The 144,179-nt window shown below is 35.6% G+C and overlaps 1 protein-coding gene across 3 annotated transcripts; it reads right to left on the reverse strand.

The window, feature by feature from the left end:
* Window positions 1-19,823: 19,823 nt before the first annotated feature.
* On the reverse strand, window positions 19,824-111,793 carry LOC149574932 (protein kinase family protein / protein phosphatase 2C (PP2C) family protein). 3 transcript variants are annotated; one of them, XM_089814786.1, is made up of 12 exons: window positions 111,413-111,790; window positions 77,045-77,162; window positions 76,673-76,839; window positions 61,798-61,865; window positions 61,451-61,674; window positions 54,998-55,049; window positions 54,073-54,625; window positions 53,919-53,988; window positions 53,444-53,663; window positions 53,207-53,311; window positions 20,313-20,408; window positions 19,824-20,170 (listed from the first exon to the last, which is right to left on the reverse strand). In XM_089814786.1, the coding sequence occupies exons 1-12, from the start codon at window positions 111,525-111,527 to the stop codon at window positions 19,976-19,978; spliced, it is 1,983 nt and encodes a 660-aa protein (XP_089670912.1). In that variant the 5' UTR covers window positions 111,528-111,790; the 3' UTR covers window positions 19,824-19,975. The 3 variants fall into 3 exon arrangements, with proteins under 3 accessions (XP_089670912.1, XP_089670911.1, XP_089670913.1); XM_089814785.1 differs by having other exon boundaries at window positions 76,673-76,866; XM_089814787.1 differs by lacking the exons at window positions 76,673-76,839; window positions 77,045-77,162 and having other exon boundaries at window positions 111,413-111,793.
* Between the last annotated feature and the right edge of the window lie 32,386 nt (window positions 111,794-144,179).

Genomic DNA, 144,179 nt, shown 5'->3' on the forward strand with positions numbered 1-144,179 from the left:
TGCCTTGGTCATGCCCTAGATTGAGGAATCACCCTTAATTGAAAAATGTAAATATAAATGATTAAAACAAGATAAATGTAAATATTCAACTTGCTTGCAAAAACCCTTGTTAGTAAGGATTCTGCCTTGTATATTGTAGATGTAAAATTAGGGATGTGAATGTAGTCTATCTCCACAAATTGCAATGGATCTACCATAACTACATCATGGAACTTACTGAAGAAGATGGTGAATGCCTCAACATAGATCTCCTCCCTTGATGGCCAACAACGTGCTAGATATTGAAGAGGAAATAGTGGTATCTTAGTCACAACCTTAGTTATATCAAATGTTCATTTAGGGTTAGGTTGAAATTCATATAAGGATATGCTTAGGGTATATTATGGTTAGGGTTTAAAAATAAAAAGGAATATTAATTTCAAGAATGGCTTTGTGGGAAGTATCAAAATCTTTGGGGGCTAGGGTTTCTTCTTTTCTCCCTCCTCCTATCTTTCCCTAACGTTCGACCAAGTTCATGTGTGGAGAAGATTGGAAATAAATGACTCTATTTTATTGGAGTGAATGCAACAAAAGGAGGTTCATTTTGAACCTAGTGGATCCTCTAGCCACAGTAGCTCATGGGTTCATTTGGATACGTAGGCTTTTGCAGTGTAAGGTAGTTGGAAGGTAGGTAGGCCTGTAATGTTGCGAGGATACTCCCCTCACGATTGTTGGGGAATGACACCCAGTGGAAGATCAATGATGGCCCTCAAAGGGTTCCATGCATGTAGATGGGTATGGATGTTCAAAGGAAGGTTTCTTGCATGCCAACGGCGTGGAAAAGAGGCTCCAAAAGCTAGCCTAGAAGGGGCTAGTGTTGTAGAGGAAGACTCAGCCTAAGGATAAGTAGATTCCAACATCTTCAAAATATTATTTTGTTGATCTAGATGTTGTATTTGATAAGAAGGCAACTCAAAATATTTCAAGTTTTTTTTCTGATATGGACTTGATTGGAAGATTTAGGGGCTTTTGGCCAAGCTTGCTATAGCTACATACATAGTTTTTTGTCAATTGGGAGCCCATGCTCACATGATGCTATTACTAAGGGTTTCTTCATTGTAGTTTTTGAAAAGATTCGGGATAGAAAAATGATTTTATGTGACCAAGTCTAATGTTGGTAAGAGATGGTTGCATTAATGTTGAAACCCTAGTACCCATATTCAAACCCCAACTCTGAGGTTTTTGACAAAATCCCAATCTAGGCGAGGCTCCCAAATCTCCCTCTTCATTTATGGTTTGATTCTTGTCTTGAGGCAATAGGTGATTTGCTAGGGATTTTTTTGTTGGTGGATGAGAACTCTTTAAACCTATATCACTAAACCTATGCATGTATATCAGTAGAATGGGATACTGTAGATGGGATTTCCATTGAAATTAAGATAAAAACCTCGAAAAGTTGTTGCACACAAGCTTATGAAGGTATTTCCTTACATCTACAAGACTTGTTTCCAAACTAGTCACATGGCTATGAAATGTGATAAAGTGAGATCACAAAAGGATGTTTTGTGGTGAAAAGATACATTTAATCATCACTATACGGTACAGAAGAAAGGGCAGAAACAAAAGAGTCTCTCTCAGGCTGTAATGGGGAAAACATCTCAAAATACCTCAAGGCCAATTTCATAACAGGCTCTGGTAACTCAGCCTTTTTTGGTGAAGGTAGATAGGGTGCCTCAGCAAAGTGTTGGCATTGGAACTTCAGAACATAAAGAAAAACCTAAGAAATTGGGCTCCTAAGTGTTTCAGGCCAATGGAGTCAGGAATGATATTGCTCGACATGATGTCTCAGAGGCAGATGGTCAAGAGCATTTCATTGAGAAAAAATTAGCAAGTTGGGAGGCGAGTGTTGCTCGTGTGGGGAATGGTTGGCCTACTGTGAAGAGAAAACAGGAAAGGCGAATGAAGGATGCTTCTTTTTAAATGACCCTTCGTTCACATACTAAAGGTTAAGGCAAAGTTTAAGTTATTGCTGGTTTTGTGGTCTGTTTATGGTTCCTTTTGTATTTGAGGTTGTGATGTTGGGGTAGTGCTAATGCTAGGCACTGGCTAAATAGCCACGAAAATGCACTGGGCTAGCCAGTGCCGTTACACTTCCGTTCGTCAGATCCGTCCCGTCTTCCCATGATGCCCATCCCCTCGACTGGTGTGCCCTCTGTGCTTCTACGCCCTCTCAGGCGTCGTGCAGTTTCAAACTCTGCAAAATCCGCATCCTGCGTACGTGAATCACGTGAATCAATTTTGCAGAGTTTCAAACTATATATGATAATAAACTATAAACTTAGGATACCCGAAGCATATAAGATTTATCATAAACTATAATGACAACTATAAACTTTCTAATAATATTTATCATAAATTAATATATATATATATATTATTATTATTATTATTATATGATTAATTATGTTAAAATATATCTATATATATCAACTTAATAATATAATATTATTATTATCATATTATATTATATTAATAATATATTAGCTTAGAAATTAATATGATTAGTTATTAATATAATATTAATTAGTTAAGTTTAATTATCTATTAAATTAATAAATTAATGTATTTATTGATCTAATAATTAATAATATTATTAATTAACTATATTAAGTTAATCTTATAGTTGTCATTATAATAATTATAATTTATATAATATATTAATAACTTAATAAGTTATACATATTATAGTTTTAATATTATTAACTTATTAATAATTAATTTTAATATTATATTATGATATTTAATTTGGCATGGATTTTACAAATTTATAGAAATTTTAATCTTTGGCATGATTTGCCAAGATTGTGGTTCTAATTGGTACACTTTTCACGGTACATTTTAATCTAATTAGAACCAAAATCTTGGCAAATCCATGCCAAAGATGAACAGTGGAGCGTTCAAGGATGTTCTATATGTTCCTAATCTTACCTAACTTTCTTTCAGTCCACCAAATGACTTACTATGGAGGTGAAAATAAAGTTGAATTTCTTCCAAATTCAGTGGTAGTGAAAAGCATCAAGGATGACTCAATGATTACAATAGGTGAAGCCAATCATGACTCAAGGCTTTATATTTTCTCCTCCTTTGTGCCAAAATCAAATGCACAAGCCTTGTTATTACATTCAAATGCAAAAAGAAAACTGTGGCATGAGAGATTTGGACATCTCAACTACATATATCTTCAGCAGCTTAGCAACAAGAAAATAGTCAATGGTCAATGGTCTACCTCAAATCCAGTTTTCAAAATGTGTTTGTTCAGGTTGCTCACTTGGAAAACATCTATAAAAATTATATGAAAAGGAGAAGTCTTGCAGAGCACAATGTGTTCTTGAATTAGTTCATAGTGATGTAGCGGGACCATTTCCAGTGCCATCATTTGGAAAGTCTCGCTATGCACTCACCTTCATAGATAATACTCTCACTTTACTTGGGTTTTCCTTGTGGCTCATAAGAGTGAAGTGTTTGAAAAAATTCTTAGCTTCAAGGCTCAAGTGGAAAAGAAGTTAGGGAAAGCAATCAAAGTTCTTCGAATAGATAATGGGGGGGAGTATGTGAACTCAAGACTAATAGACTTTTGCACTCAAGAGGGCATTGACCTTCAGCATTCATTACCATATACACCACAAAAAAATGGTGTTGCTGAAAGGAAAAACAAAACTCTCAAAGAGATGACCACTTACATGCTACTAAAAAAATCTATTGATCAAGTCTTTTGGGTTGAAGCTATGGATTGTGCTAACTATATCCAGAATAGGATTCCTCATAAAGATTTGGATGGTGTAACTCCTTTTGAAGCATGGACTGGCAGGAAACCTACGGTTAACCACTTTAGAGTCTCTGGTTGTCTAGCATGGGCATGAATACCTCCACAGAAATGCAAGCCATTAGAAGCTCAAAGAAAACCTTGCATCTTTGTTGGATATGTGGACTCACATAAAGCCTACAAGTTAATGGATCCAGGACACACGATATATTCTATGTACACACGATATATTCGATGAGAGGAGTTTACATTTTGAAGAAAGTTGTCCAAGCTCTACTTCTTTGATTCCTCCTTCTTCCTCCATTGAAGAGAGTGATAGTGATAATAATGATGTAAGATGTTCATCCCTAACCCAAACAGAGGCATCAACCATCAGAGTTTGAGGATACTCCTTCTACATCTTCTTCCAATATACCTAGATGGGCTAAGTAGACATTGGATGCAACAAGACCATTGGCAGGGAATCCTTCTGATAATAGGAGGACAAGATCACAACAAAACTCACTCCCACATGCTTATATTGTAGTTGCTTCAGATCCACAATCCTTTAAAGAAGCATCGAGTATTCCATAATGGGATAGAGCAATGGAGGAAGAATATAATTCTCTTATGAGAAATGATACATGAGACTTAGTCTCTCTTCTAAGGGAAGAAAATTGGTTTGGTGTAAGTGGATCTATCAGACCAAATTCGCAGTGGATGGAAGTGTTGACAAACATAAGGCTTGACTCGTTGCAGAAGGTTTCTCTTAGGTACTTGGCATTGATTACACTGAGACATTTGCACTAGTGGAAAAGATGAATTCCATTCATTTGACACTAGCTATAGCAGTAGCTCAACGATGGGTTGTTCATCAAATGGATAATTATTATTTATGCTTTTCTTAAGTTTAATTACCTGATAAATGCATTATTTTATTATTTCTTAGGTTAGACACTTAGGAGTTTGCATACTCATATGAGTTGTCATGCACATGGTGTCTATAGCACTGGAGTTTGCATAATCAACTGAGTTGTCATGTTGACAACACAGTTATTCACACTCTTATTTTAGCACATGGTGTCTACAACATAATTTTACATGAGACACCTTTGTAGCCTTATCCTCTTATCATCACACTAACTCCTGTGCTTAATGGAGGATAACCCACTCTTGGTGGACATGTGCTTAATTGTGAGGCTTATCAAATTACTAACTCTAGACATTCTAGATGCATCTTAGAGACCTTTATATACAGGCACCTCTAGCATACTTGAACATCAATCAACACATCAATTGAATATCATATTATTATTCTGATCATACTCTATTGGTCTATTTTGTGCTAGTTATTGTGCTTCTTGGTTTTGGGTGATTTTTCCTTAAGGAAAATTCTTAAACTCTTTAACTCTTTATTAACTTTTTTTTTAATGTTTTCATGCACGCTTATTGCAATATAAAATATCTTTATTTAAATTTACTTGCCTTCTTTTTTTAATTAATTTATTATATTTTAATCTCATGCATACTTTATGCAATATTAAAACTCTTTAATAAATTATTATCTTTTCCACTCTTTAATTTATTTTTGAAGTGTTAATTGATAAAATATTTATCAAGTCAAGTAATAATAATATTTAACATTTATTTAAAAATGATCTCCTAAATATATATTATTATTAAATTAAATTAATATTATTACACTCCAAAATTAAACTATAATTATCTCTTTAAATTTGATTCTTTTATTTAATTAATTTTCCAATTAATTAAATATAATTAAATATTAAAAAAATATCATAACAATTTTTCTTTAAATTAAATCATTTAATTTGACTTAATTAATAGGAACAAAACACCAACGACCTATAAGAAAAAATAAAAAAACCCATCATGAAATACCACATACAAAATCAAACTAAAGGGTTATAATCATGAATTTACATCATACGACACATTGAGAAGGTAATCATCTCAGATACTTGTCCTAGTTTTCTAGGACAATTGGCTTAAAGGTTTAGGATTTGGACTCAAGAATTTATCTCCCCTCTCTTACCATTGAGATAATGCAATAGGGTACGCTCATCCTAGCAATTCAGGGAAGTCTATACCTGGTACTTAAAATTTGCATAAAATCCACGCATGTACAAACACATGTGATAGGGTATGCTCATCCTAGCAATTCAGAGAAATCGATACTTGGTACCTGCAATCTACATAAAATCCACACATTTATAAATACATATATACTAAGCTTAACAAGAAATGGCAAAAAGTGGTGCATCATGTAGATCCCGACTAGCAAGTGACTACGACTCACTTCCTTAACCAAGTTAAAAATGCCATACATAAAGAAAATATATAGGCACACCATACAAATGTAGTATGCGGTAAGTATCCATAAGAAAACACATAAAATAATCCATCTAACTAATCATCATCAAATAACTGAAATCACTGTAATAATCCTCATTATGCATAGATGAAGTAAATAGTACCAAGTAGTCTCATCATAAAATCAACTGAATATGAAACAACATCTGATAATTTGAAAGATAATGCTATTAATCATCAAGCATAAACTGGCCTAAAAGAGTTTGGCAATGATAAAAAAATGTAAACTAGGGGTAGGCACTACAGATTGTATATTTTAGAAGAATTCCATAAGTTTCATCATTATTATATCATGTATTCTCCTTGTGGTGACCAGACATTTATAAATTATTGGGATTCAATGATATGGAATCTATCTAACTTGACATATTCATGTGCTAACTAGTTTAATTCTTTTCAATATTGCCTTCCTTTGTTGGTGTCATCTTGTGTTAATTATGTGGAGGGAATTTTAAATAACTATAATGAAAGATTCATCTAGAGAGGCTCATGTCCTCATCCATTCTTTTTCTTCTCATCCTTATCATCTCTTATTGTGGTTAGTGTTTATGTCTTTTGTCCATGATCAAAAGTTGCTTGGGTTATTGTGCATTGAGAGATGCTTGAGAGTTGCCTTTATGTGTGCATGTGTATCAAAAGCTAACTGTCTTTATGTGGGGTAGTTAGTAAAGAAAAAAAGTCCTTAAGTCCTTTCTTACAATATTGGTCTATTCTCAAAGACATGTGAGAATAGTATAACTTTTGATTCTATTGAATCTATTTAAGACTGTGGCATTAGAGAATATGAGATTAAAACACATTACACGATGAAATTTTCAAGGTAGATTGTGTGATCTTTTTTGTGGAGATTAATACAACTGAAGAGAGGATATTATCCAATGAACATACCTACAAATAAATGCTTGAAAACCTCAAAAAATCAAACCCCATTATACAACTAACGACATATAATCTCTAGGAGTCGACAAATTCAACTCTCACAAACCCAACCTAAAGCACTTAAACAAACAAAACTTTCAAAATCTCCAATAGTTGTAGACAAAAACTTTTATTTTTGGGATAATATGATGTGTACATTTACACAAGGGTAAACATAAGCAAACAGACCCAAAAACTTTATAAATTTTGATTTATAAAAAAGTGGAGTTGGAATTAGTTTTCTATTTCTACCTTTATAGGTGGTAGAATCATATGTTCATTTTAGGAAAACATTAGAATTTGGAAAATCTATCATTTTTTTTTTTGTTTTTTAAGAATAAACTGCAAATTTGGGAATTGTGATATTTGAACTTTCCATTTCAACAACCAGATGGGTTTTAAATGAATTGTCAATATCATTTGGAGCTCATATTGCTAATGTCATTAAAGCCCAAATACATAGTCACCTTGAAAGTACCATAACACCACTTTGAAGAGCAACTCCATTTGATTAACATTGGTACAACTGCACAAATTTTCATCTGTGGAACCCGGTGGATTACCTTCCCCTTTTTCATTGAAAGATGATTAAGGACACCACTATCTTTCTAGGCTAATGGTCATGACCACAAAAGTTTTCCCACTACTAAGCTCAAAGAACATCGGACAATAGATATAGACAAATTTAATTTCATAGTAATGGGCACTTCTCTAATTGTCACTTGCTCTCTACAAAAATCAAAAATGATATTTCTAACATAGATTCCTAACATTCTTTAGATTTCACAGTGTAAAAGACCACTGGAAAGTCCAGACATTCCAATGGGAGTCTTGCTCTACATAAGCCTATCAACTAATTATAGAACTAAAATTTTGCAATGTATACAAAAGATAAATATTAGTTACATAATTAAAGTATATATAAAGCTCACATACAAGAAAGTATTCATTTATAAAATTAAAATATCTAGGTACATTTTAAATTTAAAAATTCTATAAACTATTTTGTACAATTATCCTTCACTATTTAATTAGAGCTCATATTTGAACAAGGTCAAGTGAGCCAATTGATCTATTTATCTACCTTATAGACCTCTATAAATAAGGGTAATATTTTTGAAATGATACTCAATGATGTGTCAATTTTAATATAAGGTTTTCAAATGGTAATGTATAATTTAATAGTTTAGTGAGTTATTATGTTTGAATAAAATTAAATGAAAGCAATTTTTTACTAATACTAGATGGTCTATGAAACTTAAGATTGGAAATAATATGGAACATCTAGTAGACTTAACCAATAAACCCAAACTTAAGTTCTAAACATCCATGAAGAGTCCTTCCTCTCCAAAAGAGTGTCATCCAACACGTCTAGGGGAAAGGACCCAATAGTGGATTACCCTATGGTGAACATAGATTCCAATCTTCCAACACATTTTTACTATATATTGTAATCAAGGAGTAGACCAAGCCTGACTTGATATAATCAAATGCGTATTCAAAATGATAAATTAACAAAACATAGATTATATACACATCAAAATGTTCTTCTTTGAATGATCTAAACTTACTATATACACGTCATTTTAGTTCATAGAATAGAGTCAAGTTTATATCTACCTAAACATTTTTCATTAATTTGAATTAGATTACTTAAACATGATGACAATACCAATACCAATTTTGTTTGTTTGTTTAAGATAGATCCATTTTTATTCATATTTAATTATCAAAATTATATTTGAAATATTAAATTGTATGCAGAAGACTACCCAAATTGATTGTTGTTAATGAAAAATTGCAAACTACTAGCCACTATATTTACTAGCATATTGCTTAAAATAAAATTAATTTTGAAAAATCTTGCTATGCATTGATAACTTTTTAATAACACTTATTTTATTTTGTTTTTCTGATAATTTTTTAAAATTATCTATAAGATAAAATTAATTTATTTTTTATTGTTATAGGTCTTCTACAAAAGAATTTTGAACTATTAATAGTATCATAGAATGAATAGGAGAAAACTATGTTTTGTTAATTTATCATTTTGAATGCACATTTGATCATATTGATTGTTTGATTAACATTTAAAAAGTATAGTTGTTGAGTCAGGCTTGGTCTACTCCTTTCTTTTTTCTATTCTTTCACTCTCTCTTCCTGAAGATGGATCACTGAGTGTGATCTAAAATATTGATGCTAAAAATACACACAATCGAATCTAGAAATTTAATCACATGGATTGTAGAAATATGATAATGTTAAGTTCATGGTTATTGCATTATGATGTACATTGAAAAACAATAAATATAAATATGATGTTAAATTGATAAATCGTAATAGTTATGGTATATTTCATGTCTATGGTTGATGTAATATGATGCACACTCGAAAATAATTAATTAAAATCTTATGTTTTAATAACTCTTGATGGTTGTGGTACAATATTGGTTTGTGCTTGTTGCATATGATGTACACTAAAAAATAATTAATTTAAATCTTATATTTTGATTTAACTCTTGATAGTTGTGGTACATTGCAAATTTATGGTTGTTGCATTATGATGTACATTGAAAAACTGTTAATTTAAATTTTATGTTTTGATAACTTTTGGTGGTTATGGCACATTTTAAGTAAATGGTTGTTTCATTATGAATTGAACAATGCTCAACAATTCATATATCAATGAACAAACACCAAATTAATGAGGAACACTTTGATTATTTGTTCATGGCTTCTTGAATCAATCTTAACATACATTGGAAATTACCTCATAAAATATTTACTTGACAACCCCAAATACTTTCAAATTTGGCTATGTTCATAAAGTTTCGTAGATCACTACAAATCTAGTGAGATATATAGACCTTGTCGAAGATGCTAGCACATGTTTTCATTTAATATATCAATTACTCATTAGTTTACAAAAAAAATCACTTCTAGAATAGCCAAGATAGCTATTAAAATTATTTATTATTATTTTTCTTACCAATTTTATTATTAAAAAATATATATTTATTGTTTAATTTAAAAATTCAATTGACACATTATGTAAATTCATTATTCTACAAACTTTGACTTAGATATTATTTTACATTTTAATTATTACTTAAAATTTTAATACAATATAAGTAATGGTAATCTTATTATTTATTATATGTAAATATATTTCTCAAAAATATTTATTATTCATTTTACTTTTAATAATCTTACTTTCTACACTTTAAAAAAACAAGTGTATTAATTTTAATTAAATAAATGCAGTGAACCTTAAAAATAACATATCACTGGGATCTCTGTTTATAACTATACTTACCGGCTGATGGCTTCTTTCGTTGGGCACGAGAGACGTTCCATGCCTTGGATTTCTGATGTGGACTGTTAGAGTACGTTTGGATCGAACAGAACTGTCAGAGTACGTTTGGAAGGTCAGAGTACGTTTTCTTCCGGATAGTTAACAGAGGGAAATGTAACGACACTGGCTAGCCGGTACATTATCGTGGCTATTTAGCCAGTGCCCTAATGCTAGGTATATCTTTGTATCAAGGTTACCGGAAACGCTACTCCCCAACCCTAGACACGCGTATTGTCGTATCTGATACAGATACGAATACGAAATGGCACAAATAGGAGGGAAATTCGTTTCCACCCATTCCAGACGCATGCTAAAAATGTTGACTGCAACTTGCTAAAAACTTAGAGCCGAATTTAGGGAAAAAACCGGTTACCTATAGTTTTAAACGGCAGTACTTTCACGGGCCAAAATGATCGTCAAGTTTTTGTTTTCGACTAATTAGTGCTTAGGTAATAGTCGAATTCATTAAGATTTTAAGTTCTTATTAAGTCCCAAAAAAAATTATTTTTATTTTACTATTATTATTTAAATTTATTGATTTGCGTCTGTCGTTTTCAGCTCATAGGTAATGTTATTTTTTGATTTGGTTTGATTTTTCATTTTAGTTTTCCCTATTATTTGTCTGAGTTTCATAAATTATTTTCAATTTTTTTTAATAGGATTCCAATTTCATATAGTTCAAATTTAATTTTAATTTTCAATCTTATAATAATATTATAATTAATCAATGAAATTATTATATTAATATGTAGTTTAGAAAAGTGAATAAATAAATATAAAGTATAATAGTTTAATTTTAATATTATTTAGTTTTTAAAATAAGTTAAATTTAAAATTAAAATAAGAATTTTACAATTATTAAATTTTAAATTAAATTTATCTTTATATTTTTATTTATTTTTGTTAAAATTTAATTATTTAAACTTTATAAAAATCATCAAATAACATTAATAATTATATAGATATTTGATGAAATTAATTAATATTATAAGTATATTTAATTTATTATTAAATTATAAAATAATTTATATTCAAGTTTTGAAGATATATTCTTGTAAAATTAAATCGAAAAATTTCAAGGTGGTGGAGGTTTTAAATGGAGGTGTCATGAGTGTCTAATTGATTATAATGGTTCTTATACGAGGGTTCGTGGACACCTTTGTCGCATAAAAGGTACAGGATGTGAAGTGTGCCCTAGTCCAAAGGTTGATGGTCAACAAGGGAAGGGATTGTCACATGAGAAGATTGCAAAGTATCAAAAAGAAGAGAACAAAGCTAATAGTCAAGTTCAAAAGTCAACACAAAGGTCAAGTCTCAATAGACCTCCTTTGCATCCAACTTCAGGAACATCTACTAGTGACAAGAGGCACAGTTTAAGACCTCTTGAAAAGGCATTTAATTTGCAAAGTCAAGAGGATATGGATTAGAGTATTGCACGTTGTCTATATGCGAATGTAGTTTCATTTAATGTGGTTCGCTCTCCATATTGGCAAGAGATAGTTACGTCTATTAATGAAGCTCCAAAAGGATACCAAAGCCCAAGGTACAAGAAGGTCCGTACTACTCTTTTGATTAAAGAAAAATATATTATTGATAGACTGTTGCAAGTGATCTGAGATTCATGGAAAACTTCAAGGTTTTCCATCATTTGTGATGGATGGAAGGATGCTAGAAACAGGCCACTAGTCAATGTGGTTGCAGTGAGCCCAAAGGGGGCAATGTTTTTTATATTACAATAATAGATAAGACGTCTATTATTAGTTAATGGTTATCTTGTAAATATCTTAAGCTTTAGTTTGCTTTCATTTTTTGCTTTCTTTGGAATAGAATGTTTCTATTCTTTACGATCGTTTCCTAAGGAAACATTGTCTCATTCTTTTGTATAAATTGACCTTTCGGTCTCTGTTATTAATAAGCAAGTATTTACCAATTACCTCGTAATATGGTATCAGAGCTAAATACTTAAATTTTTTCGAAAAAATTTATAATTTCTTCTTGAAATTATTTGTTTAAACTTTTCCAAAATTATTTCAGCTAATTTCTCCAAAACCCACCTAGGGTTTTCTGCTTGGAGAAATTCCCGAATTAGGGTCTGCAAATCGCGTGGAAATCGTGGCCATTTTTTACCATTTGTGACTGGTATATGCAACTCGCGATTTCTTTTGACCGAACTCCTCTGCAAATCACGGCTTCATGACTGGAAAAATGCATTTTTTGGAGGTCTGTGTATGGTCGGCCAGCATCTAAAATTCACAGGGGTCCTTCAAACATTAAAAAAACCCTATATTTTGATTGCAAACTCTCGATTTTTTAGAGGTCCGACATCCGTAGTTTTTCCCTGTTCGCGTGACCTCAAGGCGTCGATTTTCTGAGTTTATCTGCGTTTTTCCTCCGCCATATTGCCATGACCTCCTTCCAGTATTGGTCGACTGTGAAAACCACCATTTTTTTGCAAATTTGACCTTCAAAAGCTGCTGGCTAGGGTTTTGTTCGAAACCCTAATTTTTGGGGTCGAAAATATATTTTGTTTGCAGATTCTTGGTGGGTTTTTCGAGAGCTCAACTAGGTTGTCGTCCGTTTTTCTGGGTGCCTCGATTTTTGTGTCTCGATTTTCAAGCCAACGGATCCAAAAAACGACAGCAAATTCCTTCTGGGTTTTTTGAGCTCTCTTCTGGGTCATTCTCTGATTCTTTTGGGTCTTCCGTATTTTTGCCTCGAAAAGCGTGTCATGGCATCTCTGACAAATGTTTTGCTCGAACATAATTCCAAATTCAATGGTCGCAATTATGGAACCTCGAAGCAGCGCATCATCGCAATCTTCGAATATCGAAACACCGATCAACTTGTTATGGGTGTTACGCAGCGTCCGACTTCTCCAGGTCCTGATCAAGATACATGGGATTTGAACAATCGAGAGGCAGTAATGCTTCTCAAACTATCCGTAGCTGATGACCAGCTTTCTCAGATTCCATCCGGCAAGACAGCTGCCGAAATCTGGACACATCTAAAAGGTCTTCATGAGACTTCCGACAAGAGCAGAGCCTTCTTTCTGAAAAACACTCTTTTTTTTATTGTCATGGATGAGCGCACCTCGCTCTAGGCACACCTGAATCGGATTCAGGAAATCCGTGATCAGTTACTTGCCATCGATCACAAGATGGAGGAAGAGGATATTGTGGTAATCACTCTTTGGAGTTTACCAAAATCCTATGAGCATTTTATCGAGACTCTCAACATCACATCTACTGGTGTTGATCTAAAGTTCACTGATCTCTGCACCCTGCTGCTTTAGCAAGATCGGTGGAAACAACAGTTTGGTAGCAGCTCCAGTTCCACCTCCACTGAGCAAGCCTTTGCTGCGAAATCCTTTCAGAAGGATAAGGGCAAGTTTCAGCAACCATCTCAGTAGAAGTCTTCTGCTGCAGCATCCGATGGTACCAAAAAGAAGAACATTCAATGCAACTACTGTCACAAGTTTGGTCATATGAAGGTTGAATGTTGGAAACGCTTAGCTGCCCAGTCTAAGCAATCAGGTTTGCAACCCAAAGCGAACAGTGCAGAGCACACTGAGCAGGCGGAATCTGCCTTTTACGCCTTCATGGCTAAAAGACCCACAGATCATGTGAAGTCATCTGCCTGGTACATTGATTCAGGTGCCTCTGGACATTTCACTCACCGCAGAGACTGGTTTACTGACTACCAGCCTTATTCAGATTCTGTTATTTTTGGTGGTGGAGAAGAGTACACGGTTGTTGGTAAAGGCAACATTCAAATTCAGTCTGTTGGGAGGAAACTCATATTCCTTGATGTGTACTACGTTCCAGGGATGGAACTAAATCTACTCTCGGTCAGTCAGTTGCTGCGACATTCTCCACACTTGGCAGTCACCTTCAGTTCACATCAGTGCACCATCACTGATCGGGCGACTAAGTCTATTGTTGCAGTTGGTCTTGAGGATCATGGTCTTTTCAGACTTACTGATTCTGGTGATTCTCAGGACTTAGCTATGGCTGCTTGGCGATCTTTCATCAGCACACTTTGGCATCAGTGATATGGGCACTTAAATGTGCATTATCTCTCACAACTTGCTCGGGATGAGCTTGTTCTTGATTTGCCAGAGATTCAAACTCAACACCTTGGAGTTTGTGACACATGTCAGGCTAGGAAGCAACATCGCACACCTTTCCCCAGTGGCGATTCTTGGCGAGCTTCTCAAGTACTTCAGCTTGTTCATGCTGATATCTGCGGTCCTATGGCCACTCCTTTTGTTCTTGGGTACAGGTATTTTCTGTTGTTTGTAGATGATTTCAGTAGAAAAATGTGGGTGTATTTTCTTAAAAAGAAATTCGATGCATTTACTATATTTCAAAAGTTTAAACCCTTAGTTGAAAAAGAGTCTGGGTAATCTATTATTACTCTTAGATCAAACAAGGGGGGGGAATTTTGTTCTAATGTTTTCTCCAGCTTCTTGGATACACATGGCATCCAACGCCAGTTCACCACACTAGACACGCCACAACAGAACAGTGTAGTTGAACGTCGGAACAGGACAATCACTGAGATGGCTCGTTCCATGCTCGAACACAAACATGTTCCGAAGTGTTTTTGGGCAGAAGCAGTTAACACTGCTTTTTATCTGTTGAACCGGTCACCCACAGTAGCAGTCAAAGGTAAAACTCCGGAAGAGGCCTGGTCAGGTCGCAAGTCCATAATCAGTCACCTGACGGTTTTTGGCTCTCTTGCTTTTGTTTGGATCCTTGATGCTTCACGCACCAAGTTGGATGCCAAGAGTCAGAAATTGATGCTTGCTGGATATAGCAGTCTTCACAAAGCCTACCGCCTTGTTGATGTTGAGACATCTCGTCTCATATACAACCGCGACGTAGTCTTTGATGAGCAGCGAGGACCATTCATGCCTGTTTCTCCTATTCCTGATCCAGCCGACCCACCTATGCAGGGTCATGATTTGGGAGTTCGGCTTCCATTAGGTCCACCTAATGGGAGGGCTCTAATAGCTCTTGCAGCTCCAGTCATGCCAATGATACCTGTACAGACACCTCCGGCTTCTCCTGCAGGATCACCTCGTTTTGAAGATGCTTCACCTGAGTTTGATCCAGATTCTTCTGATGAAGATCTTGCTGATCAAGCATCTCCTAGTACTACTGTTGGTCATTCTCCTCTCTGGCCTAAGTGGTGGGCTAAGACACTTGCTGATCTTCATGATGATGAGCTCATTGATGGGAAAACTACTCGAAAAAAGAGCAAAACTACAAATTCTGTTAACTTTGCTCTTATGGCCAACATTCACAGTGTGTTTGAACCTCAAACATATTCCGAGGCTAAAGGAATTCCAGAGTGGGAACAGGCTATGCAATCTAAACACCAGAGCCTGCTGAAGAACAACACTTGGGTCCTTTCTGATCTTCCCCCAGGGAAGAAACCCATTAGCTGGAAATGGGTCTACAAAATCAAATAAAAATCAAATGGTACTTTGGATAAGTAAAAAGCTCGTTTAGTGGCAAAGGGCTTTTCTTAGCGTCAGGGCATTGATTATGAGGAGACCTTTGCTCCTACTGCAAAGATGAGCACCATCAGATTAGTCCTAGCCATGGCAGCACAGTTTGGCTGGAAAGTCCATCAGATGGACATAAAGAGTGCTTTCCTGAATAGTGATCTCCATGAAGAGGTCTACATGACGTAGCCTCCTGGTTTCAAGGTTGCTGGTAAAGACCATCAGGTTCTCAGATTGGTAAAAGCTCTCTATGGTTTGAAGCAAGCCCCTCGGGCATGGTACATCAAGATTGATACGTACCTCAGCGATCAAGGCTTCAAGAGGAGTTCTTCAAACTCAAATCTGTACATCAAGACTACTGACAGTGACATCATCCTTCTGGTTATCTATGTGGATGATCTGATCATCACTGGCAGTTCGGCATCTTTGATTCAGGGAATCAAACAACACTTATGCCAGTCTTTTGATATGACTGACCTTGGGCTCATGCATTATTGCTAAGGTGTTGAAGTTTGGCAACAGTCTTCTGGTATATTCATCTCTCAGTCCAAATATGCCAGGGCTTTGTTAGACAAATTCCGAATGCAGGATTGCAAACCTGCATCTACACCTATGGAGAAAGGTCTCAAGTTATCAGCCAAGTCTGATTCTCCTTCCGTTGATGATACTACGTATAGGCAACTAGTAGGCAGCCTCATCTACCTATCTGCTACTAGGCCTGATATCAGCTTCGCAGTCAGCTATATTTCACGCTTTATGACAGCTCCTAAGGCTGATCATTGGATGGCAGCAAAGCGTGTGCTTCGTTATGTGAAGGGCACTTCTGATTATGGACTTCTGTATTCTCGGAGTTCTAATCCTAAACTCAGTGGGTTCACAGATTCAGATTGGGCAGGCTCTGTTGATGATAAAAAGTCAACATTTGGATATGTGTTCAATTTGGGATCTGGTGTAGTCACATGGACCAGCAAGAAGCAGCAGGCAGTTTCTCTCTCTTCTACAGAGGCTAAATATAGAGGGACTGTTAAGGCAGGATGTGAAGCTGTCTGGCTTCGTCGGATGGTTGGGGATATGCAGATGTCACCAGCAGGACCGACTACTCTGTTTGTTGATAACGAAGGCGTTATCAAGTTAGCACGGAATTCAGTCTTCCATGAACAAACCAAGCATGTGGATGTTCATTGTCATTACATACGACAGCTGGTTGAAGACAGGACCATAGATCTGCAGTATGTTCCTACCACAAATCAGACTGTAGACATTCTCACCAAGCCTCTTGGTCCTGATAAGTTTGTCAAATTCAGAGGACAGCTTGGTGTGTTAGATAGATTAACCATTAAGGGAGGGTATTACAATAATAGATAAGACGTCTATTATTAGTTAATGGTTATCTTGTAAATATCTTAAGCTTTAGTTTGCTTTCGTTTTTTGCTTTCTCTAGAATAGAATGTTTCTATTCTTTACGGTCGTTTCCTAAGGAAACATCGTCTCATTCTTTTGTATAAATTGACCTTTCGGTCTCTGTTATTAATAAGCAAGTATTTACCAATTACCTTGTAATATTTTAGAGCAGTGGAATGCAAGGTTGAAGAAAAAGATACATAGTTTATTGCTAACATTCTAATGGAAGCAATTGAATCTGTGGGGCCAAAAAGTGTTGTTCAAGTGATCATAGATAATGCAAAAGTATGTAGAGCAGTCAGGTTGGTTGTGGAAGCAAGATATCCAAAAATTTGGTGGATTCCTTGTGTAGTTCATTCTTTGAATTTGATGCTACAAAAAATTGGCACAATTCAATGGATACAAAAGATTTATGAAGAAGCCAAAGAAATTCAGATGTTTATTTGTAATTATCACGTCACAGGCCATTTATAGACAATTTGCCAAGCTGGAGTTATTAAAGGTAAATTTCTTGTCTTAAAAATTAAAAATATTCAAATGTGTTTATGATCTATATGTTTTTAAAAAAAAAAAAATTTTATTGAAGGTGGTTGAAACACACTTTGCCACACATTACATTGTTCTCAAACAGCTTCTTGATGTCAAACAAGCTTTGAAAAGTATGGTGATTAGTGACATTTGGGCAGTATGGAGACAATCACAAACAAATAGAGAAAATAATGTAAGGACATTAATTCTTGATGAGCATTGGTGGGCTCAAATAGATTATTTACTATCTTTCACTGAGCCAATACGCCCTCATTCGTCGGTGTGATACTGATAAGCTAATATTAGTTGACATCTATGATTGCATAGATATAGTGGTGGAGCAAGTTAGAGATATTATGATAGCAAATGAACAAGATCCCTTTGAATTATTTTATAAGCAAATATATGAGGTAATAAAAGAGAGATGGGATAAAAGGACAACTCCTTGCAACTTTTGGCATATGCTTTAAACCCTAAGTACTATCATGTTGATATGTTAGCATTGCCAAATAGGACAGCACCAAACAGGGATGTTGAGGTTGTTGAAGGATATAAACAAGCTTTCAAGAAAATGTTTACAGATCCTAGAGTTGCTGTAGAGATTTGAGATGAGTTTGGGACATTTGCTTCCTCTGATGGAACTTATGCAGATGTTGATGCAATGGCAGATAAAAAAGAAATGGATCCTATAAAGTGGTGGAACTTCCATGGTACCTTGACTACACATTTGCAAAAGCTAGCCATCAAACTTCTATCACACATCTGATTTTATATCAATTATTCTAATAAGAATTATTTCTTATTTTAATTTTATTTGATTGTTTGTGTCTTCGTAACTTATAATATAAACACTTTTATTGCAGGTTTCTAGTTCTTCTGCATCTGAGAGGAATTGGAGTACATATGGCTTTATCCATTCTGTGAAATGAAATAGGTTGGCAGCCAGCAAAGCAGAGGACCTTGTCTATGTGCATTCCAATCTTCGTCTATTGTCACATTCCTCCACAAACTACATCAAAGGACCCAATAGACTTTGGGATGTACAACAAGAGATAAGTGACATTGATGTATCCATAAATGCATTGACACATCTCAACCTCAATTTTGAGAATTCTGACAAATTCGGAGGCTCCTTAGGTGAATTGTCAATGGGTTCTAAGAATCTAAGTGGTGGTCGCACTTGATCCAACTATCCTAGCTCTTTAGATGATCTTGATGATCTAGATCTCGAGATTCAAGAGAATAGTGATGATATTTTTGATAGCATGTGATTCTGCCAAACTATTAGTATTTATGTATTTGAATTTTGTTTTAATAATAAAACTATATCTAACTACAGTATTTTGGAATATGTCGCAATTATGTGTTTATAATGCTTCAATTATAATGAAAATCTTCTTTAATGACTCAGAAAATTTGTTATATATATAAGTGTTTTATGAATGTCGTATCCTGCCATTCCCAAATGAGAGGTCCCAAAAAATAGCCGTACCCATACCTGATATCGTACCCGTATCCGATACCGTATATGTGTCCATGCAACCTTGCTTTGTATTGTTTCTATATGCCAAGTAAGTGGCACTTTGTAATGCCTTCAACTATTAATAAAATAACTCTTACTACCGATCAAAAAGCAATTATGGTTGGGGTTCAATTAAGATTAAAGCAAGGTTGCATTTTGGGTTTATTCTTATCAATTTTTTTAAGGGCTTCACCATCTTAAATTCCAATGGAGATCTTATATTTAGGAATGGCCATGTACACTTTTTCTTCCTGCCACATTTTGTATCAGTAGTTTTTATGTAATTAAAGATTCCTCTGTAATACAAAAATTATCAGCATGCACATTGAATCTACAGACCCACTTACTAGTTTTGAACTAAAATTACAAAAGTAGGAGTAAATAAAATGTGTGAATCTGTAGACACACTTACTAGTTTTAATCTAAAATTACAATAAATAATAAATGAAAAATAGGCGAATGTGACCTCAAGAATTACATTTTTCTACGTTCAAAGGCTAATATATAGTTCATGGGAGCTGGAAAGAATTCGTATTGATTGTTCACTAAAAAGACCAACCACATTCAATAGATGCGCTCCACGGTAGCAACTGGATTAAGAAAAATAACAATTACAGTGATGTTATCTTTACTACCTCTTGTTAGAGCTTCTGTTGCAAGTCGTTTGGAACACATGCTAGGTTCTTTGACAGTGTCTTTGATAAGAGAAATGACATCTTCATTACTTAATGTATCCCAAAGCCCGTCACTTGCCATCACCTGAAAGATCAAAGAAAATCATTAATATTGATATTAAAAAAAATTCACACTTCAGACACTCTTTTTCATAAATGGCTCGTGGGTTTTCATTCTCTCTCTCATAATTACAATGAATTTTTAATAAAAGGGAATATAAGATTACCACGTATTCATCATCAGGCGATAACAAAGTTTCTGTGATTTCTGGTTCAGCAGTTACAGCCGGCTTCAGATCATCATCACCAATAGAGCGAGTAACCTGAGATAAAATGGATGAAATAGTTCAAGTTTTCATAATATCTGTGTGGAGAAGTTAGTTAATCTATAAATGGAACAGTGGATCACTAACCTGCATATAAATAGGATTAGAGATGCTGCAGTAATGCTATAATTATGCACCAAGCTACTTATAAATCTTATTTTTTTAAGTGAAAAAAACTATATGTTGAAGGGTGAGAGAGTTAACATCAGTATCACTCATTAATGGAGTCTTGAGGTTGCCAAAATTTAACATTTTATGTTGTTTCTGAGATATTATGATCAAACTACAGCTCTGAAAGTGTCTTTACAAGTTTTCCTTGAAAGTCAAGGTTTCTGCCAGTGCCTAAATCAGTGCTATCAATGATTTAAGCAATCTCAAGATTCATGCAAGTAGATGAGTGCTTAAAATTAGCACTTGTTGAATACAACTCCTGATTCCATTTCATTGTGGTGGCAGATGGCTTATTTAATAATAGATGTAAGGCTAAAACAACTGTTTGTAAAGGAGAGAAGTCCAATAAACCGGTTCAAAAGGAACAGTACATATATAATCTGATGTATTAATAGAAAGTAAAACTCTATTACAAAATAACGTATTTAGCAAAATTCTTTGGGTGAAAAAGCCGCACAATAGAAGCTTCTTTATTGTATAAAATTCAATCATTTGTCACTATAATAAGAAAAAACCATACCCAATCCTTTAGATTACATGAACATTAATAGACACACCAACATAGTGTTACATTTTGCATGAATCATACCAAAAATAAACATAAAAGTTATTTAATGGCATACCAACTATTGAACATGGAAAATATACACCAATGTTTTCATAATAACCAAATATTAAAACATAGTAATCACTGTCATGCGTACTCATGATGCATAATTACTGCTGTTTCTAAATATGATGCAAAATTCTAAAATGCAATTCAAGATCATGCATTTTCAAAACTGGATGGTCAGACAAAAAGGTTGTTCTGGCAAATACAATGCATATCCTTCCTTTACATAATGAAATAGCCTTCTCTTGTAACCCCTTCCTAAATTTCTTCTTACATGTTCATGCTCCAGTATCAAGTCCGTTTAAAATGTGGTTTACTGAAAGATACATAGTTTTTTAATCCAACTGCAATATCTATATTTGACAGCGGGGGCTCCACTTAGTGAACCTGAATCATAGCACATGCGTTCATGAAATACTAAAGAATCCCCTTATTTTCAAAAAATGTTTCCCCCTTTTTTTTGTCACCCTGCTCAATACCCACCCAATAGTACTACACCCATTTTCCTATATAAATCCCCTACCTCCCGCAAAAAATAACCCTCCCCCCTTTTTTGCCCATTTTAAACCCCCCAATATGAAACCCATGTGGTATTGTATTGCTCCTTCAGTGGAGACCCTATTTATTTGACATGTCTTCTGACTGAAACTTCCATTCCAACTAGCAATATGTCTAAGAACTACCCGCACAACAAAAACAACAATAGTAATATTTCACTTTCTAAATTCTCTAGGGATTCGGAATTTTTAGCATGACATCCCCCAACCCAACCAGCAAACACCCATTGTACTCCATCCTTGTGTATCTTGAACATAAAGACAAATCGACCTTTGGACACAAACACTCATTGACATGAGTGTAAACAAAAAAAATTTCATTTGGATTTGTATTACTTTAAATTCCCTTGATCAACTGATGCAGCATCAAACAAGATACTGATCAACAAAAATGGCCGAAAATTCATACTGAATGAAATGAACACAAGATCCAGCATCAAAATATATGTAATATAATTATGAAAACTGAAGATTGCTTCAAGAAAAAAGAAGATATATTGATGTCTACCAATGACCAAAGAATATAAATAAAAATCATTAAGTAGAACTAATAATTAAAGTCTAGAACCACGGGGGTAAATCTTAGACAAAAAGAAAAAATGACAAAAGTCTTACAAACATAACACACAACCACGCGAGGAAGGTTTTTTTGAAGTAAAATAAAGTTTATGGAAACCATGGTTGAAGGTAGAGAAGACGAGATTCCAAAATCACTTTCAACTCCCATGAAAGTGTCAATATTGACAATTTGCATGGAAGAATGGCCTACAATGCTCCTAACTGGACAATCTTGGGGTTGTAAAGAATGATCCCCAAAAACTCTCCTACTAGTCAAAGATCATCTAGAAGTGGAAAGGAAAAAGGGACAGATAAAATCAACTCAAAAAATTGGGACACTGGAAATGGAACAAGAATGGTTTACAAAATTTCTTAGGTTGGAAGGGAGGGAGACACTATGATCACAAACATAAACGAGTAATGTTGGTCTATGTTTTAAATGCATAGAAAACTACATATTAGTCCGAGTCTCCATTATATAGAATGTCATTGCAATAGTATTTCACCCAATCTCATTCTTTCAAACCCTATTGCTTCTATTCCCAAGAACATAGTTCATAACTTCATACAACTATTGCCAATCTATAGAATCTTATCTAAATAACTCCTAGCAATCTTCAAAAGTATAGCCTCTTTCATGATCATTCTACAATTTTGGAGCTAATAGTACCAAATTTGGAGCTCTCAAAAGCTCACCATACATGACCTTTGAATCTGCTTCCAAGGGCTTCAAAGAGGCTATCTCTATATCCATTATGCCTAAAGTATTATTTCTCAGCACTCAAATCTGTCGCTTATGAGTGTCCTTGTAAGATGTCCCCGTGCAGCTGCTCAAACTTCAAAACTTTTATTTCACCGCATTCTACTAGCTCCCTTATGGAATGATACCTAATTCCAATATACTTTCTTTGTCTATTGAAGACTGGATTCTTCATCAAGGCTATTTATAATATATTATTATAAAATATAGTTTTACCATTGTCATGTTCTTTCAAATTTGTTAAGATTTTGCATTCCCAAATAGCATGAAATGTTGCATTTGTTGTTGTATAATCACCATTAACTATAGAGAGGGAAGCTATTGGTTGCTTCTTAGAAGCCCACAAAATAGTCAGTGAACCCAAATGGAGAACACTTCCTGATTGTGTAATGTCCCCAATTTGGGATATTAGCATAGTAACATGGAGACACGTCCCCCCCATTTTTGCCCCACTTCCTGGAGATTTGGACTCACCGGGGACTTGGGCACTTTGTCCCCTCGTCCCCAGCAATGCCACCAAATTCCACCACTTTTGCCAAGGATGGGGGACGTCCCGATGTTGACTATTTGTTGATTTGGCTATTTATGTTCAATGTTCAATGTTCCAATCCATCCAATGTTCAAGTATTTAGTCTTTTACATCTTTATATCTTATATTGCAATACATCTTTTCATAACTAGCATTTAAAGTACCATATGTATATATATACACACCCCCTCCTATCCCCCGCCACCATCCCCCCATCGTCCCCCCACCGTCTCCAAATTAAAGCTCCTATGACCCCCCGACCCGAAAACTTGTCCCCCCATTCTGTCGTCCCCTCATCCCCCAGGGTGGTGTAACTACGGATATTAGAGAAAATTAAGCTAAATGCGTGAAATATTTTCAAGTGACTTAAATGGAGCTTTAGGAAGATTATTTTAAGTCATTTTAATATTAAAAAGGAGATCAAAAGGTGGCAAAAGGGGAAGAGGACGAAGGACAAAAGGAGGAATGTGAAGAGTCACCAGGTTGACCTTAAAGAAGGGAGAGGAGCTCATTTGCAAACATGTTTGGATATTGGTTTTGGATTTAGATTCCTTCTCTTAAAGAATTGGAGGCTCAGCTTTAGCGAGATTGAGGATGGGAACCCTCCAAATGAAAGACGGTGAACGAAAACCAATTGTCTACAGAGACGTCATATCAAGTGTCTCACTTATGCTCAATTTTTATTTCTATTCTCCAATATGATTGTCAATTTTGTATTTACAATTAGAGATGAACATCATTGCATTGAAGAATTTGATTGTAATATTCGTTGGGAAATTATATTGTTGTCAATTATTTATGCATAGTGCTGAAAAGTGGAATAAAAAACATTTTTTCCCAAGGGTATTATTTATTGGTTTAAATCTAAAGTCATAAGAATTTTCTATTATAATTCTAAATATTATTTTGTGAAGGATTTGGTTAAATATCTCGGGTGGGATATTACAATGGTATCAAAGCCAAAAATCTTGCTAGCCTATGAGTCCTTTTGAGTGAAAGAGTATTTGACAGAGAAAATACTAGAGATATATTTTGGGGAACCAGTTCTGGTCTATGGTGGTATTTGTGTTATTGGTAATTCATTAAGTTGACGGCACATAAATACTTACGCATATGTCCCATGACAAAGAGCAGCTATTGGGCATTTATGAACTAGGTTTTGATACAAAGATACAACTTGCTATTTAATATAGTAGGTGGGAAATACTCTTCTAGCGAGCACCAAAATACAAACAACATTCATAAACTAGTGTCGTAGAACTTAAAGGTCTTAATGGAACAAACCTCATATTTTTTAAGAAATTATTTAAGTGGCAAATATTGTACCGGAAACATAGGCGGAGAAGTTTCTATTGAGCTAATTTAATTTAAAGTTGCAAATATTGACTTAGCGACCTACAAAATAAGAGCTCAAAAACAATAATTATCGTGGGACCCGACGATCATAGGTTGCATTTGAGTAAATATTGATGTGTCCGTAAATATATTACATCAAGTGTTGCAAGTTCTAGCCACAAGGTGTTCGAAGAAGTCAAGTGTGTGGGTCGTACCTACAATCTTTTGGCAATCTTTGAATACATCCAACTATATTGCTTCAATGGTGGGCTCTTGCTTTCCTATCATCATCCTTGTAGAGCTATTGCAAGTGTTAGACTTTAGACAGCAATTAAAGCTTTAGCATTGCATCATAAAATACTACTAGCTCGGGTTGCTTATTTTGAGGGGTTGTGTGTTGTTTAGAGCCATTATCGAAAATGGAGGAAAATCTTGAGACTGGAAAATAATCAACAGAATTTCTATTGAAGACTTGAGGCAACAGTTATATGCAACTCTTTCCAAATGCCACAAAAATGGTTTAGCGTAAATACTTCCAGCCACAATTTTGTGTTTGGTGCACATATGATAATCTTTCCAATGACATAATAAAGGTGAGAAGTTAATCCAATGTTTTCCATGAATGTTATTTGGACCCAAGCTATCTTACTTTATATTATTGGGTGCTAGCTGGAAGCGGTGATTGGAAAATATAGAGTGCAACAAGAAATCACAGAAACAGAGAGAGAGGCAGGAATGCAAAACTACATATATGGTTGAAATAAGTTTACAGGTACTCATTTGTTGACAGGAGTTTTAATTGTCTCTACTAATATTGTCATTCCTAAAACATTAATCGCTCAGAGGTGGAAACAGTTATACTAATATTGTTATACTATCGTTCTTTGAGTATAATTGGAGGAACTAGAATATTAATATTGTTATAGTTATTAAATAATTTGAAATTCATTATGGTGGAGTTCCCTACATGGGCTTGTTCTTTTGAGCTATCTCGAATGTCACTGGTTGAGTTTGCATAACGATTGTATGGTCAAGAATAGAATCATCCTCTAGACCAATAATTTCAAAATTTTCATTTTGGCAAATCCAATTACTAGCAGTTACTAAAAAATGCCTATATCAGTTGTGTTAACCATTTTAAGAAATTGCAAATTTGATAACAGGCTCGACTGCTGGATAGGCAGAGTCTGGTCAAACTTTTTGTAATGTCCCTTTTTTTGGGGACACTAGAAAATTACACGTCCAAGTTATAAGACAATTAAAAATGACTTTGGAGTTCAATTAAAACTATTTGAAAAGTCTCTTTTAACTAAAGAAGGGGAAAAGGTGACAAAGGAGATAACATGAAAGACGAAATAGGAATCTAAAGAGTTGCAGTTGAGCTTTAAAGAGGGGATCTCTTTCTTTTGTAGCTATGCTTGGATTATTGCTTGGTTTTGGAGAACTTGAGTTTCTTTTGGAGAATCATTGGGAGAGTTTACATCTTCCATTTCAGACCCGAGGATGCAAACCTTCAAGTCATTGTTGGTGGATTGGATGTAGCCCCAGTTCATCACTTCAGTGGATTCCAGACAAGGTTCACATTTTGTTCTAATGTGTTTCCAATCTTACCATTGTTGCCTATGTTTATGATTGGGATTTGATATCTTGTTATTGTATTGCTGAAGTATAATGCAATAACATTGGAGGTATTTTAATGAACATTTATCGATTTATTTGCTGGTTTATATTACTGGTTTGGTTTGCATGAGTTATCTATGGGTGCTGAAATCTATTTGTCAGAAAAATTAGTAGAACATTCATTAGGAATATTACAGTGGTATCAAAGCTAAAAATCCTGCCATACTGTGGAGTTAATTTGGAAAAAAATTTACAGAAATTTTATCAGAAGGAATTCTTTAAAGAGAAATTTTCAGGAAATACAGTTGAGAAATTTGTACAGCTATATTAGGTACAACCCATTTGTCTTAGCAAGCTGCAAATGAATAATTTCTAGAGCTGTTAATTATACAAAAGGTTCTATTATATACAGATATATTTGGGCAAATCATATATAGTTTTTTCTGAAGTTAGCAGGACCCTTCCAATTTTAATATGTGAAATATGTGAAAGACATTAATTTTTGTAATCACATGAAGCGCAAGCGGACAATTCATGCTTTAAAAGGTTGTGAAGACACAATGATACTATGCTATGCCAATCCCCTACCATTTCGGCTTCAACTATCTTTTTCTCTGAATCGGCATCAAGAAACAACATCACTGTTGAAATTGAAAGTTTCAGCAACAGTGCTTGGGAGTGGGATGCTTCCTGCCATCATCTGGTGCTGATAGAGATTAGAAAACCAATAAGCATATATTATTTTTTTTAGGAGCCAGATTTCGAAACAACAACTGTAGGAACTCCTGTTATGCACTTGGGTATATAATCACCAACAATATTATCATTTGGTGTCCTCTGTGTCTAGAGATGGTATTTGGTGGGCCTTATCATTTAATATTTCTTGTCGTGCTTACAAAACTGGAAACCATTTCCATGGGACTCTGGAAGGGACTTTGTATCATGACAACTTAATGCACTTTGATAGTGGTAAACAGTCATTACGGGAGTTTCAAAATAATATAGAAACTGAAGATATCTTCTGCCATGACAGAGAGTATGTGTCATGAATGGTCTTCACAGGAACGAGAATGCCAGAAGTAATTTTGGCATTAAACGGGAACCTCAATCTGCAATTCAGACCATTTCAAAGAAAGTATTGGAACGAAGATTAACTGGAGAATTCCATACGACGGAATTGCCAAGTCATTACATACTGGGAGTGACTCTTTGAGGTAGGATTTCTGTGCATAATTGGGAGTGTCGTTACATTCTGGAAGATTTGTTTCGGGTGAGCCATTACTTTTTAGAACACACATGGACAACTGTCGTTACTGAAGATAAGCTACAGGAGTTGTTAATGCATATGGAGTTCCACAATTGGAAGAATCAATGATGGAGGAACACTAGACAAAATTCATATATTGTAACACCTTTATTTTGTGCTACATGGAATGATTTCAATTGTGCCTAATGCTCCTGCCAGATAATAATGGAATTCTGAGAACATAAATATTGGTTGTAGAGACTAGAGCCAAAATCGTGTTTGGAGGAATAAAGTCCTACTGTGAATGCTGGGAAATGGCCTAAAATGTTATTTTTTGAAACTTTATCAAAGGTGATTTGAAATTTTAATTTGTTCAATGCACTGTATCAATTTTTTAAAAGTCTTTGGAAGCATGGCCACACGATGCCTTTGGAAGACTTTTCCTATTGCAATGAATTAATGTGAAATGGTATATGGCAAAATTGAGCGCTCAATAAAGTCATGCTAGCAGACTTAATCTCTGCCGCATATTTGCAATTCGAAGATTACTCACGGGTCACCATAACAGCAAGATACTTGGTTGTGGGAAATGAAAGTGTGAAATGATCAAAAAACATTTTGTAAGAGAGCTACACAAGAAATATTTAATCCAAACAAGAGTTGGGTCTGCCGTCACAGAAGTTTGGACACCTAAAGACACCACTCCTTTCAAGCACTCTGTGTGAAGGTGTTCATGAAAGAATCTACCCATACTGGGCAGAACCTTTTTAAAGACTTCGAATAAAGCTAATATTACCAAACATATTTTAAATATAATTCTGAATGGAATTATTATGTTTCCATGAATAGAACTTTTTGTGGTCGCAGCGCGTTCACATGTTTCTAAAAGATCCAAAGATTCTTTCAGAACCATTTTCTTGTTGGCATTGTAGGATGTGTGGAAATTAAACATTCTTAATTGGAGAAACACCTAGAAACTAAAATATGAATCCATTTTCTATAGGCATCCCCAATCACATGTTCTAAAGATGACGGGTGAGGTTGGAATTCTCCGTGGTCAACAATAGCCTCTCTACATTCGTCGTGGGAGGTAGTGCATGTGAAGGAGGTAGATTGATATCTTCAGGCGGAAACTGAGAACGAAAGCATTAAGTTTCTAGAAGTTAGAAGTGGATTCCAAGGAAGGCAAATGAAGACTCCAATAGTTGACAGTCAGTCTTTTTTCTTTCTGAATACTCAATTTTCTGGGACTTGATGCATGAACTTCAGATTTGGAGTCAAGGAGAAATTTAAAACAATTGGAGGAATAGAATGACCTAGCTGTGATATAGTCAAATATATATATATACTACAATCAAATCTTCTTGTGGGCAATCCAATGAAAAGAGTTGCAACAGTCTTGAACAGAGTTATTGGAGATCCTAGACTATTTAGCGATGGGGAAGATAAAGGACCTGGATAAAATTAGGAAGATATTATGAAGTTACAGCAGCAATAATCCCAGAGTTTTGAGCCTGATATGAGAGTTGAAATACTCCGCATCTATGAAGAATATAAAAAATTCCCACCTAAGGTTCAGAAAAACTTACCTTTTATTTATTATGTGGACTTCCATCCAAAGCTTCAAAACAAGACTGATATGGTAAAGAAGACATACTATGAATTGGCCCAAGATCTTCTTGCAAAGGATAGTTGCAAAAATTTGCTTGAAGAGTTTTCACCAGTCAAAATCCAGGTTACAGGTGGTTTGGACAAAGAACAACCAACTACAAGTTATTTACAACCTTCACATAATCATGGGATAGATGTTAATAGTGGCACACATTTGTTGACAGGCAGTTTGGATGTACAAGAACCTTACAAGGCTGCTTGCATTAATAGCCCCTGTATAGAACTTGTCCCATCAGCTAATGACGATGACTCCCCATCTTATGTGAGTGTGGATGCTGATTTTGATTCAGACTTAATAGTCTATACAGAGAGTATGGATTCCTTGTGTGATGAGTTTTCTTTTGAACATAATCTGTCCCTAGTTCCTATAAGCAACTAGGCATGAAGGATCACATTGACAATGTGGACATGAATGATGAAACACTTGCTTCCACTTCATATGCATTTGACGTATCTCATACTCTTGTTAGATCACCTTATTTGGAGAGTCAAATGACAATGACTGAAAAGAAATTTGTCACAGCCCTCTCACATTTTGATAACATATATGAGATGGTTGAAAAGCAATTTTGGAAGGGACAACTAGCAAGAAGACAAGGGATTGAAAGAAGAGTTCTCACATTTGTATGTGATTAAGGAAGGAATGAAAACAATGAAATCAAACTATCTACATCTTCTTTCAGATCATGATCATCTTCTCAATCTCATAGAGATCTATTCCAAGGCACTAAGGAAGAAGGAAGAAGAAGTAGACACCATTTCTTACGAGCTCACGAATACTAAGGACATCCTAGAGGCTTCCTTGGTGGCATTTCATGAAGCAGAAAATCAGATTGTTGAGATTAATTAAGAATTGAATATGGCACGCTCTATCCTGGCTCAACATTTAGATGTAGGAGTTGAGGAGATTGACAATGATGACAGTGAGTGGATTGACCAGTACGAAGACAGCCATGAGAATTCTGATTTTTATGACAGCAGTTATGTATCTACACCATGGCATGTGGATAGAGATGAAGCGAGTGAAAATGACTCAGAGATTTCACTAGATGGTGATTAGTACATTGATGGAGTTGTTGATTTGGGTGTTGGTAATTATGGTGATGCTAAAAATCCCAAATTACCCTTAATGTTTGTCGATAGTTTCTATCGACTATATAGAGACATATCACCTAGTCTTCACGAGATGGCAGCTATGTATTTACTAGTTGGTGATTTTATCTTTATGCACACTCTAGTTGTCCATGAGTTTTATGTTTGGCCTTCTACCATTTTTCTTAATGTGGTTCAACCTCTAGAGGTTAGCAAGTTACGCGTTGATTCGTGGAGATACCTCACCCTAAGACACACACCTTATGAGATGGTTACCCTTCCAATCCATAGGCACAGTGATAGACACATCATCGTTTATATTATCAGTCTGGTTTATGATAGCAATTTGTGGTGGACTTATGACTCGAACTTCATGCATACTCGCAGTTTTGATTGGGTGATCTATTTGTTCAGTTGGTCTATCCAAGATGATAGGTTGATGGACATCCTTTTCACTTTCCAAGATCGTGTTGATAGGATGGTTTGGGATCCAAGTGTTGACCGTATGTACTTTTGGCATCTGAGGATTTTGTTGTAGTTCTACACAATTTGAGACTGGATGCAATTAGGATCAAAGTTGCACAGCCTACAGATGTTGTGATACTTGATAGATTAACATGGTATCTAGGCATTTGGTTGATGGATGGATTGCATTTTGACATCTTGCTTTGCAATGCTAGAGGATTGTTTTCATATTGGGCTACAAAGCTTCCTACTGATTTATATGGGATCTTGGTATTAATTGCTTGATGACAAGCAATCTCGAGGAGAGAGGCTTGTAATGTCCCTTTTTTGGGGGACATTAGAAAATTACACATCCAAGTTATAACACCACTAAAAGTGACTTTGGAGTTCAATTAAAACTATTCAAAAAGTCTCTTTTAACTAAAGAAGGGGGAAAGGTGCCAAAGGAGATAAGAAGAAAGAGGAAATAGGAATTTGAAGAGTCACAGTTGAGCTTTAAAAGAGGGAGTCTCGTTCTTTCGCAGCTATGCTTGGATTATTGCTTGGTTTTGGAGAACTCGAGTTTCTCTTGGAGAAACATTGGGAGAGTTTACATCTTCCATTTCAGACTTGAGGACGCAAACGTTCAGGCCATTGTTGGTGGATTGGACGTAGCCCTAGTTCATCATTGCAGTGGATTCCAAACAAGGTGCACTCTAGGTTTTATAGGTTCTTCTAATATGTTTCCAATCTGACTATTTTTGTTGTGTTTATGATTGGATTTTGATATCTAGTTATTGTATTGCTGATGTATAATGCAATAACATTGGAAGTATTTTAATGAGCATTTATTGATTTATTTGTTGGTTTATATTACTGGTTTGGTTATGCATGAGTTATCTATTGGTGCTGAAATCTGATTGTGAGAAAAATTAGTAGAATATTCATTAGGGATATTACACTTTTACTATTTCCAACTTTGATGAAGTGCTCAAGGTAGAACATGGAATGATTCAAGAATTATTCAGATTTTCTGAGCATTCTAATACAGTCATGTGAGCAAACAAGGAGTATCAGGTTGTTAGTTTAATCATATTTTCTGAGTTGGTATCATCTTTCATTGCCTATGGTGTTCAGCAAGCTTGTACCGTGCTAATTAATTAGATTTGGGTTCATTCGAAGTCCCATATCTACTTCAAGAAAGATCAAGGTACCATCTTGGGTGAATTCATGTAATGTGATTACCTGTGTGTGAGAAATTTAACTGAAGGTGAAGTTATTCCAAACAACACACTGAGGGAAATCTGAGTCTAGTGGAAGACATCCTTTACGCCTAGAGTAGTGGTGTTGTCGACTACCAGCAAGTGCAACAAAGTATTTGTAGCATTATATCCATTGCATTTGGGAAGGTTGCCAACTGCTGGGAGCAAAAAATTTGTATCTGCAAATGCTAATAACCATCTACAATTGGTTAAACAGGCCATTTACTGAAACTTGCAACTCTGAAAGTTTAGCTTTCCTCATATTTGTATTTATGTCCAGCAGTATCATTTGGTATTGGTTGAAAGATCATAAATTCTCCTATGCTTATGATTGCAAATCTATGTCCACTAGCCTTGTTCTTGAAAATTTGGGTGTTTAAATAAACACCAAACACCCATTCCAAAAACTCAGAATTTACAAGTATATGCAAAATGTTTGACAAAAGGTAAGACATCAGGACATATATTAAGGGTAGATCGACAAGAGATATTAACAATTCCCTTGCAACTAAACTCAGAATTTGTAGGCCATATAGGACAGGGTTTATTACAGTGAATTGTCCACAGCCACAGATATATCAGTTCACGATTTCCATCTATAACAGTAGGCTCAGATTGGAAGCAATCATTTCTGGCAAGGTAGTGGAGAAATAAACTAGGCAAGGTTGTCCATTTCAGCAGTTATCAAACAGAGGTAGCATTTTACAACCTGTGGAAGTGTACATCAGAATTCAGTTTAAAGAAGATAAAATTTATACAATGGAAATTCTGAAAAGTGGTGTTTTCTGAAAAGAACTTAATGAGACCTTTAAAGGTGAACAATTAAGAAATTCTGAAAAGTGGTGTTTTCTGAAAAGAACTTAATGAGACCTTTAAAGGTGAACAATTAAGAAACTTGCAGAAAGAAGAAGCGTTAGGGAATGGATTGTACATCATGGGTTTGCAACTGAAATCTATGAGAACTATGGATGATGATCTTTCAAAATTGGAAGAATTGGATTTATATTTAATATTTATCCATAGCAGATTAATCTGATTGGAGGCTATTAAATTGGGCCTTACAGCTTTCCACGATTGCCTTAGTCCAGCACAAGTTAATGGAGCATCCGTATGAACATGTGACAATAATATTTGCTACTTGCCTTGGTGAGATTATCAAGGTAACAACCCCTATTACACCTTATAATGATAACGCATTGAAGAAGGTATTACAATTGATTGTGGACTGTTTATGTAGACTACATGACATCAAGAGCCCTGTCTTTGGTTGTAAGGTAAAGATCTTAGAATTCATGGCAAAGATCAGATCTTTTATTCTCATGTTGGATCTTGGTTGTAAAGAATTGATTCTACAGTTGATACAATGTTTCTAAAGGAAATACAGGAAACATCAGCCAAACAATGTGAGAGTTTGCATAAAAACCATCATGTCATTAATCCTAGATGAGGATGATGACATATGTAAGCAATTACACTCAGAATTGTTGGCTATATGGAGAAAGAATGGATCTCACCCATAGCTTACGAGATTATGGAGGAATTGATTGAACATATAAGTTTAACATGTTCAAAGAATTTATGACTGAACATGAGCTAAGATCAACAAGCATACAGGTTGCAGGACCTTCCAATTTGAGCAGGAACCAAATGAAGAAAGTGCAGCTTTGTTTCACTTGCAAACGTGTTTGGTCTCTTGGTTACTTTTGTGAGAAGAACAAGGGAGAAGAGTCAGCTCAAGAAGTACATTTCAGCATTGAGGAAGATGAGAACTTTGTAATGTCCCCATTTTTTCGATGTATTTTTAATAATAATAGAGTTAAATATAAGATCAAAAATAATACTTATGTTGATTAAAACAGTGACAATATTATATATATAAGGCAAAAGGCTACAACACAGCGGTAAATTGTGAGCCTCTTATCGAAGAGGTCTTGAGTTCGAATCTACTCATGCTTAATAAATTATTATTATTATTAATCACGACACATAATAATTAATCTTGGCTTCAGCTTCTTAACAATCCAAAAAAAAACAATATTATAAATACAATCTAATATAATATTCCCTCTAGGAAAAAGATTTAATGAATAAATATCATTATCAACATAAAAATAAAAATTATTATTATTATTATAAAATGAAATATGAAATAAGATAGATAATAACTAAATATAATATAAATCAGCTTAATTAAGACATATCTATTAAATCCTAAGGGGTGTGACCATTTGAGGATATCATAGAAGGGATATAAATAAAGGAAGATATATCAAATACTAGGGAGGAATCGGGAATAAGAAAGAAAGACTTAAAAGAAAATTTTATAAAGGATATTCAAATCCAATTCTTGATTGGAAGATTTAAATGAATTGAGAAGGATTCTGATTTGAAGTCTTTACAAACTCTATAGTCTAACTTCAACATAACGAAAGCCATGAGATAGAACCAGCTATGGATGAAACTAAGGATTATATTGGTGCCTTATTTGGTGACTTGGAAGTGGTTATTGACTAGTCCTTTCATGAGAATGTCTATCCATAAGATATTTTCAAAGATGAAAATGTTTCTTTCCATGAAGTCAAAGTTGTTGAGACAATACATTCTGAGATGAAGGAAATTTTTGAAAATAATGCAGCTAGAAATGAAAATTCTTCCACCTTAGGGGATGCCCAATTTAGCATTCAAAAACTAGAGCAAGATGAAGTTACTAGAAGGGCTGATGTGAAGGACCAATCAGAAATTCTACGTCTAGATGAAAATTTTGAAGCATATGATTTAGGGGACAAGCTGAAAGTATCGGATGATATGGTTATGACAGCTTTAATGCATTTTGACAATACTCATAAAAATGTTGAACAAATCTTGTGGGGAGTACAAATGGTGGAAAGAGAGAAAGAGATATTGAGTGAAATTAATAGTGCATACCTTCACACACTTAAATGGGCATTGGTAAAGATGAAATCAGAATACTTGAAGTTACTCAAAGATAGAGACATGACCATCAAATATGCAGCTGATAAAGAGGAGATAGATGAGCAATGTCTTCAATTGACTATGACACACCACTCGTCATACCAGGCTGAAAATCAGACTTCTCACTCACAAAGAAGATGTCATCAATCTCAAAGCCAAGGAAATCATACCAATGAATGGAGGTGAACATGGTATTTCCATTTCCCCCCATCCAAAAGCGACATTCTATGCTAAAAAGGGGCTAAAATACCAGAAGAAGTCAACCACATATATTCTGATTTTTATATCAACAGTTACACATTTTCAGAACATAATGAGGGCAATGTTGATTCAAGTGGAACTAGTTCTGACTTTTGATGTGACAGTGATCATTTTGTTAAAAGAAATTTGGTTGGGACTACAGAAGATATTGTGTTGCGCGATTATTTGCGAGGGCGTGATTTTGAGATTGATATTGCATATGGATTGGTTTTCTTACCTATATATGGGAGCAATGAAGTCTACAACATCTGTTAAGAATATTAGCTTCATGGAAATTGAAGCAAAATTATATATATATATAATGATGTATCAACATTTTAACGACTGATTATACATACCAGTGTTACGGGACTCACCGAGTCTTGCCAGGACTCTGCGAGTCCGAGGCAGAGTCCATGTTTCCGAGGCAATTTGCCTCTGGACTCGGACTCGGCCGAGTCCTAGCAGAGTCCACGTGGACTCACCGAGTCCAAGGACTCTGTCGAGTCCAGAGCCCAGGACTCTGATTTTTAAATTTTTTTTTTTTAAAAAGATAGAGATTTTCGGAAGATGTTTTTTACAATGTATATGAATTCTAAAAATGATGTGGCATGTCAAGAATCTATTAAGGATTGAATCTTAAATCTTAAATCTTCAACTTTATATTATGTTATTCAATTTTTTCCTTCAAAAGTTTGTTATTATACTTGTAATGATTTCCCGAGTCCTTGCCGAGTCCTGGTCGAGTCCGGTCGCCGAGTTCGAGTCCGAGTTGGATTTTGACTTTCCGAGTCAAAGGCGAGTCCGAGTCCCGTAACACTGATACATACATACATACATACATATATATACACACACTATTATTCTTTTACATTCTTATTTAAAAACACACACACACATGTTATAATCGTAAATACAAACCAAATTACATATCCGATAGATCAAATTATTAGTATTGGGCTTGATACCTGATCGGACGCAAACCTTAGTTAAGGCTAAGAATTATGTAATGAATCAGTAGCATAATGATCGGTGTTGTTAAAGGATATTAGTTATGTATTGAGGTATGGTTATGTAGGCTCATAAACATATCTCAATGCATATATATATATATATATATATATATATATATATATATATATATATATATATATATATATATATATATATATATATATATATATATATATATTGTATGCATTTGTGAATTCTGGAATATATCAATAACAAGGCATTACATTCTCAAGCATATTCAGATCTACATATTTTATATATACTTGAATAAATCAAAACAAATATATTAAAAGGAAGGTCTGTAATCTTCATATAAGATTCATTATTTTCAGTTCGAGTCTCCACCTATAAACAATCATTCAAATTTACATGGTATCAAACCCTAGTTGGTAGAGAGACCTCCAAATTTAAAATCTTGAAACAAAAGTGACAATATGTCAAATAATGTTATAGTAGAGGACAGGCTTGAAGGAGCAGCAAATTTCTTCTCGTGGAAAATTTGAATTATTACAATTCTTGAAGAATTAGAACGAGAATCTTTCATTGAATCAGATGTTTCAATGCTAGAAGATGAGGTAGAAAAGGCCACTTGGAAAAGACGAAATAATAAAGCCAGGAAAATCATTGTTGATTCAGTAAAAGAGTAATATTCTTCCATCCATCTCAAATATGAAAAAAGCATTCGAAGTATTTGTAGAGTGGAAATATCAACCAAGTTCCACAAATACAGAACTATGTTAATCACATAGAACAATTCAATCCATACACAAGAAGTAAAACCTCACAGATACCATTCATACCATAGTACCAAATAGGCAAGGAAATGATCTCTTTATTGATACCAAAAACCAACATGAGTACATTACCAATGTTCCAAGTATTTATAGACGGGTCGGTCGGTTGGAAACTAACTGATGCATTTCCTCACCACCTAACTACCCAACCCGACTAGTTTTAAGAAGTACTAAACATAACAAGTACTTTATTCCGACTACAGTATTCAAGACAATTAAGGGAACATTTGAAATCAACAACTCTAATAGATTGATTACATTAAAAAAGCAGCTAATGAATATAAAAATGAATAAAGGAGAATCAATTTCATCCTACTTTGGAAAAATTTCCGAAATAAAGAATCATCTATCTTCTATTGGAAGCAAAGTAGAAGACCAAGAACTATCCATACTAGCACTTAGAGGACTACATATATCTTGGGAAGCATTCATCCAGGTTGTCAGCAGACCTTCAATACCAGCTTTTGATCAACTGAAAAATGATTGCACATTAGAAGAATTAGAAGAATCAAGACTAATTTCTAGAGGGATCATTTCAAATCAAGAGAGAGAAAATCACGCTCTTTTCTCAATCTCTAACAACAAATGGAAAAAGAGGAAATTCAAAGGAAAGAAATATGACAGAAGGAAAGGAAATAATAATTACAAAAGAAATTACTTCTCCAAAGTTCAATGTTATAAGTGTGATAAATTCGAACATACCTTCAGAAATTGTCCAGAAAGGGGAAAAATCCTAGCTTCCTTAGCTGAAACAAAAGGGGATGAAAATCTATTATTCTACTCTGCGCTATCAAGTGAGATGAAATCCAATGAAAACGTGTGGATAATAGATAGTGGTGCTTCCCGACATATAATAGGATTCAGAGATAAGTGTGAAACTTTTGGAAATTATCTCACTAAAGGAGTCACCAATGGAGACAACTCCACCTATCCGGTAAAAGGAATTGGGACCTATTCTATACAACTACGAGCTAGGGTTACACTAAAATTGAAAGATGTTCTTTTTGTACCAGGCATAAAAAAAATCTAGTATCAATCTCTGGACTTGCTAATGAAGGGTTTCAAGTCACCTTCAATGAAGACAAAGTTTTCCACAAGTCTAAAAACACTAATCTCAAGAATGATATCACCATAGGGACTAAAGATGGGACTCTATATAAACTATGCAACATTCAAAAGCAAGCCCTCAACCACGAAGTGACAAATTCTAATGAAGTATGGCATAGAAGGCTCGGACATATTGGACTCAGTTCACTTCCAAATGTAGAAAAAATCACCATTGGAACACCTAGCTTAAATTCAAAACATATAGGCACTTGTAAAGGATGTGCTCTAGGAAAGAATATGCTCTAGGAAAGAATATACAAAGACCTTTTCCTCCTAGTGAACACAAGTCTAAATCAGTTCTACAACTAGTTCACTCTGACTTATGTGGACCTATACCAACACTTTCTCTAGGAGGATTCTCTTACTACATAATATTCATTGATGATTTCTCTAGGAAAACTTGGATCTATTTTCAATCAAATGAGATCCTATCAAAATTTAAAGAGTTCAAAGAAATTGTGGAAAATCAAACATCAAAAAGAACTAGAACTCTAAGATCAGACAATGGAGGAGAATATACCTATGAAAATTTCACAGTCTTTTGTACCTCTATTGGGATTAAGAGGGAGTATACACCACCTTATAATCCTCAACAGCATGGGGTAGCAGAAAGAAAAAATAGAACCATTGTTGAAGCAGCAAAAGCCATGCTTCATGATCAAAATTTACACTTCTCATTTTGGGCGGAGGCCACCAATACTGTTGTATACATTCAAAACAGATGCCCACACTCAATACTAGAAAACATAACAATTGAATAAGTCTTTACAGGCACTAAACCTGACTTAAGTCATCTTAGAATTTTCGGTTGCCTTGTTTACATTCACATACCTAAAGAACAAAGAACTAAGTTAGAACCATCCGGGAAGAATGGAATATTTGTTGGGTATAGTGAGAACTCCAAAAGGGTATAGAGTCTATGTACCTAGACAAAGATCAATTGAAATGAGCGAAAAATGTCATATTTGAGGAAAACACTGCTTTAAAACTATCAACAAGTACAAAAGATGAGCCCATCACATACTTAGATGAAAACCTACAAACTGAAATTCAGAGGGAGAACATATCAAAAGAGAATGAACCATTACTAGATACAAAAAATAGAGACATCTCTAATATCAAGAAAAGGCTATTATGGGCAAGAAAAATGAGTGAAGAAAATAATGTTGAGCCATATGAAATTTCTAGGGAAAGCAAGAAAACCATAAACAAATCTTGTTACACTGCGCTAGTAACTGAGCTTACTAAATCTGAACCATCAACTGTTGAAGAAACCCTAGCTTGTCAAGCTTGGAAAGATGCTATGGTTGAAGAATATCAATCCTTATTACAAAATGAAATTTGGGATATTGTACCTAGACCAAAAGACAAATCAGTTGTTTCATCAAAGCGGTTATATAAAATCAAATATGCTTCAAATGACAATATTGAAAAACATAAAGCAAAGTTTGTTTCTAGAGGCTTTTCTCAGAAGCTAGGTATTGATTATGAGGAAACCTTTGCTCCAATTGCTTGATACACTTCGGTAAGAACAATTATTGCAATTGCAACATTCAAAGGATCGAAGATACATCAAATAAATGTCAAGATCACATTCATGAATGGTGTCATTAATGAAGAAGTATATATTGAACAACTTGAAGATTTTGTTATAAAAGATAAGGATCTATATGTATGTAAACTCAAGAAAGCTCTCTATGGCCTCAAGCAAGCACCTCTAGCTTGGTATGAAATGATCGATAGCTACCTCACCAAACTAGGATACTCAAAGAATGAAGTTGATCCTAACATATACTTCAAAATTTCTAATGATGACATGTTAATACTTGTTTTATATGTTGATGATCTATTGATAACAAGTAATGATCACTTAATTGAAAGATGCAAACAAGACCTTAAAGCTGAATTTGAAATGAAGGATCTAGGTCCACTACACTACTTTTTGGGCCTAGAGGTTTGCCAAAAAAAAGGATCATATTTTCCTAAATCAAGGGAAGTACACTAAGGACATCTTGACTAGATCTGGAATGATGGACAGCAAACCTCTAACAACTCTGATGGAAAATAATCTACACAAACTAAAAGAAGCTGCGAATTCAGAGGCTATTGATCCCACTCTTTAGAGATAGGTCATTGGATCACTTATGTATCTAATAAATACTAGACCTGACATCTGCTATGCCACAAATGTTTTAAGTCATTTTATGTGTGAACCAAAGAAGATTCATTTGATGGCTACTAAACATATCTTGAGACATCTACGTGGCACTATTGGTCTTGGTTTGAAGTTCAAAAATGTTGGGATTAAACTTGAAGGATACACTAATTCTGATTGGGCCGGTTGTTCCATAAACCACAAGAGTACTACAGGGTGTTTCTTCAGTCTTAGATCAGCAATGATATCCTGGTTCAACAGAAAACAACCAATAGTTGCCTTGAGTTCCATTGAAACCGAGTATATGGCAGCCTCCATGGGAGTACACGAAGTAGTATGGTTAAGAAAGCTATTATATGGACTTTTTGGAAAGCAACTAAGTCCTACAGTGATTCATTGTGATAACCAAAGCTACATCGAACTTTCTGCTAATCTTGTTTTCCACAATCGATCGAAGCACATCAAGACTCCTTACCATTACATAAGAGACATGGTTGATAGAAATGTTATCAAGCTGATTTATATCAGCACTAATGAGCAAAATGCTAACATTTTCACCAAGCCTCTTGCAAAGTTGAAAATAGAGTACTTTAAAGATAAACTTGGTATGACAAATTTGTAAATACAATTGTAAGTTAATATATTCATGAATAAACTTAGATGTTTGCAAACTTGTGTTATGAAAGGTGATGACCTTTCTTATGTGTAAGGTCACTATGATAAGGTGACAACCTTATTTATAACTGATCTATCTTCTAACACAAAAAGTGTTGAAGTAAGTGTTATCTTTGTTCTTCGGGCCGGATTTTGCTGGACGTCATAATTTGGTTGACCACATCTTTAAGTGGTATATAACCTTGTACTATATTTCCTTCAATTCCCTCATTGCTAAAGAGAGAGTGATATATATATACACTGATTTATATACTTTTATTCTTTTACATTCTTATTTAAACACACACACACAAATATATATATATATATATATATATATATATATATATATATATATATATATATATATATATATATATATGTAATAATCCTAAATACAAACCAAGTTACATATCCGATAGATCAAATTATTAGTATCAGGCTCCATGCATGAACCGATACTTGATCGGATGCAAGCCTCAGTTAAGACTAAGGATTATGTAATGAATCGGTAGCATACTCATCGGTGTTGTTAAAGGATATTAAGAATATTATTTATGTATTGAGGTATGGATACGTAGGGCCATACCCCTACGTAAACATATCTCAATGTACGTAAACATATCTCAATGCATATATATATATATATATATGGTATGCATTTGTGAATTCTGGAATATATCAATAACAAGGCATTACATTCTCAGGCATATTCAGATCTGCATATTTTATATATACTTGAATAAATCAGAACAAAGATATTAAAAGGAACATCTGTAATCTTCATATAAGATTCATTATTTTCAGTTCAAGTCTCCACCAATAAACAATCATTCAAATTTACAACATTATCAGGAATGTCAGTATATCCTATAGCAGTGTCAATTGATGGCTTAATGGGCTGATCTTCATGCATATTGGAGGTATTTTTGGCATTGGCAGAGTGTTATACTTGAACAATTGGCTGATACAAGAGATCAGTGGATGGACGGACCACTATTTCTACTCCCAGAGTTGATAGGCTGATTTGAGATCCAGGAGTTGATGGGATGGATGCTTTGCACTTTGTGGATTACGTCGAGTTACTACATAGTTTGAGGTTTGGTGCATTTATGATCAGAGTAACGCAGCCTATAAGTGCAGTTGTGTTTCATAGATTGAAATGGGATCCAAGGATCTTACTAGTGGATGAGTTACACTCTTATTATTGGTTCCACCAGTATGGCAAATCCTGATTACATAATATGAGTATGAGCCATCGAGCAGCTTGCAAATGGATATAAGACCGTGGTATTGGTTTACGGACTCATGATTGCTAGAGAGAAAGCAATCTCAAGGAGGGAGGATTGTAACGTCTCCAATTTGGGACATCAGAGAAAATTAAGCTAAGTGTCTTAACTATTTTAAAGTGACTTAAATGGATCTTAAGGCAGATTATTTTGAGTCATTTTAATATTAAAAAGGAGATCAAAAGGCAATGAAAGGGGAAGAAGACGAAGGACAAAAGGAGGAATGTGAAGAGTCACCGGGTTGAGCTTAAAGAAGGGAGAGGAGCTCATTTGCAGACATGCTTGGATATTGGTTTTGGATTCAGATTTCTTCTCTTGAAGAATTGGAAGCTCAGCATCAGCCAGCTCGAGGATGGAAAACCTCTAGCCAGAAGACGGTGAACTAAAACCTATTGTCCGTGGAGACATCATATCAGGTGTCTCACTTGTGCTCGAATTTTATTTCTGTTCTCCAATTTGATAGACATTTTTGTATTTATGATTGAAGCTCAACATTATTCTACTAAAGATTTTGAGTGTAATATTTGTTGGGAAATTATATTGCTGCTCGTTATTTATCTGTAGAGATAAAAATTGGAATTAAAAACATTTATTTACCTGAGGTTATTATTTATCTGTTTAAATCTGAAGTTGCAAGACTTCTCTATTATAATTCTGAAAATTATTTTGTGAGAGATTTGGTTAGATATCCCGGGTGGGATATTACAATGTGTTCTTTCTATGATATACACTTCCTATCCAATCACTATGAGTATATCCAAGAAGCCCAAAATCAAACACTAGATCATAGAATATGCATACCATATCCCATAGTGCCATTTGTTGGTGATTTAGCGTGGGAGCTATCTTTCTTTCCTAAATTCGAAACATATAAATTATCTATTTTTTATTTAAGACAACAAAGGGTCTGCACTTTGAAGGGACGAGACATTGAAGAGTCAAGACAACTAAGGGTCTTTACATTGTAAGAAAAAGCCAGTAAAGGGTCGAGGCAACCTTATATATTCTTCCAGGAGGAATTTGTATATATACACATAGATTGATATCCTTTATTTGATGATGATCGATACGTAGGACTATTTAACCTGTTGATTTGATATTCTCTGTTGAGTGATTGTATCAAATGGATATTTCATTTATTGTCTGCAGATTATAAGGGTGATGATCATTGCTTTAGTTTTAGCCTAGTTTTGGGCATTGTAAAGCAGTCTTCTGCTCTTTCATTAATACATACAAATGATATATTTGTGGCTGCATTTTTCACCCTTAAGTGGGATCCCAAGATAATATGTTATGTCTTTTGTTCATAATATTTTGTTTATTGTCTATTTATTTCTGATCATAAAATTCAACATGGTATCAAAGTTGGTTTTCCCACCAGCCTATAAGGTTCATATGGAAGTCGAGTGATGATTAGCTAATTGGGTTTTGGAAGGCTACATGAAAATATAAGATCATATTCTGAATTTGGGGCATAACATTAAACTTTCTGTATTAGTAATGCCTAATGATAAATAGCAGTCTCTGAGAAAGATCACCGTAGTCTGATTATTTCTGGGTATTTCATAATGGTCTGAGTTTGTTTGGAGAATAATTGCAGGTCCCTCGGCTAATAGTTTTTGGAGAAGATTATATTATCAGGAGCTTTAACTTCTGCAAAATATTGAAACAAGTATTCAAGCAGCTTATATTCTACGGTGGGATTATTAAATCAAATCGCACTAATTTACTCTTTGTAGCCACAAAAACAATGTATATATTTCACCGTGAAAGTCCAGGAATGAAATATTAAAATTTGTAGTAGATGCTTTCCAGCACAAGAACTATATAGCCTCCAAACAGCCATTGTGGAAGTTTGATAATAATTTGTAGACACAATAATTGTGGGTCCCGTTCAATATCAGGAATTGTTATTAAAAGATCTGCAAACATACCAAATGAAATTTGGTATTAATGTATTGTAGATTCTTCATATCACAAATTCCCAACAAATATATCTATGGCATTAAATATTACATGTGGTTATCAATTAAATATTTGTGAGATAAACATTATATTTGAAATGTTTCTGGCTTCTGCAATAAGCATTGGTCTATGCAAATTGATAATTGACCAATTTGATTATTAAAGTCAAAATTGATATAGTATCAATTTTGGCCTGAAGTCAAATAATAGACTCAATATTGTTTTGGCTACTTGACTAAGATTGATGCTTCCAAAAATTACCAAGAATTTCCAAGAGTTTCAAGAAGGTGAAAAGCATCAATATTAGAGGTAAGGAATGAACAGAAGTTATGAATGAATATTAACGATGCTTTTCTCATATATAGAAAACATATATCTAGCCAAAACAATTGTAAGAAGCTTGATAATATTGAGCCAATTATTGATAGAAAATATAAAATTTGAGGTGTTAACTCCAATCGAATTTAGAATTTTTTCAAAAGTCTTCAACAATAATTGAATACCTGAAAACGACAAGCATCGTAGGAGTTGGAAAGAAATTTGTTGTTTCTTCATTTTCTACCGGACTACCCAATCCTTCCGTGACTAGGGAATATTAATGGGGGCATTATTGGTGCAAAACTATTTCTCAAAATGAATACTTGGAACAAGGAATGAACGAAGGTAGCAACAATTGCTTTGTCATTGTCGTGGCTTCCCAGAAGTGTTATAAGGGCGGGATAAGTGAGGATTATATCGTTCATTGGTATATTGTTTCGTGAATGGATTTTGAGTTGTAATGGCTGAATTCAACATTTCCTATACAGTTCAATAGGTGCCTATGTCCATAGATGTTGTTTTGTTGTTGTGTTAAGTCTTGGTGTGCTCAAGATTGCTAGCTTGTATTTCCTAGTTTGGGATTGTTAAACAAAGTCACAAAGAAATTAAAGGCGTTGCATTCATTTAGAACAATGGTGGCTCATTCATAGTATGCATTCACAATGAGAACATTCTAAAATAACCAATTTAAAAATGTGGTTGTATGAGTTGAAGACAAGCTTGGAGAATGAATAGAAGAAAAGGATTACAATTTTCTACAATAGAGTTCTTTCAATGCTATATTCTTCAGAGGATTGTTGAAGCAAGAAATCACTACTAGAATATTGGAGAATTTCCTATAGTTTTTGTAAGGCTATTTTAGTTTAAAGGGCTAAATCAACATGCAACAAGGCCTCGTCGATTGCCTAACATTTGGATAAGGGAAGTCTTCTAGAACCATTCAGTCTTGACAAATCTACAGCTAATTCCTATTATCATATCTACCATTGTTTGTAATGTCCCCATTTTTAGCAGGCTTCTGCAGCTGGCTTGGTCAGTTCACCATCGCAACCCTCATGAGCCAACAATGGGATTTGAGGGTCTCAGTTGTGGGGGTTATAGGCTTTATAGTAGCCTATGGTGTGTTTTGTCTTTGTTTGAGGGAATTACTATTTCTAGTAAGTCAATGGTTGGTTCCGATGAGCTCAGTTGGGTTAGAGGAGTTGAGTGATGCTCTCAGTTTTATTTGGGCTTCTGCTTTGGGCTCCAATAATCTTGGAAGGAGCGTCTATTTATAGTAAGTCACCCCATCAGGTTCATTCATTGTCTTTCGTCATCAAGATCACTTTGGTGCTATCACATTTCAATTCTGATGCTTCTTCAGTTGTTTTCACATGACAAGTGAATTATTATTATTCATCTAAATATGCTGAGGTTGCTACTTCTATTGGTGTTTTATGTGGGTCACCTCAATATCATACCTCATTGGAAATGGGTTGAAAAGTTTAAAATCGTGGGCACAAGAAACAATGGCCTTGTGTGTCAGAATATTATGTTATAATGGAAAAGGTCAATTTTGGGAGCCAAAAGCAATTAGCAAATTATATTATGATGGCACTTTATTATATTTTAATCTTGTGGAGTTTATTTGGGAAACTTGTGTCATTTGAAGATTATAAATATGAGCGCATTTGAGGAGAAAAGCATCCAATCATTTGATTATCTTATTTTGCTTTGTCATCTTTGTGACATTTTCCTAAAGTTCTAATTCTCTGTGCCCTTGTTGAAGTATTAGGGTTTGGGATCTACAACTGAAGTATTGTGGATCCAATTCTGAGAATTATTAGATTGCTTGGCAAATTGTGCTGAGGTATACAATTTGTCATTCCTACTATATTAATTGTTGCTAAGGAGTTCTTTGTTGCTAAAGAAATTGGTTGAATTGTGAGGATTTTGAATACCTATGATTTGCTTGACAGAGATTGGTAAATACATTGAGGTTGCCGACCCAATCTGTGGCAGCGTTGGGAGTAATTGAAAGCAGCAATCTTAATATACAGGCTTGCAATTCATTTCAGACTTGCCTACAAACATTTCCACAAGCTCAGTTCACCAATCTGAGAGTCGGCAATTTGAATTATAAAGTTAGCGTGATTATTCTAGGAGCTTAGATCCGTTTAGGGGCTAGTAATTTAGTATTGAGGGCCTGGGTAATTTCCAGCAAGGCCTGTAATTGCAACCAACAGTTGTGGCTAGCAATATTGGCCTGTGATTTGAGGGTGAAGTCAGCATTTGGGTCAAGGATGACTTATTCTTGCAAACTGAAGCAACAATCTATTAAGGAAAGAGAGCATATGCATTTGGCAGCTTGATTCTTATACATGTTCAGGTGCCATAATTCTGATTTGTAAAAGTTGCATAGCGGATTCTCAAGATCAATTGTTCACTTAACATTTATTTTCAGTACTTTGGTTTTGCAATTTATTTATTTCATGAAAAAATCCAAAAAACAAAGCAAGAACAAAAACATCCATCTATATTTAAGCTTTTTCAGTCGGGTAAGATAGGATCTTTCTAGTGGTATCAGAGTGGTTTCTTGCCATCTTGTGGGGTAGGAAATTCTTTCTTATTTCAGATTTGCAGTGATGATTGGAGTGATCGGCACTCTTGTTGTTTGCAGGTATAGAAAGACACAAGAGACCTAGTAGTTTCGGAAGCTAGCAGCGTAGTGAGGAAGATAGAAGGAAAATAAATGCCTTGAGAAAGAGTGTGGAGAAATTTAAGTTTCATTAGCAGAGATTGGCTAAGAAACTATCAGATCCAGAGACAGTTGATAGGGCAGTGAGGTATATGGTTTCCTCTTTTAAGCGACCAGCACAAAGGATGCAGGGAAGAAGGCTTCAGTTCTCTCTAGTTGGCATTCAAGAGGCAGATCTACCCATATTCAGTATGACACCCACTAGTCCTATTCGTAGTACTGATGATGTACTTTCCACACAGAGACATGTCGATATGCCAGTGCCATTGGTTGATAGCAGCACTGAGTTTTAACACGTTGAGGATTCCAAAGTTGTTGCTATGAATAGTCCAGGTGTTATTGGGGCAGTAGTTTCTACTGATTGTTCTGACTCTCTCGAGGAGGGCATTGTCATTGGATATTTGTGTCAATTCTCGCAGTGTTGCTCCTTTGAGGGAGGTAGTAGCTCCCTCAAGTGGGACTAATGCATGTATGGAGTCACCCAATTATGTTATTAGTGATTTGGGTGTTACAGCAAAGTCAACAGATGTTGGTTTATGCTTTAGCGTATTGATTCACAACTTGGCATAGAGTCATGTGTGCAAAATCAAGTGACAACAGGTGCAAAATCAAGTGCAATGGAGTCATGTTTTCCTTGCTATCGGCACCTTTTTGTTAAATTCGTGGTGCATTGTAAACTTTTTCTTTCCGCGCAATCCGTTCACTGTGTTTCGTACGGTGGAATCTTTCCTTTTTCTGGGTTCGTACTGTATGTTCTTCCCTTCAACTTTTTTTGTAACTCCCTTTCCTTCTTCCGCCTCTTTGTATTCCTTCGGACATTCATTTCCCTCTTCTTTCTCACCTTTGTCGACCCTTAAAATATTACAACTCAGAAAGAGCTCATAATCTTTCATCTACCAGTGGAAAAGGCTGTTCACTGAATCCAAATCATCGTCTGTGGATCCACCTTCCAACCATAGGACTCCTTCCTCACTGGGTTTCAATCGTTGCTTTCCTTCATCCTCTTCTTCGGAATCAAATGATACAACTTCCTCACCCACCATTTGCGTGTGCAGATCAATAGTGAATCGTCATCCCCTACTTTCCATTGATAGTGTGTTCTTCTTCTAGTCATGCTTCGCCTTTGCTTGTATGAGCCACCCTCAACCCAGAATGGCGTCATATCCTCTCCTCTTCAACGGGATGATGACGAAGTCGAGCAAGAACAGCTGCGTTCTGATAGTCACTGGTTGTGCCATCAAGATTCTCAATGGTTTGATTCCGTGCTAGTCTGTCATGAGCAACTGGAATGTAGGTGGCCACAACGTCCGCTATCCCAACTTCTTCCAGGTATCTTCTGGTAGGACGTTTACCCCTGAACCTCCGTCCACAATTGTGTCTGTCATAACAGTTCCCAGAATTCCCATCTCGACGACCGTTGGATGCCGTCTGGATGTGAGGGCTAACAGCATTGGGTCCACTGCACTTGCTCCGCTTTCCTGCTCCCTTCCATGTTCTCTTGGTAATTTAGTAGCTAGAGCGATGTTAGTGAGTGCCAATCGGAGTTGAAGCATTGTGAGCAGCAGATCATTTATCTTGACTGGCACTTCGGTTTGTAATATCTGTCATACGATGTTCTTTTCCACGCATTTTCTTGTTGAGGTACCAGTAGTGTCCTTCAAGTGTGCTTTGTCCGCCTACGTCGCCTTCTCAATTTCTGCCCATGCTTCCTCTAATCTCTTCTTTTCCTCCATCAGGTCAGGGTACAATTTTGCTTGTTTCCGTGTGATTGCCAAAACCTCCTCTTCGTCCATCCTGATGGTGATCAAATTCACTCCTAACTTCAGGCACTTGGCATCTTCATGATCTCCAAGACTGCACCATCTACATAAAAACTTTGGTGTGTTTGTCGTTGTACAATCTCGGGCAAAGTGGCCCCACAAATTGCATGCTCGGCATTGTACCATCAGGTGGCCGTTCGCATCGTACTGAATTCTGCAACGGCTTCCATTATTATTGTTGGCACTGTTGTTTTGCCCTCGCCTATTATTTCTGTACCCTCCTGATGTGGCACCCTCATTACTGGTGTTTCCACTCCCTCCTGACACAAAAACCTTCTGGGTCAGGAGCACTTGTTGAGGTCCTCTTGTTTTCATATTGAAGGGGCATTCCTTTGTGGAATGTCCCGTGATCTGGTAGATCTCGCAAAACTAATTCTTTGGACAACCTCTGTTCGTGTGACCTTCTGTCTTACATTCCATGCACTAGAGGTTGTTTCCCTTCATCTCCTTCTGCATGTTCTTAAATTCTTTCATCATTCGGATCATATCCTTCTAGAGGGCTCGGACCTTCTTGCTGCCCTTTTCGTCATTGTTGCTCTCTTCTTCCGAAGACACATCATCATCTAACTCAAATGAGCTATTCTTCTTCTTCTTTTTTGTTTTCTACTCACTTTCCAAGTTCATTGCCCAATTGTATGCTTCAGTGTATGACGATAGTGGCACAATCTTCATTTTCTTCCGTAACTTCGAACGTAGTCCTTCAACGAACCATCTCTTTTGCAACCCATCCGCCAACTTACTTTCCATCTTGTTTATTAAGTCTTCTAATTTTCTAGCATATACTCGAACTGTTTCATTTTTGCCTTGCTTCATGTTGTTTATTTCTGCTACGATCTCATTGTCATCGCGCAACAGTTGAAATTCGGTGGTAAACTCCTTAACTTTGTCCCAATTGGTTAATTTTTGGGGATCCATATCGGCAAACCAATCAATTGCTACCCCCCTTAGGGTTGTCAAAAATTGTCAGACCCATTCATTTGTATCTGTTATGCCATTCGCCCTCCAAATCGTTTCGCATGTTTTACAATGTCGGATTGGATCGGCTGTTCCATCACCATCAAACTTGGGCAACTTTTCCTTCAGTCCAGCCATTACTATTCGAGTTGGAGATACTTGTTGCGTACCTGCGCTGTTCTGCACACTCGCACTATTCTACACACCCACTCTGTTCCGAACACTAGTGCAGAGCCGCGCTGCTCTGCACACCCGCGTTGCTCTGAACACCCGCGTTGTTCTGCACACCCGCGCTATTTGCAATAGTCGTTTTATTTCCGAAAGTCGTGCTATTTGGTGAAGAAGGGTTTTCTTCAAGCGAAGCTGTCCATTCCGGAAGTGTATCTCGGACGAAGAGTTCACTCCACCCTCGTGCTCCCTCGGCACTCTGAGCTGTGCGAGTTAATCCCCTTCCGTCTAGATTCTCTTCCCTCAACGTATGAAAGTTAAGAAATTCCTCCCTTGCTTCTTCCACCAAATCCAACCGCTGTCGAGTCTCTTCTAACAATTCCTTAGTGCTTCGGTGTCCATTAGTAATCTGCTGAAACCTTCGTCTACGTTCAACCTGTTGTGCCAAAATTAAATTCCTTTGTGCTGTGTGTATTTCAACTTTTTCCTTCAACTTGTTCTTATTTTTGTTCAACTAATTCGGCATTAGTCTTCATTTCTCTGCCTTCGTTCCAGGTCCATTGGGCAACGGCGCCAAATGTTTACCACATGGGGTAAATAGGTTAATGCACACAGACAATAGACAAGAACAACAATACTCCTTTTATTATTTGCATATGCCAAAGATATTACACAATGCTTCTGATCCTAATTACAATGATCCCAAAGGATGTATAAATACTTTCCAAAGAACCTTCCCGAATGGGTCCGTTGGCTACATGACAATTACCGAAGGGCCCGTTGGCTACATAATAAGAACCTTCCCGAAGGAGCCTGTCAACTGAATTACAATTTTACCGACAAAAAAAGAGGGGTCCCCATTTCCAATGGGGCAATGCTGTGAAATCACAACACTTATTAGTTAGGATGAAAAGTCCTCAATTGGAAGTAGTAAAAAAATTACTTGCAAGCTCAAGCCTAATATATTTCATTCTCAACAAAGTTGCCAAAAACTGTTAGCATTTTGATTTATCTTTTGAAGACAACTCAAACCAAAATGATATATATAGTAGAAGTATTCTTCAAATTGTAAGGCAAAGCTCCTTGAGAATTAACTAAATTTTAAAGCCTATAACTATAAACAAACTCTACAAGTATGTAACTTATACAGTATTTCAATTGGGCTTACATGTAAATATCAACTAACTATGTTCTTGACATAGATGTATGCACCAAACTATCAAAATTCAAGGCCTACAACAAGAATTTCAAATTAAACGGGATAGGGATAAACAATTCAAGCTCAAATGATTAGAATCACAACTTTCGATTGACAAAAAAAAGACTAGTATTCATCTTTAAGATTTCATGGGATAACACCAAAGAATGTGTACTACTAGCTAAATCGAAGACCAATAGATCTACATAGTTGATAAAGAATTAAATGAAAGAACACTTCGTAGTTCACAAAATAAATAGCTAACTTGAATATAAAATTGCTATTTAGAACGATGGATCTTGCCAATATGCTTAAAAAAATTGGTAACACAGATTAATCTTGGTCTATGATTGTAATTTATAAAGACAAATAACATAATTTAGATAAGTAAACTAAGTTATTTTTAGTATTTTCAAATGCATTGTGATACGTGTGTGAATAGAGAAATGATTTGACTGTAGTTATTTTATGATTTTAGTTTTATGAGTGAATTAATAAGTAGCTATACCCAAGACTTTGCATTAGGGAAGAATTGTACTCCAAACCATATACATAATTTAAGTATGTCCTGTTTTAAGAACTTGGAAAAGATATTCAAAATGCCCAAGAAATTTGTAAGGAAACAAGTGTGAAGTTGGAGTAGAGAAAGAATCATGGAGGATTGCATGGAAACGATGGAATTGAACCAGTTCACTCTCCCTGGACTAAGGGAAGGCTGGGAGTTCGGAACAAAGAGGTCACGAAATGAAAAGTATGAGGAATAAATTCTTTTGGAATTCATTATTTGCTGAAAGGAGACAGTAATCAGAGCAGAAAGCAAGAAGGCTGAACTGAGACCATGGAAGAGATCTTGAATTTCAAGAGAATTTTTGGAAAGCTTTGAAAGGTAAAATTTGGGTAATTGTGTGTGACTTGAATTTGTAACCTACAATGATTTCTGAATGATTGAAAGGGGAAAAAATTGATTCGCTATGGAATTTATAAAAATTTAGGATGCTGGATCCAGTGGTTGGGAAGGGATTCTGTATGAGGACTAATTTGTTTATATGAAAATAACTTGAAGAATTCTAGAGCATTATAACTAAATCTTTTCACTAGGGTTACTCCTTGCTTACTCTTTCTTACACAGAGCTTCATGGTTTTTCTTAATAATAAGATAAGATGTTTAAATTATTCCATTTAATTCAGCAACTTGAACAATTCTAGGGCATTATAATGATATATTTTCACTAGTTTTCATTGGTTATTCCTTTCTTACAATGCATTACAAAAGCTTGATGGTTTTTCTTAATAATATGTAAGTTACGATGATTATGTTAACTCTTCAATTCAATGCAAAGACCAAAGTCACGTTATAGACGTAACATAAACACACCATACCTAAATACTAGATGCATATGCCATAGACAATGAATTTCTCATCTTTAAAGATTGTAAAAATGGAGCACTAAGCAAGAGGGAATGAAATGTCTTCCACGTAGTTGCTTGCTTCTTATAGAAAATTATCTTGTTTATCTAACTTATCTTAACAATTTTTTTTTAAAATGCTACCTGTAGAGCAGCTGAGCCAACCCGCCAGGTATCTATTTGCCATTTAACCTGGCCCCCAGCTTTAATGACTCGATCTCTTTCCTCTACGCAGCTGGCAACATGGTCCTAGATAAATTTGAAATCCACAGCAGGTATACTTATGTTCATCACTGCACTAAATCAAAATCCACAGAAAAAATCCATTTTCATGATATGTGGATTGTAAACTAGAAGAAGAATTTTACAAAGCATGCTCACCTTACTAAGGGCAACTGCATGACCATTCTTGCACAAAATTGTCCTACAGTCACCAGCATTTGCTACAAAGAGTCTGTTTTCTACAATCAAGGCCACAGCAGCAGTGCAACCTGGGTGCCAATCCTTGGGTGTACCTTTTGTTGAAGATCGCTGCAGCTCAAGTTCATCTCGAAACAAGATGTCTGTTTTGAGAAATGAATTTACCAGTGCCTCTGATGGGCTGCAATTGTCAATGTTGATCATTGAAGAGGTCTATTGAGAGGCACATAGAAACATATAAAGCAATTTTCTGATAATTCCAATATTTATGGAGGAAAATATAATATCAAGTAACACAGTTTTAATAGAGCAGAGACTTGGACATTAGGCCCAGAGCACACGCCCAAGTCTATCATATCATCTTAGGAGATGGGAATTCTAGGCAAGAAAACTGAATAATAACAGTTGAATCGTTGATTGAAGCAAATATACAGACCTGAGGAATAGACCAGATGATTGCAAAAATCCTGGTATAGCTTGTGCTGCAAACTGGGCAGCTGGAGCACCTGAAATTAGGTCTATTTATCAGAGACATGTTATCATTTTCCAAGACAGATTCAACAAAATATGGATAGAATTCTACAAATTACCTCGATGACCATCAAAGACCCCAAATGCAGAAACATATTTCTCATTTCCCAAATGAGGCAACAAAAAGTGTGTATCTTCCATTGCCTCTCTTCTGCCACAAGTGGAAAATGAACCCCATGATAATGTTGGGTAATACATAAACTGTCCAACTGAATAGTTAAGCCATTTATTAAGAGAAGACTCAGTATCAGAGCAAAGCTTTTGTGCAGTAACTCCACCCTGAAGTGACCAACTGACATCTACTTTCTTTTTATGGTTGTAGCTGCTTGTGGCTGCACTAATATGATTTGCTTCAAAAACATCACTGCTTTTTATGTTCTTATTTTGAAGCATTTCATTTTTATATAGAAAAATAATTTCATCCAGGCTTTCAACCAAAGAATCAGCAGAAGGGCGCTGCTCAGGATTCCCATGCCAGCACTGTTCAATCAGTGACAATAGGCAAGATGGGACCCCTGAGTTTGGGCTGGCAAGTACTGGACGCAGTCCCTCGGAAGTAATAGCGGATGTAAGCTGTTGTTCAGTGTAATTCATTTCAAGAACTGTATGAGCCTGAGCAAACAACACATTAGCATCAACAATGTCAAATAACAAATTATATTCTATAAATAGTTTAAGAAAGAATACATTGCCTATGTATTTGAGAACGTGCTGTGAACAAGAATCACTATCAGTGTTTAGCAAAAAAACACATATGATCACCATTGAAATATTTTTAATAGTACAACTTATATTTTCATTTTAGGAATATTGCAAATCAAGAGAAACTTTCAGCGAACTGGGACACTGGACTCTCTTTTTCTCTTAAAAGTTGTGATGGGGAAATGCAAACCAGTTCTAAATTAATTATGACTGTTATAGTAATCATGTGAATCATCTTTCCAGTTTCCTATTCATGGAAGCCTCTCACAACAAGAGTTTTACCTGGGCCTCAGTCCGTCGATCTGTGTAAGGAACAACACCTGTAACAAGTTCACTGTTGCAGGGTAAAGGAGTCAAACAATCAGCTTTTTATTGAGCCCAAAAATGGCATGCTTAGGAAACAAAGATTATGATTTTGTTGCTACTACTGCCCAATTCTCAATATATTGAACCCCTTTCATAAATGCACATGTTTTTCGCATTCATTCCACTTGTTTCATTTCCCTTGAGACAACCATTACATCAATGACCAACTGCAAGAATCAATCAATAATTCAAAATGCAGTACAAAAAGCAAATATCTCATACATGTAGCATTGACTGTAACTAAGGTGAATGTTCATTGGCAAAAACTATGCACAGAAAATAGCTATTCTACACATATTACGGAATCAGTGGACCGGCCACTGGATAATTTATCATTCAACAAAGGTTACTTGCAAACATGCATTTCAACAAGAGCAACTGATTTCTTTAGTAAAGAGTATGCACCTTATGTAACATTATAAAACATAAGGAATACACGGGACAGTAAAATTATAGATAATTGAAATGAAAACTGGTATCCTCTCCCAAGATCAGAACCACAAGCCAACACACCAAATTCACCACTAATGTCAAGAAAATCATTACCTCCCTTGGAACATCCAAGGCTGGATAAAACTGGGGAAGAAAATTTCATTTAGAAACAGACAATTCTTCCTCATGAATTCTAGAGGTTATTTCATTGAAAGAAGATTTACAGCTGCATATCCAAAGGAAAGGAATTTTAATATCTGAGCAGTGTTTTACCATTCATTCCCATGCTTCCAAGTCATTTCCCCCAACACATTCCCATTCAATGTAGGACAATGAAGAGAGAAGAATGTGCTAAAGCCATCAAGCTATAGAAGTTAGAACAACTATGCAACTAAAAGGTTCCAGAAAACATGCAACTCTTAAATTATTCAACTCCACATAGCCTATGATCTTGAACCATTCTGATGTTGACCGCCAATATCTACAAGAGAGCATTCAATGAAACCCTTATTTTAGACTGAGCTAAGCATCATTAATCAGGCCAGATATATGCAATCTGTCTTTTCCTGCAAGTGTATGCTTGAGCAATGATTGGCTTTTGCATCTTAGAACTTGGGAACGAAACCCCCTCCTACTCAATGTCTTTCTTGTGAGAATTGAAATGCATCCTAATTGATTGTCTGTACAATTTGGAATCAACACAAGAATGACGAAGATGGGCAATGCATGAAATAGATAATGCTTGTATCAATATGAACTCTTTCAACTCAAAATGGAAGTACAGCACAGATTATTCACTATATGATCCTTCTCATGCATGTTGTTTCTATTGAAATTCCCATTTTTTTGACACCTTCATCACACTGAAAATGTAAAGCCACCCATAAGTGGCACTTGACATTTTGATCAACTGAAAATAGGTCTAGTGAAAAAAATTATCCATTGATACAAAATTAAATTCAGAATAATGTCACTAAACCTCATCCAATTGACTTATCCAATAGCAAGATTGGATTGTTATAAAATCAAATAAGTCAAGTCTATTCAACTATAAACTTGCTTCCTTTCTCTACATATGTGTAAGTTAAATCCTCCTACGATCAGAATGCATCTGATGTGACTTTACACAACTTATCTTCTTCAACGTGATCATTGGCTCAGCCTACCAGGTTAAATGAATTCTAAATCACTACTCCCTTTACGTCCATAATTATTGATTCTTGTCATATTCAACACAAGATATTATTACATAATAGATTGTTTCTATTATCTGTGTTTAGTATCTAATGGTTATCTATTGTAATCTTTTGTAAATATTAGAATGTTTCTAATATTTAGTTTTCTGTTTCTAGAATAGAACGTTTCTATTCTTTACGATTGTTTCTTAAGGCAACATCATTCAATCTCTTGTGTAAATTGATCTCTTGATCACTGTTAATAACAAGAAAATATTTTCAAATTACTTCGTAATATGGTATCAAAGCCAATACTCTAAAAAATTTCGAAAATAATTATAATTGCTTGGTTGAAATTATCTACCATCTAGTTTCAAAATTATTTACATGCATATTCCTTCTAGCTCTCTCTATAATCTGACTAGGGTTTCTGCACTGAGAGATTTGAATCCGCCGACTTCTGCTTCGGTTCTGCTACCCATTTTTGTCCAGATCCATCTATTTTTGCTGCACATTTCCGCCATTTTTTGTGGTTTTTTTGCAGTAGGGCCATCTTTGTTTTCTTGGTGGTTTTTTGATATCTCAACTGGGTTGTCATCTATTTTTTCTGGGTGCCTCGATTTTTGTGCCTCAATTTTCAAGGCAACCAATCCAGAAACTAACATATTCTTTTTGGGTTTTTCGAGCTCTCTTATGGGTCAACCTTCAAATTTTTTGGCGCTCTACTTTTTGAGGGTTACATGTACTTGCATGTTGTTTGCATGTGCTACTTTACCATGCAAAGTATCGTGTTTTGTCTCTCTTAAAAATTCTAGTGGGCTTTCATAAAAAAATTTCCTCAAAAAAAAAATTCTAATGGGTTTTTTATATTTTTTTCCCTAAAAAACAATTCTTATGGGTTTCTATAAATTTTCCCTTAAAAATTTATAATTCTATTATTTGCAAATTGTGGGGGATTCCTTTGTGGGTTTGTAATTTTTTCCTCAAAAATCATCTGCTGGGTTTTCCCATTTTTCCTAAAAAAACAAAGTAAATGAATTCTAAATCACCATTCCCTTTATGTCCATAACTTTTTTGATTTCTTGTCATATTCAACACGATATAGCTTCAAGATGAAACATTTAATTTTTTCTAAAATCAAACATTCCAACTGAACACTGACTCAACTTCTGATTTTTACCAAATACCAATTTGACTCACCTTCTGACTTTTGACTAATACTACTGAGAAATTGATACAAAACTTTCGATGACATTCAATCTGTTCCTTGCCCCAAATTCAAAGCATCAATTTACTGAGACTTTGTCACTGATTTACAAATCAAGAATTGATAAACACACTTGTGACTTTGCTGAGTTAATATATTTGAGAAAACTTACTACCTTCAATATGAAAGGAATGAATTTTCCAACATACAATTCTTCTTTCAATCGAGTGACTTTTTGTTGCACTCCTGTAAATTTACTTTGCCTAATACTTCTACCTTCATACGTGTAGATCAATACTTGATCATTTGTCCATAAGTCAAGTGAACAATAATCTCAAATTCCTATAAAACCATTCTCCTGCTAAGATCTAACAAATCAGTTCCTTTTCAGAATTCTCAAATAACATTATAAATCTTCTAGGTGCCTTACTAATCAAGGCTTGAGCAAAATGGATATTTCAAGAAATCAAATAGCAAATTTGCATTCAACCTGCCACCACTTTTATGACTTTACGCAGAACATTTCTATGTCATGAAGCTAGTGTCTCAATGTTTGTATCATTCTACATCAATAACAATATTAAACAAGATCATAAACTAAGCAACCCATGCTTCCATCAACAGATTGATCTAGCTACTTGGTATTTTTCCGTTGTAATGAACATATAGACTCTTGCTGTATCAATGTTGCCAGAAACTTTACACAAACATGTATCATCAAAGTTGACCATTAACGAATAGGGAACACCTGCATCCAAGAAATAAGACCAACAAACAGCCTTAAAGAAATATATTGACTGGTGCCAAAATTAGTTGTAATCTAAACAGAAAAAAGCCCATTTTCGAACTGAACAAGAATAGTCCCCTTCCAACTCTGCTAATATGGAAAACAAGCTCACCTACAATGGCCAGATATTTATGCATGCTTCATACAAGTTCTTGCAAATTAAAACGATCGCATTCAACAACTACCCAGTTCATTGGGTGTCTTAGACAATTACAAATAATCCCCAATGTTCAACTATGAACCACTAGGTTCCATTAAAGCGTTATTTTTTGCAATTCTCATCCATGACATTCTCAATCATTGTCATGAAAACCTGTGAAATTCATCTTGCAATCTCTTACTCTTGTTCTAGAGAATAGCTAAATGTCAAATCTTCCCAAGACCAAAAAGAGCACCAAAAAAGCATCTCAAATTTCAAACACAATGGTGCATAAAAAAACTAAGAGCAGTGAGGGAAAGATACTAGTTTGTAGTTCATATTAACCAAGCTTAACTCAGTAATACATATCTTAAAATGTGAACAACTGAATGTTTTTTAGAATATAAGCGCTTTTGACCAGAGCTATGAACCAAACAAGGGTTTTGAAAGGGACCCAAAACCTTTTATAATAAGAAAGCAATAGAAACATGAGACCAAAACACAAAAACAAGAATAGACAGAAGACAACAAAGAAACTTGCTTAATAACTAAAGAAAAGCCCCAAGAAAACAATAGAGCCTTGACAAAAGAACAACCCTGACACGATCATGGAGGTTTAAAACAAAACCTTGCTACGGAAGTATGAAGAATTAAAGTTTGATCCTCAAGGGCCAACTTATCTGTTTTAGAAGCATAGTCAAATTCAACCAACACATAGTCAGGATTTCCCTTGTCCTTAAAGGTGAGTCAAGATTTCTCGTCCTTAAAGGTACATCCCCTTGCATCCCCCACAGGACTGACTGCCAAAAAATTTCAAACCTTTCTTTTATTCCTTATATCAGGTTGCTATTTGACAACATTCTAATACTCTTTCCCAAGCATAAGATGAATTGTGCTGCCATTTTTCTGAATGTGCTGACCTTCATTGGAACCTTCATAGGAATGAGAAAAGTGCCCAGCTTTATGGAAATGCATGCAAATCTATAAAGACTTATTGGATTTTTTTCACCCAAACACCTTTCTCACATTTGGTAACTCCCTATTTGTCTCAATACAAACACAAAATATAGCAAAAACCAAGCATTTCATTAGTTTTGTGACCTTGACAATAGATTAGAAACTAACCAAAAGAATTGGCAATACCATGAATGACCTATTCGTCCCAGTATTCTAATGGAACATTGGGAACCTAACCCAAGTAGGGACTAAGCCGAGGTTTTCCTCTGGTACCATCAAACCCAATAGACAAGTTTTTCAACAAAAAAAAAAGACGAACTTACCAAGGAACGATGGAACTCCCTACAGATTTTTCTTGCTCTCCACCAAAGATTGGAAGTAATATAATATTAATACATTCGTCATAAAACCACTGGTTATAGGCAAAAGGACAATCAGCATCATTAGAAACCTTCCTGGTGCAGGAATTGTCCAGAATAAAATGAGCTTCACCCAAACAATGGTCAAAAGCATTCAACAAAGAATTGGACTAGAATCCATCTCCTATCTAACCAACAGAATTATCCCCAGTCTACACATCACCCCCATCCAAGAATCATGAGAGTTAGGACCAACTGTGAGCTAGGAAATAGTATCAGTATTCACTGGGAAGCAATGAGAGGCACATTCAGATTGGGACAATAGCAAGGAGTTATTCTACTGATTGCAACCAGGAACTGGTATTTCATGAAGAGTCCTGTCTTTTGCAGAAATCAAAATCCTCCTTCAAATGCTCAATCTTGTTCCTGTTTCAAAATAAACTTTCCATGATATAGCTGTTGATGATTAGACACAATAATGTCTATAGTTCTCAAGGCTTCTATTTTCCCTGCGATAAGAACTTGAAATTTTGGAACCAGGGAAAATTTCCTTAAATCTACAGATCACATCTTTTTCTTTTAGAGGTCAGCATCTAATTTCCATCTCATGCATGGGGAAAAAGACTTTTTGCAGAGTCTCAATATTGAGGTACAAACCTTTTTGGTCAGGAAGCGTGACCTTACAACTGTCCTCTGAGCATGATGCTAATGAAGTTGCTGCAAGCTTCCCTCACAGTTCACGGGTGTATCATTTGAGACAAAATCCATAACAGTGGGCTCATGGAGGTCATCACCTCCTCCAAGGATGGGGGAATCTAGACCTTGACCACTCTCATATCTTTCTGAGGACAGCTCTGTTGTGTGTCATGTAGCACATTTTTTCTCGTTTGAGGGAAGGCAGGTGAAATCTATATCTTCTGCTTACATATAGACTTTATGCTGCTTTCTGCTAACCAACTTAGCTATCAATAGACTGTTCTGATACTTAGTGATGCTCTTATTTTCCAAGTTTTGGGTATTTTCTCTTGGACATCCCTTGGGTTTTCTCAATTCACAAGAATAAAGAGAAACAAATCGATTGAATCATTAATATAATGTGGCTGTATTAGAAATTTGTGTCATTGGTCCTAGTTAGGACAATTGCCTGTGATGATAAATATCCATGAATTACAGTTCCATTGGCCAAAAAGTCTCATTGACCACACAGTTCAAACTTCAAAGTTTATTTAGAGTTCTAATATGAAGGGAGCAATGGCAATGTTGAGTTTAAAAATACTATTTTCATACACTTCAATTAAAATCGATTCACTTACTTGATTGTGACTGCAAAACTATAAATATCAGACTTCGTGGTGTGTTTTTCTTTTTTGAGTACTTCTGGTGCCATATAAATAAGTGTTCCGACCATTGTTCTTTTATGAAAACCCCCAGTTGGTTTCCCAGATGACTTCCAATTTTGTAAGGAGATAACCTCAAGATCTTTTTCATATTCTGCTAGCCCAAAGTCTGTAAGATGTGCATCCATTTTGCTGTCGAGCTGTGAAAATCAAATACCAGTTGCTTCAGCAAAGACAGTGTTACAATAATGAAATATATTATTTAATAAAGAAAACAAATTAAATATATTACAGTGATTACAATGAGTAATAGAAACTCATACAAGAATATTTGCAGGTTTGACATCCCTGTGGACAATTCCAATATTGTGAAGATATTGCAACACCTCAGCTGCAAAGAGCAGTATAAATTTGTAAGTGTCTCTAGAAGCAATCCTCAACACCTATCAGAATTTGAATAGTACATCTTTGAAAAAAATGCAAAACAGTATTAGCTGCAAAGAGCAAGATAGAGTTGTCTCTAGAAGCAATCCTTAACACCTATCAGAATTTGAAGAGTGCATCTTTGAGAAAATGCAAAAAGTATTCAACTAAAAGCGTATCACCAATCAATAATGATTATCATACACTAAACTTATCTCTCATGAGAAGTGAGGCCATTCCAAAACAAATCCCAATGATATGATAGATGAAGATTGTTTAACCTAATCATAAGGATATGAAATTACTACACGTGGTAAAATGGAAGGACACATAATAAGGGAGTTGTACTACACACTATGACAGGCCATACAGTTATATGACATTACACAATGGTGCAGATGGAAGGAGCCAAAGAAGGTAAAGCCAAATAGAATATAAACAACCCTAATCTCCATGTATCGTCATGGCCCACATATAGATATTAGAAACTCTCACGAACCTAGAAAATTTGAAATTATATTCCCAGTTTTTGAAATTAAAGATTATTTTAAACAGCTCCTCAAAAAAATCAATCCACTACCACTCACATTGAGATTTCTTTTACATAAATTTCTCTCCACTTAAGTTTTTATGAATATATAAACGACATGGTTTTTGGACTGTAAACCATCAATTCCAATACCTGCTCTCTATTCAAATGATAATCTACCACATGCTTATTCCTAGAATGGAACGTTCTTTGAAAGCTACATGAAAACTTGATTATCAAAAAATGATCTTGTAGGATCATCCTACACAAGCCCAACGTGACTAAGAATTCTTCTTTCACAAACTACTGCATTTGTAGCCAAAACTTCATTCTTTATTCTTCAATCCATTCAAATGGCTTATATGATCATCAATGAGCCTTGCTAAGAAATCATTTTTACCTTCAATGATGACACAGGAGCAGTTTTTTCCTAAATGCACTAAGAAATCATACAAACACCCAAAGAAAGGGATAGCAAAACATAGACATCCCATCATCATAGTCACCAGATCAATCTAAAGAATTTTAGCCCTGAAGTTTAAACTATCACATCTAGTGGGAAGGAGCCCAATCTAAGAATTGCTTTCACATATCAGAGAATCATCTTTGCAAAGTCCTTAAAGTGATGGATGAAACACTCATAAACTGTGATACAACAACAGAATCACTCATATAAGGCTGAGAAGTGATTTTTAAAAATGTGACTTCACAAAAGTGGCCTAGGCCCTGCATAATGCATCCCCAACATGTATATCAGATCATTCCTAGTAAATACAAAATGTAATTCCATAGAAGTGGGCGTATTTGTATAATTCAAAATTTTCACACTATGCATAGTTTGAAAACTTAAACTCAGACTCGACTAGGCAACCCAGGATTTTGACATGGACTTAGGACTTGGAGCTTAGCAAGAAGACAGCAAAAACTCAGCACAGACTCGGTAAAAAAGGCTCTCATAATTACACAAAAATGAAAAGAAAACAACACATTTAGAGAACATAAACATCTACTATCAATTTCTCATTATTCAAACATTACACATATCATATGACCCTCAAACTCTCAAAATTTGAAATTTCTATTACTATATATGTTATGTTCAAGCGCGAAAAAAGACTGAACTCAGGACTCAAAAGTCCATGCCTAAGATTAGGGAGTTTTGGAATAGGACTCGGCCAAGTTCTCTCTAAGACATGGCCTCGGTTGAGTGCTTCCAAGACTTGGCCAAGCTTGCCTCAAGAATCTAGTCAACTTGGATTGGCCAGCTCAGAGTCTTGCAAGTTTGGCAAATCTTGTCGAGTGCTCGGTGAGTCTTCAAACTATGGTTCTATAGATGAAAGCATAGAGGCAATAATCAACAATAAATCGGTGATTTTTTAACTTATCGTGAGAAGTTTTAGACAACTAGTAATCACCAAATTTTCTCGCCACTAGTTCACAATAAATCGCTGATCTTTTTGTAACTTATTGCTGATAAATCAACGATCCCATGTTATTTGTTTGTCGCATTTGTATAATAGGTTTCTATTAGAATGTAAGGTTGATGCAATCATTGTTGTTGTCATTAATGTCAACATATCTGATGCATAGATGTGAACTATATGAGGTTACTTGTTTTGGTGCTTCGATAAAAGCGTGCACTGGATGATGTGCTTTAAATATTTATCTTATCCGTGTTGGTGCTAGTCCCATTTATTGTGCAACATTGTGTGGATCATTTGTTTAGGTTCATTCCTATTCAAACACTGTTTGTTGTGCTTCAGTCCTAGCACTTACCATGTAATGTATAGATCTATCTATTAGTTCTAAAGATCTCGGTAATGGTGTAGCGTGTTGATTTGTGTGAGGCGTATTGCATTGAACGAGGTGGTCCATATTTCATTCCTTACTGCTGCAGGAATGCTTTGGTGTGACCTATTTAAAATTGGATTGGGCCGACACTGATGTTGGCATAAGATGGTATAAGAGCGACGATTATAATTATTGATGCAAAGCTTATATGCGAAGCGAATACGAATCTAACAGAGGAAGATCTGTGTGTTGATTTATATACGAGTTACTGTAATCGATAGTAGACTATTATATTTTCTTGTGTTGTAGTGAATCAGTGACAGTGACTTCAGTGGTAGACCCAGTTCTCATTTCTTATATTCTGGCAAGAAGCCTATTTGTATTGGCCGTGAACCTATTTGTATCAATAGTTAACTTTTTATATTTCTGGGTAGTTAGCCCAAACAGCAATGAACTACCTGTAGTGAGAAAACAGACAATGAGCCCTTCTGTAAAATCACCTTAATTGGTGTCAGCTCAACCGGTGTCCATTTCATGAGAATTAACTTCTCCATGGTTTTTCCTAGTTTGGATTTCCACATAAATTGCAGTGTTCATTATGTTATTGGTTTTGTGCTCTCATGTTCATATCTGTTGTAAGTTTTTTATTGTTTTAAGTATTCACCTGATTAGAAAAGTGAAGGAAATTGTTTATTTATAACTAATTCACCCCATCTCTCCCCATCCTCATTATTCATTTAACAAATTACTCAAATGCGGGATAATTTTTCCAAATCCAAAAACAGTCTGGTTGAAGAATTATCTTATGGAGAGGAAAGATGCTATAGGACAACAACAGATGCATGAGCTATTGGCTGCTAAGGAAGAAATGTTTATTGGTTGGAAAATAAAATGTGACAAGCTGCAAATCAGAGCTTAAAAAAAACAAATGAGAGCATGTCAAAAACTTTTGGATTTTGGCACCTTGATTGCCCTTCAGATTTATTTGATAAATTTGAATAATTTACCAACTAAATTATTTTCATGTTGTTGAACAACTAGGATATTTATGACAAGATTTTGGCAATCTGTTTTTACCTTAATCCAGAACATTCGCAATCTGTAAAAATGAATTGTTGAGAGCTATCCCACACAAGTCAGAGAGAATAACTTCTGCACTATGTAGTTCTTATATTAATTGGGAATCAGAACTAGAAGCAATAGACTTTATTACTTCTCTAAAAGATCAAAATAATACAGGTAATAGTCCAAGACAACGCCTTGATTAAATATCAAAAAAATTATATATCACCTTGCTGGGACTATACTTGGTGCTGTAATTTTGACAGCTATAGCTCAAAATGACCCCACTGAAATGTAATTGAAAATTTAGGACACGTGGATCATGATAAAACCTTGTTGAAATCTATTCAATAGATCCTCTCCAGCAAAGAGGAGAAAAAATCCCTGAGAAAAATCAAATTTGCAAAATACAAAAAATTTAAAATTTTCAAATTTTCTGACAAATTAAAACTTTCTCATTTTATAAGTTTCATGTAACAACAACAAAACCTCTGAACTTCATGACATTTTTGTTAGTGTAGTTTTTTATTTTTCCTATTTTGCTAGGGTTTTCCTACACTTTTTAATAATCTCGCTTAGGTTAATAAAGCATGTCTTATTAGGTGAATGGTTGTGAGGTGTCACCTTCCTACATGTGAGCATCCATTAGCTATCTTGGGAAGATACTTTTCTATCTTTAGTCCGATAGATGGTTGCTCCTCATTGGTTGGTGTTGACACCTCCTCCCTCTTCCTAGCCTATATAAGCATGCTACCTGGCTTGTATTTGCATCTCTTGTTTTTGCATCCTCTTAATGCTATTTTGCTTCCAGCATTTGCATTACTCTCTTGGAGACTAACTCTATGATGCTATTTTGATTTTGTATCATTTGCATTCATAGTTTAGATATTTACTCTTTGCACTAGTTTTCTGAGTTATTAATCTTTTCAGATTATAACATGGTATCAGAGCTTTTCTATGTGCAAGAGTAGATTTTAGTTTCCTTATTTGAGAGATTCGGGGGGGGGGGGGGGGGCAAATAAACTTTATTGTAGTTTTTTGAAAAACGAAGTATGCTCTTCTCTTGCATCTTTTGATGATCCTGAGAATCAGAAAAGTTTTGACAAAAATAGTTTTTCTCTGGGGTTTCAATCTCAAATCTGACAACCAACTTGCATATTTGGAGTCTTCAATTAGTTTTGTAGGTTCCAACATGTCATTGATGGACTTAAGAAGCTGATCCAGCATTTGCATGTCATATTTTGGTTGCTGGGGTCGTTTTCTGAATTTTGGAGCCGTTTTTTACTGTTAAAGGTGTCTGATTTACACTACAGCAACATCTTCTGTTCATCAGCAAGAAAAACACTTTCTCGGTTTTGTTCGCAGCCCCGAAAAACCATCTGGGTATCTTTTAGATTTTGCATGCAAGCTGTATATTTTTCAAAATCGAGCATGCAAAGCTACAGCCATACCCCTCTCCGTTGGCAGCCGCAAATTTGAATGCAGTTTTCAAATGTCTCGTTCTTGCTCATACAGACTCCGATTTTGATGATTCTTGTTATGAACTTGGCTATTTTTTTGTGCTCTATCCACTAGTGGAGTTATTTTTTGATTTTCATGCATGAATTCTTCAGAAATTGCAGATTCTCAGCCGTGACTATGCACAGTTCTCGTTTTGGAAACTTCAGAGGATCATAACTTTCTCATACGACCTCGTATCGAGGCGATTTTTTTTTTGAAAGTGCATGATTTTTCGAGTAGATCGCAGTGGTGCTGTTTGTTTCCTTGATTATTGTGCCCAAGTTTCACTTTTAGCATATGCTCTTCATGAGGGTTTGTAATGCATTGAAATCAAAACCACTAAGTATCTCTTTCTAGTGGTAGTTGTAAATGCACTAAAATAAAGTGCCAAATCATATTTCTTTGGGGGGGGTTCTTTGATTGAGTAAAAAGGGGGGGGCATTGGCGTGGCTGGGTTCTCTTCTTTTTAGCATTTCTTTGCATTTCTTCATCGTGGATCAAACAAATATGCCCATCCTAACTCCATACAATTACTTTGAGTGGAAATCACGCATGATAATTCACTTAAGGAAAGCTGGATTAAATAGGATAACTATGGGACTTGAAACTGAACCTGCTAAAGATGAAGACAAGCCTAAGTGGTTTAACAAATGTGATGAGGCATATGGAACACTGTGTTTGTCTGTTTCTCCTGACTTGCTATTTCACATTGAGTCTTTGGATACACCAAATGAAGTATGGACAAAGCTAGAAACATTATTTGGCACACAAGATTCAATGAGGGGTCATATGTTGGAAAATGAATTAATTAGTTTGAGTCCAGGCAATTTCAACACAATCCAAGATTTCTTCACCAAATTGAAATCACTAAGGCTGCAGTTAAAACAATGTGGAATTGAAAAGAAAGATGAACAACTGATTCTCAGTATTCTCTCTAAGCTAAGTTCAGAATATTCTGTGTTTGTCTCTACCTTCTATGCTACTAAGGGTGCACTTGGTACTCAATTCACCATGCCATCTCTAGATGATTTTGCTGTCAATCTCACTCGAGAACAGGACAAGCTAATCCAGATGGGCACTCTTAAGTCCTCTAAGTCACATGCCTTAGCAACCAACCAAGGCACAAAAGAACAAAAAGGACAAAGTAGTAACAACAATAGTAAGGATGAGAAACAAAATAATAGTGAGGAAAAGAAGGATCAGATACCAATTGCTTCAAAAGCAACTATTGATACCTCATCCTCTAAGGGCGATAAGCCTAAGAAAGAAAAGGTTAAATGTGCCTATTGTAAAAGCCCTGGTCATGATGAACATAAATGTTTGAAGAAACAAATTGATCACTTGACATACATTCTTGAGAAGAATAATATTAGTGTTCCTGAGTCTATCAAACAAAGTTCTAATGAAGAGTCTAACAAGGCAAAAGAAAACAACAAGGGGAAAGGAAAGGGCAAAGCTCTTGTTGCAGTTGCTTCCTCACCATCCACTTGGGTTCTTGATTCGGGTGCTTCACACCACATGGCTTCATCTAAGGAAGAACTTGAATCCTTGGAGCCATGTACTATGCCTTCTATTTTGATGGGTGATGACGCCCCTATTGAGGTGTGTGGGAGAGGGTCTGTTGATGTGGGGGATGGCACATTCCATGATGTTCTTTGTGTACCCTCATTATCAACTAATCTCCTATCAATATACCAAATCACTCACACAGGTTTAGGCAAGCGGGTTGAGTTCACTCCTGATTCAGTGGAGATACGTGAGTTGCATAGTGATTCTGTAGTTGCAGTTGGGAGAGCAGATCATCAGTCACGGCTCTATCGGTTTTCTCACTTTGTTCCTGATCCTCCATCTGTTTTGCTCACTCACTCTAATGATGTGAGTAAATTATGGCATGAGCGGTTTGGCCATCTTAACTTCCGCTATTTGCATTAGCTCAACCAGCAGAGCATGGTCACAGGGTTGCCTTCGGTTCAATTCTCAGGAGGTGTTTGCCAAGGTTGCATTCTTGGTAAGCATCCTAAGGAAAAGTTTGACAAAAGTAAGGCATGGAGAGCTTCACAAATACTAGAGTTAGTTCACAGTGATTTGGCTGGTCCATTTCAACATCCTTCTTTCAGCAGGGCCCGATATGTTCTTTCAGCAGGGCCCGATATGTCCTCACATTCATTGATGACCTTTCTCGATATACATGGGTGTACTTTCTCAAATAGAAGTCAGAGGTATTTGATCATTTTCAAGACTTCAAAAATTTTGTAGAAAAGCAATCTAGGAAAGCCATCAAGGTTTTGCGCACAGACAATGGTGGTGAGTATGTCAACCATCGGTTTGAAAGATTTTGCACTTCAGAGGGGATTGATTTACAGCACTCAGTTCCATACAATCCTCAGCAAAATGGTGTTGCAGAACGGAAGAATAGATCCTTGAAGGAAATGGCAAACTGTATGATTCACTCTAGATCTCTTGCACCACAGTATTTAACTATGCTTGTTATATCCAAAACCGTGTTCCTCACCGAGCCTTGAAGGGAGTTACTCCTTTTGAAGCTTGGAGCGGTCGAAAACCATCAGTTAAGCACTTTCGAGTTTTTGGCTCCCCTGCATGGGCCCACATTCCTACAGAGAAACGTAAGGCCTTGGATCCGCAAAGCAGACCTTGCATATTTGTAGGTTATCCTGATGGTGTGAAGGGTTATCGGTTGCTCCACCCTACTACACATGAGTTATTCATTGAGAGGAGTGTTCAGTTTGAGGAGGGATCTTCAAGCTCACTTTCTATCACTTCTCCAACTCCTTCTACCTTGACATTAGAGTCACTTGGAATACATGACAGATCTTTTGATGAGTCAGATTCACCTGAACAGTCTTCTACCTCTACTTCTGATGCAGAAAGTGATTCAGAGAACTCACCTCCTTCCTCTCCTAGTCATCATTCAGAGGTTAATGATTCCCCTCCAGATTCTCCATCTTCTTGCCCACTTTGGGCTAGACAGACCTTGCAGTCTGCAAGTGATTGGGTTGGGGATCCATCAGACACCAGGCGACCTCGTTCACAATTCCAGGATGCTCCACATGTCTTCATTGCTACTGCCTCAGATCCACAGTCCTTTCATGAGGCTTCTGGTATTTCTGAGTGGGATACAGCTATGCAGGAAGAGTATAGTTCCTTGATGAGGAACCACACTTGGGATCTTGTCCCTCTTCCTAAAGGAAGAAAACTTGTTCGATGTAAGTGGATCTATCGGACAAAATTTGCAGCAGATGGGTCAGTTGACAAACACAAGGCTCGCTTGGTCGCCAAAGGATTCTCCCAGGTTCCTGAGATTGACTACTCTGAGACTTTTGCGCCAGTTGCCCGAATGAATTCCATTCGAATTGTTCTTGCCGTTGCTGCAGCTAATCGTTGGGAAGTACATCAGATGGATGTGAAGAGTGCTTTTCTTCATGGTGACCTTCATGAGGAGATCTACATGGAGCAGCCACAGGGCTTCCTTCAGGATTCTTCACTTGTGTGTCGTCTTCGAAAGTCTCTCTATGGCCTCAAACAGGCTCCTCGGGCCTGGTATGCCAAGATGGACTCCTTCCTTCTATCAGTTGGGTTCACTCGGTGCCATTCTGATCCTAATGTGTACATTTTGCAACAGGGTGATTCACTTCTATTTTTGGTTTTGTATGTTGATGACTTGCTGATCACAGGAAGTTCTTCACCCACCATTAAGGCTGTCAAAGTGGCCCTTCAGGACAGTTTTTTGATGACTGACTTGGGCTTGTTGCATTACTTTCTCGGGATTGAGATCCTTCAGTCTCCTTCTGGGATCACCATCACACAATCCAAGTATGCTCTAGATTTACTCTCGAGGTTTCATATGGCTGACTGTAAGCCTGCTCCGACTCCCTTCCTTTCTGGAGTCAAACTTGAGGCTCAATGTTCTTCTCCACTTGTTGATGGCACTTTGTACCGCCAACTTGTTGGGAGTCTCATTTATCTGACTCATACGAGACCTGACATCTCCTATGCTGTAGGCATGGTCTCTCGATTCATGCAGGAGCCCCATGAGTTACACTGGAAAGCAGCCAAGCGGATCCTTCACTACATTCAGGGTTCTCATAGTTGTGGGATTCACTACGCAGCAGGTATTGAGCTTGATTTGGTGGGCTACACAGATTCAGATTGGGCAGGTGATTCTGAGGATCGCAAGTCTACTTCAGGGTATAGCTTCTCACTTGGGTCAGGCCCTGTTTGTTGGTCAAGCAAAAAGCAGTCTGCTATTGCTTTGTCTTCTACTGAGGCTGAGTACCGGGGGGCTGTAAATGCCGCCACTGAGGCCATTTGGATTCAACATCTTCTCACTAAGTTCGGTATCCAGATCAGACGGCCATCAGTCATATTTTGTGACAACCAGAGTGCCATTCAGATCTCACGGAATCCAGTTCATCATCAACGGACCAAACACATAGAGGTCCACATGCACTACATCCGGGAGCTCATCCATGGTCATGTCATTGACCTTCGCTATTGTTCGACTTCCGAGCAAGTTGCTGATATCTTCACCAAACCCTTCACTGAGAGCAAGTTCCTTCATTTGCGAGCTTTGTTGGGGGTGCGGGATGCTTCATCTTTTGGGGGGCCCTCTTCCTCTCACTCGGAGTCTTGACTTTTTTGTGGGGGGGTCTCTTTTCTCTCTCTTTTGAGAAATCTTATGTACATGGGTACCTCATCAGGCTTGACTTGCCGGGACCCATTTCTACATCCACCTAAGCTTCGCTTATGGGGGGGTGTTAGTGTAGTTTTTTATTTTTCCTATTTTGCTAGGTTTTTCCTACACTTTTTAATAATCTCGCTTAGGTTAATAAAGCATGTCTTATTAGGTGAATGGTTGTGAGGTGTCACCTTCCTACATGTGAGCATCCATTAGCTATCTTGGGAAGATACTTTTCTAGCTTTAGTCCGATAGATGGTTGCTCCTCATTGGTTGGTGTTGACACCTCCTCCCTCTTCCTAGCCTATATAAGCATGCTACCTGGCTTGTATTTGCATCTCTTGTTTTTGCATCCTCTTAATGCTATTTTGCTTCCAGCATTTGCATTACTCTCTTGGAGACTAACTCTATGATGCTATTTTGATTTTGTATCATTTGCATTCATAGTTTAGATATTTACTCTTTGCACTAGTTTTCTGGGTTATTAATCTTTTCAGATTCTAACAATTTTTCACATGTTTTTCAAAATCCAAGGCGAATTGCATTGTTTTTACTTTAAGACTATTCAATCTCTACTAAAATATTAATAGGCATAAACAATTGTCTTCCAAATGTAAAAATTATACTATTGTAGCTCTGCATCTCTTCTCAAAGATTGCTATCTTCATGCAGATCATTATTGCTTTCAATTAAGCTTTAGTTTGTATTGCAGTTTCATAAATGTTTTTTTGGAAGATTTCATTTTCTTTAGCTAGTTTGCATAATATATTGAATTTTTGCAATTTAATTTGTTGTTCTCTGGACTACCAAAAAAGTTTGGACCAAGCTTTCTTTTTCATCTCAGCATTTTTCTTCCAACTATTATTTTTTAGTGTGCTTCCCTGGAAATCATTTTTCTTATATTCTTCTTGGTTTTACTATATATTCAATGGATAACTTATTTTGCCTCTTGTGTGGCATTTTCACACAAGCTTGGTGATGCAGAGGTAAAACACAACGGAAGCAAACACAATAGCAATAGGAACTAGCGGTAAAACAAAATGGAAGCAAACACAATAGCAATAGGAACTAGCACCAGCAAGAGACAGATTATAAAATTCTTCTATTTAATTTATCAAATGAACCGTACATACATTAGCTCTTCCTGCAGATTTCTTCTCTTCGTAACTTTGTTTCCAAAAACTTTGCTCTCAAGCCTGACCTAAACCTAAACCTAAAACTCTATTTATACTTGCTAAGACGGTCTATGGAAAATTATAGATTATTACAAAATAGAAAATTCTAGATTAGTATAGAATGGGGAAGAATGACCCCACAATGATCTGTACAAATCCCAAGAAAATTATCTTATCCTAATTACGAAATCAAGATAAATTTCTCAAGTCGGCTCATGCATAAAACTTGACCTAAATACATATAACTTGACCTACTTGACCTAAATACATAAAACTTGACCTAAATACTTTATATAAAACTTTGACCTAAATACTTTATGTGGGTGCTCCTGCACCATACTCCTGGGGACAATAGAATCCAAGTCCCTTGGATTGGCCTTCCTCTTTCGTGCCTTCAATTCTTTGGTATTTTCTATTTGTACTCTTGACTAGTATCCAAATCAACTATCATATGTGCGTAAACCTTTTCCATATTTAGATGGAACTCCTGCAAACCTACCATGAATGGATTAGATGGAACCTCATTGAATATGACTTCACCAATTTGGGTTACTATAGCAATTGCTATGTCCTTCGATGTGATGTCTTTATGCTGCAATATCTTCATGCTTGGAGACAAATTCATCACTATTGGAGCCTCCTCTATCCTCTTAGCTTCATCACAAGTCTTCTTCCTTGCTGCCAATATCCTTTTGATAGGCTATACCACTTTCTTTCTTAACCTCAAATGCCATCTCTTGGTTCCATCAAGAACCAACACATCCACCTCTTTTTCATCACAAGGCTCATCAACAATTACCACTTCAACCTCTTTCCTATCTTCAAGAACCTTTTTATCATTAGGTTCAGCAACAACTATTTGTTGCAAACTTTTCATATTAGCATCTATTTGTTCATTTTGTCCTTCCAATGGACAAATCTTCTCTTCAATGGCAACCGAGTTCTCTATTCCATCTTCACAAGCTTCTATAACCTCAAAGAATTGTTTCTTCAGATCACTATTTTCTTTCTCCATATTTTTCTTCAACTACTCTTTTAGTCTCAATAAATTTTCTTCCCCTTTTTTAAGTTTCCTCATTAGGAATCTCATTTTCTCTTCTATCTCTTGATTCATTCTAGCTTCCTCTTCTCTTTTCTTTTTTTCCTCTTCCTCTCTTTTCTTTTTCTGAAAATTACAATATGAAACCCATACATCTAAAAGTATCTTCTGATCATGAGATAAATCTTCTCTTGCGACCATTGTCTCCTATCTAGGTTCTCTCCACTCAACCTAGCCTTGTGGCCACTCTATAGGTTCTCTTCCCAACACTTGTCACAAGAAACACAAACTCACAATTCACCTTTGCCCAGACCTTTTGCTGAGCTCTGATACCAAAAATGATGCAGAGGTAAAACACAACGGAAGCAAACACAATAGCAATAGGAACTAGCCGTAAAACACAACGGAAGCAAACACAATAGCAATAGGAACTAGCACCAACAAGAGACAGATTATAAAATTCTTCTATTTAATTTATCAAATGAACCGTACATACATTAGCTCTTCCTGCAGATTTCTTCTCTTCGTAACTTTGTTTCCAGAAACTTTGCTCTCAAGCCTGACCTAAACCTAAACCTAAAACTCTATTTATACTTGCTAAGACGGTCTATGGAAAATTCTAGATTATTACAAAATAGAAAATTCTAGATTAGTATAGAATGGGGAAGAATGACCCCACAATGATTTGTACAAATCCCAAGAAAATTATCTTATCCTAATTACGAAATCAAGATAAATTTCTCAAGTCGGCTCATGCATAAAACTTGACCTAAATACATAAAACTTGACCTACTTGACCTAAATACTTTATATAAAACTTTGACCTAAATACTTTATGCGGGTGCTCCTGCACCACTTGGTATGACAGTTAGGAATGTCACCAATTAGTATATGAGCAATAAGTGTCGCCATTAGGCTTCTAGATGCATAAGTGATAAACTGCACTCCCCAATACTAGTCCCTTTACAGCATATTTCCTAGAGGGTTTTTGTTTCCAACAGAATGTCCACTAGCTGATGCTAAACCTAATGCAGAGCTGAATGCCATCATATATAACCTATAGTATATTTAAATACCATCACAGACAGTATTTTTTTTTTTAAAACAGTGATTTGAACTAATATACATGATTGGGGAAAAAAATGAAAAGAAAAATAACCTAAAAACACAAAATTTATCAAATCTATTCTTCTAATACACAGTAAAATCCTTTCAAATCTCTCTTAAGGATGCTCAACTGTTGTGTGAGCTATATCTGCAGATATCTAAGGATGAGTAGCTTGGCAAAAAAAAACATGTTTAGTGTCTTTTCCAAGTTCCAAGCATGTTCCCACCAAGTTTCAGTGAATAAATGTGTGATTTTCCACCTATGAGTCACCTAAAACTTGGGCTCAACAAACCTGCAAGTTTACATGGCAAATGCTTGCCCACCAAAACTTTCTGAGCATACTCAGTGACTTGCTGAGTATTCTATCAGTCTATGATCTATGATTGATTTTATATAACTGCTATTTCTCATATTACTACCTACAAGAGCAGCCCAATAGAATCCTTTAAATAAATATTCTCTCCATGTTGCATATGCTGGTTATAAAGATGCGGTAGCCCTTCATGTATACTGTTGAGAACAATATTAAAAGAAAATTCACTGTCTACCTTTTTTTATTCCAATCATGATCTCTAGGCTCTTTCAACATTTCAACTGTGCACGCTTTTAGTGCAGATAGTTCCTCATGCAATAACCCCTTGAAAATTTGCATAATCTTCATTTATAGTTTTTTAATTTTTCTTGCAGATGGGAATTAATGCATCCACAATGGAAAGACAATGAGCAGCACCTTCTTGGTCCTTTCTTTCCATAAGAAACAACTTTAGATTTTGCTTCTTTTGCCCTTTTTTCTTCACCTCCAACAATCATTTTGAGCTTCTTCAATGCCAAAATGAAACAAATCTTAATGTCCAAATTGACATATTTTTTCATTAAATTCGCTATGATCACAAAAAATATAATCAGAAATGTTAACATTTTTACACTTTAGATGAATTAAAATGGCTCATTCGTAGACTTGAGAATTAAACATTATCTCTAATAATTATCTCGAGGAACTATTCAAGTAGTTATAGACTGATTAACTATCAGCATGTAAACAATCGCCTCTTGTCCTCTAATAGAATAATCATTTGCTCAAGGATTCCTCCCACAGTGTGATGGTTATAGTCTGGCATTGTTGATATTGCAACCAAGGTTCAAATCCCTGCTGGGGTACCATGCTTACAGGCTTGTGCCTTCACTAATCCAATGTGCTCACAGGTTGTTAACTGTTGCAGCGTTCATGCTGGTGGCTCCCCAGGTGTTCATTCCTGGGCCAGACCCTCACTGGGTTAGTGTGCTCATAGGCTTTGTGCCCTTGCTGGGCTACCATGCTAGTGGGTCTGGGCTGTTGTTGTTGCATTTGATGAGGTACCCCATTTGTGGCCTCACCAGGTCATGGACCAACCTTAAACTTTTCTGTAACCGATCAACAAAAATATTGTTTGCTCAAGAAAAAAAGAATCAGAAAACAAGAACAAATGAAATGTTATACGCTGATTAACTATCAGCATGTGAACAATTGCATTTTATTATTTAACATAATAATGCTTTGCCAAAAAATCCAGAATGAAAGGAACATCAGGAAAGAAGAAAGAATGAAAAGTTGTCTAGTCAGTTTAACATGTCATCGTGGTTTCCCACTAAAATGCATTGACCAACTAGGTTTGTATAAAAGAAATAAATTGGTTCAAATATCAATGAGAAATGACATTACTGAAATGACATGGAAGTTGCATGTACCTTAACATTGAGTAGGCACTATGGAATACAGAAATTTTCACAAGCACAAAAACTAAATTCAACTCAAGACATTCTTTTATTCAAACCTTAGTGTAAATGTGTGAACTGCAAGACATCGATACAAGGAAAAGTGTATTGAGAAAAACTAACCTAACTGCCGTGATATTGCCAATATTTTCTCCACAGATGGATTCCATTCTTGTGCATGCAAAGCTTCAGCTAAGTTATCATTCTCATAGAAGGGAAAGAAGAACAGGTAGTTCGGTGGCCTTGCATGTGCTGCCAACAATGAAACTATTCGTGGATGATCGAGCTTGCTACTCGAGGAAAATAGGGTTGCAGAACTATGTGTTAATATTTGTGTATGTAAATAACCAGTGAATTATATTATGATAAGGAAAACAATCCCAAATATAGAAGAAAGGAACTGTGCTCATTTCCAATAATCAAAATAATTAATAAATAAATAAATAAGAGTTAATTCTAAATTAACAAAACATAAATAGTAATTTAATAACCAACCATAACATTTGCAATTCTTTATGAAAACGATTCAGGTCATCTGTAGTGGATAAGATGGGTTTTTTGGCTGCCACCCTCTCGCCTTCCAATCTTGCTTCATAGACAATGCTTTCAGAACCTGAAAAAAAGGACAACAGCTAGCACTTTGAATAGTATACAAACAAGATAGTGGGAAGAATTGTTTATGGACTTCAATATATTCCTTTATCATATATAACCAGAGGGACCTTTTATAACAGAAATTCATACATTGTAAACTAAATAAAAATTATTACTTCAAAAGGTTTTCTTCAAGTCTCATTCATGAACATAGAAACTATTGTCGGTAAATTCTATATTGTAGCTGACGGGTAGAGTAGTATCCGAAAGGGTGCATGGCGGTTCAGTCACCCCTTCGGGAAAGTATATGTACACCGTCCGGAGGGACTTTGGGTCATCATTATAATCATCATAATCATATTGTAAGCATTGGAGTGCATATTGCGTATATGAATAAAGTATTTGTTCCGTGCGATATCTTACTGTACTACATGCGATAAGTATTTTTTTACCTGTATGGTAAACATTTGGCATCGTCGCCAATCAAACTTGAAACGAAGGAAGTGTTATGAAGATTAATGCCGAATCTGCTTAATAAGGATAGGAACAAGATAAAAGATAAGGATGAAATACATACAGCACAGGAAGTTTTAATTTTAGCACAACAAGCAAAGTGCAGACAAAAGCTTCAGCAGATTGCTGACGGGCACCAAGGGGGTGAAGGAACACAGATAGAGGGAGTGCATTCACCTAGCAGATCAAGGAGTGCCGAGGAATTGCTAGAAGAGACTCGACATCGATTGAATTTGGTGGAAGAAACAAGGGAGGAGTTCCTTAACTTATATACGCCTAGGGTAGAGAATCCGAACGAAAGGGAAGTAACTCGCACGGCTCGAAGTGCCAAAGGAACATGAACGTGAACTCTTTGTTCCCAATACACCCAACGAACGAATACAAGCAAAGAATCGAACAACTTCGCTTGAGGAAGATCTTTCTCACCAGGTAATGCGGTAGTTGGAAGTACGGCGGTTGTCCCGAAGCAGCGTAGTTGTGCAAACCAACACGGGTACTCAGAACAACGCGGGTACTCAAAACAACACGAGTGCATAGCAAGCACCACCACTTCAAAAGAAAGTAGTAATGGCAGAACCAAAGGAAAAATTGCCGAAATTCAATGGTGACTGAATGGCAGATCCGATCAGACACTGCAAGACATGTGAAACAATATGGACGGCAAATGGTGTAATAGACGAGGATGATTGGTTCTAGCAGTTTCCAGCGACCCTACGAGGTGTAGCAATTGATTGGTTTGCGGGTGTCGATCCTCAGAAATTAACTACATGGGCAAACGTTGGGAAGGGAGTTCATAGCAAAGTTCCGACAACTAAGGGACAACAACAAAATTGTAACAAAAATATATAGTACAAAGCAGGAGAAGAATGAAACGATCTGTGTATATGCAAGAAGGCTAAAAGAATCGGTGGGGAAGATGGAGAGCCCACTGGCTAACGGATTAAAGAAACGATGGTTTGTTGAAGGGCTATGACCGGCACTAAAGAAGAAAATGAAGATTGTACCTCCAGCATCGTATGCAGATGCATATAATCAAGCGATGGATCTAAAGAGTGAGTAAAAAAAAAGCAAGAAGAAGAAGCACAAGTTGTCGGACTTAGACAATTCATCTTCTGAAAGTAGCAATAACAATGAAAAATCAAGTAAGAGAGTTCGAGCGTTGTAGAAGGATATGCTATGGATGATTAAGGAATTTGAAAATTTGAAAAAGAATCCTAACTCGATGAAGGGGGAATTGCGGTGTACGGACTATAAGGAGGGCCACACAAAGGGCTCCTACCCAAAAAAACAATTTTGTGATATCTGCCAAATTGCAGGACATTCCACAAAGGAATGCTCGTTCAATATGAAGACGAAGGGACACTAGCAAGAATTGCTGATGCAAGAAGTGTCCACTGTAGGAGCAGGAATGAACACAAACAATGACGCAACCTCAAGAGGGTATCGAAACAATAACTAGCGCGAACGAGGTGGCAATAATAACAATAACAAACAATGGAGGCCGAAGTTATATATAGTACGACTCGAGTGGACAGCCGATGATACAATGTCGTGCACTTTGGGGGCACTTCGCTAGAGATTTTACCACGAAGGAGACACTGCAGCTGTTATGCAAATGGTGTGGTCCAAGAGACCACAAGGAGTGGAAATGCCTGAAGCAAGGGGTGAACTTGTTAAGCATCAAAACATGTGATGAGGAAACACTAACCGTTACACATGAGCAAGCAAAGAAGGCAAAGTAACTTGATGCAGAGGAAGAAAAGAAGAGGTTGCAACAAGCAGGCACGGAGTTGGAAAAACAAATGGAAACAGAGAAATTACAAACAAAAGACTCTACTGGCACCTCGAGAAGAAACCTAGCTAAACAAAACATGATAAGGCAAGTAATGCAAATAGAAGTTCCTATAAAATTAAATGACCTTCTTATTATGCCTCAACTGTGAACGGCAATATTGAACATGACACCACTTCCAAAAGCAATGGAGGAAATAGCAAAGGATGGCAGTGGAACGACTACAGCAACCCAATGCTACTAGCACTCACGATGGGAAGACATCCAATAGTAGTAGAGATGGGTATCCTCGGAACCGTACTCACGAACACAATTGTGGATGGAGGGTCAGGCGTAAACGTGTTACCAAAGGATATATGGAAAAAGTTGAGACAACCTACATTGTGGCCACCTACATTTCAGTTACTCACTGCGGATCAGCACGGAATCAAGCTGTTGGGAACCCTAATGGCACAACCGATAACTATTGGAGTGCAACCATTTCTATTAGATTTTGTTGTCATTCCACTAAAAAGAAAAGGGTATGACGCTATCCTTGGACAAGGTCGATTGGTACAAGCAAAAGTGAAACATGATTGGAAACGAAATACCCTATCCATGGAATGCAAAGGCCGAAGATTTATAATTGACTTGCATACACAAATGGTAGGTGCAAAGGTAGCATCATCAGATTCTGAAGGTGAAGGCGAAGGTGACGATGAAGGAAAGAAGAGAATGGAACCAGACAAAGGAGTATTGAGATTAGGAGGGTCGAATGACGACAACCTAGACTCGGTGAACGGCCTACTCCACTGGCAGATGGAGGATTACGAGCTCTTTCCAAGCTGTAACATGTTGGGAGTCGAAGAGGGAAAAGAAGGGAATGAGTTTCTAAGGGAGTATTTGCAAAGTGAAGGAGGGAGAAGCACATGTAGATGAAACGCCAACACATACGTTTAATGTTGACAAACCTATAAAGTATGAAGAGCCTACTATAAAAACAATGAACTTAGGAGATGAAGCCACTCTGAAAAATATTCTTGTGGGAGATGATTGGAATCCAGTCCTGAAGGCAGTAGCATTTAAAATATTTATGGAGTACAAAGATGTCTTTGCATGGACATATAAAGATTTGAAAGGAGTACCACCAGAGTTATGTGTTCACCAAATATTGTTGATAAAAGGTGCAGTACGCGTACGGAAGCATCCGTACTGAATGAACAAAAATTATGCCGCACGGGTCATTGATGAGATCGATCAAATGTTGGAAGCAAGAATTATTTTTAGAGTGCAGACAAGTGAGTGGGTATCACCAATTGTCATATCGCTGAAAAAAGACACCACACAGATAAGAATATGCATAGACTTTCAATGTTTAAATGTAGTAACAATCAAAAATCCATTTCCAATACCATTTACCGATAGCATTCTGGAAGAAGTTGCGAGGCATTAGATTTACTCATTCATGGATGGGTTCGCTGGATACAACCAGATATCCATCACCAAAGAAGACAGTTTGAAAACAACATTCATAGTGGAAGATGGAGTATACGCCTACAACAGGATGTCATTCGGACTATGTAATGCTCCGGCAACGTTCTAGAGAATTATCCTACACATATTTGATAAAATGTTTGTTGGAAACTTTAAAGCATTTCTGGATGATTGGTCAATTTTTAGTGCAGAGGATAAACATATAACAGCACTCAGAGAATGCATGGAGAGATGTAGATGAGCGAGACTGGCACTAAATCCGAAGAAGTGCAGGTTCATGGTACCACAGGGGAAGCTATTAGGACACAATCTACAAAGCAGGGCTAAAGACAAATCCTGACAAAGTTCACATAATTTTGAATATGCCATTGTCGATGGATGTATTAGAAGTAAAATCATTCCTTGGACACATTGGATAGTACCGGAGGGTTTATCAAGAACTTTGCAATAATATCTTACCCGCTGGACAAGCTAACCTGCAAAAGCGAACCTTATAAATGGGAAGTGGAGCAAAATGAAGCTTTCGATGGACTGAAAACGAGCTTGGCCACATCATTGATCCTGGCTTATCTAAACTAGGATAACGAGTTTCATGTTCATGTTGATGCATCAAACTATGCAACTGGCGCAACCCTAGCATAGACAGGCAACCATGGATTGGACCATCTGGTATATTTTGCAAGTAGACTATTATCTAAAGCAGAGAAAAATTACAGTACAACGGAGCGAGAGGCACTAGGGATGGTGTACGCAGTACAAAAATTCAAACATTATTTATTGGCGACGCCATAGTATTCTATGTAGATCATCAGGCACTGCCATATCTCGTAAATAAGCCGATCATCTAGGGAAGGATAAGTCGATGGTTATTATTATTGCAGGAGTTTACATTCAAGATTGTTGTACGGCCAGGAAAGAGTCATGTAAGTGCGGATCACTTGTCAAGGATAAAATCAGGACAACCACTAGAGGGGGTCAACGATGATTTTCCTGATGCACAGCTATTTCAAATTACCGTACTACCATCCTGGTATACACGTATCGGGGAATACGTTTCAACAAGCCAATTTCCTAAGGAGATGTCACCGAACGAGAGAAGGAAACTGGTGCTAAGGAGCTGGATTCTAAGACGATGCGTTCTGGAGGAGGAAATTCTGAAGGTGTTGAAGGAAGCGAATGAGGGACCAACAGGACACATAGGGCTAGACACAACTGCACGAACGATACTTCTGGCAGGATTATGGTGGCCAACCGTGCACAACAACACCAAGGAGTGAGTTGTTGCTTGTGACACATGTCAGAGAGCTGGAAAACCATTGAAGAGGGACTTCACGCCTCTGAATCCTTTGCACGCGCAAGAGTTTTTTGAAAGATGGGGAGTGGACTTTGTTGGACCCCTTAAGGTAAGCAAAACTAGGAGTAGGTACATCGTGGTGGCGACGGAATCCCTGACCAAGTGGGTGGAGGCACGTGCACTACTAGACAACTCTACGGTGAGCACAGCTAAATTTACTTATAAGCAAATCATCACTAGGTACGATATTTCGTTGCAGTTGACAAGCGACCAGGGAGGACACTTTGTCAATCATTTCATCTGATTGCTCACTACCGAGTTCAAAATTTATCATTCATTGTCGAGCCCGTACCACCCAAGAGCCAATGGACAAGCAAAAGCTACAAACAAGTTCTTGGTCGGGGTGATTTACAAATCTTGTGCAGTTGAGGGAGAAGATTGGGAAGAAAAACTACCATCAGCATTATGGGCATACCACATTTCATATAAAGTAACTATGGGACGCACTCTTTTTCAATTGATGTACGGGCGAGAGGCCGTGGTACTGACGAAATTCATGGTACTGAATTTAAGGATCACGATTGAGAACAAACTGGGAGATATGGAAAGTCTGAGAGAGAGGTTGTACAATTTAAATAAACTGGATGAGTGATGACTGCAGACACAATGGGCCACGAAAGTTCCACAAAACAGGCGCAAGGTATGGCATGACAAGCATTTGAAATTGAATAAATTTCAACTGGGCCAGTTAGTTTTGAAGTATAATGGGCGGAATGAGATCAGACCAAGAAAGTTCAAAGTAAAGTGGGTAAGACCGTACAAAATCCACGAAGTTGGCAATAATGGAGCAATCAAATTATGGACGCTCGACAGGAAGTGCCCGACGCAATGAATGGGTTGAAGTTGAAAACCTATCACGAAAGTAATAACACACCCCCGCAGACAAACAACTGAGAGAGTATAAATAATAAATATTAATGTATATATGTAAAATAAAGTGTAAAATAAAATAAAATAAGTTTTTTTTTTTTTAGAGTGTGCTGAAGAACAGAGATAAATATTAATATGCGTAATGAGGAAATATGGATTCAGAGCATATGGTCTTGGATAGGAAACATGAGAACATTTAAGGAAGAATAGAAGGCATATAAGCTCACCATACAACCAACTAAGATTGTGAAGAGGTATTGTACAGCTAGGTAAAAACGTGGACAGGAGAACTCACCGTACGACCATGCAATAGAAAGGAGGAATTCACTATACGAAAACAAGAAGATAATAGGCAACCATACAACACATAGGAAGCATTGTAAAAAGCAAGTAAAGGAGAGACCTCGTACAGTCCATACGGCCTTCATACAAAACATAAAGGAGTGACTTGACCGTATGGCCATATGATAAAAGGAAGGCAATAAACCAAGGAACTTCATCAAAACACAGGAAAAGCAGACCGTACGACCGTATGGATAGGGAAAGAACAAGCATAGTTGTTGTACGAACTTCAGGAATGCAAAAGGGGAGTACAGTAGACCATACAACTTAGGAAAAATACCGTACGACCAGTCAAAAAAGTCACAGGAGATAGGAAAGACCCATATGGCCAATACGAAAAGGAAAAATGGTATAATACGGCATACTAAGGAGCATTTAGACCATATGGACACGTGTTGAAAGGGAAATTTGATCGTACGGATATGCGTGGAAGGAGAAACTTGACCATATAGTAGAAGGGAGGCACTATATTAAGCACACCTTATGGTGGTGATAGAAGGATAGAGTCAGGACACTTGAAACCATCATACAATCAGCATAGAACAGAGTCGTACAGCATATTAGGAGATAGCTTGCTAAGGAGTACTGAAACAACACCGTACAGACGTCAAAACAAAATTGCACCGTATGGCCAACATAGGAAAGGAATGCTAAACACCACTGTATGGCCTAGAATCCACAGCAACCATTGTACAACACAGCCAAGGTGAATAGCATATGGAGGAGAGTTAATACCGTACACTGTATGGCCTCCTAGCATGGCTTCAAGGGTTATAAAGAAAATGCAGGCAATTAGTACGCAACTATATTGTGTATTGTACAGAATTAATGGAAACACAAAGAAGCAGCCATATAGTAGAGTGGATCTCAAGTTATAAAACTGTACCATTAAGAAGAAAAGGTGTACAGTAGAATGTGATGAGGTGGGAGCAACTGACCTAACAGATTTTGTCTCTTCAAAGAAAAACGACAAATAAGTGGTAGTCATGCATTCAATCGGCAAAAGAGCCTAGAAAAAGAAATTGGAAGAAGATTCAGCAACAACTGTAGCCATGAACAAGAATGTAAAGACTTTGCCATCTGAAGTCCGGGTAGTAGGAGGAACAAGTACAAGACCAAGCAAAAAGAAAGTGAAGCAACCAACACAGTCAGCGGCGAGGGATTATCCCATAGCTCAAAATGTTGCATTTGAAGGATTGGATGGAGCACAATGCAAGAAGTGGTGGCAAGAGACACCTGATAACCATCCAGTGAAGGCCAGCATTCAAAGGCACAAGTTGAGTGGGTAATACAAATGCCTATATTCTGTATAAGAGATTATGAAGGGTTTTTACGCCTCGTGATAGAAACATATGATAGGTTCTCTTGAACTAGTACGTTTGCTTACCTTGGTTGCAACTTGGTGATATCATTCAGACCGACAGACTTCACACAGGTATTCAGGATACCTGGTCATGCACAAGGGGGAAGGAAAATAGATAGCAAACCAAAAAAGTTGAGTTAGGAGGTGAAGACTCAATTGATACAGCTGGTATGTGGGGATCTAACGCAGGCAGAGCAAGAAGCTCTCATGGACACATTGAGGGGTAGAGGATTGAAGAAATCCGAAGTGCAGGAAGGTCACTAGCATTGTCTTATGGACGTTGTAAAGAGTTGCCTCACAAGCTCTAGCCATGCCTCAGACATTTCATTCCCATTGATGGCGATGATGAATGGGGTTCTGCATGGAAGAGTGTACGACTAGGTTGCATTTTTGGCAAAACGGATGTATGAATTTATGACATTACAACACAAGACATTCTAGATGCTGCATTATGCCATCGGGCTATTCTTGGAGGCAACAACGCGGATGATTCCCAACGATGCACTGGAGGCCAAATCGGGACCACTCACGCCAGGTGAACCCTCGATCATGCAGTGGAGACATCTTGATACACTTGGCACCAAGACCACGGTCGGACAGAAACGACCGATACCAGACAGTGAAAATACTGACAGTGGTCATGAGGAGACTTCTTCTGAGGAAAGTGGGACTGACGGGAAGGAGGAAGAGGGCGAGGTAGAAATAATTACAACTACACCGTTGAGATTCCCACGACCTGCACTTTCAGCGATGGCACACTTGGCTCCCATAGGTATACATGACATCCCAGGGTCTGGTCAATTTAGGTAGCCATTAGTGATGACTCTGGCTAAGGTTGCGATTCAGCCCACAACGGAGACACGAGCTATTCCCGAGGCATTAGCAGAGGCACATCTGCCACCAATAGAGACAATCGTTCCAAAGGAAACAATGGATCCTACTCGCAAGGTTTTACCAGAGGTTGGGGATGAGGTACTTGTACATATTGCAAAGATGGACACTTAGAAAGGAGTAATGGAGATATCGATAGGCGAGGGTTTGAGGACACCGGGTGTTGATTTGGACATAGTAGGTTCAGATGCAGTGGTTATAGTGGATACAACATTGTTAGCATCGCCTAAGCCAAACAGAGAGAGCAGAACCCAGAAGTTGAGCATGTACCTGAGTACGAGGTTCCACCGTACCCCAGCGCCTCGAGTGACATACCTGCATACACCTATGTGAGAAGTAGTTCTAGAGGAAGACCCTTTGCAGGCACAAGTGGAGGAGCTCACACAAAATATGGACTACCGCATAGCGTTGTTGAGCAAATGGCGGAAGCAGTAGAGTGTGTAGCAACAGCCTCCAATAATGCCAAAAACAGTGATGAGAGAGGCATTCTTCGCTGATATAGCGGCACTAGCAACTTGGGCTCGCCAAGTAGTGGCCTCTACAAAGATACAAGCTTTGAACTCAATAGTAAAGGAGGTAGAGAGAGTGGTATCCTTTATGAAATTAGGATGTCTAGCTACCTTTATAGGTTGTTTTGAGGAACGAGGATGGCCGAGTGTGATGACTACAGAGATGCGCCAAAATTGGGCCACTACGAGAGATCCAAGTAGGGAGAGCCGAGTAGAGGTTTTGACTCAAGAGATAGTCGAGATACACAGGGTTGCATATTACACCCTTCGGAGGAGCCAGGCAAATCAGGTAGCAGCAGAGAGGGCTCGGGAAGAGTCAGCTACCAAGCTAGTCGTGGAGAGGGCAGCCTGGGAATCCAAGAGGGCAGCCTTGTTAGCCAGACAGAGTCAGCTGCAAAAAGTAGCAACGAAGAAGGAACAATTAGCAGCAGAGAAGGAGCGGGTGACAAATGAGAAGAAGAGAGAGTTGGGAGAGATCGTTGGGATGATGCAATTAGCTCTTGAGCTTCAGGGGGAGGCTGAAGCAGAATTGAAAGTTCGGAAGGAGCATGTGTACAAGCTACGAGCAGAGCTGAACGAACTGAGGGCACAGACGACCATTACACCAAGGACGCATCCCTCTGCTTAGTATCTAAACATGGATGTAATTAATTGTCTTAGTGAAATTTGAGTTTTGTTGTCTTTATTTTGTCATCCAGAAACGACTTTACTTTTTGGGGGGGATGATGTTGTCGGTAAATTCTATATTGTAGCCGACGGGTAGAGCAGTATCCGAAAAGGCGCGTGATGATTGAGTCACCCCTTCAGGAAAGTATATGTACACCGTCCGGAAGGGACTGTGGGTCATCATTGTAATCATCATAATCATATTGTAAGCATTGGAGTGCATATTGCATATATGAATAAAGTATCTGTTCCATGTGATATCTTACTGTGCTACAGGCGATAAGTATCCTTTTACCCTATACAATAAACAGAAACTACTCCAACTTTGCTTAGACTTGAAAAGAAAAATCAATGGCAGTTTGAGAAGAGAGCTATGGCTTCCAAAAGTTTGTGAACCTGAACTACAGAAATCTCAATGTGAGAAGACTGTACACGAATTTCAGCATTCTATGTTTGACTTGCATCTTATAAGTAAGACTTGTAGATACAGAGATCATAATCAATCAAGAATGAAGTTATGAACTTATGAAGTGAATGCCTCGGTCAATAAGCAATGTACTTATGGCCCATCTACTTTTGTCTCTCTTAAGCCTTTATGAATCTAAAAGTTACAACTTATGTCCCTAGATATAAATGGAGCATGATATGAAATATTTATCATATATGTAAAAAGATAAATGAAGGACATAGATGGTGGTAAAACAGTGTGGTGTAACTGGACCTTCAAGTGGACTTATCAGTGAAATGATGAAGGCAACAGCCAGCTTGCCTAGCTTAAATATTTCCAATATCCTACAAATGCTTAAATGTATGCCACCAAATCATACCCAAGTGACTTCTTGGACCATTTATGAGGGTTTTTGACAATTGTATGGCCCCCTTCACTTTAGACCTTATGATCATAATGGATATCAAATACTGAATGAGTTTTATGAGTTCCAATTTGATCCATAATTGCCACTATTAAGCTGCATTAGACAATTCACTATATTAGACAATGTACTATATTGGTTGTCATTGCTGTAAAACATTTTAATTAGCTTGTAGATTGTATTTTAACCTAAGTTACAAGGATATGGATACAACAATGATTTGGTAACCCAATGATACAATACGATGTGTAGACTCCATAAATGCACACATACACATGTAAAGAAATTTGAAAAAACAAAAATATACAATGGTAATCATACTTTTGTGTAGAAACTTTAATTAGTACTAGCTGAAAACTTAAAAAGTTATTTTTTACATGTATATGTATGAACTATAATTGAAAGTCAGCATATCACTTTGGCAGGAGTGACATTATTCACCAACTTGGCATCAATATCAAAAAGTTCCACTTGGCCATAAATCTCCCACTTGGTATCAACTGAAGAAAGTTCCACCAAGCATAAATTTTGCAAATTTCATAACTTGGTGTTAGCGATGTAAAACCCCACAATTTCCACCAAAAAGAAAATGCATTCCTAAACTCAATCAAGTACCAGATTGCATTTTTTCCTTGTCAAAACAAAGATAGAATAAAAGTAGAAATAGTGCCCAGGTTAGTATTTGGGGTCAAGTGAACAATAAACATCAAATAAAGCAAAATAAAGAAGAGAAAAGGATAAACATAAGCCTTCCATTCAAAATGAGAACAAAATGAAGCATATCAATATTTTGTTATTTTTGGGACAAGATAAGGATCAATTAAAGCATATTAAAGACAAAATCAAAATTTCAAAGCTGGCCATTCAGATGGATGCCCAAAATGAGAAGCAAAAATGGGAAAAAAGAAATATTTTATTTTTTTTAAGATGCAGATAGAATTGTTTTACAGTATTTTTTTGTTTTTAAACTTCAAGAAGCTAATACTAAAGGCTGTGAATGTGTCACTTATACATAAGCTACAATTCCCTTATAAGACTATTGCACTATAATATCCCCATTTTTACATCATCCTTTTCTGCTAGTGTTGGCTTCTTTTTAGGGTTTACCAGTGGCTTCCTATTTTGTTGGAGCATAGCCATGTTCTTGGTGAGCTCAATTCTTAGTTTCAGTAAGTTCTGACAATAATTTCTATTTATAGTAAGTGCTTGCATGGCACCAATCTTTTCTGGTTTTTTCTCGGCTTGTTCTCTTTTTGTCTCAAGAGAACACTACTACTTATAGTAAGTGGTTGCATGGCACTGATCAATCTAAGTCTTCTTGGATTTGTTCCCTTTAGTTTTTAGAGAACACTGCTATTGGCTAAGTCACAAGATACATTGAGTTTTCGCCGTGAAAGAATTTCAGCTAATTTTTACCCTTTTTGAAATTCATCCAAATTTTATGATATTTAATATAATATTATCTTATTTTAAATAACATTGAGCTATTTAGTTTAATTATTTAGCAATGTCTAACTATTTTGACTATTTTGTGAACATATTACTTATATTTAAAAATAAATAAATTTATGAGGTAAATTTGATCAATACCAAATTTTTTTCTTCAAATTTTTACCCTTGCCGAATTTCATCTGAATTTTTTGATTGACAAACTCGAATTCAAAATCAAACCTTCTGACTTAAGCTATTAGTAAAAGGAGCTCCTTAGCACAGTTACCTTGTGTTAGCTTTAATTGGTTTAGGCAACATTACTATTTTGGGACGGTCCATGATTACATTGAGAATGATATCTTGGTGAGTAATGGTGTTTTAAAGTTTTACTCAGATAATGCTAAAGAGTTAATTTTAAGGTGTATATTTAACAGTATTTAGACTTAATGAAGTGGTTTTAAATTGGCACTTAGGGAGTGACAAGGTTTTATTATAGTAATATTGTTATATTCAGCTTATAATGGTTATCAGTTGTTGCTCAAGGAGTTGCTTGTGAAGTTGGAAAATCAGCTAGCCAACAAACTAAAGGAACAGCCATTCATCGAGGGATTGATCCCCTCCTTATGCAAGAAGTTGAAAAATTTGCCTCCATCCTTGTACGTTGATGCTTGCAACCAGGCAATGGAAATAGAGAAAGAAAATAAAAGATGCTTGTATGGGAAGAGAAGGCTAGATTATGACGAGAGCGCCAAAGGTAGTAGCAATGAAGAATCAAAAACAGTTCAAGCCCAAGACTAGATATGATAAGAAAAAATTAAAGGCTAAGAAAGGGACTAAGAAACAAACGAACTATGGCATACTGAGTGCAAAGCTGCAAGGCATACAAAAGGCAATTGTCCTAGAAACATGTTTATGAGATATGTCAGGTATGGAAAGGAGTGACTATACAATTTGGAGACTACAAGTACACAAGTAGCCTCTACATAGGGAAAATCAAGGTCCATCGAAGCTACAAAGTGCATTTCCAAGTGGTAATCAAAATCAACAAGGGCGAAATCAAATATAGTACAACTCCAAGGGATGTCCTATCATATGGTGCCAACTATAGTGAACGGAGCCACTTTGTGAGAGACTACTACAAGTAGGGCAAAGCACAATCATTGTCCAAGTGGTGTAAACCTAGTGAGCATAAAGACACTAATTGCCTTAAACAAAAGGGTATCAACATAGTGGTTGTAATGCAACAAGGTGAGGCAATTCCAACAATCAACACGAATAGACGAATAAGGTGGCATACCCATGCCTTCATATGGAGAAGAAATGACTCTGAGAAGCCAAAGCAGGAGTAGAACAACCAATGATGAAGGAACGAGGAACCTCCAACAAAACTGCAAGTACCTCATTGCAATTGGAGTTAGAGAAGAACATAGTACAGGTGCTAGAGACAATCATCCAAATCAAGATGACAAACCTTCTTCAAATCATAATGCAACTAAGAGTGGCAATTACAAACATGATCATTGATGTCCAAAGTCAATGACAAGAAGACCCAAGTAAAGACATGATGTAGAGCCACCATGAAGGGTGAACAAGTCATTGACCCAATGCTACGTATAGTGAAGTTTAGGAAGAAACCAGCTATCGTTTAAATGGATATCATGGAGAAAAATCTAACAAACACCCTTGTCAATGGAGGGTCAAGAGTCAAAGTATTGTGCATAGATACATGGAAATGCCTAGAGAAGCTAACCCTTTGGTAATCTACATTCCATTTATTAGGTGTCAACCAGCATTCAATCAAGTTTTGGGGGACATCAATGATGCAAAAGGTAACAGTTGGGACCCAATAGTTCCTCCCCAATTTTGTGATCATTTCTCTGCAAAAGGAAGTGTACGATGTATTACTGGAGGGAGGATGACCCGTAGCAGCCCAAGCCAATCACAATTGGGAAAAGGATACAATCTTCATTAAAAGCAAGAGTTCAAAGTATGTAATTGATTTAAATAACCAAGCTATCAATGAGGAAGCAATATCCTCACATTCAACAAATTCAAACTTTAGAGAAGAATGGAAGAAGAATCAAGGTCAGAAGAAACTAAATAACGAAGGAATTTTAGAGTTAAGTATGTAATTGATTTAAATAACCAAGCTATTAATGAGGAAGCAATATCCTCACATTCAACAAATTCAAACTTTAGAGAAGAATGGAAGAAGAATCAAGGTCAGAAGAAACTACATGATGAAGGAATGTTAGAGTTAAAACCATGCTCAAAGGATGAAACAAATTCTCTCGATGGTCTAACTCTATTTCATTGGCAAATGGAGGACTGTAAGGAATTTTTGTTAATGTGTAATTTTCTTTAAGCGAGCAACCAATGAAAGCATGTTAAGTCATGGATGATACATCTAGCAATAGGAAGAGCAGAAAATTTAATATGGAGCATACAAATAATTGTCAAAGGAAACCAGCTTCATCAAAAATTTACTGAGAAAGAAAGAGAAAATTAGAAGGGATGGAAAATGGAAAGAAAAAGAAAAGAATAATAGAGTTCGAAAAATTTGAAGGGGAGCCTGCCAAAGAGAACAAAATTATAATAGTACGGCCAATGAAAATTAAATTGAAGAAAAATTTTGGAAAGTAGAGAGAAAAGAGGTCATTAACATATTGGAGTTAAAAAATATTAAATTACTCAAAGGGAAACTGATTGTAGTACCAAGAAGAAAACTTATAAGGTGTCCAAATTAAAAAATATTATAAGATACAAAGGCAAAATAAGAAGCCACGTGGAGATAAAAGAATTAAAGACAGGAAAAATAAGGACTGGAACTATCAAAGGTGGTTCTATTAAAAAATTGGCATTAAGAAGTATATAGAGCTGCAACACAATTATATGGTAGGACATGAGGGAAAATCAAATTATAACCTGGTGAAGGAAAAATCACTAAGGGAATATGACATTGTCAGCTATTAAATAAAAGGGAGAAGACATAATGTTATTCAGCAATCAAATAGAAAACTTGGTCATTCAACCCTTATTGACTAGAGCAAGCTCATTCCTTCACTTCCAGCAGCATCAATTTTCTATATAAAGTAGCTCTTAGAAATTGGCAATGTACGAGTATTTATTGAAGTTTGCGAAGTAAAAATTTCTTCCTTGACCAACGCACAACCCTGTACAGATTTCTCGTGTTCCAACGTAGGACAAAAACCTTGCACAAAACAACACTTACAAACTATCACCATACAGCCTATTATGTGCTTCAGTGTGTGGCCAGACTATAGTGTTTGACAATGAGCTACTTTTGGCGTGTAGCTTCCATCCATCGTATGACAGCTGTCATAGAGCTTTTATGCATATGGACAAATTCAAAGAAACTCATATGGCTGGAGATATATAAAACAAGGAACTATATAATGTCCCCTTCTCTGCGCTAGACCTAATGGCGCCTAGTTTGTCTATCTTTCCATCCGGATAGGCTAACAGCATTGTTTTTAGGATGTCAACTAGTCACAAGAGTCTTTTGGTTTTAGTAGAGGAGATACTTAAGTGGGAAACTCTAAGGTTAAAGTCACATTGTTTTATTAAGTTGATTTATAAAGTACTTCATTATTTAAACTCACTTTATAACAAAATGACTTAAGTGACTAAAAGACAAAATAGGCTTTTATCCCACATTGCTAAGTTGTACGCATCTCCTCTCACTTCGAGGTTATAAAAGAAAGCAGTTGCATTGGGATTGTCACCATGAAATATGTTATTTTCTCAAATCCTAAAAGTTGTTTAAATGTGACTGGATAATTTTCTTAGGGACGAAACCCCTTAAGAAAAGTAGTGAGGCTGGACATAAACCCAGTGTCTCACCCTTTGATGCACAGAACTGAAGTTGGAAGTAGCATGTTGGGAGCTATCAATAGATTGGAAACTCAAACAAATGGTCGCAGGAACAAACGTTGAATGGTAAACCAGGGCAATAGGGACGTACTGATGCTCGAACAGGAAGACAAGCAAGTTGGCATGATAGACATTTCTAGCCCAAACTGTAGAGGTAATTCTTGGTATTAAGTATTTTATATCAGTTCGGGTTCAATCACCATTAGGGAGTAGGTAGGTAGCAGAGTAGACATGAGGATGTTGGGAATAGCAGGTCAACCCTATGCATGAGCTTACAGTAGATGCCACACATAGTTACTACAGACCCGTTAACTAGAGAACAGTGGTAGGGGTATTATAGCGGACACCATCTCCATTCCACAAGTAACTTACACTCAAGATATACACACCAGCAATGGGTTCAGAAGGTTGCGTGTATGTAGTTACAGCTGGGCTGAGCATACTATTGATGACGTTTGGCATAGACGAACAGGTGGTTGGAAGTTAGACGTGGAACAAGCACTCATAGTACAGTCAGATTCCCATAGCGGCACTCTCCATTACTAATCAAGTTTGTACTACACTTGCCAAAACTACATACCATTTGTTGTATTTTTATATTAATATTTATTTGAATTTGGAGTTCTGGCAATGGTGCCTTGTATAACTAATCTGGTGTTTACTGTTACCATTTTAAATCGATACTATAAACCAAAGTAACAAAAATCGAAATCGGCAAGGCTGGATCAAATCACGAATTGGCCATGAAGTGGAATCGAATCGGCCACGAATCGGCAAATTTAACAAGCTTTTGAAATTTAGAGATTTTAACAATTTAAAAATTATTTCATACACCCTTCATTGAATATAACTTAAACACACTATAACATCATCAAATAGAAGTTAACATACATAAACATGGAACATAAATGATAAATCCATCACATATGTAACTATGTTACATGTAAAATGTAAATTGTAGGTTGTAGCTGAAATAAATAGAAATCATAGGATCATAATGATTCAAATCATAGAATGTATGTAAGATGAGGATCCATAAGACATCAAATCATAAATGTATATAAGAATCTAAGAAGAAGATCCATGAAAAGTATGTATGTAAGATGAAGATCCATAGGACATCAAATCAAAAATATATGTAAGAATCTAAGATGAAGATCCTCTCTTCTACTCATGCCAAACAATTAGAAGGCCCTTTAGGGTTAACACAAAGAGAAAAGGCAAAAAAATATTTAAAAAACATGTGTTTTTATTAAAAAAATGTCTTCACTTTTGGCTACCCATGCCGATTCATCAGGCTGGTTCATGTGATTCATGACAAAAAATCGGTGATTCAATTCACCGGCTCCAAAAAAATGGCCAAGCATGAATCAAATCGCCAACCTAGCAATTCTAGCAATTTTAGGGCGATTCTCAAAACTATGGTTTATAAACTGATGTTCTCGTGCCCCTATTAATTGTACTTTTCTAAGGCCACTATTTCATTATTATTCTAGCTATTCTATGATATCCATGCTGAGAGTCAGTAAAATGATGCTACAGTAGTACCTTTGCTTAAAATCTGTGATTACATATCAACTGTTTGACAAAATTTTGTTAGTCCCAGTTAAACTTATCAAATCAACCCAAGCAAGGATTCTTACAAACTAGAAAATCTATTTCATAGTCTCCAAAATACACTCTCGTATGGCTTCCAAACAAAACCATACAACCTTCTCTACCAATTCTGTCATGTCCCCAATTTCTGCCCTTCCTTAGTGACAACATTTCTAGTAGGGTTGGTCTATTATCTGGTTCCCATAGGCCAGCAGAGTGTAGAGGGAACCAACCCAGGGGCTTTGAGAGTCATGCATGAGCTTCCCAAGTAGTTTGGAGTAGTAGAAAACAGTTTCCTACAATTTAGGAGGGATTCCTAATTTGTAGGGATTGACTAGGAGTGGTCTAGGAGGCATTTGGAGACCTCGGTGAACATTTTGGAGACTTAGAGTGCATCTCCTATTTTTTAGGAGGCATGCCTATTTTTTAGGAGTAACTCCCAGTTCAGTGACAATTCTCTCAAAGGTGCACACAGTAGGGGAGTCATTGGGACTCAATTTTGGTTGATTGGGGATGTATCCTACTTTTTAGGAGCATCCCTAGATTTTAGGGATGGACTGCCAGTTGACCCATCTTGTTCGGCATCAGTCACAGACAGGTGACAAGGTCAGATTCATGTTTGATTGGTCATTTTGGGCCTTTTGGGACCATTTGGGAAATATTTTAATATATTTTAATATTTCCTAAGTTGGTGATTAAATAAATTAAAATAAGGTTAATAATATAACCATTTTGGAATAATAAGGGGATTTTAGCTTCAGTTGATCAGGTACACCTATGTGTTATAGCTCGTTGGAAAGGTCTCAAATTATTATACATGATTTTTACTATCTGTAGACTTTTTGGTGCCTTCAGCTATGGAATTTTAATAAAGTAATGTTTTTCCTATAGCATGGACGATTTTAATTGGGAAAATGTTATTTTATTATATTTTATTTAAAGGGCAAATTGTAATTTCCCTTTAGGGTTCGATTTATAGTTGGAAGGGGATATAAGGAGATGGAGATCTAATTTCTTATGATCTTTTGCATATTGAAAAACTTGCTTTTGTGAATTGGCTCTGAGAGAGCAATTCTTCATCTGGGACGCAAACCCCAGGTTCTGGATTGGCTGGGACGTAGCCCTCAGCAGTTATTGGCATTGGATTCTTCAGATAGTGTGTGTTGCTATCAGGGATAGAGTACATCATTCTTTATAGTGGATTCAGGTTGCAGATTTATGGTTTCAACGTTGCAGATTAATTCTTTTAGCTGGGACGTGATCCTTGCAGTCTTAGGGCTGCCATTTGCAACAGGTACGCCCCACATGGAATATAGGGAATGCTTGTATTCAGCCTCATATGTATCCTTGATTCATGTTCATTATTCACCATCCAGTTTGGCATCATTGTTGGATGTAAGCTCCTTGGAACTGTATTGGATTTATTATTTGGCTTTATAAAACAGAAATCTACCTGGTATGATTTATAGCAATTCTGATTTGGCTCTATGCTCTTATTTATTTTCAGTCTCCTTTCATGTTTATTGTTCATTATTCATTACTATTGTGAAAACTATCAAAAAATACAAAACAAAAACAAAACCTTCTGCAACTTCTGTCTATTCTCAAAGACCATCAAAGAAATCACAGGAAAATATAGTTTATTAATTTAAAAACTACAGCAGATCAGCAAGGGCATCCATCAGGGATCTTTCAAATTCCACTCCTACAAACTCTCTGTGTGCAGATTGGGTTCAATGCCTTTGGCTTTGTACAGCAAGTTGTGCACAAACATATGTTATTTCTGAACATCGTAAGGACATCATTTTGCATAGTTAGGAGACTGCAATCCTCGGGTCATGCACAGGTCTCTAGCACAAAAGTATGGCATCATGGCAGAAGGCAAGTTCCCTCACCACACAACAATGTCTTTCTGTAACAATACAGCGAAGTGGATTTTTCTGTTCATATTAGACTTTACAATGTTGCATATGTTGGTTAAACACTCCAAAATTGTTCTTTTATGGCTTCATCAGCATTACCTTTTGGCATCTTAAAAGATTAAAAAATGATGTGCACCATGGAATTTTGTGTGGTGCTGAAGGTCTTAATTTGGCTTGGTGGCCCAGGAAGCTGACCAGAAACCCCCATAGTACTCATTTGATTTTCCAAGCACAGTCTAGGTTTGAGTTTGCACAGTACAACTACAAGCCATTGTCTACACTATTGATATTGATCTTAACTCATGTTACTTGATATTTGCTTGTCATCTAGAAGACTAACTTTTCCTTTCATGAGGGGGTAGTAAATGTACAATGTCTTTTGTTACGTTCAATAATTGTTGTTATCCAGCTTTGTATAAACTGTCAATTATAAGCATCAGGTAGCTATAAGCGTTGATTGGTTGACAGTTGTGTTCCTCTTGCCACCCATCAAGTTATTTAAATATAGTGCATACCATCAAGGAAAGTAGTATGATCTAGTCTGATCAACTCTGATCCTTGGCCAATCATCTTTGCACTTTTTCTATAATAATATCATGTGTGAATAAAACTAAATTTTACTCCTGTAACTGGTATGCATTGTCATATTTATTATTACTCCATGTATTTCATTTAACAAATATAGCAATAAATAACAATAAACAGAAACTCACAAGTCTCCAAGCCTCATTTTGACCTAATCACCTCAGGACTCATCAAGTATGGGAGAGTTGTAGTGATTCCTCTAAAACTGCTTCTAAGCATCAACAAAATTCTAGCTCCGTGATGGGATATTAATCCTAATGATGTCATACAAATTGATGACGCACAAAATGGTAAACTGATGCAGTCCTTATATTGAAAGTGACTTGTATTCAAACTTTGATTTTGATTTGGTTTTCATTCATTCACCATCCAAGGTTTCCATTGACGTGTGGCAGATGTACATTCATCATTTTAGTCAAGATAAATTGTTGCAAGTCTGAAATTGTGTATAATCTACAAATTCAATTACAAGTAGATGTTTGATCTCAGATCTAAGTATATTTGCTACCATAGGTCAATATTTTCATTTTTAGCCAAAATAGCATTTATACTTGATGCTATTGGGGATAAACTATTTAGATTTTACCACATTTGTATGTCATAGAGTTTCACATTGACTTGTTCAATTCGTACTAATCATAAATCAGCTAACATAATTGTGACAATATGACCTATGAGTTGGATTTGTTGTATTTGATGCATTTGAAGATGTATTCTGGCCATCGAGGGTTTGACAAGAAGTTTCAAGCTTATTGTTTCTATTTTTGCTTTGTTAAGTCACTTTTCATTTTGTGTTAGAAATTTGAATTGAAAAATACAAAAAAATCAATAATTTTCACAAAAAATTTAAGAGGACATTATATTTGTATGCTCGAAGAATACATGGATCAATTCTGAACCTATGGTATATCATTTTGGTCTTATAACAGCCAAGCGGAGGCTGCCCCTCCTATTCTATGATGCTTGTTAAATTTGACATTTTGGGTTTTTTTTGTTAATGTTTTGCTCAGAAATAATGATAAACGGCAATAAAAAAAAAGTAGAGAAAATAGACACAAAAGACACAACTTAAACTAAGAAAACCCTTCAACTTGAAGGAAACAAGCCAGCCATGCCAGAAAAATATCTATTTTATTGATATATGAATGTTCAAGTACAATGCTCTCAACTTGATACCAATACTGTACACACACAAAGCAATCTCATATATATAGAGAATTGAGAGACCCTTCATATCACAACTGAAGGTGTATTTAATTTCCAAAAACAAGTCTCTTCATATTTCCAAATGCATGCCTCTTTGCATGACACATTTCTCTTCATATAATACTGTCTTGACTATTATCACAAATATCTTCTCTAGCTGTTGACACAGTACAGAGGTATTATCTCTATCACGTAGCAAAATCAGAGATAAAGATCTCTCTCTTGCTAAGAGGGAGTGATGAAGATTATAACTGCGACAGAGATCTTCATCTCTGATTTGCTATGTGATAGAGATTATACCTCTGTATTCTGTCAACTACTAGAGAAGATATTTATGATAATATTTGAGATAATATTATATGAAGAGACTTGTTTTTGGAAATTTAAGAGACCTTTCGGTGTGATAGGAAGGGTCTCTCAATTCTCTATATATATGAGATTGCTTTGTGTGTGTACATAATTGGTATCAAGTTGAAAGCATTGTACTTGAACATTCATGCATTAATAAAAGAGATATTTTTCTGGTGTGGCTGGGTTTTTCCCTTCATGTTGAAGGGTCTTCCCAGGATAAGTTGTCTTTTGTGTCTATTTTTTCCACTTGTTTATTGTTTTTTATCATTATTTCTAAGAAAAACATTAACATGGTATCAACGCCAAGTTAGACAACAACAATAAAGGAGTCTATTTTGTTCATTAGTTCATGTTTCTATCTCAAGTTGCTATTTCATAGGCAATCTATAAGTGGTGAAGTGCTAATAGGTGCGAGATAATTTATTCATACCTATGATGAATTGCTTTGAGCCATTTCAGGAATTGAGATCCCTCTTCAAAAAAATTTAGTGTGCTTCTGTGAGATATCTCTGTTATGAGTACTCTTGTTTATGATATTGGGGCTCCTCATATACTTCAATTCATGTGGCTTTCTTCATTTTTGTTCATGCAACAACATTTGCTGAGGCATCATGCTTATTTGGCATCGATCCATGAGTATTGTATATGATGTTTTGGCATTGTGGAGAGCTCAGTTGTGCCAACAGGTTACGTTGGTCTTTTATCTTTTGTCCAATAGCAGTGTTAACTTCAGTTGTCGTGTTATATGAAATGGCATTTTTTCGTATTCTATGATCGTCGATTTTCTTTTAGGTCCCCTTAAATTCATTTATCTTATCCCATTGTTCTCTTAGTAACTATTGTTGCTTGAGGAAGGGGGTGACTCTACATTTTAGTATAGCTATCGATTTCTCTTCTAAATGAGATTATTCTTATTGCATGTGGCTATTCATTGATGAGGTTACAAGTAATGTCAGACATTTGGCTTTATGTTGAGTGAGATACCTAGCTGGTTAGTGACTGGGAGTTGAGTGATTGTGTGCACACTCTATCGGGAGCTACCTGATTGCTTTCTCATAGTGAGCAGCTTGAGAGTACATTCATAATCTCTTGTATGCCATCAAGTGTTGTTTTGGTGCAATTTCAAAGAAATTGTGATATGCGTGTGTCGTTTTGTAGTGTTCTGGCACTGTTCATTTTATATATTATTGTTTGTGACTCATCCCTGTTGGCATTATCCCACCATTCGATGGATGTCTTATCGAGGTCATCGATTATGTGAAAGTATCGTTCATGATTCTATGTCTATTCATTTTTCATATTGCTTGAAGTATCCATTTGTGGTAGAGCTTTAGACTTTCGATGAGCGGTAAACTTATATTATATTCTTTCTGCATATAAATAAGTTTGAGTAACATAAATATTATGGTTGACGGTCCTCTTATTGGACACATTGAGTCACATTTTAATGATGCCAAGTGTATAATGTAACCACCATCGTATTGTCTTCACAGAAGCTCTTCTTTGTTTCGGTGATTATTCCCTTCATATGATTAAGAGACCATTGATGTTTTCGTTTTTTCTATCTCATTGTTATGTTCTGTGAAGGAAAAGGCCAGTGTGTGGTGATATATATTTTATTGATATAGATGTAATACTAGCGATCCATTATTTTAGTCTAATATATTTTTTAAGATACATTTTACAAGTTGTTTGGATATTATATCACTATTTGTGAAAATATGATTAGAAGGATCATCAAGCTTATTGATTGATCGTTGCATAGAAATCACAAGCATCAAGTTTGTAATTGTTTTTTATATCAATGTTTAGTGGCTTGGGTTATTTCCATCGGTGAGGAGGGTCTTTCCCAGGATAATCTCGAGTGTTAATTGTATTACGATAATAGATAAATGTCTATTATTAGTTAACGATAATCTATTTGTAAACTATTGTAAATATTAGAAAGTTTCTAATATTTAAGTTAGTTGTAGATAGCTAATAGCTAGAATAGAAGGTTTCTATTCTTTACGATCATTTCCTAAGGAAACATCGTTCCATTCACTTGTATATAATGACCTCTTGGTCTATGTTAATAACAAGCAAGTATTTTACCAATTATTTCGTAATATGGTATCAGAGCCAATACTTCAAATTCTTTCAAAACGTTTATAATTTCTTTCGAAATTATTTGCTCAAATTTTTCAAATTTATTTCTAAGATTTTCTCCACAACCCATCTAGGGTTTCCCTTTTTGTGAGAAATTCATAGAGCTCCTAGTTTTTGGCTAGGGTTTTTGAGATAGGTAAAGGGTGTTTTTTCTGCAAACCACGTCTAATATCTTGTGGAAATTTGCGATTTCTTTGCTACATTTGTCTGCAAGTCGCATGCCATTTGTTGGGATCTTGTTCCTAGCTTGCGTTTGGCGTTCTACAACCTGACATCTGCTCGAGTCCACAATTTTTGGCTCGATTTTTATGCAAATCACGACGTCATTCAAACGCCCGCACATCCTCACAAAGTGAGCTTTTTTTGGTGCTAAAATCCTTCAAATCCAATGTCGCCTTTGCAACTCGTGTGACGTCTTAGCCAGCAACAAACTTCTCTATGGAAAATTGGGCGTTTATTACCTATTATTGCCATTTTTCTCTGCATTTTTTCCTCCATGGCCGCCAACCTACTTTCTTGTTTGAAACCTAGTTTTTTACCTCAATTTTTTTCAATTTACAAATTCTTGGTGGGTTTTCCAAGAGCTCAACTGGGTTGTCATCCTTTTTTCTGGGTGACTCAATTTTTGTGCCTCAATTTTTGAGCCAACAGATCTAGAAATCAACATATCCTTTTTGGGTTTTTTGATCTCTCTTCTAGGTCATCCTTCAAATTTTTTGGGTCATCTATTTTTTGCCTCAAAGAATGTGCCTTTTCTAATTTTCATGTTTTTTCATTGAAAAACATGCTGGCAACCTAACAAACATTATGCTTGAGGGCAACACAAAATTTAATGGTCGAAATCAAAGTAATGAGACTAACCCGACTCGGACTAGACAAGGGCAACTTGACTTGTGACCCGTCTTGAACTCGCCTGTGACTCGACAATGACTCAGCAAAGTGATAAAACCCTTGAAATATAGAGATTCTTTAGGATTTAAATTAATTCCACGCACCCATCATTGAACAAAGCTTAAAGACACAATAACATCATAAAATAGAAGGTAATTTGATCATATACATCGACTACATAAGTACAAAGGAAAATTTTAGATGTATTAAGAAAATTTTGTAAACAAAAATTAAAAATCAGCTGAGTCAGATGAGTCAGCGAGTCAGCCAAGTCAGGCGAGTCAACTCAGTTGACCCACCCAAGTCAGGGTCACGGGTCATTTTGACTCGGTTGAGGTAACTTGAGTCACTGACTCAAATGACTCCCCCAACTCACGGCAAGTCTCATTACTATGGTCAAAATTACAACACTTGGAAGTAGCAGATATTAGCAATCTTTGAATATTGGGATACCGATCAGATTGTTCTTGGAGCTACACAACATTCGACTGCACTTGGTCCTGATCAGGTAATATGGGATCTGAATAATAAGGAGACGGTGATGCTTCTAAAATAAGGAGACGGTGATGCTTCTAAAATTATCTGTAGCTAATGAACAACTTCCTCAGATTCCATCCGACAAGATAGCTGCTGAGTTATGGGCACATCTCAAGAATCTAAATGAGACTTCTGACAAAAGAAGAGCCTTCTTCCTAAAAAACACTTTGTTTTCTATTTTCATGGATAAGTGCACATCACTCTAGACTCCACTAAATCAGATTCAAGAAATCCGTGATCAATTGCTTGCCATTAGTCACAAGATGGAGGAGGACATTGTAGTCATAACCCTAAAAAGTTTGCCCAAGACCTACGAGCACTTTATCGAGACTCTCAACATCACTTCTACTGGTGTTGATCCGAAATTCATTTATCTCTACAAACTTTTGCTTCAACAAGATCAATGGAAACAACAATTTCGTACCAGCTCTAGCTCCATCTCCATAGAACAAGCCTTTGCTGCAATCCTTTTAGAAGGATAAAGGAAAGTTTCAGCAGTCATCTCAGCAATAGTCTTTTGCTCTAGCATCAGATGGCTCTAAGAAGAAGACCATTTAATGCAACTAATTGCCACAAGTTTGTGCACATGAAGGTTGAATGTTAGAAACACTTAGTTGCACAATCTAAGCAATCAAGTTCGCAACCCAAAGCACACAGTGTAGAGCACACTAAGCAAACAGAATCTGCCTTCATGGCTAAAAGACTTGCAGATCATGTGAAGTCGTTTGCCTGGTACATTGATTCAGGTACTTCTCATCACTTCACTCATTGCAAAGACTGATTCACTAACTAACAACCTTATTCAAACTCTATTATTTTTTATAGCGAAGAAGAGTACACTGTTGTCGGCAAAGGCAACATTCAGATTCAATCTACTGGGAGGAACCTCATTTTCCTCAATGTGTACTACATTCCAGGGATGGAACTAAATCTCCTCTCAGTCAGTCAGTTACTATGACATTCTCCAAACCTGGATGTCACCTTCAGTTCACATCAGTGCACCATTATTGATCGGGCGACTCAGTCTACTGTTGTAGTGGGTCTTGAGGATCATAGTCTTTTCCGACTTACTGATTTTGGTGATTCTTGGGACTTAGCTATGGCTGCTCGGCAGTCTTTTGTTAGCACACTTTGGCATTAGTGATATGGGCACTTAAATGTGCATTATCTCTCACAGCTTACTCAGGATGAGCTTGTCCTTCAATTGCCAGAGATTCAAACTCAACAACTTGGAGTTTATGATGCATGTCAAGCTGGGAAGCAACATCGCACACCTTTCACCAGTGGCAATTGATGGTGAGCTTCTCAGGTACTTCAACTTGTTCATGCCAATATCTGTGGCCCTACGGCCACTCCTTTTTTTTTTGGGTCTAGGTATTTTTTGTTGTTTGTTGATGATTTCAATAGAAAAATGTGGGTGTATTTCCTTAAAAAGAAATCAAATGCATTTCTTGTATTTTAGAAGTTTAAACCTTTAATTGAAAAGAAGTCTGGAAGATCTATTATTACTCTTAGATCAGGCAATGGGGGGGGGAATTTTGTTCTAATGATTTCTCTAGCTTCTTGGACACTCATGGCATCGAACGCCAATTAACCACACACCACAACATAACAGTATAGTTGAACAACGGAACAGAACAATCACCGAGATGGCTCGATCCATGCTCGAACACAAACATGTTCTGAAGAAGTTCTGGACAAAAGCAATCAACACTACAATTTATCTTTTGAATTAGTCACCCCCAGTGATGGTCAAAGGTAAAACACCAAAAGAGGCCTGGTTAGGTTGCAAGTCTAGAATCAATCACTTGAAAGTTTTTGGCTCCCTTGCTTTTGTTTGGATCCCTGATGCATCACGCATGAGGTTGGATGCCAAAAGTCAGAAACTCGTGCATGTTGGATACAATAGTCTTCACAAAGCCTACCACTTGATCGACACTAAGACATCTCGTCTCATCTACAGTCGTGATGTAGTCTTTGATGAGCAGCAAGGACCTTTCATGTTTGTTTCTCATGTTCCTGATCCAACAGACCAACTTATGAAGGCTCATGATTTGGGAGTTAGGCTTCCATTAGGTCCACCTTATGGGAGGGCTCCAGTAGCTCCTGCAGCTCCAGTTATACTAGTGATCCCTATACAGACACTTCCAGCTTTTCTTGCAGGATCGCCTCGATTTGTAAATGCTTCACCTGAGTTTGATCCAGATTCTTCTGATGAGGAACCTGATAACTAAGCATCTCTTGATACTACTGTTGGTCATTCTCCTCTCTGACCTAAGTGGTGGGCTAAGACACTTGTTGATTTTCGTGATGATGAGCTCATTGATGGGAGAACTGCTCAAAAAAAAAAAAAACCTACAGAGTCTGATAACTTTTCTCTCATGGCCAACATTCACAATGTGTTTGAACCTCAAAGATACTCTGAGGCTAAAGGAATACTAGAGTGGGAACAGGCCATGACATCTGAACACTAGAGCCTATTGAAGAATAACTCCTAGGTCCTTTTTGATCTTCCACTAGGAAAGAAACCCATTGGCTGTAAATGGGTTTACAAAATCAAATACAAATCGGATGGTACTTTAGATAAGTACAAAGCTCGTTTAGTTGCAAAGGGCTTTTCTTAGCGTCAAGGCATTAATAATGAGATCTTTGCTCCTACTACAAAGATGAGCACCATTAGATTAGTCCTGGCCATGGCAACACAATTTAGCTGGAAGGTCCATCAAATGGACGTCAAGAGTGCATTCCTGAATGGTGGTCTCCATGAAGAGGTCTATATGACACAACTTTCTGGTTTCAAGGTTGTTGGTAAAGACCATTAGGTTCTTAGATTGGTAAAAGCTCTCTATGGCTTGAAGCGAGCCCCTCGAGCATGGTACATAAAAATTGATAAGTACCTTAGTGATCAAGGCTTCAAGAGGAGTTCTTCAGACTCAAATTTGTACACCAAGACTACTAACAATTTCATCATCTTTTGATCATTTATGTGGATGATTTGATCATCATTGACAGTTCGGCATCTTTGATTCAGGGAATCAAACAAAATTTATGTCATTCTTTTGATATGACTGGCCTTGGGCTCATGCATTGGTGCCTAGGTGTTGAGGTTTAGCAATAGTCTTCTACTATATTCATCTCTCAGTCCAAATATGTCAAGACTCTATTAGACAAATTTTGTATGCAGGATTGCAAGCCTGCATCTACATCTATGGAGAAAGGTCTCAAGTTATCCGCAAAGTCTGATTCTCCTTCTGTTGATGATACTACATACAGGCAACTAGTAGGCAGCCTCATCTACCTCTCTACTACTAGGCTTGATATCAGCTTTGCAGTCAGCTATATTGCATACTTTATGACAGCTCCTAAGGCTGATCATTGGATGGCCACAAAGTGTGTGCTTCATTACATGAAGGGCACTTCAAATTATGGACTTTTGTACTCTCAAAGTTCTACTCCTAGAGTCAATGGGTTCATAGATTCATATTGGGCAGGCTCTGTTGATGATAAAAAGTCAACTTCTAGATATGTGTTCAGTTTGGGATCCAGTGCAGTCACATGGACCAGTAAGAAGCAACAAGCAATTTCTCTCTCCTCTACAGAGGTCGAATACAAATTGACTGCTAAGGTAGGATGTGAAGTTGTTTGGCTTTGTCGGATGCTTGGGGATATGCAGATGTCACCAACAAAACCGACTACTCTATTTGTTGATAACGAAGGCGTTATCAAGTTAGCCCGAAATCCAATCTTCCATTAATGAACCAAGCATGTGGATGTTCACTGTCACTATATATGACAGCTGGTTGAAGACGAGACAATAGATTTGCAGTATGTTCATACCATAGATCAGACTGTAAACATTCTCACCAAGCCTCTTGGTCCTAATAAGTTTGTCAAATTCAAAGGACAACTTAGTGTTGTGGATAGATTAACCATTAAGGGAGGGTATTATGATAATAGATACACATCTATTATTAGTTAATGGTAATCTATTTATAAGCTATTATAAATATTAGAATGTTTCTAATATTTAAGTTAGCTGTAGATAACTGATAACTAAAATAGAAGGTTTCTATTCTTTACAATCGTTTCCTAAGAAAACATCATTACATTCAATTGTAAATTAATGACCTCTTGGTCTCTGTTAATAATAAGCAAGTATTTTACCAATTACTTCATAATAAATTGATTGTCTTGCATTTTTTTGTTTCTTCTTTATCTCTAGTTCAAATTTTAACATGCTTAATATAGCTTTTATGAGATTTCAGTATTTTAGCTCTAATATATTTCTACCTTCTTGGATTTCATGTCAATGATGATTTTTTGTCATCTTTGTTGAGCCTATATGGAAGTCTATGTGTTAAGTTACCAGATTCTCTCCTGCACCTAAGAATTCCTAGTTCAATTCTTCAAAAGTCTGGGCCTTGTGAAATTCTGTCAAAAGTTTGCCACAGCGACCAATTTTTGCTAAGAATTCTCTCAAAGGAACCCTGGCAGAATTCATACAACTTTTCAGCGACATTGATTCCAACATAGGAACCCGGACAGAATTTCAAAGAATCTGATCAAAAAACACCTTTTTGTTTACTTTTCCAAAAAGATTTTAATGTCAAATTAGACTCAGAATTGGACTCAAGCACATGTTTGGACTCAAACTAATAATCATATTAAATTTGAACTAAATGCTACTTGAGAAGAATCAGGATGTATAAAAGTGCCACACATCTATTATGGAATGTATGTTGTGCATATAGGCTAACACGTATAGAAAACTATGGATTGAACAAAATTTGGAGAGATCTTTACTGTGGTTAAATTTAGATCCAAAGCCTACTTTAATAGCTTCATCCAGTCTGATCCGAAGCTATTGTCTTTGAATCATTGAGTATGACAATTAATGTGTGAAGCTTACAATATGGCACAATCACAACATTGGCCTTTAATGGGCCTATAGCATTACTCTTTGTGATTCTAATTTGGAACAGCAGAATGACAATGATTCGCTTGATGGTTTTTTATGGTATTTGATTGTGATGGCTGATTATTAATGTTGACATTATTGTTTTCAAACTGAAACATTGATATGGTGGTGTAGTTTGCTATGTTGTTTTAAAATTAGCATATTGGGGTATGAACTTATTTGCTGTGTCATATTTGTGTGTATGCATGTGTATTCTTGTACAGACGAATCCAAATCCAACCCAAAAATAATTGAACGAATTTCAAATCCAGATCCGTACCGGAATCTGAACTAGAACTTAGTCTATGTGTTTCAAACATTTCCATTTGTAGATCTCAATACAAAGAGATAAGTATTCCATGATTATGAATGTTTGTTATACAACTGGTAATAGTCTATGCTTTTGCATTGATCTTTATGATAGGTTGACTTTATGAGTTATTATTAATCTCTCTTGGTTGCAGGACAAATCAGGAAGCAATAGAGATTATATGCAGAATAATGCATGGGGACATTACTTGCATTCTTGAACTGAATTGATGATGCATATCTCCATTAAAAGTGAAAGATAATATGCAGGAAATGATATTCAGAGGGAGACTAGTTGGATTGAGAGGGAGATTGTGTCTAACTCTTTGCATGCTTATGTGGCAGTGTAACTATTGTAGCTCCCTGTTTGGTCAAATTGGAATCAGCTAGCTTATTGTGGAGATCAAAGATATCCCTATCGAGAGAGAGTCTCTATAGAGAGAGAATCTCAACCATTCTTATACCTATTGTCAATAAGTTCTTCTTTGTGAAGGAGAAGTTAAAGGTGGAATGCCTTGTTGATGAGTTTTTCTCTGTGAAGGAGAAGTTCGAGGTGAAATCCCTTGTTAATGAGTTCTTCTCTACGAGAGAAGTTCAAGGCGAAATCCCTTGTTCCACCCTCTATGAGTAGGTATGGTTGATCTACCCTCTATGAGTAGACACAACAAAAATGCATTCATCTCTAGGAAAAGTCTGAGGTGAAAGCCCTCATTCCACCCTCTGCAAGTAGGTATCACAGACCACCCTCTATGAGTAGGAATGGTGGAAATGCATTCTTCTCTAGGAGAAGTTTGAGGTGAAATCCCTTGTTCAACCCACTGCGAGTAGGCATAGTGGACCACCCACTACAAGTAAGCATGGTGGAAGACGTGTGTGACTCCAAGACTTTAATTTTATGTACTTATGAAGTAACTATGATGAATATGTTATGCTGAGATAACATGTTTTCATGTGAACCCACATGATGAGAATTTAACATCTTTGGTTGCAGCTATGTGTGTCTATCACAGTAAAGATCTCTCTCTTTCTAAGAGGGAGTGTTGAAGATTGTAGCTGCGATAGAGATCTTTATCTCCGATTTTGTTATTTGATAGACATTATACCTATGTATTGTGTCAACAGCTGGAGAAGATATTTGAGATAATAGAAGAGACCTATCATGCGGAGATGCATGAATTTGGAAATATGAAGAGACTCGTTAAAGGAAATTGAAGAGACCTTCAATTGTGATACGAAGGGTCTCTCAATTCTATATATATATATATATATATATATATGAGATTGCTTTGTGCGTGTACATAATTGGTATCAAGTTGAAAGCATTGTACTTGAACATTCATATATCAATAAAAGATATATTTTTCTGGTGTGGCTGGGTTTCTCCCTTCAAGGGTTTTCCAAGGGTAAATTGTTGGGTCTTTTGTGTCTATTTTTTCTACTTTTTAATTGTTGTTTATCATGACTTCTGAGCAACATTAACATTTTTTTCATTAAAATTTATCTTAATAAGCTTTCAAATGGTGGCTTCAACCATTCCTGATAGAGCACATTTGATATAGAAGTACCATATATGCATTTGTGTGATATGGAGACCCAAAGAGAAACCCAAGAGAACGTAGAATATTTTCTTAGTATTCAATCTAGTAAATGTTTTAAAGAGTAACTCTGTTTTTATATGATCTGAGACTACTTTCAGGGAGTTTAGAATGAACAAAGTTCTTATATTATTTGTTGGCAGCTTCTATAGTGTAGTGTAATATAGATATTTTAATGTTGTGGGATATTTCTGTATGTAGGAGTATTTTTATATTCAAGCCATCATTTGAACAATTATTTTGTATAAGCAGGCATTTCTCTAGTTTATATGCACGTTGGTTATAACATACATGACAAAGAACCTACAGAGCACTCAAGCACCTCTAAGAATTTATTATTTGTAAGTCATGGAAGCTTCTGTGGTGTAGTACAATATAGATTTCTAATGTTGTGGGATATTTCTGCATGTATGAGTTTTTTTATATTCAAGTCATCGTTTGAATTTTGAACAACTGCTTTGTATAAGCAGGCATTTCTCTAGTTTATGTGCACGTTGGTTATAATGTACATGACAAGGAGCCTACAGAGCACACAAGCAGTGTGTTAATATGGGGAACGAACAGCAATTTTTTCAAAATCAACCACTTTGGACTTTTCACACTCAAGCTTCTATACTTATCACATCCAAAATACTAAATTAAAAATCCAGGAATGGTTTATTGGCATTTTTTAATTTTTTCCATTTAACATTCATTAATTTTATCTAATAGTATCATATTGTATGGCACGTCTTTGAAAACTTAATATGGAATTAACAATGTTGAGCTGGTAGTAAAGTTTGTAAATTAATCGCCAATACAACCAACTTCTATGCATTTTCTTCATATCTAACAGGAATCGGATAAAGACATAGGACAAGAGGAAGACAGTGCTGGAGATGGATAAAGGAAACTATTACTTTTGAAGGAGGTTGATTTCGTCCCTTGCATACTGAATGGGAAACCTGTTGGACTAATTCTTGACAGTCTAGAAGGTATAACTATCCTATAATCCTACTGAATTAGTTCCTGAATAGATTGAACTATTAATATATTTTCAATATTTATTTGTATTTAATGACTATTTTCATGCACTGTTGTAATGCTTCGATAAATACCCAATTTAATTCCGGGTGATGTTTCACTAATGGCCCAGAGACAGCCCTCGGGATGTCTTAATATTATATTTAACAGTACAGACATTGTGGAAACATAAGAATTAGATACTTGTTTATACTTTCTTGCATAACCTATACGAGATCCTGACTGGTGATACCATGCTTATACAAGGATGGCATGCAGGTGAAATATGTGATTCCATTCTAGGGCTACCCGAAAGCAATGAAATATTGATGCTCCACTATTATAACCTGCAGTAAGATAAATGGACTTTGCTACAATTAAGTTTTCAGAATTTTGAGCTTGCATATGAGAAAGTCTTCGTCTTTACACAAGTGGCCGCCAACAGAGAGAAATTGATTTTATCTTCGTGTATGATTTTATTCTTCCAAGAATTTCCATTATGCAAGGGGAAAACTTGGACACGGCCAAATTCAAACCCATTTGAATTTTTACTTGATAAAATTATGTAGTTGTATGTGTTTCTTACGTGTCAGAAATCCTTGGGCGTGACCGGTATTGGATCATCCATCCCCTGTTTGTTAGAGGCAGTCCCTATTTCTACTCCTTGACTATAAGGCATCCTCTTTCAGTAGTGGTTGCTACATCAATTAAAGTTAATTGGATCAGAAATGTTCCCACCGCGAAAGGACCTTTTTAAATCTATTCTCCTACCCATGGCCTACACCTTGGACAGAAATAAATATGCAATGTTCAATCAAACTTATCGAATATGCCCAGCACAGAGACATTGATATTCCCTCGACACCCGGATGAGAAGAGGCAAAGAGAGTGGAATCTAGACAAAAGCACTTGGAATTCTCCTCTGCTGACTTAAATCCGAAAACTACTCTGCCTTATATGTATTTAATTGGATTACATTAGCATGTACTAATGCTGTGGCAAGCCGAGCTTGCACTTAGGGTAAAATTCGTAATCACATTGACTAGTGAAGAAAGATAGTTTCCATAAAGCATTAGACTCTTGCGAAATGAAAATTCATAAGCAATTTGTAGTCACATTATGCCGTAAGATTAAGGAGAATTGAGGCGTGTAAGCATAGGTGTTGTGTCAGGTCAGATTAACATACAATTAGTAGATTACCTTTTGCGATCTGAGAGAGCAGTGTAAATGAGGAGTTTGGAAGGGAAAGACGAATACAGGGACTGGAGCAGCATCCCCTCACACACGTGTTATCTTCCTCTGCTGTCATCCCCATCTTCCCCACACACTCTACTCTTGATTGAATTTCTCGTCTAGTTGATTTAAACTTCTCGGCTTGTTAATATTTCCATTTGAGAGAGGGCATGACTGAACTGGATCATGCATGTAAGCAAAATTGATTGTGAAGCAATGGCGTGCCACATCCAGGTCATGCATGTTAGAATTGTTGCCGCGGGCCTCCTCAGTCTCGTTCTCCACTTTATTATTAAAAAAATCCGAGCAATGTGTGTCACTTAATCATCCACTATTACGAGACATATAATGCGTTTATATATATAGAGGTATATATAGCTAGTGGCAGTCGCGGCGCAATAGGAAAAATATTTACTTTTTATTTTTTATTTTGATAAGGTTACTATAAAATTGTTAATTAATTTTTAATTAGAGTTGTATGAAGTTAGTATAAAATTATGCTTCAAAATATTTTTAAAAATTTAATATAAGGAGTTTAATATAGATTAAAAATATATTTTTTATTTTTGGGATATTGTAATGTAAAATGTTATAGTCATACATAGATATATGGTTAGGGACAAAGTTACCATTATAGTTAATGTTAACCTTAGGGATAGAATTAGGGTTAGGGTTAGCATTACAGTTAGGGTTGGAGTTAGGGTTAGGGTTTGAGCTATGGTTAAGGTTAGGGATAGAGTTATGGTTATGGTTATTGTTAGAGTTATGGTTATGGTTTAGATTAGAGTTATGCTTATGGTTAAGGTTAGGGTTAATGTTATGGTCATGGTTAAGGTTAGGGTTAGAATTATGGTTATGGTTATGATTAGGGTTAGTGTTAGGGTTATAGTAAGGCTAACGTTAGAGTTATGCTCATGTTTAAGGCTAGGGTTAGAGTTATGCTTATAGTTAGGGTTAGGGATAGGATTAGAGTCCAATTATGGTAGAGTTAGAATTAGGGTTAGAGTTAGGTGTAGAGTTATGTTTATGGTTAAGGTTAGGGTTAGAGTAATGCTCATGGTTAAGGTTAGGGTTACGATTAAGGTTTGAGTCAAATATTATTTTAAATTTAATATAAGGAGTTTAATTTAGATAAAAATATATATTTTATTTTTGGGATATTGTAATGTAAAATGTTATAGTCATACGTAGATATATGGTTAGGGACAAAGTTAGGGTAAGGGTTTGAGCTAGGGTTTAGATTCTAATTATGGTAGAGTTAGATTTATGGTTAGAGTTAGGGGTAGGGTTAAGGTTAGTGTTAGGATTAGAATTAGGGTTAAGATTAGGATTAGAGTTAGGGTTAGGATTAGGGTTATAGATAGGGTTAGGGTTAGGGTAAGGTTCTAGGGTAGGGTTAGGGCTAGGGTCAGGTTTAGGGTTAGAGTATGAGTAAGGGTTAGAGTTTGAGTTAGGGTTAGGGTTATAGTTTGAGTTAGGGGTAGACAGAGCATTATAATTTGGGTTAGGATTAGGGTTAGGTTTAGGGTTTGAGTATGAGTTATGGTTAGAGTTAGGGTTAGAGCTAGAGCTAGAGTTAGAGTTAGGGTTAGAATTAGGGTTAGTTTTAGGGTTTGAGTTACCAATAGAGTTAATTTTACAATTGGGTTAATGTTAGAGTTAGGGTTAGGGTTAGATTTTTGAGTCAAGGTTAGGGTTAGAGTTAGGGTTAGAGTTAAAATTAAAATCCAATTATGGTAGAGTTAGATTTACAGTTAGAGTTATGGGTAGGGGTAGGGTTACGCTTACAGTTAGGGTTAGAGTTAGATTTAGGGTTAGGGTTAGGGTTAGGGTTAGGTTTATATTTAGAGTTAGGGTTATATATAGAGAGAGAGTTATATCAATGTTAAGGTTAGGGTAAGGGGATTGAGTCAGGGTTAAGGTTAGAGTTAGGGTTAGGGTTAGGGTTTCAGTCAGGATTAAAGTTAGGGTTAGGGTTAGACTCTAATTATGGTAGAGTTAGATTTATAGAAAGAGTTAGATTTAGGGTTAGAGTTAGGGGTAGGGTTAGGGTTAGGGTTAGGGTTAGAGATAGGGGTAGACAAAGGGTTAGGCTTAGGCTTAGGGTTAGGGTTAGGGTCAGAGTTTGAGGTATAGTTAGGGCTATAGTTTGAGTTAGGGGTAGACAGAGTATTAGAATTCTAGCTACGATTAGGGTTAGGTTTTGGGTTACGGTTATGGTTACGGTTAAGGTTAGAGTTAGGTTTAGGGTTATAGTTATAGTTAGGGTTAAAGTCCAATTATGGTAGAGTTAGATTCAGGGTTACAGTTAGTGGTAGGGATAGGGTTACAATTATAGTTAGGGTTAGGGTTAGGGTTAGAGTTAGAGGAAGGGTTATATTTAGAAGTTTTCTTATGGTCACAGTTATAGTTAGGAGGGGAGTAAGGGTTGGGATTTTAGATTATATTTATTATTATATAAGGTGCCCTATATAATAATATGTATATTCCCACGCTCATGGATAAGGTTAGGGAAAGAAGTAGGACTGTGGTTATTAGTGTTACATTTAGAATTTCATTTAGGAGGGCATTGTGTGCTATTTTTTCCCCCTATTCAACCCATCACTGATGTCTGATCTGAGAGACCTTAAATGGGATAGGTTCTTTGCAGAGGGTTAACATCGCTAAAGTTGGCGGCTAACATTTTGTGTTGGCTCGGTTTCTTCATTGACCACGCTAGATCATTTTTTCTTGGTCGGGTTGATTCATGCTGCGAGATTCGATAACTCTTATTTCTTCGCGAGCTATCTTCCCATCTTCCCAAAAGTGCAAGATGTTGCCATGCATTCCCATTCTAACGTTTCTTTATATGCTAGTGTCTTCGAAACACTCTAAAGCCTAGAATTGCACAAGATGCTGCCATACATCGCCATTCTGATGCATCGTCATGCTACATTGTTTCTTCAATTCTCTGAAGCCCAAAATTGCATCATGCTACCACGCATTGCCTTTCCAACATTTCCTCACTCCACAATGCTTTCATGAGTCTTTAAGACCCAAAATTGTGCCACATGGAAGGGGTTCACACCTTTTGTGCTATCTGCTTCGTTTGTTGGGAGGAATCTCTTCACTACATCTTAGTCATCCATTGGAAATAAAGCCAATCTTGATCGACGAATGTGACTTAATCCTTCATTGGGAGGAGTTTCCTCATTGCATCTCAGTCATCCTTTTTGAGGGGAGAATCTACATCGACGGTTGCGACTTAATCCTTCATTGGTGAGGATTCACGATGCATCTATGCTGTCTATTTCGAGAGGAAGACCTTCATCGATGACCATCATTCATTTTTGGGGAAACCAAATTCCCCCTTGGGATCAACCTTGCATTTTTTGTGGGAGGTTAAGACATCATGTTATCTCTTTTCATAGTTTTTTGCCAGCGACATGAATGTCTTTCCTCTTCTTTCCATGAGTCTCCATTCTAGCGCCTCCTTAAGCTGCATTGTTTCTGCAATGCTCTAAAGCCCAAAATTGCATCATGCTACTACATGTCACCTTTATGACATTTCCTCACTCTGTAGTGCTTTCGCAAGGCTCCAAGACCCAGAATTGTGCCATGTAGCGGGGGTCCCCACCTTTCGTGCTATGGTTACAATTTAGATTTTAGGGTTATGGTTAGAATCAAGGTCAATTCTAGAGTTTATAGAATATTTAGAGTTAAGATTAGGGATTAAATATACATGAGGGTTAGCATTGGGTTGTATGATAATTACAGTTAAGATTATAGTTAGATATATCATTTAGATTAGGTTTTAGTCAGGGTTTAATTAGACTTAAGATTAGGGTGAGGATCAAGGTGAAGTCTATATTAGGGTTCATATCATGGTAGGATTGAAACTAATGTTAGGGTTAACATTGAAATTATGATTAGGGGTAAGGTGAAGATTTATATTTGGTCATGATTGTGGTTTGTGCTAGGATTAGGGTCTAAGTTATGATTAATTTTATGATTGTACCTTTAGGGTTAGGGTTTTGTTTAGGTTTATGATTATGGTTACAACTATGGTTTATGGTTCAAGTTTAAAGTTAGGAATGTGATTAGGATCAGGGATTAGTAAATTTTTTAAGAGTTCGGTTATAGGTTTACACCATGGTTAGGACCTTGGGACTGGATTTAGAGTTTAATATCATGGTTATCCATATAGGTAGGTTTAGGATTTTGATCAATATTTTGGAGTTTTTTTTTACATTATGGTTAAGGGTTAGATTTTAGGGTTAGGAGTATAACCAATATTAGTGTGTAGGTTTTTGGTTTAGATTATGGTTTGGACTAAGATTTTCGTTATATCAATAGGGATATGTTTTAGTGCTATAATTATAGTTTAATGTTGGATTATAGTTATATTGTACATCATTGTTGGGGCTAGGGCTAAGGTAGGGGTTGTTGTTAGGGTTAACTAAGGATGACAATTAGGATGGTTTATCTTTTCAAGTAGAAAAAAAAACTCATATTGATTCAAAAACATAGAAATTATACTTCGAAAATATTTTTCTATGTCATAATAGATTCATTTATTTTAATTATTGTATTAGTTAATTAGTTGTTTGATGTTTCAAAGTAAACATGGCTTATTTTATTTAAATTTAAATAATATTATTGTTTTGAATTGAATTTAGCTTAATTGTTAATGATCATATTTATATTTCTAATATTAACTCCAATTTGATCAAAGACCAAATATATTTTTGGTATTTTTGTAAACGAACTTGCTTAACACTTCCCTATTTCAAAGTTAATAAAATATCATTTCTATTGTCTTAGATTTGAGAGTAAGTATATTAAATAAGTAATAATAAATGAACATTATGATTAATATATTTCTAAAATAAAAATATATTACTTAAAAACTTGTTTACTTTAAATGAATAAAGTACTCATTTACTTGTAAATTTTAAAAATAGAAATTAATCTACATATATATAAAATATTTATTCTTTTTTCTATTTGCATACAAATTAATTAAAATCTAAACTTTAAACTACATAAATATTTTTAAAATATATATCCATCAATAAATAGTTTAGAATAAAGTAAAATATAAAAATTAGACACATATAGAATCTTTTTTATTTCTATATACATGTTTTTCTAATTTATTTCTACAAACATGCAACTGATATTTCTATTATCCATTTTTTTCCATTCTAAAAAAATCTAGATGTAAATAGAATTTTTTTAGATGCATGCAATCTCTCTAATTTTTTCTACATACATATATTAACATTTCTATTTTATATTTTGTTTTTACATTATGGTTATTTCAATCAAAATATGTAGATGTAAATAGAATTCTTTTCAAAAAAAATTATTTAAATTTAAATAACATTATTGTTTTGAACTGAATTTAGCTTAATTGTTAATGATCATATTTATATTTCTAATATTAACTCCAATTTGATCAAAGACCAAATACATTTTTGGTATTTTTGTAAACGAACTTGCTTAACACTTCCCTATTTCAAAGTTAATAAAATATCATTTCTATTGTCTTAGATTTGAGAGTAAGTATATTAAATAAGTAATAATAAATGAACATTATGATTAATATATTTCTAAAATAAAAATACATTACTTAAAAACTTGTTTACTTTAAATGAATAAAGTACTCATTTACTTGTAAATTTTAAAATAGAAATTAATCTACGTATATATAAAATATTTATTCTTTTTCCTATTTGCATACAAATTAATTAAAATCTAAACTTTAAACTACATAAATATTTTTAAAATATATATCCATCAATAATTAGTTTAGAATAAAGTAAAATCTAAAAATTAGACACATATAGAATCTTTTTAATTTCTAGATACATGTTTTTCTAATTTATTTCTACAAACATGCAACTGATATTTCTATTATCCATTTTTTTCCATTCTAAAAAAATCTAGATGTAAATAGATTTTTTTTAGATGCATGCAATCTTTCTAATTTTTTCTACATACATATATTAACATTTCTATTTTATATTTTGTTTTTACGTTATGGTTATTTCAATCAAAATATCTAGATGTAAATAGAATTCTTTTCAATAAATCTAGATGTATATAGAATTCTTTTAATTTTTTACATACATAAAATCTTTCTAATTTTTTTCTACATACATAAAAGAATAATTTCTATTTTCTATTTTTAAAAAAAAGCTATCATAAAGATTGATAAAAAAATTGATTGCATATGCATTCTTTAGTTTGTGCACTAAATGCACAAAATAAATTGTATAGATTAAAACTTCCCGTGCTGGGCACGGGAATATACAATAGAAATATCAGTTACCAAGAATAGTCGGCCATAAGCAATCAAATCTTAAACTCTACAAAATTTCTTGCAAGCAATCTTTGTTCTGTCTTCGGCTGAAAAGGAAAAAAATAATTTCAGATCTGAGATTGTTTAGATTGCCCTATTCGATTCAAAAAGCCATGGAAGTCACCGCAATTACATCTCCAAGAGGCCTAATGTGCCTTGATTCAGTACCCACATGCTTATCTCCACGAAAAACTCTGCACTGGTCCTCCAGTGGCCTCAATTTCGGTCATATGAACATAATTCTAAATCTAAATGAAATTAATTAAAATTGAAATATAAATCAAAGTAGAATATTATAACTAATTTTGAATTTCAATTTACTTCTACATCTAAATCTAAATGAAAATGTAAATAAAAAATAGAAATCTCACCTGCAAAAATGTTACTCCAAAACTTCAATTTACTCCTATTCAAAAACTCCAATCTAATCCTCCAATAACCTCCACCTCTTCCTTCCTGCAAAAACATAAAATGAAAATGAAATGAGGAGCCTTGGTTTTATAACTTTTGAGAGGCTCCTCATATCCCCCAACAGACGTCTCTTCACATTCCACGAATTTGTTTCAAATTCCCCCACTCCCCGCAAAAAAAAAGCATGAATGTGCATGCAAAATTATATTTAACAAAAAAAAAAATCATATTGAAATTATTTCACCCCTATTTTTTCGGGCCCTATTTTTTCGGGTCCTACTTTTTCGGGCCCTACTTTTTCGAGCCTATTATTTCGGCCTCCATTTGGCTTCCTATTATTTGGGCCATCTATTATTTCGGGAATTCTTTTTTAATATTTAATTTGGAAGTTTGTAACTGCTCCCAATTCTTTTTTATTGACAAGGAATCTTGGCATATTCCCGTGCTGGGCATTTGTGCTGCCATTGTATAGAACACCTCTCGGCGTAATTAGCAAATTCTCAATTGATCATGATGTTTTCTCAAACTTTCTGAAAGTTTTCAATTGATTTATGAGACTTGATAAAAAAATTATATTTTATTATTGCATATGTTTATTGTTAGATCTTATGTTTATTAATGTAAACATATGCAATAATAAAAATGTTAGTATAGAAGATTTAATGTTGTCAAGTTTCAAGTTATAAAAGAAGTTTAAAACTATAAATTTAAATTTTCCAAATTGCAATTATGATATTGTTATTAGGATTAGACCATGTAGCTTATAAGTCAAATTTATTGACCCATGTTTCATGAGTAATGGTTCATAAGAACCCAACTCTTATGAGATTGAATGGAACACTTAGCACTCATTGTATCTAGGCAATGCTAATAGGTAGATGCAACATTGAGCCTTTTTGGGAGATCACTCGTCCCAATATTGCTCCAACTCAAATGCACTTTGTATATACAAGAAGATTATTGATTGGGTGGTGTTGGCAATATGGTCAATTAGATATCTTGATGGTTGTCATTTATGGCAACATGTATTCAGCATTTCATTTATGCATTTAGAGTTAGAAAATTGTCTGAGTGTTAGACAGTTTGCAATAATATAGAGAATAGATCTTAAGAGTACGAACGACTGATTAAGAGTTGGCTTATGCGCAGTTAAGGAAATATTCGTGACCCTTTCATGATGATGTGGTTAAGTGCACAGATGTGTACGGACAGTATGCTGCAAAATATGATTAATATACCAGTGCAAGTATTTAACAGAGCATATTAGCAAACAGAGTTGTACGGCTTGAGGAATTATTTTGGTTACAAAATCATCACTAAGTTATGATGAACCAACTTTGTGGATATCAATCCATAAGTTATTTTATATTATATCAAGCGTGTGAACACATGAAGGTTGACTGAACAGAGTTTTGTGAATGTGCAAGGTATAAGTAAAGATCTTATATTACACATTTAGTGTGAAGGATGCAAAAATAATGTGAAGTCATGAGATATTGTAATTGTGATGCGAACTATTATGCAAGCCTTATGTGATGCGAGATTTGATGTTTGATCAGAGAAAGTACAAAGTTACAGTAGAAAAACAAGTATTGTCACTAATACATTTGGCATCGATTTGCGATGGCTATGTGTCGCAATTACGACAGAAATGTGTCGCCACTACGACAGTAATAGACGTCGTCATTTTTTAGTCACAAATTACGACGTCTATCCTATACCGTCGCAATTACGACGCCTATCCATTGCTATGCAACCACTTTATTGTGACATCAACATTGTCACAATTCTTGTGGTCGACGTCGCAATTGCGAAGAAAACCCTAGAAATTGCGACAGTAGTTTCCCTCACAGCTACAACAACCTCGTCACAATTCTTGTAGCGGACGTCGCAATTGTGATGGACACCCAGGCAATTGCGACAGCAGATGGCATCATCGCTACAGCAACCCCGTCGCAATGCTTGTGGTGGACGTCGCAATTGCGATGGATACAAAGTAAAACAAAAATAAAATAATTCCTCAGTTATATATAGTTGTCAATACCTACCCATACTGACCACCCCTGTCAATCAGTTGTCAATACAATTATTTTTCCATATAGGCAAGGATTGCTAGGCTAGATTGAATTGAGAAAGAAGGCACTAAAAACACATTACAAGAAGAAATGGAGTGCAAGATTGATAACATAAGACAAAAAGTGGAGTTATTTGTAGTCTTATCCAACTCATGACTTAGAGCTATTACAATTAGATCCTTCTTCTTCCTCACACACTTTTCACTCATCTCATCATAGTTTTATCCCTTGGGATAGAATCCTCCATCATCATCCTTTGTATTACCACATGTTCATTCCTTTTCATTTTTCAAAAGTCTTTAGATCTCAATAAATACTTTGCATCATAGATTATATGTTATCTCATCTTTAAAAGGTCTTAGAACTCATCTTGCACTTTGCAATTCCTATCACATCATCTTGCATACCACCCTTAGGTGCATCATCATTTCATGCCACTCACCACACATCAAAACAAAAATAAAATGAAGAAGAAAGACATGGATCTAAATCCTAGTATTGGTGTGGAAAGCACAAAACTCAGTCCATAGACCGTCCTAGTGATATCTGAGCCACCTCCCTAATAGATGAATGAATTGAGACCTATTGCATCAATCTTAGAGGTTTTCATGAACCAACTAAGAAACAAAATCCTTATCAATGTCATTATTTCCACTTGGCCAATGGGGATTACCACAACCAAAAGGGAAGGCAACAATCCTCCCAAGTAGAAATCCTTTCATGCTAATATTCCAAGCACAACAACAACCCCCAACCCTTCCATGAACAAATCATTTTTTGCCCATTACCAATTATTTTTCCATGCCTCTCCTGGAAAGTAACCAACACATGCTACTATAGCAACAACCACAAATGGGTGAAGTCCCTTATATGAATTACTTTGTGCCATTTAACATCCAAGTACCATCTTATGTAGGAGCACATTCATTCTATGTTGGGTAGAATGTGGCTTCCTAAACCATTTCACTGGCATATCAACCCCCACAACCATAATAAATGTAATCACAACATCAACATATTCAAGCACAATCAAAAGGTCACCCACTTATAAAATAATCAAACAACTATCCTCCATAGAAACATCGACAATACTAGAAGCAATTCACCCTACAAGTGCAACATTATGTCCACTCACCACTTCAATAACTTCCAACCCCTATCTAGGTAACAAGGAAATCAAAATTTCACCCACTGCAATACTCACATCCATACTCACCTACTGCATCAAATACATACCATGCATTGAGGGCACCAATATTGGGGGCACCAACTACAACACTTGTAAACCTAGAGTGGCAAGAGATGAAGAGCATCCTCAAAGCACTAAAGGATAGAATAGATTCTAAAGCCTTCAAGTTTGAAAGTGTATACCCATATCCATTCAACAAGGCTATAACAATGACATGCTTCCCCAAATACTTTTAAATCCAAAAATTTGACAATTTCAAGGGGAAGGGGGATCTAGTCACACATGAAAGAATTTAACATGCATTTCTAGAAGGTGGTCTACAATGGATTTTTCTTATATGCCTCTTCCGAAAAAGCCTTGGGGGCCTTACCCTTAAGTGATTCTATTAGATACCCTATGGGATTGTAAATACATTCACATAACTTTTAAAAGTCCGTGTTGCACAATATGCTCACCATGTTGAAACATAACTAACAATAATGGATTTAGCCTACACAAAATAGAAAAGAGGTGAAAGAACCATTGACTTCTTACATAGATGTAAAACCCTCACAACATGAATATCTCACACCTTACCAGAATGACACCTCATCAAGATGTTCATCAGCAACACACACCCTAAGCTCATACATCATATGTACATTAGCTACTTGTAAATGTAAAAAGACATCAAAGAGAAAGGCATGGGCCTAGATCAAGGACTTATTGACAATGGAGTCATAAATATATATAAGGAAAACACATAAGAGTGGGGTCACTCAAATGATAAGACATGATATTGGAAAAAAGAGAGTAATTGATGGATCCATAGATAAATGACATGTCAATGTGGTTATCGTAATGCCTAACACATCAAACCCACCTTATCAACAAACATTAGAGCAGAAAAAACCTATAAAAAATAAACCATGATTTATCAACAACCATATCAAGAACCTCAACAACAACAATATCAAACGAGGTGATATATCATTCCACCAAGAACCAACAAATCAAATGAATTCCATAATATTTGTACTTGGGTAAAGGCCATGTATCCATAATAAGCCAAATAGAGTCTATAATCCCTTAGAGGAACCACTTGATGTCATTTTTTACAAATTCATCAAAGACAACCTCATTATCTATCCATAGACCCAAACATTAGACATTAGTCAACCTAAGGCCACATGGTACAATGAAAATGACTTTTGTGGTTTTCACTGTGTTAAAGGACATCACACCATCAAGTGTATAAAAGTTAGGAAATATGTGAAAAACCTCATAGATTGCAAATAAATAATAGTGGGGGATTAGAAATTTGGTCAACAAATTATAATAAATTAAATCAAATATAAGATTCGTAAATGGGTCAATACCTGCCCATACTGAGCCAACAGTAGTAGATCAGAAACACAGATCCCATTTTAGTTTTCCCTTTTCAATTTCTTCAATTTCTAATGTTTTACATTTCTAGAGAGATTTTAAATGTATGTTAATTAAATATTCAATCATAATGTTTTTGAAAGAGAAATGCCATTCTAAATACTAGATTTGCCATATTTGGGTTTACATGTATCTAACCAGACTCCTACTAAATATCGTTGATAAGGTCAACCTCTTTATGGACTCTTTCGATTTTTCATTTCTTCCTAATCAACTAGCAACTTGGTTACTTATTATCTTCAATCCATCTTCATACCATATTTATCTTCAACCTCCTTTAGAAATATAGAACTATGAATCATGAGTGATCAAACCTTTAATTAGATTTTGGTACTCTCGTGTAACCTCTCTAATCACTTTTAAATGGGCTATTCTAGATGTTGGTATTAGAAATAGCATGGATAGACTAATCCAATGCCCAAATGTTACCAATTAACACTGCTCAAATAAGAATGAGATTCAATTAAGTCTTACATAGATTTGAAATTACTTGTGAAGAAACTTGGAAGCCTCCCTTCTGAAGAAATTACTTGCTGCCCATCTTTGACTCGCTGTGGTAAAATGCTCTGCGCAATACATCCTGCAGTGCAACGAAAACCCGCGGGTGAAATTTAAATTCTTAGTTAGGCACAAGAAAATGAGTTACAATGATTACCTAATGTCAACAATCATCAATCCCTTCACCTTAGCTAACATGTCAATTCTTACCCCAAACTCTTTCTTGCCAATGTTTATTTATGCATAGATGGGTACGCCACGATGGTATATGCTTCCTCAAGAGGCAAGAAATATTCCACATGGAAAAACAACCAACCAAGTTCTATGAAGGGAGTCCTAAAAAATAAATAATCTAAGTGGTCCTTTCAAAATCTCACCATCCCTTCCAAAAGCCACCCCCTCTAGATTTTGACCTCCCTATACCCAACTGGAGAATCGCTCTGCGGGTGGACAACCCTGTTTACATTTATAAAAATTAATTATAAAATTGTTAAGATTGAAACAACATATAATTATTTTTCTGTATGGGCTGAATATGATGATATCAACATATTCTAATACTAAAATTGTTTGTCAACAACTATATAGCTAACCTAAAAACCTACGTGAATACTAAATAACCTGAATTCATGCATTGTTGCAACTTACATCATATAAGACAAAGGATCTATTATATAGTAGGACTCAACCTATGCATCATGGAAAAAATTATGCTACTTCATAAACAAGATGATGTGAAGCATTTGCATGACATAACATGTCCAATGGCTTGTGTTGGTTATTTACCACTAGTTTATGTGTGCAAGGCCTTTCATACCAATGGTACAAAAGGTTTAACTCTATAATTCTAACTTCTCATATATCAATCACCATAGGACTTGGCATTAATGTAATGCATATGAAAATTTCCATGCTTAAAACTGTATGAAATATATCCAGAATAAAAATAGAAATAGTAATAAGCTAAAAAGATAACGAAAACATTGATATTTATGTATATATCCACATTTGATTTTTTATGTAGATAAATGCCGACATCATGCAAGGTTAGCTTGGATGATGGGCAAGCCTCTCTCTGACATGAACTACACTATAAATGCACATATATTCATGGACATGTATTTCCCTCTAGTTAGGGGGTCAGAGACCCTAAAGAGAAGCATCATGCATCCCATAAAATTACAGTATTGTGATGCTAAGAGTAAGCCAATGCTAGTCAGAGAATGATAATAACCATCAGGTGTTAACGATAAGAATAGGGAGCTCTTCTAGGAGGTTTGCAATAGTCACATTCTTATCCTCATAATTCTTAAGGAAAAGAATCTTAGTAAATGAATTCAATGTAGAGTTTCTATTGGGCTTGAGTAGTCCCATTACATTCAACATTATATATAAATTATAATCACATTGTATCTCTTTTGCCCAAGTACCTTAAGTGTAGCAAAAGTGATCCTTTAAGACAACTTTATTTCTAAGCTACAATAATATTTAATTGAGGCAAAGCTTTAACAATTCAATTTTTTATTGGTTTTTCCATATCCTATAATATTGTCAAAACAAAAAAAGACAACATAATCAAAGATGTTAAAAATTATGTAAAAATTATTAGATCATAAATCCACATAGCTTGGAAGTTCTATAGATTTTTAAGTATACAAATGATTTTATTAGTATAGCTTTGAAACATACCCATCCTGTGGCCATGACGAGATCAGAATACTTGCACACCCAACGGACCATCACAGTTCCTATAGCCATGCTTTGAGCTGCAAGAAGCATCCACCACTCTCCACTACCCCAAAGAGATGAGATATTTTGCTCAAAAACTGCATTTTGAGATGCCATTGTTTCAGAAATATCAATACCATTAAGTGCGAGAACCTGCCAATGAAACAAGTTAAAAATTGGATGGATCTGAATAAGTACAGATAGAAGTTAAATAGTCTACACAGTTTATGCTTTTAGATCTATTGTTATGTTCTTTAAGGTTCATCAATCTGTGTGATGATATTAACTGCCTTGCTAAATAACTAATTGCCATGACTCCTAAAATATTGTGTAAAGCAACAATGTGAAAAACTAGATACAGTGGAGTGATAGCATCATTTTATTTCAGAATCAGCTCATTATTGCAAAATGATGTCTTACTAAAGAATGCATAGAATGAACCACCTTTTGTGCTTCAAGCATGATAAATAGCTTCACTTTTCTATAGCCTTTTTAACATTTCTAACTCCTTAACAATCCCTATAGAATAGTTGAGAATGTTAATAGCTGCCTTCTTTTATATAGTGCATGAGAAAAATATTAGATGATGACACATGGAACAGTTTTCTTGCTATCCATCTATATCCTCTACTGCTAAATGAATTCATAGTCTGAAATAGAGTTTAACAACAATGTCACTAACCCAATTGAAGTTGGGTAGCTATCATCAGGTTTCTAAATATGATAGTGCTATTCGCATATCTCAGAATTCCTTTTCAGCCTAATGATATTGGATGGAGAGCTCATAGCTGACATCAGATCCAGTGGCACTCAAATAAGGCTTCTTACATATTGCAAAAACTATTGGAGAATATTAAATTAATGTAGGCTAATTTTTAGTTTACAGTTTAGATTAATAAAAAATTGAATAAATTGTTAGTTGTTGGGAAGTTAATTTCCTGTAAGGAAGTTTTGGTAGTCATATGGCAAATAATGGCTTTATATAGCCAATGCACATCATTGTAAAATCAATCCATTTGAATCAATGGTTTGACCACATTCTATCTATCCTGACTCTACCATTTTTAAGATGGTATTAGAGCTTTTATGGTATAAGATCTGTGAAGAAGAAATGAAGACTCCTCGCAAAGAAGTGTGGAATGTTTTACATTCTTTCTTTTCAAATGGCATTTTTCTATATCAATTATATAGTCACAGTAAAACTACCACCTATTTTTCATTTCTAAACAAAAATTTAAACTTCAAAATGTCTCAGAAAAAGGATGAAGAGTAAATTATAAATGCACAAATGGTTTAGAAAAATAATCAGAAGTTTGTGAGTAGACTGAATAGAAGTTCAATGTGAATTGGCGGTTGTTGACTTCGAGAAAGATTTGGAGGACCAGTTTAAAATAAAATGGAACTTTAATTATCCTTTATCTTGCATTTAAAGAGCAATAAGTACTCTTATGTGCCAGTGAATGTGAGACCAGGCAGATTCGATTGATACATTTTGGTTTGGTTGGCATCATTATTGATTATTTCTCTAAAGGAAATAATATGATAGATACATTTATATATGAATGTGGAGGATATTCCTAAAGCATAGACCAGCACTGAATAGGCATGAAGATTGTGCTTAGAAAGGAGGAAACAACAACATGAAAATGCGCTAGATTTTTCTTCATCATATCGTGTAACTTTCAAACTTTCATTTGCATAATTTATTGCCATTTGTTTCAAAGAAATAAATATCTTGAAGACAGTATGAGATACAAGTGGTTTGAAATAAAGAATTAGAAAATCAAGTGGTTTTATATTGAAAAGCTAAGAATTTATGGTAGGGTTGCAGTCTTCTTCAGAAACAAAAGTGTGAATGGCTTTTAAAAAATTATGTTAAAGATATACCTAAAGTAACTAGATGAAAATATTGTTATAAAGTTAATGGTATATGATCATTTTTGAAGTTGTGGAAGGGAGTTATCACAAATTTAAATAATACTATACTAGCTAATAGAGGTTTGTTCACTTTTGAGGTCTCTTATCATATCTTTTGTCAAAATCCAGAATTTCAATATAACAAGTTTGTAATGGGTGCATTCTCATTATCGCTGCACAAGGATAATAGATGTTGAAGTTAACTAAAACCATGATATCAAATAATTACATGAAAGGTTGTGATTTTGTTTCGAGTTGCAACCTCTCATATTCATGTCTCTTCAACACTATTAAAGGTATATCATCCACTCCTTCAAAGGCATCGATCAAGATCATTTTATATACATCACAGACTAAGCACTCCAAGAGCCTTATAGTTGCCAAAAAGGTGGAATTATTCAACCATTGGCAAGAGACAAAGATCACATGTGCATCTAGCATCAACAAGAGATGGCATCATAATAAGTTATCACATGAACAAGAGAGACAAGGATCATGAACAACAACACATTATATCGTATTATAGATCATTACAATAGCGATTATACTTGAAATTCATCCAATCCATGAAAGACTGACTCACAAACTCATCAAGCAATGATATTACTAAATCAGATTGTAAATTCTAATTTTCTATTTGTTAAGTGTTATAAATTTCAGCCACAATTTTACTGTCGTCCCTAAGTAGTTTAAATTCCTTCTCGAATGCCTTATATAAATTTTACTATTTATCTGTGTGCATTTGATGTTTCGATACAATGAACTAAATGTGATGACACTAAATACAAATTTATGTCAATTAGTATTTTATTATGTTACGAATATCCATAACTTGATATCTTGTTAGTCTAAATCTTTTCCATAGGTCCTCCTATTCGAATAATTTATAAATAAGATTGGTAAAATTGATTGTGTTTTGCAAATCATATACAGGCAATATTTTAAATATTTATATTGACTTGAATTATGATCTTTTGATTTTGACATTGTCTAACTACAATCTACTAGCATGAGGTGGATGCTGGTCAGTCTTTTTCCCCTCTTGCTTGTTGAGTTAGGCATCATCTGGAAAAGGGAGGCTGATCATGATAGTGAGGAAATTGTACTATAAATTTTAAGAACTTGTACACATGCATCAATCGTAAGTTGATTGTATGATAATGCAAGGTAGACACGCAAAGGTTTTCTCAAGTGTCATCACAAGTATCTGCACTCTCATTGCCTTTCTATCGTTGCATGAGATCCAATGAAACATAGGGACTCATTGTTTCCCTAGTTAATTATGATAATCATATCATTGGTGATAACACACTCCCAAGATAGTGCTGAGATCCAAGGATGCAATAAAAAGCTACAAGATTAGAACTTCATGACAGTTCAAAGCATGAAGCCTTAGATGCATAGGACAAAAGTCTAAACATAGGAAAAAATAGAGAAATATTTAGTATCTTATTGAGCTTCACTTTGTTTCGAGAATAATTTAATATTCTCTACTAAACAGGGCCAACCACGTGAAGGTGGAAGCTCATTTGGCCCCACCCCCCTCCCCCTAACATCACTCTACATTCCCTATTAGCATCCAACATTCATTCATTCTTTCAACCATTAATAAAATGTAACATTCAATCAATATCACATGATAACATTCATTAGCACATAATTAAAATTCATTGAGACATAAAATTTAGTCATTATCAATTAAGGTATGTAGATGACAATCATTTCTTTTTTTTCTTTCTATTTCTTTTTTCTATGTAAGTTCTAAGAGGAGCATCAGTGTCATCATCAATTCCCCCCTCATCAGTTGTTCTATTCTCTGTTCTTGATGATCTCAAATTCCTATGCTATTGCAAAGGGGCTTCCTCTGCAATAACAAATAAAAGAGTTAAATTAAAAATAATTTATTAAAATTGTTACAAGTATTTAATTTTTTGACAATTTGCTTCTGGATTTGATTGTGTTTGTTATTTTTTTAGCATCAACGTTTCGGATCACACTCTGTGGTCCATCATCAGGATGAGAGAATGCAAGAATGAAAAAATCCACATGATGATGGACCACAGAGTGTGATCCGAAACGTTGATGCTAAAAAAATAACAAACACAATCAAATCCAGAAGCAAATTGTCAAAAAAGTCTAATGGATTGTGGAAACCTATTCAGATTGAAGTATTTAATTATTTTAAATAACATAACTGTGGCACTCTTTACCTGATCTGACCACATCATTTTGTCTAGCCTCAACGTCAACACGCTCATGAACATCGACCCCTCGATCCTCTACAACTTCTATAAAAAATGTTATGTTAATCCAAACACCAATTGCAATTACATATAAACAATTTAATAGCAAATGTATACTTCCACCACTGGGATGCACATCATGTGAACCTTCAGCATCCACAGATTGTGTAGAAGGATTGTCAGGCTACATTCCAACATCCTACGCATTGTTATCATTGCTTGCTTAAAACAAATATACTCACTTTATATTGGAACTTAACATCAAATAGACTAATTGGTAAAGTATTCAATTTGAAATAAATTTCATTTAGCTTATTTACCTGTGGCTCATATGCATCATTATTAGAACCTTCCACACTGATTTCAGCTCATAGCCATTCAGCCACAGCTTTATAGCCTTGTTGGAAGCCAATTCCCTTATCCTCTTCTGTGAGGCCTCTCTTGAACTCTGAGCCCTACATTTTTGTGTGGTATGGTGAATTTTACTTGCATTGTTTCATCAACCAATGGAGGGTAGTTAAAATATCAAAAGGAAATGGTAAATAGTTAGCAGGGTTTCCAACCCTTGTTACACCTTATTTTGGTCATGTTGGAGTTGTTCTAAACTGTCTTTGGTGTTTGGGAGTCCTAGAGGATCCCATTGCACTCTTGGTTCGGTGTGTAGAATAAAGGTCAAGTGCTGCAATCTGCCCTGTGACTGGTAACAACAAGTTTTCCTTAGACCTGATTTGTTTTGGGTTGTGTTGATGTTTGTTTTGGTTTCCATTTATGTTAGAGGGTTGGAGTTGTCCAAAACACTTGGTGTCAAGGTTGGGTGTATGAGGCCTTGAATGGTACAAGGGAGAAGTAACTAGTATGCAGCCTTATGTGGTGAGTTGGGTCCATGAATTAAAGGAGCAGTTGTAACAGCAGATTAGTTCCTTGTTTGAAGGTGAATCAAGCCTTGAATGTTCTTGTGGAGAATAGAGGATTGGGGTGATAACTTGAATTTCTTAGTTGTTCCAAGGTGCTAGGAAATTGTTGGTGCTTCCAAAGCATGTTACTCTGTATCATATATTGGTGTGGAGGAACACTGAGATCCAAGTTGAAGATCAGGAGCATAGACAAGCTAGTTTATCCTAGCATTTCCCATCACATTATATAAAAAATTTGATACAATTTTTTGTTTACTAATACTTACAACTCGTGCTTGAAGTTTTGAAAAACCACCAGAGCCGAGCTTGTTTGTCCCGTGCTTTTCTAGTCTTGCCTGTGTTGCCTTTGATGTGTCAGGCAATCTATGAAAAGTTTGAAATATGTTAGATAGTATAAATATAGAGGTTAATGAGTACATAATTATATTCTCAACAATATCACATACCTTGTTGTACTCTCTACTGGTGTAATATTAATTTTCTTGTCAGCTTTATACTTTCCATCCAAAATCAAAGCCTACCACTCAACCTCAGGAACATAGGGCAGACGTTCATACCTGGGGTTATCCCATAAATTTTTTCTACACTGATCCCTAATATACTTCAAACATAAACTAGCTTTTTCAAGGAGCTTGTTTCTCTCGAATGCACGAGGTCCAAAGAGTTGGGTCATGCTCTCTATAAGATCATCCTTCAACGGTTGTCTTGGTTATTCCACCTTTTAAGTTAAAAAAAACATGTTAGACTCATAAATGAAGTGAAGCTACCTTTAATATAGTTCAAGAAATGTATGAAAAGGAAAACTATTCTAGCAATGATATGAAATCAAAATAGTGGTTTGGGGTTTTAGTTAGGATATGATGTTCCACCAAGTACGCAGGGTGGGTCCGAATATTCGCAAATACTCATCACCAAGTTTTCTCCAAAAACAATCATTCCCTACAAAACAATCATGGGATCATTAGTCAATGAAGAGTGATCAAAAACTAAATTACTATTATATCACTATAGAATAATAATAACTTTAAAGTACCTGGAACTTTGGCTACTTTTAATGGAATGCCTTCATCGTCGCTGACGATCAATATGACATCCTTCACCGTTCCCATACTAGGAACATAGGAACATCCAGGAAATGATGCTACAACTCCTATTGCAAAAATTTTCATAAGTCTTTGTCACAAAGTATAAAAGAACAAATGATAATTGATGCTAAAAAGTTGTAAAAAAAAAACTATTTGTTGCTGTCATAAGAGAGAAAAAGAGGGATTTGTGTACTAGTAGATGGTGCAACAGTTGATGTCTGTAAGCTGCATGTTGTCGACTTAGCAGTTGGAAAGAGATTTGTGGTTGTCCTGGATGGAGGTTGTGTCATCATAGGATACAATTGATTTGAAGCTGAAGAATAAAATTGTTAGAGCATGCATAAATATAGAACGTGTAGACTATCATGGACAAGATTGTTAGAGCATTAAAAAAAAGGATTGTTCAAGCATGTATTGTCAATGATTATGATCATTACAATATATATTCAGTGGAAAACACAAGTGGGGAATAGAATATATGATCTACCTAAACCACTTGCAGCACCCTCATCATGGGAATGGGGCTCGAAATAACTCAAAAAACTTTGTAAAGACAATGCATCCATATTTTAATTAATGCCATAAAAGAGCATAACATAAAAACCATTATTGAACTCTTGTTATAATTAAAAATTTCATTAATACTTACTTTTAAGGTTTTAGAGGTGTGCAACAATTCAGATCCCCTATCTTTTATTTCCTGAGTAGTAGGCTTTATGGTTGCCAAATGTATAATTTCTCTGTCAATTTTCTTTAGCACCTTTTTAATTGAACCGATCGGGTCATCGGTCTCTGCTAAATCAATATAGAAAGGGTCCTCCTTAGGGGGGGCTACTAATCAGGGACTGCAAGTTCCTTTCCCTCCCTCTGACCACTAGCCCTTTGTGACAACAATAGTATTAGTATTATCAAAATTACTCCAAAACAATGAAGAAAATAACATTAAAAAAATAACATTTTGCTTATATCTAGTTTGCACAATTACAATGCATTTTACCTGCTCATGTGTAGATGAGCCGGGAACATCGCCAGCATCCCCTCCGGGCAGTTGCTCCATATTGTGCCCCTGTGTCAAAGATCAAGTATAAAAATGTTAGCCAAAATTTTATTGACTAAATGGTATGTTGGAGTCATTGATTAGAAGTTGGTTTAATAGTATGCACCACCCCCATGATAGTAGCCTCATTTGTATCTATGCGGTTCAAATTGTAATCAATAAGAAGCTCTTCCCCTACACGTATTGATTTTATTGCACAGATGAATACACGATTTCCCTCACGGGCCTCAAATATGCAATTGGGTTGCTTTATAGTTGACTCAGGTCATGTACTATTTATAAAACCCGCAATATTCCCTGTTGCTTTTGGCCTTCCATCAATGTATATAGCCACACTTTTACTTTGATTATTATCTTTCTGTTGTATATAATTTTCCAAGAGGGCATACCTACGCATACTTTTTTTATATTGAACAATATGCATCCAACTTTTGTAATCATAACATGGTCCAACATACTCCATCAATTTAGAAACTTTGTTGTAAGACACCTTTATGCCGTCCATAGAAAATAGGCCCAAACCATGTAATGATGATGGTGCTATGTGATATATCCTCTCGTTAACACAAAAATCAGTGTTTATTGGAGGAAGTTCCTTAGGTACCCAATGTTTCTATAGATGTTGGTACCTCAAGGGCACCTTGATGTTGCCTTTCGTCTCATCATCATAATAACATGACCCCCCTTGAGCAAGGAAAAATTTCATGCATTTATTGAATTTCCTTCTAGTCCTTTGACCTCTAGTTAATCTCCTTGTTCTAGATAAACTGCATGTCTCACTTTCCTCTTCTATTCTTATATTTCCCTCACTCGAGGAAGACACTTCTGACAAATACCTATTCAATGGTACCTACAAATGGGAGAGATCTTAGAAGACATTAATCTTACTATTGATAAGTGTATTAAATAGATTGTCTATAAGGAGTATTGACTTATACCTGTTGATCCATGAGACTGTGCAAGATTCTCTTGAAAGGGGTTCAGTTTCCTGCAAATGTAATTCAATTATCGTGAGCATAATCACATCATAATCATAATCACATCCATCATAAGCATCACATAAAAATTAAAAACATTAAAAGGTACGCAATATAACACTTAAATCAGGCTCACATTATAAGCCTACTAGGGAAGTAGGCCTAGTGAAGGGCTAAAACTGGGTTTCTGTATCAGCTAATGAGTTGAGGGCTTAGTCACCTTGGGGAAATGCTATTTGAAGTTGTTTGATGTGTGTGGAGGTGGAGGAAACACCTAGTAAGGTAAAGTCAAGTTTGGCACCTATTGAGGCATTGTGAGCATTTGATAGTTTGTTGATTAGATTGCTTGGATGAATCCATTGGATGGATTGAGGGACATTCATGGGATTATTTGAAAGATGTAGAACCTAAGGTGGCATAAGGATTTGGTGTGCACTCTGATAGGTTATGGAGTTGGCTTGGATCAAGGAAAGGGATCTTATGAAGATGCTTGGTTGGTGTTGTGAGAACACTATGGAAGTCCCTCTTGTTATGAATGATTGCAAGTCCACCTAGGGTCTCTGCATCACCTATAGAGGCAAAATTATTAACCAAAAAATTGGGTAAGCACTTATAGTATGTTTTCCCTATGAATTTTATTCTAGGTACAACTCCCTTTTGTAGATATTTAATGAATTCCCTTTTCTAAACTAAACACTTACAAATGCTTTTGACCTGAAAGAAAATAAGGCTCAATACATTCACGCATCAATATGTATTTTAAATAGTTTTATTTAATTGATTTAGATTAATAGTTAATTTAGATTAGCAGTATTCTATTTGTAGTTGAAACTTGTAGCTTTTAAATAGATAATAAATAAACTATGTAACCATAAAAGACAAATATATTTCTATCAAGAAATGAATATTAAATAGATTAAGGATTGATGGCATACCTCTAAATTTCATCATCATCATCCTCATCATGATCATCGTCATCATAATCATCATAATCATCATCATCCTTGTCATCATCATCATCGTCATCATCATCATCATCCTCGCCATCATCTTCGTCGTCGTCGTCGTCGTCGTCATTGTAATCATCAACATCAACATCATCTTCATCATCATCATCAATAGCAGCATCATCATCATCATCATCTTCTTCTTCTTCTTCATGAACATTTGCGTCAGGAACATCATCTAATAACTGTCGATCGTGATCACCATCTACGTCATCTTCTACTTCTTCGGTATCTTCTTCTTCCATCACATTATACTTTATTGGCCTTCCTCTCGGTTCATGTCTAACAACAAATCACCAACCCAGTTTATGTGGAACCTCTGAGTAAAATACCTGCTTACATTGGCTTGGAAGAACATAGGGCTCATCCCCAACTGGCTCAAACGACCTTGTATTAACCATTGTAAATCCATTATCATATTCAATAACAGTTCTATCAGGATCATTTGGATTAAGTCGTAGCCTGTACCATTTGACAATGAAGAATACTAATTTGAAGGAACTAAAGTCACACTCAAGTATATCATCCAAAATGCCATAGTATCTATTTTTAGACTCTCAAGGATGTAAGTTGTTTCCAGATGAAATATTAGTCACTTGAAAGACTGCAGTTATTCTTGAATCACAAGTTTTCTTCGTGTCATCCAACACTTTGACACGAAATTTTTGACCATTACAGAACATAGCCTTGTGGTGTTTAACCTACAATAATATGTGAAACATGCCAAAATTATTGTATCGTGAGTTGATAAACATACGGGTGATTAATAAATTTGTATGTACCTGGAAATCTCTTGAACCACGTGCTAAATCTATTTCCCTTTGCGTAACATTAGAATCTCCATTACGATGAGCTTCTTTAACCAATGAAGATACACCTTCCCATGTTAATGTGTGACCAAAATGTTGACATCATTCAATCCATACCATCATCCAATCAAGATTGCTTGCAATATACAAATGTAGTGAATTCCACTCTCGAGCACCTGTACAAAAAAAAAAGACAAATTACAACCAATTTATTTTAAAGATTAAGAAATAATTTATTACAATAACATCTTATAATTTATTACCTCTCACTTTCCTCAATGTACCTTTCCCCATCAAGTACTCCCCTTCTAATTTTTTAAAAGGCTCGAGATCCCAAATGCGATCTACATGGATATTTCATGCAAACTTAGGAAGATATTTAGTAATGTACACCATAGTCTGGTATACCATATATCCCTCTACCATAGAACCCTCAGGATGTGCTCTTTGTCAAACCAAAGCCTTCAAATATTTCAAGTGCCTCTCAACCATCCACATTGACCTAGTGTGTACAGGTCCACACAATTCAATCTCCTCAACTAGGTGTATGAGGTAGTGTTCCTGTGCATTGGAAAAAGTTGGAGGTAGAAACTTTTGCATTTCACATGGTAAATGAGGAATTCTTCTCTTCCAATAGTTTATATCTTCTTTATGGATTTCTTTAGATGACAACCACCTACATTAAGAGATTCAAGTCACAAAAAACATATAGATACGAGACTTTACAAAATAATATACAATAGATTACATAGCAAAAAAAAAATTTCGCGAATATAATAAATATATACAACAAATTGAACAGATATTACTGCTTACCTCATGTATTTTCCAAGATCATATATCACTTGTTTGATGTTATTGTTGAAGTGCTTTGGGAGAGATAGAGGAAGCACATACTGCAGTAATTATAAACCAATCATTTCATTGTTTTCTAACATAACATAACAAACAGTACACGTAGTTTATGAATATATTGTAAATACAAAAGAACATAACTTACCTTGATGAAAGTATGCCAATCATGTGTTTTGAGCCCTGGCCCAAATTCACTTTTTTTTGATATGAGATTGTTTATGTTCGCAACAAATCTTGTGGGAAATTGAATTTTTAGTATGACTTCTTTTATGGCATCACTTTGCTGCTCCGTTAATAACCAAGGAAGGAAACTTATATTAATCTAATCTCTGTTGCTATTTGAGTGAATGAAATTCTTTAATGCATGATTGGATTCATGAATGTCATTACAAATTTTGACAATTTTTTCTTTGTCACGCCTTCCATCCAATATTTTCCACAATATCTCTGTTATATTCTTTCCAATACGCATAGTATCAAACAAATGCACAATTTGTAAGTGCTCATAGTAGGGCAACCTACTAAATTGTCTGGGATAGCTTTTCAGTCCCTTTGGAAGGTTTTCAATACTGCCTTGACGACCTTCACGATCATCAATTACACAATTAGTAAACAAAAATCACAATAGAAATATATAAATTACAAACATAAACCATTAGGTGGAATGACATTACCTCGATGATTAATTCTATTATATTCCAACTTCCATAGGCGAGGTGTCATTGTTCGTGGCTTTGATGTAGTCTCTTCTTTCCCATTGAAAAGATGTTTTTTCGTACTTTGATACTTATGATTCCTATGGAGGAAGTATCTACACTCATCAAACACCTACTTTACTAAACTTTTTGAATGACGAGATTTCATCTTTGGACCACAAACTAGACATGCAAATTTTCCCTTTGTTTGAAGACCTACAAGATAATGATATAATTGGATTATTAAATATGTTGATTTTTATAATTAGAATTATCGTGCGCAACTTGAATTCACTATAACATACCACAAAAATGTGCTAGCCCTGGGGCATCATGTATTGTCCATGCAAGTATTGCATGGAATTGAAATTGTCTTTGTCCTATTGGTCTAGACATGTCATACATAGTGACACCGTTCCATAACTCCGCCAACTCGTCGATAAGAGGCTCAATATATACATTCATATCTTTTACTTGATATTTACCTACTTGAATGAACAATAACATTACATAATTATTGTGACCATTTTACTGCATGATTTGTAAGTACATGTAAATTAATAACTATCAAATGATAAGATACCTGGAACGATCATTGCCAACGTAATGTGCTCCCTCTTTATTAACATCCACGGAGGAATGTTATTGTTGATAACAAAAATAGGCCACATCGAGTAAACAGATCTCATCTCTCCAAATGGATTGACATCGTCCGCTACCAATGAAAGCCTGATATTATGAGGTTCTTCTTTGAAGTGTTGCCACTTTTCCTCTATGTGCATAAATGCTGAACCATCCACAGGGATTCAAATAATGTCATCTCGACTTCTATTGCATGCATGATAATCCATAAATTGAGCCAAGCTACTACACCTGAATAATTGTTGCATCCGTGGAATAATGGGGATGTAATGAAGAACCTTTTGAGGCACCTTTTTTGTTAGTCGATCTGTTTGATATCTACTCGTATGACATATAGGGCATTGTGTTGCAAATTCATGTTCTTTATAATATATAATATGATCATTGGGACAATCATGTATTGCTTCATACTCCATTTCAATATCTTTCATAACAACAGATAATTCTCGATATGAGTGAGGTAGAATATTTGATGGTGGTAGTAGAAACTCGCCTATCAATCTACAACAAAAAAAATATAAGTTATTAATATAAACAATATTAGTGGTACATTATTCACCCTTTGTTAACTATAAAGACATTTATGACATACCTTAACATACGTGACATTGTTATGTTGGATAAACCATTCATAACCTTCAAGTTCAACAACAACAATACAGTAGAGAGAAGATTTGTTTGGGAGTCTTTGTATAGGGGCTCGTATGCATTCTCAAGTAGAGGTACATCGAGGCTATCATCATCATCATGATCAGATATGCTTGGACTAAATTTGTCATGGATCAATGTATTTATACCATCATCTTCAATTGTGTTTTCTAGCACATGATCATCATCTTCCATGGGATCATTATCTTCACCTTGGATATTCGCACCTCCATGTTCCTCCACTTCGAAAACCATATTCTTCAGATTGTTGTGGTTCATATCATGTACTTCTCTAGGGAGATCAACCTATATAAAATTGATTAACATAAATAAACCATGATAATCAAATCATCATCAAGTGATTTCATATTTATATAAATTTTTAAAATGATATAATGAACAACTTACCAGTGGATAATAGTCATGCCCCCCTTCAATGTGACCATTCTCCCTACAATGTCTCTTAACTGTTTTGATTAGCAGTCTTCTACAGTTTAAGCCCTTACAAATTTTGCAAGGATAATAACATTTTCCATCACCTTTTCTTTTCAAGTTAGGCCACAATCTAGCGATTGTCTCCCTATTTTGTTCTTCACTTATATTATTTGACATGATCGTTCTTCTTAGGAAGCAAAAATCGAGCTATGAAAACTTTGGTCTACAACTTTCACAAACTAAGAAAAACTATCAAAAGTACACAAATCTTCTTAGACCTAGCTAAATACTTTAATATTTTAAAAATACTTTCTTTGACTTTATTCCTAAGACATTTAACCCAATCACCTTTTATAACATTTAGCCAATTGCTCTAGGAAAATTTGTGGATAAGATTATTTGTAAAACTTTGACCAACCGCTTGAAGGTCTTATTTCAAGAGACCTTAAAACATTAAGCCACTAAAAGAAATTTCAAAACATATAAGCTAAAGGTCTAGTTAAAATATACATTAGATTAAAAAATATACAATTTTCATATCCGGGTGCGCAGCTATAACTCATGCAACAACCTTCTTGCTTAGTTATAGAAGCTCCCCAACAATCAAATTATACAAGCTACAAGGCCTAACAACAATTTCAAAATATATAAGCAACAAGGCAAGACATATTACATGACATGGCAAAATGAACAAAATTTACAAGCTTTAGCAAGACATATTAAACGACATCATAGTGCTAGAGAGATCACAATTATATGAGTCAAACATAGTCATGAAAAAGCACATAAATTAGTTATTATATGCAATTAAAAGATATATAGTTAGATAGGGACATCCATAGGGCATATTGAAAATGGAGCAATGAGATCTAGTGGGGGTGAAATAGGTGGCCAAACATACTATAGAATTCAATGTGGATTGTGGAAGCCTGCTATCTTTAATTAGAAATATACTTATGAGCTCTACATTCATTTACTTTTGTCAAAGTTTACCTCAATTATCTTTTATTCAATTTGTTGCATATATGCATCTGATTAATTATTTGAACATCTTGCAACAAAACAAAAGTTTAGTTTACATAAGATGACTTTTGTTCAATGGATTGATATGCATTTAGATTATTGGTATATGATTTATTTGCTAAGGAGAGATCAAGGGTTTTTCTATTCATCATTTTATGGCAATCCTAAATAAGGATAACTATGACCCTTGACAAAATAGTTGCTTGACACATCTTAAGTTGCTTTATCTTTTGTATTATCTTTATAGACTTATACCAAAACCAACTATACCTAGGACACAATCAACATGGGGAACTAATATCAACCATTTTGTAAGACTAATTAATTCCAATGTTGATTCAAACATTGTGTGCTATATTAGACCTTCATTACCCATTCATGCTTGGACCATAAATCTCTCCATTCCCAAATAATCTTGGTACAAATTGCCTCATTCCCCTTGATTGTTGATGTTTTGCCCAGAAGTAAGGATAAACAACAACAAAGGACACAAAAAAGGTACAAAGGACACAAGACATTTATTCTGGGAGAACACTTCGGCTTGAAGGGAAAGACCCAACCACACTAGGAAAATATATCTTATATTGATATAAAAATGTTCAAGTACAATGCTTTCAACTTGATACGTTATCTCAACACACAAAGCAATCACATATATATAATTGAGAGACTCTTCATATCACAACCAATGTTCTCTTCAATTTCCAAATACAAGTCTCTTCATATTTCCAAATGCATGACACATGTCACTTCATATAATATTATCTCAAATATCCAACTATAAATAGAATTCATAGGTATTATCTCAATTTCAATACATAGAGAAAAATTAGAGATAAAGATTTCTATCACAGCTAAAATCTTTAACATTGTTGATGCCAGAGTTCATTGCAAGAAAAAACAAGTGTGTGATACAGAGTTTTTAAGGTCAGGTGCATTAATAAGTACAAAAAAATTACATAAAAAAAGCCAAGAGATTGCAATAAATTGGGAGGAAGAAGAAACCAATGAATGTGTACAACTTTATTTGTGAGCATTTACAATAGGTTGCTAGGAGTAACTTAAACTTTACCATTCGTCTCTATTGGGATTATGCAAATGCCTATTAATTTCAACAATACCTCTTAATTTCCACTTGCAATAATATTCTTCCTTATGGAGAAACTTGGTTTCTTCTAAATCAATGTGGTATTTTGTATTGAAACAATGCTTAAAAGTGCATATTAGTTTATGTATTCATGTGTAATGTTAGCATTATGTTCTTTATTCCTAAGAGCAATAAAGTGGATAGTTTCTCCAATATTAAGGGAACCATATGAACAATAAATTCTATAGACAGCTAAATTGAAAATTCACAAGTGGTTCTCTCTAGACTCTAATCCTGCATAGCAAAGATCACATTCCTAATCATATAGTGAATTAGGCATTATATTGATGCCTTTTCCTCTAATATTTTTTAGATCTCATTTGAGATTTCCTTTGACATAAGTTTATGGAGTTGTAGTGTGATAGAAAATTGCCTTTAATAGCCCTTCCTTGATATTATTCATTTTCTAAAGCTTGATTGTTCCATTTCTATCAAGTGTTCACGAAAAACAACATATTTACCTTTATCTTTAGACATCTTATCATCACCATGCTACCCAAAAAACAATTCTACTAAACACTAGTGCTGCAAGAGAATTTCAAGTCGTTAGCTAGTATTGGTTACAAAATATTTGTTTTGATTCTTTGAATAATACCAAATTATATTAGAAATTAAAGTTCACACTATGTAACAAGTATTTAGTTATATATTATGAAGTGATGTGTAATTTGGAAGTAATCATATGACCCATCATCCTCTATAAGTATTAGATGTAAAACAAACAAAGGATACAATTTTTTTATACAATCCATATATAATTCCTACAAATTTCTACATACAAAAATTTCATGTTCTCTTGATATATTATTATTTTCATTGGCAGGTTGGAAATTGAAAAAAGCTTGTGGATATTGAATCATTGAATAAACTTTTATATGCGATCTTGGGGTTGAATTGTAGTGGTTTGATCATTAGTAATGAGTGTCATCGTTACATTTTCGTTTCAAGCATAACTAGTAAGCATATTCATTTTATTTATTTGCATAAAGCTTTAGAGTCAGAAATATTATAGAGTTTTGTCCTTTATAATTTTTTAAAAAAAATTGTAAACAATTTTAACTTTCAGATAAGTGGATTGGCTCATTTATAGCATTTTTAACTTGATTATCATAGATATAGTGAAATATTTAATTGTTTCTGTATCTGTGTCTAGTTTGTCTCCACTACATAGGAGTTAAAGCCCAATCTAGACTAGTTTGAAATTGCATATATATTTGATCTATTGTGTCTTGATTATTAAATTGTTTATAGTTGAAGTGCATAGAATTTTATAAAGTTGTACATTATAAACTTATAATATTGGCTCTATTGTCCTTTTAATTCTAGCACTGGTCTTTATATTACTCGTGATTCATAATCTATATACTAGCAATTATTTCATATCTTTCCTTTGAAGAATTAGTACATTTATTTCAATAATTCATAATTTTCCTTATTTTAAATACTCTCACATTCATATAATCATTTTTTTTTTCAATTCAGAATCTACAAGTTTGAAGCTTTTACTTTTTGAAGTCATCATTGAAGTTGCAAGGTTGCCATTATTTCAACAATTTTCGCATTTTTGTATAAATTGAAAGTTTTCTATATTTCTTTCCATCTATGAAACTTTTGTTGCATTCATATTCAAATTAATTTTCTATAAAAATCTTGGACTTAAGTGTAGTGTTTTGTTCAGGATTAGGTGCACCTGCCTTGACTTTATAGAGCCAGAAGTGGAGGGGATTTGGATCACATTGATCAATCCTATCATGTTGGCCCTTTACCAGTTGAAATCCCAGCATTGAGTTCACAAGGTTCATACGATTCCAATTTGTGGTTTTGGGAGCCAACATACTCCTCAATAATCATTTGCAACAATTGTGCCCTGATATTTTACATGCATTCACAATATGATATCAAAGAGGTTGAATACTCATGTACCTTAATAGAAAGAAAGTGATTCTTGTTTTTGTTATGTTTTAAATTGCCACCAATGCTTATACCAGCCTGAGTGAAGAATCTTATACAAAAATAGACATTAGAAGCATACAATTATCAACATACTACAGGGATCAATGCCTAATGAGGTCTATAGAATGCAAGAAAGTGCCAAAAAAAAATTACATTTCTCACCTGGAAGTCCTCAATAATCATTTGCAACAATTGTGCCCTGATTTTTTACATGCATTCACAATATGATATCAAAGAGGTTGAATACTTGTGTACCTTAACAAAAAGAAAGTGATTCTTGTTTTTGTTATGTTTTAAATTGCCACCAATGCTGATACCAGCTTGAGTGAAGAATCTTATACAAAAATAGACATTAGAAGCATACAATTATCAACATACTACATGCATCAATGCCTAATGAGGTCTATAGGATGCAAGAAAGTGCCAAAAAAAAATTACATTTCTCACCCGTAAGATGGACTTTAAGCTTTAAAGAGAGACTCTTGTGGAAAAGGGTCTAAGCAACAATCTAGACTCATTGACTGCACTCTAACAACAACCACTACCAAAGGATTAAATATGGCAGGGTAATAGTCTGGACCTACTCAATTCTAAGGCTATTACATCGTGCTTTGTTCTCACACCATGAGCCTAATTGAACTTACTATTTCTTTTCCCTTGGAATGAAAAAAGTTGAACCATATAAATGAATAGTTCTTCCTAAATAAAGGATTAAATATGGCAGGGTGATAGTCTGGACATACTCAATTCTAAGGCTAGTGCATCGTGTTTTGTGCTCATGCTATGAGCCTAATTGAACTTACTATTTCTTTTCCCTTGGAATGAAAAATGTTGAACCATAAAAATGAATAGTTCTTCACACATTCAAGAGAAATTTTGCCAGAAAAAATATCATTTTAAACTTGTCAGAATAAAAAATGAACAAGAAAATTTGCAGCTACATCAACACAACTACATGGGGCTTTATGTGGCCTATCACCTATATAGCATCTATTTGAAGAGTAACACCAACAATGTTTTCTAGCTACAGAATGCGGGCATTGTTTTTTCTTCAAGAGTTTGGTGTTCTGTGAGTATCATTAGAGTACCAAGGTTCAGGAGACCCTGCTAGTTAAATGTTATCAAAGACTCAACAACCCATCCTGTCAGAAGGTAACCTACCCAGTCAGTATACTAGAAGAATATCTTTTTTCTAAATGGAGCTAGACCTCTCTAATGCTACTTATTTCTAGAGCTCATAGGTTTTAAATTAAAGATTTCAGAAGCTACTAATTTAGAGTTCCATAGGAAGGAAGAAAAAAAACACAAGCTCTTAACTAAATATCCATAAAATCAAGTGCAAGCGATAGTAATTTGAATATAGATATTGTACTCAAAATTAAAGATGAGCACTTGTTTTGTTAAGACCAAGATAGTTACTATTTCACCCTATATATGCAGTACACCGATTGATTCAAGTTAATTCATAGTTGGCGATAATGCTTCTCAAGGGAGAGTTTTAAATCAATTACTTTCTTTCACGCTATGGCCATAATACTCTGAGTATACAGTGGAGAAAAGAAATGCATCTATGGTGCTAGTTTAATTAAAGAACCCGTCCTAACAGAGTCATAAGAGAATCTCTTAATTGAGTACACCAATGCTGCTAAAATATA

Source organism: Cupressus sempervirens, chromosome 2 (genome assembly GCF_028749045.1).
Source record: "Cupressus sempervirens isolate cs-2001-9-10 chromosome 2, ASM2874904v1, whole genome shotgun sequence".
Classification (NCBI taxonomy): Eukaryota; Viridiplantae; Streptophyta; class Pinopsida; order Cupressales; family Cupressaceae; genus Cupressus; species Cupressus sempervirens.

Coding starts and splice junctions, on each gene's coding strand:
- LOC149574932 (XM_089814785.1), bottom strand. CDS start 111,527: ATGGGGATGACAGCAGAGGAAGATAACACGTGTGTGAGGGGATGCTGC. Junction 54,626..54,997: donor ATCGACGGACTGAGGCCCAG/GTAAAACTCTTG, acceptor TTGTTTGCTCAG/GCTCATACAGTTCTTGAAAT. Junction 53,989..54,072: donor GGTCTTTGATGGTCATCGAG/GTAATTTGTAGA, acceptor ACCTAATTTCAG/GTGCTCCAGCTGCCCAGTTT.